Raw genomic sequence first — 142,602 nt, forward strand, 5'->3', positions numbered from 1 at the left:
TATGAACCAAAATACTTTGATGTGAGTTAATGATTTACCAATCATAATATACTCCATAATCCTTATTGTTATCATTGTGTTATGCTTACTAGGTCATGTGTGTGTCTAATATTTATGAGTGTTCTAGAAATCATGTCAAGATCTCGTACAAGTGACTCCACGATAATCATATAGGTTATTTCATCAAGTATATGTTACAAATCATACACCACCCTAAGGATATGAAAATCATTAAAACTTTGATTAAACTAAAATTATTATATCATAAAATTTCAATCATAGTTTAATCTCTCAGTTCTGCGCACTTTCATACACACTGTAGGAATGTACAAAATTGATTAGAAATCAATTTAGTGTTATCAATACAAGTGACTTGTTCTTACTCATATGAACCTTATTTAAGAAATTTTCAATTACAAAGGTTGAATTACCACTACTTGTTTGTTTTCAAGTGGCTTAAGTACCATTTTTCTCTATGTTTCTATAATCATATTTCTTCCAAGGGTTTTCAAAGGATATGCTAGGTTCCATTTTGATTTCACATCATCAATGAGAATAGTTTCACTATTTAGCTATAACAATAGTTATTGTTAATTGGCAATCACAATATATTGACACATATAAGGTTGGTTTCATTCCCAATGAAATGTTATCTAAAAAGTTTGTTAACTATTCAACTTCACTACCCGTATTTTCATGAGTAAGAATCTCATTTCATTGATGATTTGACAATAATTGTTTGTCAAACTAATCTCTATATAATAACACCATCTCCAAATGTAAATACATAAGAGATTTTGTTAACATCATTATACTTTCTAATACAATAAAAAATTCATTATATTTTGCGGTATAATCTATTAAACCTCTTATATATATCATAATTCTTACAAGAGGATCTTAATGCCTTTTAAGATACTTATTATACTTACTACACAAGCAATATCATATATAAAAGAACTCATCACGTATAATAAACTTCTCTGCTTTTCTTTAATTTAAAATTATTATCTTAGGATAATTATATGCTGTCTCGTTTTCTTATGATTGTAACTCTTAAAATCATATTGACTCGACTTCTGTCTATCACAGTTTAATCGAGACACAGTCCCTCAAGATCTCCATCCCAGTCACTGCCGCGCCTTCTGTCACGACTCCGGTCTCCACCGGAGACGTCGCCAGCGAAAGCCAAGGGACGCGAGACCTCCCACATTCGCTTCCATGATCTCTCCGAACATGCTTGTCGACGAGGAACCATCGACGGAGGTACTGTGTTGGTGTCTCAGCCGCACCTCTATGGCTCTCCAACACTTCTCGTTGTCGTTGTGTCTGCTAGTACCGACGCCGTTTCCATAAACGCTCTGATCCGATCCATTTCCACCATGGCCAGCATCGTTCGCGCCATCGTCAAGCTTCTCAACGTGAATGTAGGTGGAGAAGAGGTCGTCCTCGGATTCGATCTCCTTTAGGGTTTGCAGGTAAATCTTGCGTCTGTGTGACCATTCCATCCGAGTTCTGTTCTTTTCCGATCGATGCTCTGTTTCTCTTTGCAAAATATTATTTTCCTCTGTTTAGAATAGAGAAACAGTCCAACGAGAACCAATCCAATCACTGATTCGTAAATCCTTAAGATTGTTGTATAAATCTGATGAGATCATAAATTTCCTGATACGTGAATGATTAATAAGAATTTATCGGTTATATATGCGCAAATCCCCTACGTCTCAATTGTTCCGAGGTATTCAGTATCTAGCAAGAAAAAAAAAAGAATTAACATGCAGGTATGAAGTAAAGAAAAAGTATAAACTAAGATAAAAAAAACGAATAACAGTTTGGTTGAATCAAGTTGTAGATCGGCCGATTCGTGCGGTGACATGAATCGAATAGAGCTAGTAGCAATTTAAGACGAGTCAAACCTACTTATACACAAGTTGGACACATATTAGGTCAATAATTTCAACTAAGTCAGGATTAGCTACAGTTAAATCCATGTTAAGTAGAGTCAAATTAAATCGATGGAGTTAACAAGTTAAGTGGTTCCTAACTTTGGAATTAAGTTATAGATACTAACATTTAATTAAGAATTATTTTATAAATAATGTAAAATATTTAAGAATCAATTTAGAATTTAAAATATTTTAAGGACTCTTCTAATTTTGAAAAGTATTTGACTTATAAGGACTCAAAAGGCCTTTTTTTTTCATTATTAGTCCATTACAAAGGCCTTTTGAATCCAAAAAAATAGAAAGATCCTAAATGTCATCCTCTCATTGGAGAATTGTAGGAAGCCCTATTCGTACCTTTGAGCCCTCCGATTCTTCCTGGGCCCTCATCATTCATCATAAATTCTTCCTGCACCTCCATTGGTCAATTGAAAAGACCATTTTACCTCTATAATGAGAGGAACAGATATCGAAGGGTTTGACCTTGAGGCGTAAAGTTGGTAATATTTAATTTGTGTGTGCAGTAAGAAGAAAGGATTGTACAGGAAGTAAATTCCTATAAGAAATTTAAGAACCATCTTGATATCTATTTGTTCTTTTACCTGTATTTTACAACTCATTTAATAAAATATTATATTTAATTAATAAAATTTAAAACAAAATAATAATATTTGTAATTGTTATAAGAAAGTATAAAAGAATGATAGTGTAACTATCTTAATCTAATAAGAAATTAGTGCGAATGAAATTGATGTGACAAAAATAAATCAAAAGCATAAAAAAAGTCGTGAAAGTTGGGGTTTAAAAAAAACGTATAGTAAGGAACGCCTGATTATCATTCTAAATTCAATTATACGATAAGAAAATTTGTTGAACCATATAAATTAAGTTAATAAGTCATAAAAGGACTCCTACACTATAGATACCTTAAATTCTTTTAATTAAATCATGAACGTTAATATCATCTTAATCAATTTGAAATTGTGTATAAACTAAAAAGAAAGTTATAATATTTAAAAAAAAACAACTAACAAAATATTTCAAAACTAGAACACACATAAGAATGTTACATAATTAATTTAACTCTGATTAAAGATAAACCAGCGTGCTATATATCAATGCCTATTCTAATGAATTCACGAGTTTTAATCTCTTGTCAACTAATTTAAAAACTTAAGAATAAATGTATCATACTACTTAACGTTTATATTACATTAACTTCACGAGTTTTAATCTCTTGTCAACTAATTTAAAAGCTTAAGAATAAATGTATCATACTACGTTTATATTACATTAACTTCACGAGTTTTAATCTATTGTCAGCCAAGTTAAAAACTCTTAATTATATATAAAAAATATATTTTGACAAACATAAGTTTTTTACATCTATTTGATATTATCCTTTCTTACTTTTTATTTTCTTTTTTTTTATAAAATATAAAAGTTTACATTTTATGACTATTTTACCGTGATACAGTATAAAATGAATGTAAAAATGTGTTATGATACCATTACTCAATTATGTACATTGATATACATACAAACACTTACAAACAAATTCAATATAAAAAAAGTGAAAATTTTTACCTTACGGCCTATAAAACGAATTATCACATATATATAAAAGTTAAAGAATTTAGTTATATTAATTTGTTGATTTATGAACGAGGAATCATATGATTATACACATTTATATTCATTTTATACATATTATAAAGATAAAATATTATAAAAATGTAAATTTTGTACTTTTAGAAAGAAAAATAAAGAGACTAAAATATTACAATGAAAATGTCAAATAAGTATAAAAAATTTGTGTGTTTGTAAGATAGAGTATACAATATGTTACATTTGTGAGTTTTACAAAAAAGTAACAATAAGGTGACACATTTTACATTTATTTAACAGACGTTATGTTATAAAGATAACATGATTATTAAAAAAAGTAAATTTTTATATTTTTAAAAAAGAAAATTAAAAAAAAAGATATGAATGTAAAATTTGATGTTATCAAAATATTATTTTCTTTATAAAAGATGTGTTGAAAAGAAAGATGAGAGAGAGAGAGAGGGGGGGGTTTGGTTGGTATGGTAATTAGTAACTAGTAACTGGGAAAAGGAAAAGTGAGTGAGAAGCAATCTGATAAGAAAGTGGACCCTGTTGCTGCTTCAATCTCAATCTCATCTGTTAAAACATAAGAAGATTCCCAGCTGAAGATAACAAAATTTTGTGATTATTATTGGCTTGGACCACTCTTTTGTTTCCTCATCAACCCAGAGAATTCTGCATTAAATGCAGGCCTTCTTCCATTTCACTCACTATACGGAAACCCACTTCAATATCTAGGTCCACTTCACCATCATCATTTCACTCTCGATTCCTCTTTGACCTTTTCCTCTGCAAGCCCATTATCTTCTCTTCTCTTCTTCCTCATTTTTTCCTCTCCATTTCTCCATCTAAATATGCATATATTATACAACTTCGTTAGTTTGCAATTAAGGTTGTTGGTTTTCCACTTAATAGAATCGTTGTCTTTCTTTTTTTCTACTAAAACCTTCTTCTCTTACTCAGAGTTATGATTGGGATGTTTCTCTTTGCACTGTGTTACTTGAAAAGAAAGCATGGAGAAGATATATTAATTATTGTGTATTGATTGTGACCCACAACTAAATAGTTTCTACGATTTTAGATTCAATATATATAGTTTGTGAACCACGTGATATATGCTTCTTCAACTTCTACAACGTCTAATGCTTCTGCTAAGTGAAACAGTGATTCATTCTGAATGGTAGAATGATATACAAGTATATCTTTAGAAAAGTTTTGGGACAATATTTGAAGGGTAACTTACACATTAAAAGCCTAATGCTCAAACTTGAAGCAACTTTTCTAGATATATATAATGTGTTTACCTGCGTGATTTTATTCTCATTTACCGTAGTGAATTTTTCTAAAATATTTTTTAAAGAGAATGTGTTATTTTTGTTAGTTTTTATCGTCATGTGGGCTCCATTATGGGAGCGTTACGTACCCTTTTTATATCCCATTAACATCAAGCAAGTGTAAGTTTTTTTTATCTTATTCCTTCTTTTTTGTCTTTTCATCTATAGACCCTTTTCCTCATATCAAATGTTAGCTCTAGCCTTTCCTTCCAATTTTGATCATCAACAACATAATCTTGTTATTGTTATTGATGACACACTTGCATATATTCTTTTCATGTTCTTAATTTGACTGCACTTTTTTAGTATCCTGTGTACCTTTATCTATTATGGGAGATTAGTTTTTAAGCAATAATTAAGGCTCAATTGCTTTGGTGGTTGTTATTAAAATCAGTTGCTTTTGTGTCTGTGTGTGTTTTCACCACTAATAGCACTTGTGGGGTCTTTTGAGAGATCTATAGAGAGATTTAAGAATCGATGGAAGACCTAATTCGAATATGGTAATTGGTGTTTCGTTTTGATTTCCCACAATTGTCTCATACTCTTTCTTTCCATGTAATAACTTTAATTAGATTTCGTAAGTCCATGTGCCAATTCCTTTTCATCTCTTGCATGTTCGTGAAAGTCATGATTCTAGAAAAACTACCAGTAAATAAACAACTACAAATCTATATGCCTTTCTCATTTTTCTTTTTTCTGAATTTTTATCCCACTGATTGATCAGTGGATATTCTTCTTCATTGCATTGATGCTTGACATGTAAGGGCCAGTTTAACACTTCTTAAGCATGGTTCAGTTCAGATGCACTGTTAAACTGTAGCAGAACATGGTTTCTTTAGTTCACACAGTGAAATCTTTATACTTAAAATTACTACATATCCTCCTTATCTTATCCACTCAACTCCAAGCAATGAATGAGACTCCTCAAATCCAGCCATATCACTCACTCATAGCCTCTTATTTCATAAACATTTTTAACCAAAAAATATAAAAAATGCTTTAAATATTTTCATAAATTAAGCAAAAATATCTATAAATAATTAAACTGATAAAAAAAACGTAAATATATAGTGGATGAATAATTTCTCAAGTTCTACAACTGAGAGGTGCTAGGGTTGTGATTCTTGGTAAGGATATAAATCTTATATACTTAGGGTTAATTTGTTCTAAATTGAAAGATGAAAAAACAATTGACATTTAAAGAAGTGATCTTTTGATACTATGAATGAGAAGAAGCAGAAGCAGAAGTAGATGTGATAACATAACAGATAGTAGTTTTGGGAGAGAAAAACTGGTGGAGATGAAAAATGAAAGTGAAAATTTATAGTTATTAAGTTTAAGACACACATAAATACAGGCACAGTTTGTGATCCCATAATAACTGCTCTCATTATTTGTACCTAGAACATACTAGTAAATAATTATCTCCTCGTGATTTGTATTGATTTTCCCTGTCATTTAAACTTCATAACTTCACATTTAAGTCTTGTTTATCCATTTCACTTTCCCTCTTTCAACTCCAAATTTGATCGGATATCCTTCTTTTACGGCCCATGTCAATGTGATGCCAGGACAGTATCGGAGCACCAAAGCTTTATCTATGGAAAGGTCTTTTTCTTCTTCTTTTTTTCATCTATCTTCCTTCTTTTCCCTTTCATTATCTATGCTAAGGTCATGTTAATTGCCCATTATTGATCTTCTTCACTAAAGTTTTATCGTATAAGGTCAATAATACCAAAGACCTTTTCAAACAGAACAAATCCTTCTGCAAAATTCCACCTGACTACTTGTGCCAAAATTTCTCACAACTTTTCTTTTTATGATTTGGTAACTTTCTTTGAATGATCAATGAATAATTATTGATGTGTTGAAAAATAAAGCAGATATAATTGAAAAAAAAATACAAGGCTTTTTTGAACTTGGTTTGAACGTGTAGCACTCAATCATGCTTCAGTGGATTTCTTCTTTTGTATCTTTATGTTTTGGACAGTTTCTTTTGATAATAACTATCTAAAGGATTAGTAGGCTGTAATGAACCCTACTGTAACTACTCCCACTCCTATACATATATCTACTTGAATTGCACATATCTATTAATATTTTCTAAAACCTAATTTAAGCTGGCAGTAATATATACCAAGTAACACAAAAGAAACATGATGCAGTGGCGCCATTTATCTTTCTGAGTCTACAACTGCGGTGTGCATTGCAACAGTTTGCTGAACAAAGTTGTTAAATGAATAACCAGATAATATTTTGATCAAAAGGTAGCATGGGAATATTATACGCACGAGAAAAAGTTGTATTAGATTGGATTGTATTTAGAAGGACGACCTGTAGAATATTATCCATGTTACTAGTTTTGGCAATATATCATATATAGATGTCTCACTGCATTTCAGATATATCAAAACCTATAGTATACTATCTATGTTAACATAAACGAATGATAGACTATGATTATGCAAAAAGTTATTTTTAAAGAAAACACAACTGTCATATACAGGTACATAATTCAAATAACAATTGGGGTACATTTATAATTAAGTTTGGTGTTTTGGCTGACTGTACCTTCCTCTATTTATGGAAGTGTTTCATCATTGTATGCGTGTCTATATATATAAATATAGACCCCATTCAACCAAAAAAAAATCTAATACGACTCACAAATTTAAACGATAGTAGTTATTATCATTATGACTACTGCGTAAGTATGCAGAATTCCTCTAGTAATAGAAAATCACGGGGTGTTGGTACCTCAATTTGATGCTGACATCGAACACAAATCCTAAAAGATTTCATTTTCGACACAGTGAAAGAAAGGTTTGGTCCCAATAACAAGTCATATTTGATTGTGAAGATATGCAGGAAATTGGTGTGGCATAATGGAGACGCAAGATATAGTTAGCATGATGGTTTACCGTTTTTGTGAATTTATAGATGATGAAAAGGGTTGTGAAATGGGACTGAAGTGAAGCAGTGAGTTAATGTGAAGAAAGAAAGCAGCTGGTTATAGTTATAGAATGGGAAAAAGGCCGAGTCAATTGACAGTGCAAGCTCACCGGTTGGTAATAATTATATAGAGGAAATGCAATGTTTGTGCGTCAGGTAAAAAAGTGGAGAGGAAACTGAAACTGAGCCAAGCAATTACAACGATGCATAGACGAGAGAGAAGAAGCACATGGTCCAAGATAAAAAGCTATAGCAGCTGAGGAAACAAAAGAAATACGGCACTTTAAGCTGCTCGTATCTTTGGCCTTTCTACGGCTTTTTGTATTGGTTCTCGCGATGAAAGAGGACCACAGAAGAAAGAAGAACATAATGATAATAATAAAAATGGATTTTTACATCACAAGTAATTGGTTTGTAACCCCAAAAGCTTAGAATGGTCTCTGCATATTTGGAAAGATGCTGCTTCTCTCTGCGCCCCACTACTGTCATGGCCCTGATTCAGATGCAAGAGACGTTAAGGTGGTCATCATGAATAGAGTTTGTTTGTGTCTGAATGGTTTGAGAGAGTTGACAGGGACGACTGAGTCTGCGACTGTCATTAAGCCCTCACACAGTGGCACTGAAAAACATGCTGCTTTTTATTCACATTTATAAGTCGCCAGAATAGCAGTCCAAAGGAAGGACTACACTATCTGGATTCCCTTTTCTCTCTCTTCCTCTCTCACCAGTGTATTTCTGCAGTGTGTATTCATTTCCTTTTTGAATTTCCTTTTTCTAACTTTATTTTCCTCAGTACAATCCTTTAATGCTTGTTAAGGACTCCGCTTTCTGCCCTACACCACCAACAAAGATCTACACATAGTCCAAACACATAATCCAAAACAACCAAAACTAAAGGGTGGGGAATTCAGTGCTTCTCTGACTCTCATTCATTGCAATGCACGAGAGAAAAACCTAACGAGAATGAAATCACTACATATATATATATATATATATATATATATACACACACACATATGTACAAGTACATATACCGCCACATCATCACACCCTCCACGATATTATATATATATATATATATACCGCTTCAAGATCATATAACTAGTTGCTACTAATTAATTAAAGAACCCAACGGTTAACCATATTACTCATCATATAATATATCTGTATTTATACCACTTTTAATCACTGCACTGATAAAATGGCACAAAATGCGAATAATTTACATTACTAAGAACATACGTTTTTCCACCACCTCGCTGACTATTAATCCCACGTACATAACCGTAGCACTTGCCTCACAAAGGATATTAATTAAGGTAGGAAAAACAACATGATGATATGACAATAACGAAAGGCAAAGAAAAAATAAGATGGGTATGAAAAATGTAGAAGGAGAGAGAGAGAGAGGAGATGATGTCTATGAGTTAATGGGTTTGACACGATGCTTTCCAACTTGGGCAGTGTCTGTTGTTATGTAACTGAAGACGAAAGAAGTCTGGTCGGAAGGAGCAGTACACGTTACGGTTGGCGACTGGAAATGGTGCTTGCAAGCAAGGCAGGTGATCTGAAGCATAGTTGAATGGATCTGTTTGATTGCGTGGTCCTTCAAGGCGCAGGCTTTGTCCAGTTCCGCTAGCGCTTGTTGTCTTATCCTTTTGGCATTAGTGAACTCCAGTTCCGCCTGCTCCATCTGCCTCTTGGCTTGCTTCCTTGCCTCTTCCGCATACGCTTTTTCCGCCACCGCTATCCTCAGCTGCTCACGTGCCTCATCTTCAAACCTTCCTCCCAATGACTTCTCCCTCATGCACCCTTTTTCCAATGACCCTATCGATAACTGCAACTGTGCAGAGGGGTTTCCCTCTCTCTTATTGCCAGTGCCTGACGCAGCCCCGATCATTTCAATAGGAGGGGCTGTAGAGAGCTGAAGCTCAAGGTTGGGCTGGAGCTTGTTCACTTTGTTGTCGTTGTTGGTTTGTGTCGTGGTAGTGTTGCTGAATAAGGCCGGTTCTACTACTGTTTCCGGGAGCTTCCGAATTATTACACCGATTTGCAAAGGAGCACCTGTGCTGAAATTGTTTTCGCTAGAAGGGCTTGAAGCTGTTCGAGACAAGCATGCAGCAGCTTGCACTGCCTGCGTTTCTGACCGCAACCGCCCCACGTTGCACGCGTCTTGGTGTTCAATAAAGCTCTCCACCCTACAAACAATATTGAGAGGTCACAAAGAATCACTCCGTACCTTTTGAAAAGCTCATGAGATCCTTCCTTGCAAAAGTAATAAAAAGAATCGAAAAAAAGTTGTTCATATAAAGGTTCTTGGAAAAGAAGTCAAGAGGTGGGGGAGATGTTTCAGTTTCCACTAAAAAAAGACAACAAACTGATGTCATTTTGAGGCAGCTTGTTCTCAGCTGGTATTCAATATACAAGGTTCTTGAAGAAATACAGTACAATGTCGCAAAGGTTTAATGAGAGAAGGTGCGTAAAAAGGAATGGCGGAAGGTGTTGATGAAAATATATATCTGTGAGCTTTGGGAACCGTGTGTTCCCAGCTGTCAAGAAACAGCTAGGTTGAAGACTTGTTTAAGGTTCCATCAGTCAAATACTAGTAAACGTTAATTTATTTATATATTTATGATTCTCTTTTGCTTCCCCCATAGATGGCTTTATTTCGATTCCAAAAAATACATCTGGCCTTTTGATAAAGTCAAAAGGCGAATAAAATATAAGAGGAGGATAGAGATGTGTATTAAGTTAATGGAAGATTTGGATGAGGAGGGAAAGAAAAAGGTGGCGTTGTTGTGTAGATGGATATACCTTGAGAAAACGCGGCCACAATCGCAAGAGTGGCCTCGGGTGCCACACGTTTTAAGATGAGCTTTGTAATCAGACTGCACTGCGTAGCCTTTGGAGCATCTCTCGCAGACCCATTGCTTGTGACTGCTGTGTTTTCTTCTGAAGTGCTTCTTTATGCCGACAAGATCACCCAGAGCGTGGCAAGGGTCATGGTGCAAGCAAGTAGGCTCCGGGCAAACGAAGACTCGCTTCTTCACCAGTGGCGTCTCCCTCTTCAAGAGCTTCCAGGGCACCTTGTGGCGGCGCCGGTGCATCTGAAGGTTCTGGTCCCGCTGGAATCCCTGGTTGCAGATCTCACAGACGAAACGATCTGATTCAAGCAAGGTCTTGGGTGAGAGGGACACGACTTCTGCATCTGGATCTGTGTTGAGTTTAATTCACCCGAACCCATCATCAAACGAATGAATTAATGAATTTTCCCATCATTAAACATAACTTTAATTACTCTTGGAGAATAGGAATAGATTCATGTGATGGGAGTAAATAACAATCAGTAAAAGAATCTAATTAAGAAAAAAAAGGAGATTAGATTAGAAGTTATAGAAGTTAGAAGTAATCGTGCACCTGGTGTTCCTGCAGGCCTTCTCTTTCTTTTATTAGTGGGAGTGGTAGCATTCTGGGCAAAGGAAAAGGGCTGGGAAGTGGGAAGAGAGGAGGGAGATGAGGTTTTGAGCAACGTGTCAATCCTTACAAGGGAGGCCATTTGTATGATAATAGGAAAATAGAATTAAGAGAAGGAGAGGTTAAGGAATAAGAGAGAAGGTGATGAAGAAGCTAAGAGAAAAGAGGAAGGGAAAAGCTTTATTTATTTTTTCCTCTTTCGGTTACCAGACTCAGCTTTCTTTTAACTTGCTTTTAAACTTTGAGCTTTTTCCAACAGCTTTCTCTCTCTATCTCTGGGTTTCTCTCTTGCTCGTATATTGAACAGGGATAGCTAATAAAGTTTGAAAAAGAGACAGATAAAGAGAGAGAGAAATGGGTCCAGAAGAAAAACATCCCCACAAACACACAGTAAAATTTTGGTTGCTTTGGTTTGCATGCATAAATAGAGAGGCGAAGCCCCCAAATACACACGTAAGCTTCCTATTTTTGTCACACTCCCCTCAACATCCATCTCATTCTCACGCACTACTTAGCCTTCTTATTTCTTCTGTGTCTTAGAACTAGTTAGAAACTCATAAGAGAGAGGGCAGATACATGTTTATAGACCATTGTACCCACACACACCATTTCTAATTAATTTCACTTCAGCAGGCACCTTTTTCAAAAGCGATAATGAGGATGTGAAGTCACCCTCAAGGGCATTCAAGTCATCATCTTTTTTCTGTCCAACGTGTTTTTGCTTTTTGGTAAACCAGGGGCATCACCTTAGTTAACAGTTGCAAGTAAAAACTGCCAACATTGTCTTTTGTACGTGAGCTTCGTAATCTTCACAATATTGTTCATAGGCCCCCAACACCTATACTGTGCTGCATTAATCATCATTTTGCCTCGACTTCAACAAGAGACCCACTACTGTTTTTCTCACCAGAATCTATGGTAATTTATGCAGGTCGGGCAAATATCAGCTTTACCACCCAAATCTTTAAGCTTTCTGCCTGAAAAGAAGAAAAAGAAAGAGTATATCCACAAATACTGAACCAAGATTCATGCATAAACACTTCGATTTTATTTTATTTTATAGATATTAAAATTCCTTTTCAAATTTCTCATTGAGTTTGTTTGTGTGAATTTGTAAACCATGTTTTTCCACCTCTAAGATATCGTGATATATAATATATTTATTGTCATGATTTTAACTATTGATTTTGAATTAATAAATGAGGAAGATGACAATGTGAACTTCAAGGATTGAATCCATTTTAATGGCTTTCGTTTTACATGTTTAACGTGAAATTAACATGAAGGCTATGTGATTAGCTTTTTAATTTCAAAGAAGATCATGAACTAACTTTCTTTTACAAGTGCCTACATTCAAATTTTGGAAACATCGAGAATGATTAGTGGCGTTCACTAACGAACCCATTAAAAAGTTCTGAAAATCAATAATAAATTAATCAATTTATATCTGTTTTTCATAATTAAGCCTTGGATTCAAATTGTTTAACATTTTGGAACCAAGAAAATTAGAATTAAATTAATTATTTAAATACTATTATATTAGTTATTAATTTCAGTCACATATAAGAGGAATATATATATAAAACTATAATGTATATATCTAATTTGATTCATGTTAAAAATATGTTAGAGAGAGGAACACGATACATTTGTTTGACATAGGAATACGTTAAAGGAATAGCTATCCTATACTAATACGATTACGTCACATTATCAGACACAAATTATCTATTTACTTCCATTTAGATACTCACACTCGTATCTTTATCAGGAAATAAGTACATCTGTTGTATTCTCGTATCTTTCCATTTAAGATTTTAAATACTATAATTAAATAATTTTCTTAAAAAGAATAAAAGTTACAGTAAAAATATATGATATTAAGAAAAAGTAGATTGAGAAAATTATTTAATTATAGTATTTGAAATGATGAATAAGATGGGATTTGAATTGTTACGTAAATGGTGAATAATGGTAGCTGTATGTGTTTAATAATTTGATTGATGAAGGGTGTAAGTGGGGCCCATTCACTATTCGGCGATGCTTATTTGTCCTTTATGTATTTGTTTGTATTTGTAGGCCTGTATTGTACCATGCAGACATAACAAAATACACTCTCTCTCCCATTATGGAAATCTTGAATCTTACTTCTTATGATGCAATGCAAATATTCCATTCCTCTTACGCTCTTAATAATATTACAATATTTAATGTGTATATCATCAAATATAAGAGAAATATATATATGACAGTAACTTCTCACCCAAGGAAACACTCCTATACGCAAAATCATTTTCCTATTATTCCATCCATCAAACTATTTTCTATCCCTCAAATTTAATACTCTTTTAGATTAGGCTAAGATCTTCTAGAAAAAGGGTAAACTCAAGTTATTTTCATCTCGTCTTACGCTAACATCGTCTTTGTGTGTCTTTAAAACCATCACCATAATCACACAATTTTAGTTTAGATCATAATCACCCAACTGAAAACCGATTCACCAAGTCTTCCTATTATTGATTAACAGAAACAACTAATCATATAAGATTACTTTTGCAAGGATTAAACTAAATTTATCCTTCCAACTATACATTTGATAAGAGATAATACTCTTACTCTCAAAAAGATATATTAATTCGATTATTATTTAATAATATAAAATATCTACAAAGTAACAACTCAGTTCTCGAAGATTTTATATCTTATTTTAGAGACTAAATTCGATACATTTTTGTTTAAAATTAAGTTAAAGACATACATGATTGATATTAAGGTAGTTCACACAATTTAGTGAGGTTTCATTTAGAAATAGTTTAATTAGAATATTAGAAATAGTTCAAACAAAGAAAGTTTAACACGTAAATTTTATTTATTTATTTTCTCGTTTTTTTTTCTTTTGCTTCTCGTTATGCTCTTTTTATTACACTTTTATTATTTAATCCAAATATAGTATAAATGAAGATGGGTCAAGTTAAAATCATTTTAATTAAGCATATATGAAAAATACTAATTCAAATATAGGTAGGGTAAACTAATATTATTTTTGTGGCCAAAATAAAATTATATTAGTCAAAATCTAGCTGATATATTTAAATAATTGAAAAACTTACTTTTGAAACAGTGACAACATGTAACATAATCTCTTTTAAGCCTTTATCCAACCTCTTTGGTCAGCGTGTTGTAGCACTAAAACAATAGGGTTTCCATGCTCCTGCGGTTCTCCACCTCTGCTTTCACTTGTTTGTTCTTATTCGTCTGTCGTTGCGTTACAATCTTTTAACTCTTCTCTCTTCCTTTTTGAGAAAATATAGTCATATCAATAGTAGTTTTAAAAGAGTTATTTCTAATTCCCATCTTCCACTGTTTTTAATCTAATGATCAAAGATGAGTTTTCACTGTAATTGTTAGATAAAAAGAAAATAAAGATTGGATGGAGAGGCGTCTACTTATTTTAAACACATCTCATACTTCATTTTCTTTTAATTTGATGGTCAAAGATTAATAGCTGCTTAAAATAATGTGTTATATTAAAATAATGATTATAGTAAGAAATAACATTGTAAAATCATTTTGAAAGTAATTTGATATTTGCTCTTCTTTAAGGCAGGACAGATTACTCTTAAATATGAGTTTTGTTTGCACAGTTAAATTAAAAGAAAATAAAGGTCAGTACTAAAAAAAAGCCTTTAAATTACACTCTTAAAATTGCCGAGGAAAATTAGTTTTTAGGATCATGGTAGGAACTTAAATGTTCACAAACATCATTTAAAGGCTTTATATGATGAAAATGTGTTTATATGAAATACTAAATAATATTTAAACGAGTTCTCTCTTTATTGATATTAAATTAAGATTATAATGAACCTTTCATGCCTTCACAAAAGGTTTTTCTTTTTCATACAAGCTTTCTAATTCCATTTAGTTGAACCCTTTCGTTCTTATTCTCCTATCTAAAGAACAATGCTAACGATACACTCTTTAGTACATCAATATCTTTGTTACAAGCAGAAAGATATAGATGTGCAGGAAGAAACTGCTCTTGTATCAATCAATACCTTTATATATTGTCTACCTAATCCACATAAATATTTTTTGTATTTTACATAAATTGTTATTATTTACTAAAAGAAAACGCTCGTGTGCATACTTTTTCCAGTCACTTTGGAGTCAGCACCGGAACAAGATGCCAATTGCAGTGCAGAGTTACGGAAGCAAACAGTTTGGTTTTCAAATCTTCGGGCTCGTATCTTTATACTATATGATTTCATAAACTGAAGTTTTTATTCAAGCAGAAAAAGAAAGTAGCACCACGCAGAACAAAATCGATTAGTCCCTCTCAACTATTTATGCACAAATACTAATACCAGTTATTTACAACTTTTGAAAAGTGGAGGTTGTATTGCGCTAAACATGTAGTTCCTCCGACCGCTTCAACGTGATCTAAAAAAAGGAGTACTAAAATAAATCCGTGAAAGGAAAGTCCTTAGCTATTATTCATCGGTAACGTCAGAAGGCAACCGATATGTGCGGATGGCTCGTATCTGAAGCAAAAGCAGAGTGGAAATAAGAAAACCAGTTAGTATAGTAATAATAATTCTTTCACATAAACTCAGTATCGCCTATATATTTCTACAGAAAAATTTGAAATTCAAAAGGCGCACATTTTCTTCAATTAAAACTAAAACACAATAGAGCATCCATGGATGACAGACACTGGCTCTACAAATGGAATGGATAGTTATGCCAGATTGTCAATGCCGTCTTTTGAACCAAAAACCAGCAATAATCTAATTTTTAGCGGTAATTTAAAAAAATATGTATATAAATTAAAGATCACAAGTGCTCTTAAATAAAATAACCAAATAGGCATAGCATAAAGTTAATCGGGCCAAGCTTAAAACGGAAGAAGAATAGGACATATATCTTACCTGAGCCAAAGCATAAATTGTTCGTAAGATTCTAGCATAATCTGTTCCAAGCATCTGAATGACAACATCGGCCAAAAATGTTCCCCAAATCCTGTTCCACAAGCCAAATAAAATGTACAGAAATACTCGCTAATTGTGCCTCGTAGCGTACCCAAATCAGAAAGAAAACAGAATCATGGAACAAGGTAATGGAAATCCAAACATTGAGCAATGTTCTTATCGAATGGATCATGCCCATCATTGTCCCAATATTTGGGTTTACACAAGGCAGTGCAAATCTACCAACTAAGGTCTTTTAAACCAATAGGCCAAGCTGAAGTCATGGACAAACAAATTTTGCCATTTGAAAAATTATGAAGCAGATTGGTGCATTTGCTGTCTTCACCATGTTTGGAAGGGAATTAAGCACAGTCAGAACAAGTAGGCAGTTAATTAGATGGGAATTGTTATATTAAAAGAAATGCTAGGAAGAAAATAGGTAGCACACTCTTTGCTATTATGTGAAATTATTTTATGATCTTCTAAACGAAGTGGGCATCACTCTGTATATATTGGGTCCCTCGTGAAAATCATCCAACAACGAGTGTATTGTTAATTTCCTTAATTATAAGGGAAATAGGGACATTTAAAACAGACAGACAATTGGATAATTAGAGGGGAATTGTTAGATTAAGCGAAATGCCAGGAACACAATGTGTGACACTCTTTTCTATTATGTGAAATTTATGTAGGACCCACTAAACTATGTGGTCAGAATCCCTATCTATTGGGTCCCTCGTAAAAATCACCCGATAGTAAGTACTAAAGAGGGCATAGTTAGCGTTGTTCTTTAGATAGGGGGAATAAGATGCGAGGGGTTCAACTAAATAGAACTATAAAGCTTGTATGAAAAGGAAAACCCTTTGTGAAGACCTGAAAGGTTCATTATAATCTGAATTTTTTAATATCAATAAGGAGAGGACTCGTTTAAATATTATTTAGTATTTCCTATAAACATGAAACAGAAGCAAAGAAAAAGAAATGGTATTATTATGAAAATAAAAAGCAGATAAAAATTGTTGAAATCATAAAACAAGAACAGGTGCATGACATACACAGGTCCAAGTAATGTGAGCATGCTTCTAAAGCCCAAGTACCTAGATGCAGCACCGAGAAAACCCTGGAATAAATCTAACATCAGTTGAGAAACATGTTATAAAATCAACATAAACAGAAACATTAGTTTGTTTTAGCAAGAAAAAGAAAAAACAATAGACATATGAAACAAAGAAAATAACTAACTCTGCTGACGTAACTAACAAGAAATCACTATTGTATCTTGATATTAAATTTTCTTGCAATAGAACTAAATTATCAAAACTAATATTAGGCTTAGGTTGATTCATAAATGTCTAAGTAAAGTGGAAGAAATACATATGAAATTTAATTTTGGTCCAATTGCAAACGTTAATACAAGAGTGAATCAGTGCCCCACATATTAGAAAGCCAGTCAAACTGTTACAACAAAAAATGCTTTGGTTCCTCAAATGGTATGACATCATTTCATTAACTGACAGTGCATAAAGTTATACAGATGACGGGGAATCAAATTTATACTTATTTCATATTTAATTATTTAACTGATGCATGAGATGTTCACATTCCAAACTCTTGGTTATGACATGATACATTGAAGCTTCAAAACGTCACTCTATATACCTATATGGACATAAACTTGAAAATTTATACCATTAAAATAAAAATTGCATAACAATAGAAGCATATCAAACTCTCTTTTCAGGCACCTGTTTTGCTGCAAGCAAGGCTGCTCTGGATTCTAGATTAATCACAGCTAACTGCCCACCCTGTAAATCATAAAGTGCAAAATGGATGTTGGAGTTATTGTTTGGAAATACCAACGCACCAGAAATCTCACCAGTTATACCTTCTTCACCAACTCTTTCTTAACCTGGTAGTTGGCAGCTTCTACAAGAACTTTCCCAGATAATTTCCTCGCTAACTACAAGTCAGCATCTAGTCATGACTTGAGGAAGAGGCCCAAAATGCTTTCTTTTGGAAACACATTAAAGAGAGAATAAATAAAACACAGACATCATCCTCTTACCAATTGGTATATCTTGGACAGCGTGAAAACACCACCTCCCTTCAAAAGAAGAGGAATAAAAATGGAAAAGACCAATCACTCAAAGTTTAAGACGATATTAAAAGAAGCGGCATGTGAAGTGAATCAGTTGAGCAACAGATTATACAACCTTCAGAAGAATTGATCGAATATCTTGGGCACCAACTTTGGAGTGCAGTTTCCATGAACTGAGTCCATGCTGCAGAGTGCCCTGACCTTCAGATGCAGCACTTTCGTCGAAGAAGGCAGGGTAGTTTCCTGGTTCTTCACTACAAGACTATAAAAGCTTTAGAGGTGATGAGAGAGAGACTAGGAAGAAAGGAGGTCAGTTGACTTACGTAGAGTTGGAGTGCAAAAGGTGGAGAAAAATTTCTAGTTCAAGGTCGTGTGTTGACAATCGAGTTGAGCAAGGAATATCAAATTTCGTCCTTATGTGAAGCAAAACATTTCTATAAGATGGCCTCCAACCCCTGGAAGAGGAAAGAGCCAGTTAGATATGTGGCGAAAGGGTGAGAGAGTGGAAGATGAAAAAGAACCTTAATGTAGAGCGGGCATCGGCAGCAAGGAAGAAGAATCGGGACTCGAGAGCTTCTATAAATTGAAGACGCATGCTCAGATCGACTCCAATCATGGAACGCTGGAGCTGGGCTGTGTTTGAGAATGGGATTGATTTGAGCAAAGGACTGAAGTAACTGTGAGATAGGAAAGGGATTGTGAGAGAGCTTGAAAGAAGAACTGAATTGAACTGCACGAAAGAAAGTAGTGAGTTACAGTGTGACCTTGGACCGAAAAGGATATTTTCAATCTCTGACAATTCGGTATCGGTGGCAAGCTCAAGCACCGATCGCAGCTCTGGATCGAAGTCATGGGCACGGTGATAGGGGGAATTTGCATCTGCATTTGCATTCGCATTTACACTTGCAGCTTGAAGAACGGAAAAGGTTCTACGAGGAAAAGGGAAGGGATTGAGAATTGGCGCAGAAGAAAACAGTGGAAGTGGGTAAGAGAGTGTTCTCATTCCCATTCCCATTCCCATGGACACAGTTGCCATCATTCGATTCGATTAAACCAATCAATTTGTTTAGTCTGTGTTTCCCTCGCCCATTCACACAAAATAATTAGGGCACAATTCCTCCCTAAATTGCTATATTTTTCTTATTCCTATTCCTCCCGCTCATATTTTTCATTTCTAGTAATCATACCCTTCATCAATTATAATCATCGTTGAATCTTTCCAAAACATTATCACTACATAATTAGCATATATCGGAATAAGATACCCTACAATTCAAACTAAAGTGTTTGTTCTCATATTGAATCTCCAAATAAAACAATCTTTGTCACGTGTTATGGTGTACTACCAAAGAAGATTAAAAGAAAAGACTCCTCATTAGTTCAATAAGTATTGTGAAGTCCATTACTTTACCTACCAATCTATGAAAAAAATAAGATGATACAAATAATGTCTTTTTACATTTAAATAAGAGTTTGTATGTCAATTATAAGAGTATAAACATAACTCTATCTGTGAAATTGATGTTTACTTGGTTAAAACTTATTAGAAATGGATCAATAAATCATAATCAAGATCAAAATTGTCCCATTTTACTTAACATGGATGATTTTGATTTCAAATTCTATTTTCAATAGAAAAAATATGCATATTAAAATGACTATGTAATCTCAACTTGTTATTAGATGTGAACCAATACATTAAATTATGTATTTGACTCCAAATCTTTAATATTAAGATAAAAAACATAATTATTAGAAAAATGTTTTATAATTAAGTAAATAATACATCATTTTAGATTATTTATTAAAATCTCATGTAAAAAATTAAGAAAAATATCTTCTTTTTCACTTTATATTTGCTATCAGATGAGAGATGTATTAATATAATAAATAAAAAATATCTCTTATTGGTTTTAGATAAAAAGTCGTGTTACTTTGTAATTTCAAATTTTGTATTATAAAAAGTTGTATGAGTTATAACGACTATATATATGATTTTTTTTCTAATAAAATTATAATTTCAATTAGAATGAATGATTTTTTTGGTAGCTTAAGTTTTCCGAGATAGTACTAAAACAACAAATTATAATTGTTATTAGTTTTAAATTATTTGAATTGCATTATATTTACTATATTAACTTTTTAAAATAATTTTACTAAATTTATCTAACTCTTTTCATCTTACTTTGATAATATGTTCTGAATGATTCTACCTTTTATAATAAATAATTATAACTATTCATACAATTTATATATTACATTTGAAGAGTGCACCCTAAAGGACTAAAATTTATTATTTATGAAATACATTTATTCAAGAATGTCATTTTCAGAAATATAAAAACTAAAACTTTTTAAAAATATGGAGTGCAGAAACGCCAACAACAATAAGAAATAGAAATATGAGGATTCTCCTCCACCTTTTTCCGCTAGAAATGTCTCCAACATTTGTCTCTTGTTCATAATCATCACTTAATACAATGAAATCTGTAGTAGGAATGCTCCATTCCTTGTCTTCCACTCGAATATATAGCTGAGGTACTTGTATCCTGTTTTTGATGCTTTGCTTCTCCTTGTTGTTTGTTTTACAAGATAGCACACAAATTCATTTGAGAAGTGTATTTTATCTTGGGAAGGAAGTGTAACACCCCTATGCTATACACACCCTCCAAAGCTTGTTTAACGAGTAAGATGAATTATATCATCTAATAAGTAGGTATTACACTATCTTCTCAAAAGAAAATACACATTTATATAGGTAGAAGAAGGTTTACTATTATTTTAATATATTTTTTATGTAGCATACTCAGCATCATCAATCATTTTCCACAAGTAGTTTTTGGGCAGCAAAAGCACTTAAACTTAGACGCTTTATGGCGAAGAGAGCAAAAAATGTGAACATGCAAAAAGAATTGTTCAAAAGTCTTTCATTACCAAAAGGATCAAAAGGCATTCTAACATAATCTCTTAAACATGAAGAGAGAGTGGTTGTTTTACGAAAATAGATAAATCTGTGTCTTAATAAATAAATCTTAAAAAAATTATAATGGACAAGTTGAGTAAGTTTTACATTGTTTCATACCAAATAATATTTCTATACAATTTCATTTTTTTTTGTGATATTTGAAAAGTTAAAGTCATACACCCTTTAAACAACTTTAACTTACGAGAAATAATAATGAATTATATCGATGATTTTAAGAGTGAAATTATTTACTTTACTTGACTTCATTCTTGAAATCATCTATCCCACACACTTCATCCTTAAAGTCGTTTATCCCAAAACGATTTCAGCAATTTGATTACGATTTCTAGTAATTGATTACAATTTGTTAAAGTCGTTTAGGATCACAACTTCAACTTTTCAGATATAGAAAAATAGAAATCGTTTAAAGATACACGACTTATTCCTATAAAATTATATAGGATTTAAACAATTTTATCTTATTAATTTTTTTAAAATTTACATATTCTCACCATCTAAAAGGCAGATGTACATATTTTTATATATAAAAAAACCACATAGATCAATATATTTGAGCAATTAGATCTTATGTTAGAATCAATAAGAAGGTTTACTACAAGTTCACTCATTTTCCTTCTCTAAAAATGAATTATCTTTCTCCACGTAACATAGATGATGAGCTTTCCGGCAACCCCTTCCATCAACATGGGTTAATTAACCATCAGAGTGAAAGTCTCTCCCAGGAAATAAAATGGTCCAATATTCCAAATTGAGATTCATCATTAATTATACACACAATTGAAGAAGATTCCAACTTCCAAGTAAACAACAATTTTTTCAACAAAAGGTAAAAAATAAACAAAGCCTTATGAGCAAGTTATTTTGGGAGTTGCTCCCTCCACCCCCACACGTCTCTTCCTCCACCTCCCCAATTTTCTAAAATGCCAATTATATCCTTCTAAAATGACAATTATATCCTCAAAAGTTAAAATTTTTTATTTTTATTATTTTAATATTTTAATTTATTTAAAACTTCTGATTTACTTCCCTCTACACCTCTTCCTCTCTTCCATTTCCGTTTACCTTTCTCTCTTCTGTCAAGCTTCTTCTCCATTTCTCCATTTTCGTTTATCATTTTCTCTTCAAGCCTCATCAACCTTTCACTTCTATTTCTCCATTTCTTTCTTCTTACCATATATAACATTTAAAATTATAAATTTAAATATAAATTACTGTAAATAAAATAAACAAATAAAATAAAAACGAAACGTAAAAGGAACACTGCCTCTGGACGGATGACATCCTTCAACGGATGTCAACATCCGTTTAAGGCAAAACGGATGTCGACATCCGTTTCTCCTTAAACGAATGTTGACATCCGTTGAAGGATGTCATCCGTCCAGAGGCAGTGTTCCTTTTAGGTTTCGTTTTTATTTTACTACGTTTTGCGGCTCATGTAAGGATTATAGGCTTGGATATTCAAAGGATTATTGGAAGTATGGGAAGGGTTTAGGGTTTAGAATTATAGGAAGGATTATGACTACGTACCTGGAGAGGAACCACGACAAGGACACTACACCATAAACGCACTGCACCACGTATTGCACCGAGAACAAGAGGAAGATTGCTTGATAATTCTTTTCACGATCACCAAGCTTTGCAGAAAAATATTTTACTCATACAATGAACTACGTAGGTTATCAGTGAAATATGTTATAAATGAATAAAATTAAAAAACAATAATTTTAAAAATAAAATTTTACTGAGGGGCAAAATAGTAAAAGAAAGGTGGAGGAAGGGGCAAAAAAGTAAAGGGGAGGTGGAGGAAGAGATGTGTGGGGGTGGAGGGAGCAACTCCCAGTTATTTTTTAACATTTTCTATGTTAGCTGCAAAGCCCAATATTTGGTGTTTCGATCTCCATTTGTCCGATTGACATTTTTATAATTTTGTCATTAAAAGATATTTCGGATAAAGTTAACATTAGGTACTTGAGGGGTATTACGTATTGTAAATCAGTATTTTGTTTAACTTTATGTTACTATTGTAATTCCGTTTTCTGTTTTAAACAGATTAGGTAGTTATTTTGTTTTTAATATGTTGTTTCCTTCTTTTAACTTTATATAGCTAAAGCCCTGTATCATATCACAGTTGAGTTTATCAGTTCTAATGAAATTGCAGAGCACTGATCTGCATTCTTTTCTCCAAACGCTAATACTCTATGGAATCATATGTTTAATTCAGAAATTGTCTGTGTTTTGTGTGATTTAATAATGCTATTGACCAATAATTGGTGTTGTTCTATCAATTATTCTGAACAAGTTGTTTGTAAGGGTCAATTTGCTGAAGTAGGGAAGAGGAGGACGTGTTACTATTTTTGAATAAGAAAAATAATGGATTTGAGGTTCTCATTAAATTTAAATTTTAAACGTCCATTACAACCTGCTTTATTTAAGTTCTGATAATTTTTTTTAGCATAACCAAATTGTGAAAGTATTCTTATGATTGATATTCCTTACTGGTGCAATGAATATCAGAACTGCGAAATAAACAAATTAAATTTGGAACTTTATCCTGTTACTTCAAAATTAACTGCGGAAATCTAGTGACATAAATGCTCACCATCTGTTTGAAAAATGACATCGAACAAACTTTCAATTTGTTTCAAAATTTAATTTCCTCAATCAATACAAATAAATTGAGTACATTGTTAACATTGTTTTACAAGTTTAAAAAGTCAACTTGCCTAATCACTTTCATTAATCTGAATAATTATATTAGAGGTGTCTTAAGAACGTTAAAGTATATTTTTTAACATTTTTTTCGGTACACAAAAATCTCAAGTATTCTTTACACTTAGTTAGCCTTGTTAAGACACGCATCAAGAAAGAAGTTGATAAATTTGATGTGTTGTTGGGATGATTGCAACGTCAAGTAGTTAGATGCATAACCAACAAGTTCTCTCTGAAACAAACTTACCTTTTGGGATTTGTTTTTTTTCTCTTAAAAGCTTAATGATTAAGAATGTGTTAAGAGAGGAACTTTTCTACCAGTATTTTTTAAACAAAGAGATAAAAAAAAATATTTCTTTATGAATTAAATTGATTTTTAAACATAATTCAATTCAACAGATCTTTTATATATTAATTTCAACATAAACGAGTTAATTTTGTTCAACTAAAAGTACAAAATACAAACAGTGTATTTTTAGAGTTTTATTTTCCCTGTAGTAACCATAGACAGTCTACTTAGAAAACCGTATATCATCTTAAGATTAACGCTTAATTGGTAAGCATCATTAATCTTTGTGAATATATTTTTTAATTTAATGCTTAACTTATTTTTTATCGATTAAGGTAAAAAAGAAAATGTTGTTGACATGAGATTAGTGTGTATTTTGAAATATAAGATGAGTTTTGAGGTTAGGTTATTGGGTTGGGAGCATTTATCGAGAATGTGGGTATGAGTGTATCTTATATTAAAAAATTGAATTAAAGTATAATTTAAAATTAGTTAAGAGAATTATTAATTTTAATTAGTTAAAAATAAGAAGACAATTTGTTTTCTTGAAAGATAATGTGGTTAGTAGGAGAGAGTAAAAGGAAGGGGAAAGAAAGATTAAGGAGATGTGATGTAATATTAATTAAGAAAATGAAAAGAAAGAGAATAGGAATATATTGATTAGGGAGAAGAAAATGAACAGCACAGCACAGCGTAGCAGGAGCGGAGCCCGTGTGCGAGCAGCAGGAAGTACACAAAGTGGAAGGGAAGAGAACCCAAACGAACCCCACTGCTAAATCCAACTACCTTCTTTATCGTCCTCTCTTCTTACTAGTATTCTCTTTCACACAAGGTTATCTTCTTCTTCTTCTCTTCGTCTTCTTCTTCTTCTTCTTCTTCTTCTTCTCTGTCATTCTATTATTACCGTTCTAACTTCGTGCTTGGAAATCCAGAAGAACGGTAAAACCCTTCCTTCAGAATCAGATCCTGATTCATTGGGTGTCCCACCCGCATTCCAATTTTATCCACATTCATTGGGCTTAAGTGCTCTGCTTCTACTCCCGTCGATCGTGATTGGATTTTCGAACCTGGGTTGGGTTAGGTTTTCCAACCATTAATTTTTCCAGCTAGTTAGTGCTTTGCTTGCATCATTACCAGTGGCAATGGCGCCACTTCCTTCTGCCTGAGGCCGGGTAAGCTCCACCCTTCACCTAAAGTTCCTCATTTTCAGTATTCTTTATATGGAATGCCGCGTGTTCTTTTTGCCCTTTCCCATCTCAACTCTGTTATTATTTCTTTCTTTAGTGGCCGTAGGAGCTTTACTTCAGTATGGCGGACTCTAACACAAGCTCAGTTGATGTGATTTTGGAGTTTCTTCGGAGGAACCGATTCACGAGAGCCGAGGCAGCTCTCCGCAGTGAGATAAATAATCGCCCTGACTTGAATGGCTTCCTTCAGAAGCTCACATTGGAAGAAAAGGCCTCACGTGATGTGCCTCAAAGTAATAAGGGGAAGCCTATGATTGAGTTTCAAGAGGTGGACACTCTTGAAGTTTCTAAAGAACTGATCGTCACGGAAATCGAGTGTGGGAATGGTCGAAATGCCGCTGAAAGCAAATGGAAAACTGCTGCTCCCACTTTGGTGGAACGGAGTAAATCGGATGAAACGGTTCGAACTAGTGATAAGAACTTCATTTTCTCCAAGACTTCAGAGGATGGGATGCTTGATTTATACTCTTGGAAGTTCAACCCTGGGAAAGCTCCTGTGGAGCCTTACCAAAACGATGCTGGTAGTAGGGCTAATACTATTTTGAGCTTGAATGCCACAGTATCTGAACGATCAAAACGTCAAACTAATGAAGCTGTGGATCTAAGTGTTGCCAATACCAGTTCAATGTCTGGGGAGGAAAATGCTGCTCTTGCTGAAAAAAAATCTCTGTGGTCTGGAAGTAGTAGTAAAACCTCCGTGGATCTTAAGTACGACCTTGCGCAAAGCAAAGAACCTATGGAGCTTGATCGGCAACTTAAATTCAATAGTTCTTCTCTTAAAGGGAACTTTCCAGATAATCCCTGGTCAAAAATGGATGAGAACGTGAATTCGTCTTCAGATTCCTGCAAAAATTGTGTCAAGACGGTTTTCCCCCTCTCGAAAGGGGATGTGTCTTCAAACTTCGATGGTGCCACTTATTCTGACAAAAAAGAGGAGAAAAAAAGGGTAGAAATTAGTGAGGCCAGAACATCCATAAAAGAGCAGGTGGGTGAATCAGGGAGGTCTATTTACTTGGCCAAGACACCTGTCAGTTCTGAACAAAAGTTGATTGGCAGCTTAAGATTTCCTCTTCCACCTGAAAATGAGAAGGAAGAATTTCCCAGGCTTCCTCCAGTTAAACTCAAGTCAGATGATAAGCCCTTGGTTGTTAACTGGGAAGAGAAGTTTGAGCGAGATGGGCCAACTTCAAACCCCCCTGGTACTGACAGCACTTTTCTTATTGGTTCATATCTGGATGTACCTATTGGACAAGAAGTTAATCCTTCAGGTTAGCTTATATTTACAAGGATTAAATTTCATCTGATTGCAGATGATTTCTGCCTTTCAATTGATGGTTTCCCTTTTGAACTTAATAGGAGCTACACTTGTTGGTTGGTCATGATAATAGCTAATTTTGTAAATGGGAAACCTTTCCTGATTTTTATTTGTAAAATGTGAGTTCAAAGTTTCTGTTGTTGAATCTTAACTGCTTGTTGTTTAAGGGAAACATATATTTTCGGATTTTGCTAGTCGAGAATCTTCTTTTCTATAAATTAGTTAAGCTTAGAAAGGAATCGAATCCCATAACTAGGAGTCCAAGTAGTTGTATAGGTTGTTGAAAAGTCAGTCAAAATTCATCAACTAAAGCCACTTAAGGGGTCAGCTAGTGATTTTTTTGTTTCTACTGAATTCAGAATAGTATTCCATGAAGTACATATAATAAATATATTTTTTGTGTAATGTTCTTTAATTCCTAGTAAGTAGTTAGTATAGTCTTCCCCCTTGAATACTTATCCCATATGCATACCCACCCTATTTATATATTGGGTCTTGCTGATAATATCAAATTTCAATTTAAATTTTGAAATGCTAAAACTAATTTTTGAATCATGAAACATAAATCATATCGAATTATAAGATTAAGAAACCATTGAAATATAGCCTGAAATATATCATATAAATGGTGTGTAGTGCGGATATAATAATATAAAACTAGAAAATGACTGTCTAGTCTCATGAAACAAAATCATGAGTCATTATTATGTGGGAAGTCTCTATTTTAGAAGACTAAAAACGGAGAAAAGAAACAAAATATATAGTGGACAGAGAAGGAAAAACGACCATAATGAAAATAGAGCATTTGACTATCTGAAATGTGAATGATAGTAAAAATAATCTATCTATCACAATATTCAAAGTCATAACATAAACCATGTAAGCAAATAAAGAATTTTTTTTTTAACAATCACACAAATTACATTCACATCATTTCTATTTGTAATAATAAAATGCCTTTAAAATAAGTAAATAAAAAAAAATGCTAAAATGAATATGAAGATTCTACATGTACTTTTTCCTGATTACTATAAAGATATTGAGAATATTTTTATCCTAATAATCTACTATTTACAATACTTCCCTTCAAATTGGTAAATGAATATCAATCATTCCCAACTTGTTTTACAAGATCGTATAATCCAACATGAGAAAGCCCTTTAATGAAATGTCTGTCATCTGAAATCTTGTAGGGACATCTGTTGTAACCACTAGGCCATTGTCAAGAGTGTCTTTGATGAAATGCCTTCCAATTCCAATATGTTTGGTCCTATTATGTTAAACGGGATTATGGACAATACTCATGGATTCCTTATATCGAAGGTTTTCTTAGGAGTGTGTCCAGTTGTGTCCCATTCTGTTCCATACCACTACAATGGATTTTCATGTATTTTGCTTCTCTTTTTCTTGGTTGTATGTTTCTAGTTTTGAAAATTTGCATATTAGTTCGTTCTAAATTGCCACTTGAACCACTGTGAGGACTGTATCGGAGTATAATCTTTGTCGTGGATGTACTTTCCCGTTTTTGCATTGAATAAAAGTATCTATAGGAGTTGAAGTTAGTTGGTAAATTTCCTGTAAGAAGGTTTGCAAAAAGTGTGAAAGTTAACAATAAATGTTTGGATATTTACAGTGTGGTAATTAGAGGAAAAATAAGGTATGAATTGAAATAAAAACAAATCTTTCTGTTGTACTTGATGCAGGATTTCACTTTCTTTTTGGTTTCTATAGACATGTTTTTATTTTCTCATAGTTTTCCAATAGCAATGCATAAAGTAAGCGAAGTGATTCTCACTTTGTTCTTTTCCTCTTTTTACTTTCGGTTAAGGGAAGAAAAATTATAGAAGAAAAATCGAGCTTAATTAGAAAACAATGTTAATACCTCTGCTGTGAAAGGAAATGAATAAGGTAATGGTGCCATAATCATCGCATTATGGATTGAATACTCTATCTAGAATCAATAATTGATTGTAAATCTTCTCTATTTTCTGGGTACACCTAGCTACAACTAGTTTATATCTGATTGTATGTGCTTATTATTTGCTTGATATACTTGTTCAGATGTTCTAAAGGATGTCTTTGCCCTTTTGATATATGCTTCAGGTATGAGGAGGGCTACAGGGGGCAGTTGGTTATCTGTAAGTCAAGGGATAGCAGAGGATACATCAGATCTTGTATCAGGATTTGCTACAGTTGGCGACGGGTTAAGTGAATCTATTGACTATCCAAATGAATATTGGGACTCCGACGAATATGATGACGACGAGGATGTTGGGTACATGAGGCAACCTATTGACGATGAGACCTGGTTTTTGGCACATGAAATTGATTACCCTAGTGACAATGAAAAAGGGGCTGGCCATGAAAGTGTTCCGGACCATCAGGAAAGAGGTCTGGCCAAAGATGAGGATGATGATCAATCTTTTGCTGAGGAAGATTCTTACTTTTCTGGGGAGCGATATCTTCAGGAAAATAATGTTGAGCCAGTCACAGCTACTGATGATTCTATTGGTCTGACAGTTACTGAGTATGGAAGGACCAATGATAATGATTTAATGGCTCAATATGATGGACAATTGATGGATGAAGAAGAATTGAACCTTATGTGTGCAGAACCAGTCTGGCGGGGCTTTGTCCCTCAGACTAATGAACTCATCATGCTAGGTGATGGGAGGGTGTTGAATGATAATGTAAGATCACGGCAAGAGAACATCAAAATGGATGATGATCAGCATGGTTCCGTTAGGTCAATTGGGGTAGGGATTAATAGTGATGTTGCAGATATTGGCAGTGAAGTGCGTGAAAGTTTGGTTGGTGGTAGTAGTGAAGGAGATTTAGAATATTTCCATGGTCGTGATGCTGGGCTTGGTAGCAGGCACCCCCATCGTGATTTGGACAAGAAATCTACTAACAAATCAAATGTAAGTAAGAACAATGACCAGAGTGAGTCAAATAAATATGTCATAGGATGTGACAGAGATACACAGTTCCAGATAAAAACTCATGGTGATGGGAACTTCTCTTTTCCCCTATCTTTGAAGGATGGTGATATAATTCAGGCTTCCACCGATAAGTCCCTGTGGTCAAATAACGACAATGCAGATGAAATTGATGACTGTCTTAGTGCATTTGTGGAAACTGATGACATGCTTGCTTCGTGGAGGCGAAAGAGTAGTGATTCATCACCTGCTAGAAGTTCTAGGGGTGATAATAATGCTAACAATGTAAGATCTGCAAACTCTTCTCCAACAACAATTTCAAATTATGGATATTCTGAAAGAGAGCATGTGAAGGTGGAGGAGGATGAAAAAACTGGAATTGCTATGGAAGATGACCTAGGAGCAGAGGATGAAGAGGTAGCTGCTGTGCAAGAGCAAGTAAGACAGATAAAGGCACAGGAGGAGGAATTTGAAACTTTCAATCTAAAGATTGTGCACAGGAAAAACAGGCATGTTTTTAATACTTGGTATTTGTTTGTGCTCATGTCTTGATCTGAGATATTTTCACTAGTCGTGATAAACATGCTTACTATTTGCCTCAATTAACAAATAAATTGTGATATAAAACCAATACACTGATTTATTATGATGAAAAGGGTAAAAGGTACAAGATGAATTTGAGACTCTGTTAACATATGCCTATATAGAGCTTAGTTACTAGTTAGTTGTGAAGTCTAACAGAACAGTTACACTCTACCAGCAGTACAACTGCTGTAACAGAAAACAACAGTCTTACTGAAACAAGAACACTAACAGACCAAACACATGTTAAACAGAGTATAACACACTTGCAGACTCAAGGGGGCTGAGAAACCAATGATATTTCAGTTTCGTTGAGTTTGTCCCTAAGAAAGGAAAATCTAGGAGACAAAGGCCTGGTAACAAGATCTGCCCACTTATTGTGACCAGGAGTGTGTTGAACAACATACTGCTTGTTATTACCTTTTTCTGAACAAAGAACACATCAAGCTCCATGCGTTAGGTTCTAGGACAAGAACAGATTATGAGCCAGATTAACAGCACTGAGATTGTCACATAGAACTACCGGAGTATAATGAGGAATGAAAGTTCCATAAGGAGAGTCCGTGTCCATAATATGTTAGCTGTAGCAGCAGCTAAACTCTTACATTCAGCTTTTGTGCTAGATCTTGAAACCACAATTTGTTTTCTTGACCACCATGGAGATAAATTAGGTCCCAAGTAAATGACAGCCCCAGAAGTAGATCTTCTGTCATTAGGATATGTTGCCCAATCTGTATCACAGAAAGCTCTCGTAGCTAGAGATTGATAAGGAATGACGTAATGAAAGATGAGACCACAATGTAACACCCCTTTAAGATATCACAATATTCTTTTTACAGCAACCCATTGAGACTCAGGAGAAGCCATAGATTGGCATACCATGTTGACAGCAAAAACTCAATTCAGGATGAGTTTTAGTAACATACTGACGTACACCAACAATAGATCGTGACAGATCTGAACTATATACATTTTACAATTAGATATAATAGGAAATGAGATGGACTTAGATTCAAGAATATTATTCTTTGATTAAAACCTTTTGCAACCAATCTGGCCTTTTATTTGTCTATTAAGCCATCAACATTTTCTTTTACTATGAAAACCCATCTGCAGCCAATGCGAATCCTGTTGGGAGGTAAGGAAACACATGTTCAAGTATTATTTTTCTTTAAAGCTGTAAATTGATTAGTCATAGCAGCAAAACATTTGGAGTCCCGCAGGTCTTGTTTGAAAATTTAGGTCCCAGCATCAGGAAGAAGTGTTGGGTAAATTCTTGGCTGCATAATCCTAGGTCTTGTGATCATAGGATGAATATTGGCAGGTCTAAGGTTAGAGCTACAGGAATTATTTTGACAAGAAGACTCTGCTAAAGGTTCAATATGTGAAAAGGCTCCTGAATTCGAAACAAAAAGACTCACCTAAGGACGAGGAAGTGGACTGACCTGTTGAATTTGATTAAATGACTTGTGCAGCTGCAGGTATAGTAGAATAAGGATGATATATTTCAGGAATATAGGCAGAAATAAAAAGTGAATTAGAAGTAAGGGTGTTGAGGTGGTTGAAAATAAGATGACGATAAGGAAATCTTTGCTTACTAAAGATAAAATCTTTAGAAATAAACACTCTGCCAGCTGGAGATAGAAACATATATCCTGTATGACTGGTAAAATACCCCAAAAAGACATTTTTAGTTGGTCTAAACTAGAGCTTGAGAGCCTTATTTAGTCTAAGAAAAGGAAAGCGAACATACCCGACAACCTTGAGAAAATTGTAATTTGGGGAGGTTTGAAATATAGTATGGGGAGTGGCAAATTGAGAAGACCGTAGGGTGAATTCTTTGTGCATAGTCCCATTTTAGGTCTAAGGTTAGAGTTACAGGAATTATTTTGACAAAAGGACTCTGCTAAAGGTTCAATACTGTGAAAAGGCTCCTGAATATGAGACAAAAGACTCACCTAAAGAATAGGAAGTGGACTGACCTGTGGAATTTGATTGAATGTCTTGTGGAGCTGCAGCTATAGTAGAATTAGGATAATATATTTCAGGAATATAGGCAGAAAGAAAAGGTGAATTAGAAGGGTGTTGAGGTGGTTGAAAAAAGGATGAAGATATTAAAGATGAAACCTTTAAAAATAAAAGTTGGACATAAACAGATATATCCTGTATTACTGATGGATTACCCCAAAGAGATACACTTAGTTGATCTAAACTCAAACTTGATGGCATTATAAAGTTTAAGAAAAGGAAACAAGGCCTACCCAAAGACCTTGAGAAAATTGTAATTTGGGGAGTTTTTAAATAAATTAGTGGAAATTGAGAAGAATGTAGGGTAAATTCTTGGTTGCATAATCCCATTTTAGGTCTTGTGATTATGGGATGAGTGTTGGTGGATCTAAGGTTGGAACTGGAGGAATTATTTTTACTAGAGGACTCTCCTAACGATTTAATACCGTGAAAATGCTCCTCAATTTGAAACAAAAGACTTACCTAAAGAAGAGGAAGTGGACTGACCTGTGGAATTTTATTAAACGACTTGCAGAGCTGCAGGTAAGGTAGAATTAGGATGATATATTTCAGGAATATAGGCAGAACCAAAAGGTGAATTAGAAGTAAGGGTGTTGAGGTGGTTCGGAAAAAGATGAAGAGATGGAAATCTATACTCATTAAAGTTGAAATCTTTAGAAATAATAAACACTGCCAGTAAAAGATAAACATATATATATATATATATATATATATATATATATATATATATATATATATATATATATATATATCCTGTATTGCTGGTGGAATAACCCGAAGACGTACACTTATTTCATCTAAACTTAAACTTCAGGAAAATTATAAAGTCTAAGAAAAGTAAAGTGAGCATACCCAAAAGACCTTGAGAAAATTGTAATTTGGGGAGGTTACAAATAAAGTGGTGTAGGGGGTGGCAAAGTGAGAAGAGTGTAGGGTAAATTCTTGGTTGCATACATAATCCCATTTTAGGTCTTGTGATCATATGATCAACATTGGCTGGTCTATAAGGTTAGAGCTAGAGGAATTATTTTTAATAGAGTACTGCACTAAAAAAGATAAATACCGTGAAAATTTCAGAGTAATACTATGCTATAGATTAGTTGGTGATCGTTATGAATTCCTAAAGCTGCTTTAATGCTTTATTTTTATTCTTATATTTCAAGAACTAAGGTCTTGGGAAAATATATGATGAAACCTCTTTCAAAGATATTGTTGAAACAGCGTTTTCTTTTACCTTCATGGTAGCTATATGTGAGCTAATGACAGTGGAACTTTTAAGCATTTCATTTTTGCCTCATGTAAAAGGATCTTAATGAGCTTGATAGCTTGTGGTGATTTTTTTTATGTAGTATGATTTCTTGTTGTTTTTTGTTCTCCCTTTTAGCCTTGAGAGTCTTTCTTAAACTAAGTTTTGTTGCTCAGAACTGGTTTTGAGGAGGACAAGAATTTCCATGTTGTTTTAAATTCTGTAATAGCTGGAAGGTATCATGTTACGGAGTATCTGGGATCTGCTGCATTTAGCAAAGCTATACAAGCTCATGACCTACATACAGGCATGGATGTTTGTGTTAAAATTATAAAGAACAACAAGGACTTTTTTGACCAAAGTCTTGATGAGATCAAGCTTCTCAAGTATGTCAATAAGCATGATCCTGGAGACAAGTATCACATTCTTCGATTATATGATTATTTCTATTATCGAGTAAGTCGATTTGCCATTGATCTTCATTACTATTTGCTTTCAATATAATCAATTGTCATTTAGGCACATCTATTTTTCCTATATCTTACGTTATTTTTTCTTCCATTTTTATAATTTCCACATCATCCGTGTATATTTAATTTTGTTAATTTATGAATGGAATTATTTATTGATAGTTGTATTGTATGCCATGTTCGTCAACTGACTTTACTGCTCTTAACTCTTTTTCTATTGTATGACAGGAACATTTGTTAATAGTATGTGAACTACTTAAAGCAAACTTGTACGAGTTTCATAAATTTAATAGAGAATCAGGTGGTGAAGTGTACTTTACAATGCCAAGATTGCAGGTTTGTGGTGTACCATTTACTTCTTGAGGTTTGGTGCTCATTTTATCTAGTCTCAGTGCTAACACTTCTGAATTTATTTATGCAGTCAATTACCATTCAGTGTTTGGAAGCACTTCAGTTTCTGCATAGCCTTGGACTAATACACTGTGACTTGAAACCAGAGAATATTTTGGTTAAGAGCTATAGTAGATGTGAGGTGAAGGTCATTGATCTTGGAAGTAGTTGTTTTGAGACGGATCACCTTTGCTCTTATGTTCAGTCAAGGTCCTATCGTGCTCCTGAGGTTATTTTGGGACTTCCATATGATAAAAAGATTGATATCTGGTCTCTTGGCTGCATCTTGGCAGAACTTTGTACTGGCAATGTAAGGACCAAAGATGATTAATGTACTTCAAAATTTCACTGTTTTTGATAAACAATTGCGTTTTTAGTACAATTTTTTTTCTCAAGAGCCATAAAAGTTCTCACATCAGGTCAAAAAGTAGTTAACTTCACCACTTAAATTCATTTTAATAAAAAACTATTTGTTTTTTCTTGATGCTGGTATCTTTTTAGATACCAAAGTTTCATCATTAAACAAACTCGTATTGTCCTCATAATGAAGAGATGTTAAATTCCTTCCTTGCATAAAGGTAGCATTGCTTTGTGTCATGTTTGTTTTATTTGAGCAATGATCTTATGTTATTGAAGTTAGTTGTTCTGATTTGGTTTTCAGATTATTTACGTTAAAATGAGGATTCCTGTTTCTTCACCATTCATGGACCCGATGATAGTTATTAGAATATAATATCGAATACATTTGCTTACTTTGCGATTGTGGGATTGTTAATAGTTTTTGGTTGAAAGCAATTGCAGAATTTCTCTGTATTATGAGTAGTGCTTTGTTTCCTTTGTTACATGATTAATTTTCTATTATTCTTCAGTTGCAATAAACTAAGCTTTTTGTAGGTCCTCTTCCAAAATGATTCGCCTGCAACATTACTTGCACGGGTGATTGGGATCATTGGTCCAATTGATCAAGGTATGCTTGCAAAAGGACGGGACACCTATAAGTACTTCACCAAAAATCATATGCTTTATGAAAGGAATCAGGTAATAATCTTATTTCTATCCATACCAAATGGAGTAGCCATCAATCTGGAATATTGGTGTTGATTAACCAGTCCCTAGGAGCCAGGCTTATTATGTAAGTTAAATTAGATGTTTAGTGTCTGGCCTTGACTGGAAGTTTTATTTTATTATTAGCACCTGTTTTTTTCATAAGCGATTATCAGAGCCTGCTTGAAACCTCAAGACAATGGCAGTAAAATTTTCATTTATCTATAGCTTGGAAGAGATTAGCAAAAGTGGATTACTAATTTTTTCTCATAGATGTTAGCTGCTTGAGATTTTACTTCTTACCGGGCTATATTAAAGTTGCAGTTGCCTCTGCCTTTTTTAGTTGAATGCTTGTCAATAAATGTATTATTTATTAATCTACAGGAAACCAACAGGTTAGAATACTTGATTCCAAAAAAGACATCCTTGAGGCATAGATTGCCAATGGGAGACCAAGGCTTCATTGACTTTGTGGCTCACTTGCTTGAAGTCAACCCTAAGGAGCGACCCTCTGCATCTGAAGCCCTGAAGCATCCATGGTTATCGTACCCTTATGAACCCATTTCATCTTGAAATATTTGGAGGGTTCTGTATGATCCTAATCTCACATACCCAGAGTTGGGTTAGGTTCATGGTTTCAGAGTGTAGAGGACCCACTGATACATCCTTTCTGCTTTTCATTGTCTATTTTAAAGAGGAAATGGAAAGAGTTGTGCCCTTCCACATTCATGAATACTGCTTTGGAAGGGTTTTGGTTGTGGGAAATGTCTGTCTCTTCTTCTCCTAACCAAACTGTGTTCCAGTGACAAACCATACGATCAAACGATGTAATTTTGCACGTATGGTGTTATGTTAGTTAGGTTTATACTTTCTTTGTTCTGCCGGACAGGGAAATCTTAGAATCTTCTTGTACATGGTATGTAAGTGATAATTCTTTAGGCTACTAGTAATATTTTTGTGATATATTATATGTATCCTAAATCCAATTTTGTATGGCGTGCGACACCACACTTGGGAGGGAGCGATGTCAAAGATTAAAGAAAAGCTGCTGACAATGTGAATCATTTAATACCACATGCTTGCTTTGCATGGAACCCCAAAACTCAATTTGGGAGCAATCGATTTGTATCTTGATACTGTTAAGGAACATTTTGTTCAGTTTTACCAACAGTGTTGGATCGAGAATACTTGTTAAGGCATTTGGGTCGACAATATTTTTGCTTTCATTTTTTATAGGTTCATAAAGAAAACAATGATTTTTTAATTTTTAGACAAATATTCAGAATTAAGTACTGTAAGTATAAATAAAAGTTGTAAACAATTATAAAAAACAAGTAAAAATATTAAATTCTAAATAATTATCATTTTAAAAAGGTTCAACTTTATGAATAAAATAAATGAGTTAATTGTTATTGTTCAAACTTGGATCGTATTAGAATTATTTGCTTTCAGCAGTTGCACATTTACATTACGTCCTTTCTCCTTTTAATTACCTTATTCAATCACACTGGAGTCAATAGATGGTCAGCGTTAGTAGCTGCTTCATTTCAGATGAGTTCGTGTAGTAGCTGGTGACTTAGTTGCAAGAACTGTGTATATCCGATAGTTTTACGTAAAATATATAAACATCTTTATTAAAAAGTCAACTTTAAATAATGGAATGTTTTTCCCTATTTGCGTGTCATTATGATAGTATCGTACTATCAAAGGAGAAACTATGTCAATTTGCTTTTAAGAAAACAACTAAATTAAAAAAAAAATAATGACAATTAAAAGATAAATCATAGGAACAAAAAAACTATTAAACCTATTTCATCGTATTCCACTTATTAGAAAATACATGTATAGGAAAATTTCCAATTTCTTTGTATTTTCAAATTGAGAACATATATTCTAATTACGCTCTAATGTAAAACAAGAATTAATCACAACAAGCTTGATTTGTTGCCACTTCTGTTCGCAGAAGTTTATTATCATGTCGTAAGTTCAAGCAGGATAAATTATGTGCATGACTATTAAAAACAAGTATACAACTTACGAAGGCAAAGACACTACAAAATATATATGCTGTCAGGGTTTTCTAGAACATCTTTCCGATGCCGTCCTGCCTAGGAACAGATTCATTAACATCCATTCGCTGCCAATTCCCCACAATAGAAGCCAACTGATCAACCTTGTCATACAATCCTAGGAGGCCACCAGTATGTACGAAGAGGATCTTTCTCCCTTCCCACTTCTTTGGATTTTCCAACATATCTTTCACCATTGCATAAGCAGCCTTCCCGCTGAGAGGGTATTACCAACAGAATATGAAGTTAACTAAACTTAGCAATATTCAATAAATAACATTCACTTGTGTAATTTTCATAAAAAGATTTTTTTTTCCTTTCAAGTTTGGAATATGCAGAGGAATTCACTTGATACATGTAAAGGAATTAAAAATGAGTACTAAACGAAAGGCAAAAAACTTAATACCCTAAAAAAGGCAAGAGAACATTCAATACTTTCTCATATAGGTGATACAAGGATTAATGAATGGTACACTGCACGTTTGATAAGCAAGGCCCGTGAGTTTTAGTATTATAGATTCAAGTTTTTATAAATTCACAAACATTTTTATATAGGATTATTTTATCTCTTGAATATTAACGATTAGCCATTACCTGATTATAAATGTAAACTACATGTGTCTATGATGCCTGTCAAATAATAGCACCACCTTTTAGTAATAACTTTTTGGTCTAAGTACATATTTGGTCTAAGTACGTATTTGGTCCCCTATTTTGGTTAGTCTGCAATTTTGATCCTCTATTTTAATATAAAAACATTTGATTTTCCTATTTTAGAAAATCCTTAATTTTGGTCCAACTTTCTACTTTCATATGTTTCATTTCTATTATTTTGGTTCCTTAAACTCTAGAGCTAACATATTCAAAGAGGTATCATTAAAAAATGATTTAGTTAATTAAATTGAGATAAAATAAATAAATACAGACAAAATTGAGGATTAATCCAAAATTACATATTTTTTAAATAAGGAGACCAAATGCTATTTTCAAATTAGAGGACTAACAATGTGAACATGAGATTCACGTAAATGTACGAAGTAATTTCGTTATTGAGAGTCTTTTTGAACAAAATCTTTTCACGAGGACTTAAGAAGAGAAAAAATAAGAAAAACGAAATGAAATTTTTGTATAAATTGAAATTAGTTCATGCACAAGTTAAAAAGTAAAAACTAAGTTACATGACAAACTTCTTCAGAGGGACTTTAAGAAGAAATATAAAATTATTTTTTCAATAGAGTAAAAATAGAGAAGTTATATGACAAAACTTATATAAATTAACTTACATAAGCTAATTTTAAGAAAAAATCATTTAATTTTTGCTTCTTATTTTTCCATCCTAAAAGTCTGTACCAATAGACCCATATACAAAACAATTTGACAGTGTACAATCTGCGGAACAAATAAATACCTGTATACTGGGTCAAGAATAACACCAGTAGCCGCAGCAACATCTTTTACAAAATTAAGCTCCTCAGATGTATTCATTGCATAGCCAAGACCCTTGGCCTGTGAACAATTAAATTTTCATTATCAATTATAAAGCATTTAAACCAAGATAAAGAATCAAGTTTTCCAGATCATAATTGAATGTGATTGTACAGACAGACGTCACGCATGTTAGCTCTCCGGGAGTTTATCATCCATTAGTCTGTACTCTTTTCCCCTTTAGATAAGGTATTGTCCAATTTAAATAGAGCATAAAAACAAAAATAAAACAGCTAGACCATGAAAAGTACCATGTTTTACTTACTTTCTCCAACGAATTCTTATAAATCTTACCAACCAGAAAAAATACCAAGACACTCACGTTTTGAATGTGGACAATATCTCTCGAGTTAACACCAGCATCGAGTCCATCAAGCAAACCTTGAGCAAAGTTGTGGAAGTAATCAGGGTCATCACAAACAGAGAACGCATGTACCTGCAGCAAGCACATAAAAAATATAAAAGGCTGAGAAAAACATGGGTTATGCAAGTCTTCTTAATGGAAGATATACATTTGCTTTCAATGTACTCAACGATGATCCAAGCGACAGACCAGCAATTGTGCCCCCACTGAAAGTTAATAAATATATGATATTAAATAGATGAAATATAATTAAATATATTTTAATAGATAATGTTCTCCTGAGGTGGTGTATCAATTATAAAATCAATCATAACACTGATTAAGGTGACATTCAGTAAAAAGTTTGGTTGTAAATTATGAGTTGAAAGCACTTAATGACAGCACTCGTAATTGTCACCAGATCTTAATTTACTAATTACCACACTGGAAGATGGCAGAAAGTTGTTACAAAAAGTAGCTATCTAAAATATAAAGACAATCCAACTGAGGGGAAGATGACCACTAATGAGAAGATAAAGAAATCAAGAAGCCATAACCTGCCACAAGCAACAACGATATCATCAAACTTGGTATTGTCAGCCCCCCTCTGAATTTGTTGCTCGATTTCTCGAACAGCCTCTATATACCCCCTGAAAGGAATAATTTAATCACACTAAGAATGTAAAATAAATAAATAATAAATTTATCCATGATCACAAGTTGGGAACAAAGTAGTTCAAAAGTTCCATGTATATATGCCCTCACAAATTTCAATACAGTTACATTTTCAGCTAAGAAATTAAAACAACCATTTTTGGGTAAAAAGGGTACTTAGACCATGGTAAAAGATTATCTTGTTGTTTTGAGATAAAGACAGATATCTAGCATTAAATCATAAAGAAAAGAAAGTTTTGATAATGATGATTTATGAAGAAAAAGATCAAGTCTTGAAGAATACTTGGATGCAAAAGCCATCTTGAAGACTTATAAAAAATTGTGTTGAAGTCATAGGAATGATGTAATTTCCATGTTAAACTAGATTACGAAACAATTTAAATGGTAAGTGGAAGACAGCTATAGTGCAACTTCATCGTTATAACCTTGGAGACTCTTGAAATTCTCATAAAAATGTCTTGCTGTGATAATCAATTATCAATTACAAATCATTTTCCGATTATCTCTTAAATAATCAATTATTCCATTAGAAATTTGTTTCCAAATTTACTCTAGAGTAATTGATTATCATAATGATTGATTATTCTGACCTATTTTTGAAATGGGTTTTTTCTAATATGGGGCCGGTCAAAGTGCAATTTTCTCTCTAACTTATGCAGAGCTCTTTGTTTTCAATATACCAAAGTAAGAGTGTGAATTAGCTCTGAAATAAGCTTTGGTTTAACCTAGTTTAAAAAGAGTGGCTTTTAAGTTTCTCCAAGATTGTTCTCGTGTGATAAGGTGCCCCGCTGCTATGGTTTGGAGCTTAGTTCATCTCTTAAGATTTGTTATGGGAAGTGTTCTTCATCTCTTGTGTTTTCAAGAGAAGTGTTTATCATTCCTTGTAGTTTATCAAGGAAAGTGTTTTTCATCTCTTTGTGATTTCAAGAGAGATGTTTTCACATTCTTTGTAGGTTTTGCAAAGGTGTCTTTTCATTATCTTAACTGTGGTCTTGTATGTTTCACTTTGTATTAGTGGTTGTAATATCAGTTTAAAATAGTAATTTGTAATTACTCTCTTTGAGGTAATTAACCACTAAATATAGGATCTTTGTTAATTTGAACCGGTATAAAAATTTTGCATGTGACTTTCTCTATTCCTTATTATCTTTATTTCGCTCTTGCTTTGCAAGATTAAAGTGAGTGTTCAGAAACAAGCTTGAAGAAGATGGAAATATTATAAAAAACAAAGCAAGACTTGTTGTTAAAGGATACATTCAAGAAGAAAGTACAAACTATGAAGAAACTTATGCTTCAATTGCAAGGTTAGAGGCTATACATTTACTTCTTGCTTATACTTCTATTATGGGTTTTAAACTTTTCCAAATGGATGTAAAAAGTGAATTTTTAAATGGATACATCAAAGAGGAAGTTTATGTAAAACAACCTCCTGGATTTGAAGATTTTGAATATCCTAATCATGTTTATAAATTAAAGAAAGTTCTATATGGTCTCAAACAAGCCCCAAGATCATGGTATGAACGATTAAGTGATTTCTTGATTGACAAACTTCCTTACTTTGCATCTAGGCCAGACCAACCTTGTTACACACTCAAGATAATGAGAAAAGAAAAAGAGAGAGAGAGAGAAGAATTTTGTATTGCATTCCCTATGAGTATTTCACTTCCACCGTGCTAAATTGCTCAAGGTTACACAATTACGTTCACACACCCTTCTACATATGCAACAAAAGTTTATATACAAGTATAGATATTCTAATCAATTTTTGCTCCTGCAGATTAGACTCTTAAAATGAGCTTGGCCATAAGATTGACAAAACAGTTAATCATGTCATAAACGAAATATCCAAAAGCTCAAGCAAAAGACATCATAATTTTGTATTAGTTTGAAACTATGTGCAACTTAATTTATACCTTAGTCATAAAAAGCATGAAAGTAATCGCATAGTCTCACTCACCATGTTCCTAAAGAGTTTGATCCCCCAACGGGTATAACATATGGCCTCCTTCCTTCCTTTATCAACTTTTCTTTTAGGACATTGGTGAGTGTCTAAGAAAAAGTTCAATGGATAAAATATCATTTTGCAATACGTACAATAAAAACATATCAACTTAGCCAACTAAAAACAGAGGCTAGTATACAAGATGTTGCCTTCAAAATGAGGTCATATGAATCTAACTCCAATTTCTAGAAACTCAATGAAGAAACAATCAAATGCCAGAACATGTATATTTTAACGAGAAAGAATCCAACAAAAATTGAAGCAGAATTTGAAGAATGTGTAAGATAAGAACACAACAACCGGCACCAATTACGAACATATAGGGTCTCTAAAATCAGAGGAAAATAGAGAGAAATGTTTTTGGATAAAAGTATTTCTAAAAGTTATACAATAAGAAAGACCAAGAGTTTTTTCACAACACAAACACGAAATTTATTATGCAGTATTCCCAGCGACAAGAAACATGTTTCCATGATTGTGACTCCAAGGAAGAGTTAGTCTGTCGAATAGGTACAATAATATTTGTTGTCATTTATTGTTAAGAATGGCATGTGCGAGTTTGGAAGCAATAATGTGTAGTAGGTAAAGTTGATGAAAGTGAAGTTGCAATGAACAATTAATGGATATAACTTAATGAATGCGATAATGGTTAAAAGAAAAGGCAGAATGTAATCAATGAAAGAACGTGAGATCAGTTGAGTAGACTGACCACGCTTCCAATTTTTGAATACTCTTCTTTGGATATAAGGTGAATGTGAGCTCCAGCAAGACGCTCAACGAGAAGATTGCCGGTGAGTCCCGGATCTCGGTCAACAAGGAGGTTGGAGGTGCGGAGGATGAGAAAACAATCAAGTTTTAAATACTTAGCGGCGACAGCAGTGGCGCGACAATGGTTGCTCTGGATGCCTCCGATTGTGATGATAGAGTCGGCACCTTGAGCAACGGCATCCGCCATTAGGAACTCCAATTTCCTCACTTTGTTTCCACTGAGCTGCATTCCGGAAAGGTCGTCTCGCTGCGCAACAATACCTTGAAGTGAGTGAATGATGAAGAAAAAAAGGAATAGAATATCGCAAGAGGATGCATGCGCAGATACATACCTTGATCCAGAGCTCCGTATTGGTGGGCAGATTGGGAAGCTCCCATCTGTGAATTGGAGTGGGAAGCTGAGAGAGAGGATGGACAGAGTTGAATAGAAGAATTGGATAATGAAGGAATAAATAAAAGAATGGGTCTTAGAAATAAATACAAACATGGCCAAGAGAGAAGACGTGGGAAGGTAAAGGGTGGAGATGCGACGCCCACGATGGCGGAGTGTACGCCTTCTTCGTGAGGAATTCAAACCCCATGCCCGACCTTGAAAACGATGACGACATGCCCCTTCGCCTTCCGATTCGATTTTCTGTACCTGTAGTTAATGTAAGACAGAATATAATACAATAGAATATCCTTTCCTTTTACATCACCATATCATGCCATTCATTCCACTCACACTAACACTCACTTACAACACAGTTTACTATTCCAATCAAACACGCCAATTTGTTGTAACAATTTTATTCATCCATATCATTTTTATACTTACAAAAGTTTCCTATCCTTCCTATTCTAAACAATTTCTCTTTTTAATCTCTTTTAAGAAATTAGATGAATATATAAACATTATTAAAAGAATATTTATCCATTTTAATGAAATAGTTTTCATATACATAAATTGACAAATGATTCCTCTTAAATTTTGTGATATATGAAGAATAGTTGTAAATATTCTCCATGCTGCATAATCAATAAAAAAAAAATACATGAACTGGTAGCAAAAACAAAATAAGACAAGCTTTTTGATTTCGTGAACCACGCTAAATTGATACGAAGAAACAGAATGAGTTTCTAATGCTAGAAATCATTGCCGTAACCCAATCCTTATTCTTATAAATTACAAAACACAAAAATTGCATCGAAAAAATTACAAAACACAAACTTAGCTCCATGTCCCCCTTACTTGGAGCAGCTCTCTTTCTACTGTATCGGTGTATGATTGAACGTGCAAAAATCTAGGGTGATCTCATCCAGTAGAACACTAAGAATATTCTTTTCCGTATCCCTTATAACATCGTATTTCTCGATAAATGCAACTGTCTCATCATTCCAACCTAAATCCCACATGCAGTTCACGTCTGGATCTTTGTCATAAACATCATGTTCAAGCATTTTAGGTAGGTAGTCCTCAACATCGACTTGGCACCTTGTTTTCCTACCGTAGAACTTGATCTTCTCCATGTCTTTATTCAGCTGCCTAACTAACTCATCAAAGGATATTATGTTGGTGGTACCCATTGATATCCTCGAATAACTATGAACTCTTTTGAGTTCTTGCCTTATCCCCTTTCTTTTCATCACTTCATATCCACAATCTAATATAAGTTTGCTACCTTCGTCTTGAATCTCCCGACCACCACCTTGAAGAACGTTAAACGGGATGTTCAGTTTGAAAAGTCCTTCTGCAGTGTTGACGAATAGTTGACTCATGACCAGAATCCACTTGAGGCAGTTTTCACTTTCTGTTAGTGGCTGTTGGAAGCTTTTTTCACAAATATTCTGATCTTCTAGGTTTGAGTGCTTAACACGCAATCTGTCTTCCAGAATTCCTGTGATATAAGCAAATCTCAGTAACATCCAATACTTAAATTGATTCATTCCATCTATATTTTTTATCGAATTATTTTACAAACTTTTGCCAAAGATGAAAAGGGAGATATGTTAGTGGCAGTTATTCAATTTGTGTCATGCTTCTCGTATGCAAAAGAAAGATTTTGTGGGAAAGATTATGAATATATCAAGGGTGAAGGATGATAACCGACGGGAACTAGTAAAGGGGTCTTTCTTAATGCATGAAAGCAAAAGATGAGATGCTGCTTTCTTCTTAAATCAAACTTGAGTCTAAAATTATAGTTATATAGACTCACCATTTGTTTTCTGTAATGCAACCTCACCAGTCACGAATCTTTCATCTGCTGCAACAGGATCTTGCAATGATAACACATCTTGGCAATGCTGAAAATTTATTCAACAAAGAATATTTAGCTATGAACTTTGTTTTGTTTTTTTTGGTTGATCAGCAGCAATGAACTTTGTTGTTTTTTTTTGTCTTCCTTGGAAGCAATTTTGTCACCATTTAATTTATATTTTGTTCTCAATATGTAATGGTTTTAGACGCAAGTAAAAAAGAGCTTACCAAATCACTGGGAACTGTTACTACCAAATCTTGTTGGCTTTGAAGTTCACCACCAACAGAACTGGAGAATGTAGGCGGTAGTTCAGATTCTTTATGGGGTTGGCGCTTCACATCCAATGGTTCAGTCGCATCCACATATACTTGTTCACTGGGGCTAATGATGTGTGCATCTGTTTCTCTGAACAAGCTAATCCTTTCTTGTTCTGCTTCATTCAAAACTTCGAATTTGTCAGAAGTGGGAATCTGCTGTTTTCTTGGTTTAGTGATAAGCTTGGCTCCCTTTCTTCCAGTCAACACTTGATCAATCTTCCCAATCACGTCTACATTTTGCTTTTTGGTATTCTTAATTTTCTTGCTGGCCAGCTTATAGACGTGTTTTTCATCCATCAAAGTTCTAAGGCCACTTCTTCGCTTAGCTCGTTCGTATTCTTGATCTCTTGGAGAGGAAATTTGGCCTGACTTCCTATGGACAATTTCTTTTACTTTCTCATTTGTATAATTGGATGCTTCATCTCTGACTAGATTATAATGATTTGTTAAAAGGCCTTCCGATTTCATAGCAGCTACATTTTTTTCTCCGGAGTTTTTCTTGAACCCCTGGTTCATGGATAGCTGCTTCTTCTGAGAAGGAGGGGATTTTGGTGAGTTTTTTGAGCTGATTTCACTCCCTCCTTGTGGTCTCATCATCAGCATTTGTTCTTCCTTAACCTGGAGTTGTTCTCTGCGATGCTTTTCTTCATGAAGCCCATTTTTGGAGACTACGTGTGTCTTTTGAATTCCATTATTGTTCCGAGACTTCTTTTCATTGTTCGTGATGTTCTTGTTTGTGTGCCTTTTTTCAGGCTGAACATTGTTTGCATTGACGACCTTTTCTGGCTGAATCGAGGGCTTAACTTCTGATCTTTCTTTCACTTGTTCCAGCTGGGATAGCATATTGTTAAGAACTGGATAGTCGGTTCTGCCCCTTATAGTGCCTTTATGTTCCCTGTTATTGTTATTTGGATGATCCTTTTTTTTTATTATCCCCTGAACATAATTTTGACCATCTCTAGTAAGATTCTTTTCAGCTGAACTTTTAGTCTGCTTGTCAAATTCTTTCAGTGTTTTTATTCCATCCTGGTCTCTCAACAGTGGTTTTCCATTCTGAAGAGACAACCCAGAGCTGGTTTTTTCTACAAGAAAATTTGTATTTGCCCCCGACATCATCTCTTCACCCTTAGTTGCAGGAGTTTTGAAAGCTTCTATATCCTTTTGCTCTTTTATAGGCACCAAATTATCTGTTTCTTTGCGCTGCAGTTCAGTCTTCTTAGTTCTTCCTTTTGCAGTATGCTTGGGTGATATTCCTTCCCTTTTCTGTAGCATCACGTGTTTTGAATCCATTTCCCCTCTGTCAGGAAGGATGTCCAGCCCCATTAGTTTGGCTATTACATTTGGAATCCTGCCCTTCTCTGGGTTGGAGGCCGTCTGATTTTTCCCTTCTGAATTAGCATTGACATTCTTAATGCCAGAGGTAGAGATAGAGCTAGTTTTAGTTGATCGCTTCTGAGAAACTTGTCTCGTCACAGTTTTGTTCTCATTATTTGAGTTGCTGTCTTCCTTAGAGCTTGTAAGACTAATTGGTCTCTGCATGAAAGTAGCCTTTCCAATTTGTTGGGTGTTCTGAGTAGTATGTTTGTCAAAAGAGAAAGTTGATCTTGTCAGTTGCATTTCCATCCCCGTGTCATCGTTGTCATCATTATCCTCCTCTAATAGTGTGATTCGATTTTTCTTCTGCGAGGTAATCATAAACTGTGAATTATTTTGCAGGTCTACTAGCATCCTGAGGGACTCTTCCAAATCAATAGCTCCTTGCAGTAGTTCCTTTGCAAATTGTATTGAATATGTGTCCATGTTAAGGCCATTGGTGCAGGCTCTCAAAATCTGGTTTAGTTTGTGTGCACCTTTGGATATCTCGTTTATTTGGATAGGATAGTTGCTAGTTGAAGCTACTTGTCTTTCTGGCACGCTGAATTCCAATGTTCCTCTGTTAATTTGGTGAAGGAAACCCATAATTGAATCACTTCTTTTTAGTTTCCCTCCATTCTCTAAGGCAAAAGCCAGGGCAAGGGACATGTCACCAGTTAGCCTTGAGCTCTGACCTTTCCCATACGGGACCATCTGGTTTGAAACTTGCCCATTGTTTACTGATCTGTGGCTTCTACTTGAGCTATTCAGCGTCACCCCAGTTCTGGAAGTCACCTGCACAGCATAAAAACAATTTAACCAACAAAGTGTTTGCTATCTGCTTTAATTTATGTGCATAATATGAAATGATAACTTACAATTTCGTTAGCTTTTGTATTTCTGGATCCTCTATATGCTTGTTTTGTGTAAGCATATGCATCTGCTCGAACATGTTTGACAAAATGAAATAATGTACACTTATCTCAAAGAATAAACTCTGTTTAATAGCTAGTAGCTAATATGAACAGCTATTGTCGTGCCACAATTTTTAAAAATCTAAATAAAATATCACTGTTGTTTTAGGTAGTTGAACAGAGGGTAGTCTCTTCTTTACTACTAGTATTGCAGTTCCTTTTCTCTTACATAAGATTATCAGAATATCTTATATTAACTGGATAGTCAACTTACTACCGTCGTATCCAGAAACATAAGTAAATGGTTGTAAACAGGCAAGGTCCCGGTCCCCCACTCACACACCCTGTTTTCTTTTAAAATAAAGTACCATATTTTGAAATAATTTTTTTCTACGCATAAGGCAACCACCCAATTAATTCTGTAGTGCTTCCAAGATCCCAAAATATAATTATTCCCATTTGTTGAATTTCTGTTTGTTTAAGCAAATGGAATGGTTACTAGAAAACGGGAGCTAACGCACATTTAGGCTCTATTTAATACTTCAACCGTAGCCAAAGTGACACATAAAGACTTTACAAAAAGAAAAAAGGCAGCAATACGTATATTATTTAAACTCTTTTCAAAAGATTATTGCTCAGCAAAACCTTATATGTATGTCACTAAATAACTCGTGTTCACTTCCTACTAGTAGGACCAAAATGAAATTTCCCATAATAATAATGAGCCCATAAAAGAAGAATACCAAACTGTGTAATACTTGAGTAAATTTCTGCCTCATCCATGAAATTAGATTGACCAAAGAACAACACTTTCTCCGAAAGTTTATTTTACAATTTAAACCAATAGATACATGTGCTCGAAATAAACATTCATTTCATACAAACTGGGCAATGGTCTATTTGAAGTATTATTGGGTAAGTAGGGAGGTGGTTGGATGTTCGATTTGAAAGATAGCTTTCAACAAGGATTTCGAATTTTTTTGATCAGGAAAGAAAAAGCAATCTTTTGGCGAGTCCCATTAAATATATCATATATACCATATTGGGGGTAACAAAAGTAATGCAGTATTTTAGTAAATCTTAAAGATGCAGTTAAAGATAAGATTGACCCACAGATCTGATGTGACACACTCAATAGTCTTGAATATATCAAGACAATTCCCTACTTCTTCAGACGACTGTAAAATTTGCTCAGTAAAGACAGTGAAGAAATTGCATGTATGACGCTGGCAGTGAAAGTGGGAGGGAAAAGAAACCCAGAAAAAAGAAGAAAATAAATTGTGAAATGAGACATCCTTAGTGTGACATTAATGAACAAATAAAGAGGAAGGAAAGCAACCCGAAATGAAATGGGCGCTGTTGCGTTGTTCGAAGGATATTAATTCTGAGTTGATGATAAAGAGAGTGAAAGATTGAGAAGGCAAGAAGAATGAAGAATACCTATGGGAAAATGGTGGGATTGGTGTGAAGTTTGAGACGAAGCCATTCGTTGTTTCCTGAGGCGGAGGTCATCAAGCAGCTTCTGTGCAAAATCTGATCTCTTGGCCATATTTTTCCTCTGTGGGTGTGAGAGGAGAAGATTGAGGTTGGATTGGAATGAATGTTTTGTTGGGTTGAAGGTATTTCTTTGACGTACAGGAGAGGAGAAATGGTTGAGAGGGTACTATCAGAGTTGGGTGAGGTCTGTCCATTGTAGTTGTAATTGTTATGTGAGTCAGTAGTTGATGACTATGAGAAAGAAAGAAAGAAAGATTGACGTGAAAGTTATAGGTCTCTAATATCTATCTTTCAATGGATGGATGGATCTGTGCGTGTATGTTGGTGTAAGCATCTCACTTTTATTCTATTCTAAGCAATTTCTAAAGGACAAACCTTCTTCTACATTGAACAATAAACTTCCCAAAAATTAGCCTTAAAATGAATTTACATACATTTCTAAATTTTAGTTTTACCTTATCTCTCCTGTGCCAACAAAACAAAGAATTAACTTATCATCACAATTCCTACTTCCTACTTGAGAGTGAGTGACTGAGGGAGTGTCACAACCACACGCAAAGCAATCTATCTCATACTTTTTTTGACACCAGAGCCAATAAAGTCGCATGTTATTCTCTTGTTCTCCTCTGTTAGCAAACACTGCTACAATTTTCACAGCAATAAATCAAACATTCATACCTCACTTCAAACTTATGAGCACCATCGATCTGATCTGAGCAGCCTTAACAAACACTCCAAGTATTATTGTATTGTATAGTATACTATGTGCATTCCACGTACACCTTTCTATGTTTCTGCAATTAATTTCTATGAGAAAATCATTGCTCGGGCATTTGCTTAGAGACTGACTTTAATTTGAACTCACATCACAGCCACCTTCATCATAATAGCGACACTTACACTCTATCTTCACCTTCAACTATAGTGCGCACACACTACACCGGCATTTTCTTTCAATTTACTATTCCTTCTCTTATAAATCCCACCCTTCTCTAGATTTGATTTGATTATTAATTTAATTATTCAGTGGCTCGTAAATTATTTAAATAACTAAATATATTTTATAATTTAATAAAAATCAATAAGTAATTATCAATCATCAACCATCATGATAATAATAATTTTATTAATATTGTTATTATTATAAAAAAAAAGGTAAGTCTTAATGACTTATTTTGTACTATTATTTATTTGTTTTCAAATTCATCTTATTATTAACAAAATCTTTAATTTGATTAACTCTTTCAAAGAATGATTTATTTAACTCAATTAGATTTCAATGGAAAAGTGTAGAGTAAAATTCACATGACATTTCATATTGCTATTATGCTATAATTTAGTATCTCATTTTACGTCGATTCAATCTCATTTACTGTAGCTCGTTAAAATGTTTTGTAATCTTATGGGACTCATCAGGGACTAATGGCGGGTTAGGTGAATTGATCTAATTAAATATATATATATATATATATATATATATATATATATATATATATATATATATATATATATATTCTTTTTTTTTCTTCAATTATTTTCATTTCCACAATTACTAATTGCATTCCGATAATAACTAATTGCACCCCCACATTATTAGAAAAAAACTCAAATACCCTCTATTGCAACACATCACCACTGCTGCACAGGAAGAAGAAAAGAAAGACGGAGTACACCGCAAAAGAAGAGAGAAAGTGTAAAAAAAACTTATTTCAAAGAATCATGTAAGGATGTTTAAAAAAAAAACTCATTCAAGAAGGTATTATATATTTTAAAAAAATTGTTTTAGAAATTTGATTCCAAAATATTTACTTCGGAATGTATTTCACGTGTTTTGGAAAATTTATTCAAAAAAATGTCGTTCTGAAATTTTGTTCCGAAATTTCAGAAATCTTTTTTTGCAAATCTTCTAAAATATATAATTTGAAAGTTAGAGATAGAAAAATAATCATTTTAAAAAATTTAAAGAGATAGGCAACGAAATTGTGAAGAGAAAAAATAAAAATATTGAATTACAATAAAAATGGATTGGTTCAATCCACCTATTTATAACAAGTCTTTGTTTATTTTATTAAACATTAATCAAAATTAAGAATAAAAAATATTAAATGAAAATCAAATTATCAATCTAAATAACTATGCAAACAAATAAATTATATATTCAAACACTAAGATGAAGAACGTTATGCTTTTAAAACTATGAAGAACATTATGTTTCTAAAAGAGATTAAAGTGTTAATTTATATAATTAAAATTAATAAACAATTATAATGAAAAAAAATTGGTGGATTATGAATCAATCTACTTTAAATTTAATTCAACCATTTAGAGTAGAATTTAATTTCACATATATTTATAAAAAAAAACTTATATTTTTGTTAATCCAACCTTGAACGTGTGATGAATTGACTTAGTTGATGGGTTTGAACCCTTTGGACATCTTTACTCATGGCGAAGGTCAAAGTAGAGAAGGTGTTGATTATGAAGGTCGTGACGTGCTAAGAAGATAAATCCTTTCATACTTGGACTACATCTCAGAAATGCTATATACATTGAAATTACCATGTTTGTTCGTGCATGTTTGAGTTTTTAAAGCAAGCACAATTGGAGTGATAGGCCCACCCTTTGTCACTTCCCTAACGCTACCTCAACCATTCCCTCCAACAACTCCATCAACAAAATTCATAAACCCCGCTTTTCATAATAATTATTTTTTTATATTTATACAATAATTAACTGTATAAATTTTAATAAATTATTATAAAACCAAAAATTTCAATGGAAATAAATTTAAAATGCATCACCCTGGATCATTTTAGGTGTTAATTATTTGGCTTTGCTAGTTAGTCCATTTGCAATTTCAACGGAGAGCTTTTGTCTAATGTAGCTCATGATTTTGTTTGCAGTAATTTTTCTATTTGTTTTAACTATTCGACATCTGTCTTACCACCCACTTGGATTTTACATTTTTGTTCGGAAAAACTTTATTGCACTTATACTTCTCTATACTAAAAAAATGTAAAACTCTAGTAAACTTGTATACTAAATCCATAACATTGATTACATACCACATTCACCATCTCTAATTTATTTCTCTCAAACCTTGTTTTACTATTTGAAACATAATGTTCCATAACCACATATTTGAACTTGCCAATAAACTTACCATATTATGCATCTCTTCTTCACGTGTTTCAACATCATATTCTCTATCTCCATGCATTAGGTTTATAGATAAAAAGGTTCATTATAGAAAAATATAATATTAATAAGAATTGAGTATAAAAACTAATATTTTTTTTAACTCAAAATCTTAAAACAATTGATTTATCGATCTTCATCTTTATATCATTCTTTTCGTATGCATCATTTTTTCTCAAATCACCTTTCCCACATGTTTCAACACCATTATCACCTTCTGCATGTTCTCTTCTTCATTGTGAACATCTTCATCGTCGAACATCACCTCCTTCTTCAATTTTCAAAATAATAGTTGTTTCTATACGATATGATACTCTACTAAAAGTTCTTCTTATGATAGCTTATGACAGTGAAGGCATCCTACAATAAAGATATACATTTAAACCATCAAATTAATATTTAATTATTAACAATTATTAACAACTCGTGAATTAAAAACCCTTATTCACAAATCCTAACTAAGCCACGCCAATTGACTAATTCCTAATTAACTAACCATAATTCAAAGAAAAAAATAACATAAAATCATTATATGAAAGTAACTCCACATCAACCCCAACCTTAAGTTAAAGTAAGATACACAAAAATGACAACTCACAAAATTAATCAATAACAAAACAAAATTACATATTTATCTCTAACCACGAAAATATTCCTATCTTAACATGTAGCATTAGTATCAATGAAAAATTCTTTACATAACTCTTATAATAGCCATTGTTCTATTGTCTTTTATTTTCTTTTTAACCCTTAAAAGACAAAATTGCTTCCTTCCATACAAGATACGTAATAATATTTAAAACTTACAAAATAAATATATAATAATTAATAATATTAATTTTCATGCAACTTTTACATTTAATAAAATCCTTAATAGAGTTGAAAAAAAATAATGAAATTAAATTTATTGTATTAATTTTTTTGTTATACTAAACATTTAGTAAAGAATGTAAAGTAATGATTTACTTGCGAATTTTTAAAATACCTTCTATCAAACAAAATTAAAATTGTGTATAAATTGTCTAAGAATAACACGATACAATGAAATTTACATTTTTAGGGGAATATGGACTGTCGTATGATACGAATTTGTATGTTTTATTTTTGTTTTTGTTACTTAAAATATACTATACCTGATTTTACCCAAAATAACGTTTGATACTATCAATGTTTACATAGCAAAAGTATGACTAGAGAATGAGTTCATACTGAATATTAATATTTTGAGAAAGAAAAAATCTGAACTGAATTATTGATAAAATGATTGGTAGATTTGTTCATACCATGTATTGGTATATCTGATAATGTATTTTTGGTAAGTTGAGATTTAGCAGTGAATGTGCAGACAGAGAAATTTGTAGAATCTTGAATGCAAATATCTGATACCCAATCTTGTTTTTATACCAAAACCCTGTCTTGTACTTTTCCTGTATTGGCATGTAAAAAATGTCATGGCGGAGTAAAACATATGGTTAACCAAGAAGAGAAAAAGAAACAGGTAAGGCCAAAAATTAGTCAAGATTTCAAATTTATTTCCACTGTTTTTATTTTGTGTTATTCATAATGAAGGGCAAATAAAAACGGAAGCAAAATGAGGGATTTGTTATCTATATTTGGATGTTTTGGTAATATTCATGAAGGGATAAAATAAATATTCTGTAACTACCTCTCAATTTGGACAATATTTTGTGATACACAACAAATAATCCTGCCCTATAATTTCCAATTTCTTCTCTGTCAATATTATTCCATTTCAAATATCAAAATATAATAATGTATATAATTTTAATTCACCAAATTTAGTCCCTGAATTTTATCATATATTATGATTTAATTCCTCTATTTCTCTCACATCTAAATAACGTCACAATTTTTGTTTGCATGAATCGTTTTTTACTTAATTAATCCGGTCTGATGAGTAAGCATGTGATAATTGTGAAAAGAACTATTTACATATCAAGATATTTTTAAAAATGTGAACGAAATTAAAATTATTTTATCCTGATACTGGAATATTTAAATTATATATATATATATATGAAGTAAAAGGATAAATACTGTATTTAAGTCAAAATCTAAAGGTATATTTTAAAAATGCATGAGTACTAAAGAAAATAAAAATTGAAAGAAGTGTATCAAATATATAATATCACTTTTTATTTTGAAAGCTTACAATATTTTTATTGACCTAATCAATGATTAGAAAACAAAACATATTGAGGGGAAACAACGATGGTGGAAGTGAAATAAACATACATTAATTCTGAAATTTTAACAATATACATTGTATAACGGAGATGTAATAATTTTCCAAAGATAAGAGAAATAAAAAATAAAAAAAAAATTTGATAATTGAGAGGAAGTGGGAAGATAAAAAGAAGAGTGAGAAGGAGAAAGAAGAGCGCAGCGGCGAGGTAATTTAAAGGTGGTAAAGGGCATGCCATTCTCATCTCATTCATTTCACCACTTTTGGTTTTGGCTTAAGAGAATTGAACGCTACCTTCTCCCTCCTTTCTTTGAAACCTGCTTCCAACACTAAGCGAACAAGAGTAAGAGGAAGAGCAGTGAGTTAGAGTTAGTTGGTTGGAAGTGACAACACACGTAGTGTACTATACAGACAGACATTCATTGATTCCTACATCAGAGGGGTGTCCCTGTAGGCCTTTCTAAGAGCTGAATTGAGAATGGAGTATGGGAGTGGAGGCGGTGGCTCTCAGTCTGCAGGGGAACACGATGCTTCCGATTCCCAGGAGAAGCGAAAGCGCTATCATCGTCATACTTCCACCCAGATTCAGAGGCTTGAGTCGTAAGCCACCATCACCCTCCTTCGTTTTACACTTCTTTTTCTTTTCTTTTTTCTTTCTTTTTTTCTACCATTTCGCTTCTCTTGCCTTTTGTTCAGAATGTTCAGAGAGTGTCCCCATCCAGATGAGAAGCAAAGGTTGCAGTTAAGCAGAGAGTTAGGCTTGGCCCCTCGACAGATCAAGTTCTGGTTTCAGAACAGGAGGACCCAGATGAAGGTACCTATGTTTTCATGTGTTTTCATGTCTCCAATGTCTCCCTTTGCTTCTTTTGTTCCAATTCTAAATTATTGACTTGTCTGGATCAGGCCCAGCACGAGAGAGCTGACAACTGTACTCTTCGGGCTGACAATGACAAGATACGCTGCGAGAACATAGCTATCAGAGAGGCTTTGAAAAATGTTATCTGCCCCTCTTGTGGTGGCCCTCCCCTCAATGATGATTCCTATTTTGACGACCAAAAGTTGCGATTAGAGAATGCTCACCTCAAAGAAGAGGTTTCTTGAATTTCGTATCATCAAAATCATAACTCCTCCAATTTTTATCTCCATTTCAATCGCTGGTTATTATTAATACAATTTAATTTTCAGCTTGATAGAGTATCCAGCATTGCTGCCAAGTACATTGGAAGACCAATTTCCCAGCTCCCTCCTGTTCAGCCTATTCATTTATCGTCTCTCGACTTGTCGATGTCGTGTTTTGGAAACCAAGCGATGGTTGATCATGTTCTTGCACCTTCTCCTTCCCTTAATCTCGATCTTCTCTCTGCGGGGACTTCCTCTTCTGTGCCAAATTTTCCTTATCAGCCTCCTTACCTTTCGGACATGGACAAGTCCCTCATGTCCGAGATTGCTTCCAATGCCATGGAAGAATTACTTCGGCTGGTGCAGACAAATGAACCCTTGTGGCTCAAGTCCAACGTCGATGGGAGAGATGTCCTTAATTCTGATTCCTACGATAGAATTTTCCCCAAGCCCAATAGTCGCCCCAAGACTCCTAATCTTCGCCTTGAGGCATCACGAGATTCTGCAGTCGTATTAATGAATAGTTTGGCTTTGGTTGACATGTTTATGGACCCAGTATGTTTCCCTCACTCTTTCTGTACCGAAGGCCTCTTATTTAGCTTTCTGAGTTGCTCATTTGTCACAAATGATTTTGCAGAACAAGTGGATGGAACTTTTTCCCACTATTGTCTCAGTTGCAACGACTATTCAAGTCATATCTTCTGGGATGATGGGTGGTTCTTTGCAATTGGTAACTTGGACTGGGTGCATATACTTTTATTTTATAAATGTTTGACACCGGTTTCCCTTCAAAGCATTCAGCTTTGTTTTTTCTCTATCTTGCTTTTCAGATGTATGCGGAGTTGCAAGTGCTTTCTCCCCTTGTTTCTTCTCGGGAGTTCTACTTCCTTCGCTATTGCCAGCAAATTGAGAAAGGTACATGGGCAGTGGTGGACGTTTCTTACGATTTTCCTCAAGACAGCCATTTTGGTCCGCACTTTAGGTCTCGTCGTCGTCCTTCTGGTTGCTTGATCCAAGACATGCCGGACGGGCATTCCAAGGTAAAACATATTAAACAAGTCAAGTCATTGTCGGCTAGAAACCCTTTACATAAATTTGCAGTTAATATTTTAAGCTGTCTGTCCTGTAGATTACTTGGGTTGAACATGTAGAGATCGAAGACAAAACTCTGCCTCATCGGCTTTACAGAAATCTTATTTATAGTGGGATGGCATTTGGCGCTGAAAGATGGCTTGCAACTCTCCAGAGAATGTGTGAAAGACTTACATATCTGATGATTACATCCGATTCAACCGTGGATAATCCTGGAGGAGGTATACAAATAAATACATCTCTGTAATGTAATAAATGTTTAACTTTCTAGGATTAACATGGGATTTAAATTTCAGTAATTTCATCCGCCGAGGGCAAGAGGAGCATGATGAAACTAGCTCAAAGGATGGTCACGAATTTTTGTGGCAGCATTGGCACTGCAAGTGGCCGGCGATGGACCACAATCTCCGGGTTGAATGAAATATTAATCAGAGTCACAGTCCACAAAAGCTCAAATCCTGGACAACCTAATGGTGTGGTGCTAAGTGCAGCCACTACCATTTGGCTCCCCACCCCTCCACACACTGTCTTCAATTTCTTCAAGGATGAAACAAAAAGACCTCAGGTTGAAAATAGTCAAAGTTATTAATTGTTCGACATATTTGAATATATGACCTCTTGGAGAGGATTTTTAAAGTTTTTTTGTTGTCCGTTTAGTGGGATGTTCTTTCCAACGGTAATGCAGTGCAAGAGGTTGCCCAGATAACCAATGGTCAAAATGCTGGTAACAGCATATCAGTTCTTCGAGTAAGACCATCTCTTCCTATCCTTCCTGCCGACCCATTTGATCAAACTATGTTTTCTCGTTTAACTTTTATCCCATCATTGGCATATATATATATATATATATATATATATATATATATATATATATATATTTATGTAGGCTTTCAACACGAGTCAAAACATGTTAATACTCCAAGAGAGCTGCATAGATTCGTCTGGTTCACTTGTGGTTTATTGCCCGGTTGATCTGCCATCGATCAACATAGCAATGAGTGGTGAAGACACTTCGTGCATTCCATTGCTACCAAATGGGTTTATCATTTTGCCAGATGGGGAGACGGAGCAGGAAGGAGATGGAGCATCAACCAGTTCAAACGCAAACAGGAACAAGGCAAGGTCTGGGGGTTCGCTAGTCACAGTTGCATTTCAGATTCTAGTGAGCTCCTCGCCATCTGCCAAGTTGAATATGGAAGTGACAACTGTTTGTAATCTCATTGGCTCCACTGTCCAGCAAATAAAGGCTTCATTGAGTTGTCCTACCTAGTTCTTCATTGTTGGATCTTGGATTCCTAACATTCATCAATCTGCTCATCCCTCTTTTTTATTCCTCTACCATACATCCTTAAATACGCTGGTGGTTCAGACATCATTGTCTACTTCTACTACTTCTTGGGTTTGTTGGAACTTTGAATTCCCTCTCATCTCATCTCATCTTATCTGGGGCACAAGACTCCTCATTTACTATTGCTAGCTGTTGGAGGTGGTAGAGCTAGCTGTTTTTTAATTTGCTTTCAAACTTTTAGCTTCCTTACATTTCTCATCAACTACCATTGTTTTGGCTTTATGGTGAGGTCTTTATTTGTTTCCTATTTTGGTGATTAGGTTTCAAAGTAGTAGAATTTTTGGAGAGAGTCAAGAACGCACCATATGCGTATGGTTCGGGTATTGACATCCCTTTGGTTGTAATAACTAATTACCCTTTCTTTTTTTCTCCCAATATAAACTGATGAAAAAAAGTTTGCATGAAATGGATGTTTTCACGAATAATAAGAATAATAATGTAAAATTTTTTATATACGTTCTCAGAAATAACTTAATTTTATTTGGTTGATAAAAAGTATTATTACGAGTAGTTTATGAAAGTTTTCCAGAAATAATTAAGTAATATTTTATTTGATTCACATGTTAGGAGATGGTTTATTTGGGGAGAAATGTACCAAAATCGAAGAGAATCGCCACAAGCAGAATTAGTACCTAACTTAATGGACTAAAAAATATTGATATTAAGTAATAAATGCATTAAGAACAAATGTTCATGGGTGTGGTTATAAATTAATGATATAAAGGAAAAATAATAATTATAGAATCTAAAAATGGGTGCATGTTACTTATAATGAAGAAAAAAAAATACATCTATTTATTTCTTGTATTAAACATTAGAGAAAAATGTATATTTGTTAGTGTTTATTGTTTATAAAAGTTTGTTCTTATTAATGAAATTGTATTTTATTGAAGTTTAACCATAAGTATGACATTATATTATATCAATTTTGACTTTTAACGTTAAATAATATATATATATATATATATATATATATATATATATATATATGAAATGATGGTTTATTTAAACTTTTAGTATTATAGTAAAAAATATAAAGGCATTTCTTGAATGGAAAAAAAGGGTTAATCCATTAAATTAAATTTATAAAAGATCTCTTTAATCAAATTAGTGGAGATAATAACATTTAAGCTTCATTTAGTAAGTAAAGTTGATGGAATAAAATAATTATCATATTTTTAATAATAAACTATTTTATTAATAATTTTTAAAGAATTAAAAAAATGATATTTTACAATTGATAGTGATATAAAAACAGTAAAACTCGATTATTTTAATATTAAAATAGTTTAATATAATTTTTTTTTTTATAAACGAGTTTCATTATTTTAAAATATACAATCTTTTTATAAATTATTTTTCTATAGTTATGTGACTTCTTTCTTCTCTTTCTCATTCATTGTTCATATCTAATTGAATATTTGAGACTATAAACATGATTTTTGTGGCGAACTTTTCAATCTATATTGATTAGTTTCTCCGTTTGCGTAAGTTAGTTTTATGTCATTTTCTCTTGGTCCAGTCCATTTTGTTCTTGCATGCAGTTTTCTTTAGGTTGCATGTGTCGTTTAAGTTATCAATATGAGTTTTTGTTGATCAGTGATTATAATGATATGTCTTGATTGTTCTTGTGATCTAGAGTTGTTTGAGGTGTTTTATAGGTGAGGAAAGTTCAATTTGTGTTGTTATACATGTTTTATTGTTGTATTTTGTTGATTGGAAATTTATTGTGTGTGGAAGCTTAAGTTGTAAATAAATGTTGTGTTTGTTGATAATGTAAGTTTGTTGATTCGTGTAACTTATGTATTTGATTTGTGCATAATTGTGTTGTCTTGGATTTGATGGTTTATATGATGTTAATGATTGAGAGAATTTTGGAATGCCCAATTGGATAGATTGGTACTAGTTAGAAAATGTTTTGAAACAACTAAAAGTCAAGAAAGAGTGAAAAATACTAATTTATGTAGTTGAGTAATCTAAAATATTGCAATTTAGAAATTTGTTGCCATGGCGTTGAGCAGTATCATAGTGGTGCTGAGTGTCAAGTTTAAAATCTCAAGTCAATGACATTTTCGATGATAGGATGTTAAGTTGTGGTTCCTATTGTTGAGTGCTCAAGTCAATGAGCTTTAGTGATCCTAATGTTGAGTGCTAGTTTTCACTGTTGAGCGTTCTCAAATCACATAGATCCAAGGGTTGTCAACATTGAGTACTAGTTTGTGCCACTGAACGCTCCCTTGATAATGAGCCCCTATGAGATTTAGCGCTGAGGGCGCCTTGTTACTGTTGATCACCAGTTTTATTGTGTATTTTCATACACTAATTGTTGTTGTTTTTATCTGATTTTAGTGGTTCTAATGTTTAATATTATTGTTGTTAATGGTTTTCATGGTGTATATAATTGACGTTGAAAATGTAGTAGTAGATATATGAGTCGATGAAATTAAAAAGAAATTTCATAGGGGTAAATCTTATTATTGTATGACTTCTTTAGTGTATGTATTGATGTATGAATTCAATAAAATATCATGATACTCTATTAACCATTCACATTCATATAGAGTAAAATGAGTTATGTTGTGAGAGTAGGAGGAGATCCTAACGCGAACAAGATTAACCTTGTGAGTGATAGAGTGAAACTCATTGGCAATAATTTTGTAGAGCAATAAAGGCCATCAAATGTCTCTAATGATTTTGACATTAAATGTATTTATCCATATAATTGAGTTTATAAAATATCTTAGATTATATGGTTTATTTTTAGATTATATGGTTTATTTTTATATGGTTGTTGGACACACATTTTATTGTGATAGAACATCTTTTGTTAATATATGATATTTCTTTTCAAATTAATTTACCGTTTTATTTTTTTTATCTTTATAAAGATATAAGTGCAGAAGTACTTCAAGAGATAGCCAAGGTAGAGTTATGAATATGAGTAATTTTGATACATAACTTTGTTAATTTAGTATGATTGTATAAATATCATATTTTTAAAATATTATTTAAATAATTATATTAATATATTTTATACACGGAATAGAATATTATTATAAAGTTTTTATTTTATTATATGCTTAAATAAAATAAAATGTTACATTATTAGTATATATTTGTGTGCATTGTTTATTTGATAGTGCATCGCATTTTTATTTTTTGTAAACTTATGAAAAGAAAAGTTGGTATCTTAATTAAAATATTTTTTCTTTAAATATTTGTCTTGACACCACCTTTGTTAATATTATATTATAATAATTAATATCTTCATTCTCGTAATATTAGTTACACTAGTAAAAAAATTGGATTTTGACGCCCATTATACGTCTCGGTTATACGAAAACCGAAGCGTAACACGTTATATACATCGGTCATTAATCAACCCGTTTTGGAACACAGATACTGCCTCGGTTCCGACACAACCGTGGCCTATACAACCCTGCTGTTCAGCTGAAAATCAGACAACAGGCTACTGCCTCGGTTCACTGCCAAACCGAGGCCTATACGCCTGCTAATGCTCAGTCTGGTAAGACTGAAAAGTCTGACCACGAGCTACTGCCTCGGTTCTGCTCAGAACCCGAAGCCTAAAAGACATGCTACTGCCTCGGTTGTCCCAGGAACCGATGCCTAAACACCACCCAATTGCTTCGGTCAGCTAGAAACCGATGCCTAAACCACCTGCAACTACCTATCCAATGCTGATACGCGCCTGTTGAGTTGCCTCTAGGGCTTCGGTTGAGAAACAACCGGTGCCTAAATAGTAGCTTATTGCTTCGGCTGGCCTACAAACCGAGGCCAAAACTGCATGCACCAACTGCTACTACGCGCCTGTTCAACTGCTGGAACTCGTAGGGCCTCGGTTAATCTGTGAACCGAGGTCGATTCTTCACATGTTCTACACCGTTGATGCTTTTAACCGAGGCAATATGGTGATATGACTTCGGTTGTATCGGTAACCGAGGTCGTATCTCAATTTCATATTTTCGAATCGCGACAGCTTCTTCTTCTTCCTCGTACCTGTTTTTTCTTCACTTTCCTCCTCGCCGCAGAACCTCCATTGCTCCCCTTGACTCGCCTCTCTTCGCCTTGGTGCCTCGCCGGTGTACCTCCGCCACTACTGCTGCCAGTGCTCGCGCATTCAGGCCTCGTTGTTGGCCGCGCCTCCGCCCTTCACCTACGCGTCACCGTTGGCCTGCCGGTGTTTCCTCCGCCACTGCTGCTGTCATTGGTACGTCGCCGGTCTCCGCCACTGCTTCTGCCAGTGCTCTCGCTTGCCGGTGCTTCCTCCGCCACTGCTGCCTCCGCGGGTACTGCCTCCAACGCTGTTTCATTCTTCCTATCTACATTGAGGTTAGTTGATTGTATTTTTGCTGATAATAATTGTTGTTTCTTGCTGATAATAATTGTTGTTTCTGGAAGAGAATCAAATTGTATGTATTGGTTGAGTTGATTTTTTTAATTTTGTTGGAAGTGACAGACTAACCATGCAATAGTTAATTCCCCCCTCCACAAGAAAAAAGCAGTTCAAAGTTTAACATACTTGAAACATAAGCTATATTGCAGTTCACAGCTTTAAGAAAAGACAACCTTCCTTCTAAAATCATCTAATTATTTTGGAACAGACGGATATACAAATTCTAGATCTAGATTGCTGTCAATTCATTTCTCAAGCTCAAGCCAAAGAAGCACAAAACAATTGTGAAATTAGTAAACAAACTGACTTTCCTTTCTAAATGTAAAGACATGAAACTTCACTCACACGGGGAAAAGCTAGAAATGTAAATAATAACAATGTCAAGGCTGATAGCACAACTCATTCCAACTGTATAGGCACACAAAATCGACATTGGAACTTTCCCATTCACACACAGAACAATATCTTCATTGTCCCATTCACACATAGAACTTCAATTCTGAGTTACCAATTTTCCAATTCAAGTTTTGCCTTCTGCAGAACTTCCTGAGCTGCAATTTGGTAAGCTGAACTAGGAACTGCAGAGTTTAGACCATACTTAACAGGGTAGGAAGCCTCCATTGCAATTCCACACTTCCCTGTGGAGCTGCTTCTAACGTTGCATGCATTGTGCAACCAAGTTTGGTATCTTTGCAAACTTTCAAACTTATATTTTATGAAGGTAAACTATTCCTGACTTTTCTGCTAATTGGTCCCCTTACTCTTACACATTAAAATAACATAAAGAAGAAACATTCCGTTGACATTAACTGTATAGACAGACCATTTCTCTGTCCCTCTATTCCTGCCTTCTAGCAGGATCATGCCATTGTTAAACCATTTTCCTTTTAATTTCAGAATAAAATAAAAATAACAAAACCATGTTTTTTCCTTCCATAAAATCAATTTTAACTATCTTCATGTTGGATCATGATAAAAGCTTAATCCCAAATTTTGATACAGATTTATTTTAAAAATGCAGTAGGCATGGACTGTCGGTGTAGAATTTTCACACTTTGAACAAATGAAAAACATTATTAGTTTAATGAGAATTTGAAGACTCCGGTGGTCAACTCTGTTAGATAAGTATCGTAGACACCATGTCTAATCTCTATCTCTTTTGATTTATTCGGAAAAAAAGGTTCCAAGCTTTGGAAACGTAAATCATATTATATTTAACAGAACACGATTTGAAGACATGGGTTGTCAACTAGATCAGATCTAATACAAAGAGACATAAATTCTTGACTCTTTCATTGGTATGACAATATCTCTCGGTTGATCCTTCCCTAACTTGAAGCTCACCAATTCTATAGGTATATCATGGTAACAACAAAGATAATATATGGTGAAAGGCATACTTCCAAGAAAGTTGGTGCTTCAGATATGTTGCATTTCTTTGAAACTTTCTCGTACGTAACTCCAAGGCTCTCCGGCAAGCCTGCAACAATATACAAAAGTTAACTCCCTAAAAAGCATTATACAAGAACGTCACCTCATAAATTGTCTGCATCAAATGAAGAATGAACAAGTAAAAGAATTCTGATCACACTTGTAAAAGGAGATTAAAAAACTAAAAGCTATTTTCTGATAATAAGAAGGTGGACTAAAAGTATACAACTATATAGGGACACTAATTTATATTATTTAGAGGCTATAATCTTGCTGTCATAAGTGCAGTTAGAAAAAAAAGAACGAAATTAATATATCATGATTGCAGTTAAAAAACAAAGGAATGACAACTTAAGTCCCAATTGACGTTCACTCTCCCTCAAACATAGAATAACGAAATAAATAAGCTCTAAACAGTTTACTAGAATAGCATTAATGTAGATGAAAATAATTAGCAGTAAATAAGCAGCAAACATAGAATAACGAAATCTCTTTTTAAGGGACTATTGAAAATAAATTTCATATTTAGCTTATAGAATAACGAAATAAATAAGAAATATAAAATTATTAATAAATAGAATCTAACAGCCCTGTACTAACGCAATGGCCAGAAACTTGCATTACGTAACATAACATTATTCTGAAGGAAATAGCTTTAAACGTCAGAGTACAAATAAAAAAAAGATACCCCACTTGTAATTTTCTATATTTTCAGTTTAGATTTTAAAATTAAATAATACACCTCCCTTCAAAATAAAATTAAATACAATCCATTCAAAATCAATTTAGAAATATATTTCTTAAAAAAGTTTGTAAAAATTCAATATTTTTAATTATATATAAAAATTACAAATCAATTTGCTTCTAATTTAGTTTCAACTTGTTTAATAGACAAGTTGTCTAACCTATACCTATATATTAGAAAATCAATCCATTCCATTCTAATATAAAACTTTTCTACATATCTTTCATCAAATAAAACTAAACAATACAACATAATATGTAACAACACCATTCGCTTAAAATATCGTAAGTTTAGTTTAGAATAAATAACAAGAAAGAAATTTAAAAAAAAAAAGACTTGTTGGGTTTTAGATGGAAGGAAGGGAGATACGTTAATTTAAACAATATTCAAATAAGGTTTGAGAAACATGTTGTAAACAAGTGAAATAAACTCAAGTATCTAAACCCTAAAGTTAATTGAAATGACATTATTTACTCTTGGTTGAATATATTGTTTGGTTGAATATATTACATGTTGCGTATGTAATTATTTGTTTGCTTGAATATATATTGTTGTTGTGAATTAGCCTTAGTTTCCCGTTTGAGATTCAATACAAAAATTATTTACTATCTCCAGATTTTTTGAACAAACATACTTTTTACAAATGAAAATAGAGGAGATGGTAATAATAATTTACAGTATTGAATCTTGAATTGTCCGGTTGGACAGTTTAAGAAGAGTAATAACTTTTTCATAGTTTATTATAACATATCAATTTTAATATACATTTCTTAAATTTCACGAAAATTTGTCGGTGTGTTTTGTATTGATCTTCGGGTGCATATTTGATTGTGATTTATAATCACTTTCATTTCGTGTAACCTGAAGACCAATGCGAAATGCTGGCAAAATTTCGTGAAATATGAGATATGTTGTTTAAAATTGATATGTTTAATAAACTAAAAAAAGTGAATCTTCTTGAATGGGATAGGGTCACACCTTGAATACAAACACGATCAAAGTGATCATTCAAGATGATTGAAATTGTGTAAACAATTTCAGTAAAGATGCGTACGGATAGAGGGTGGATTAATTTACCACGCATCAGCACTGAGTACGAGAGAGGGGTAGAAGAATTTATAGAGTTTGCGCAACGTAATGCGAGTACAAGTGATGATAATGAAGTGAAGTTCAGATGTCCATGTGTGAACTGTTTGAATGGGAGGAAGTTGAACGCAAGTGATATTAGGGAACATCTTATCTGTGATGGTTTCATACGAAGTTATACAACATGGATATGGCATGGCGAATTAACAGACTTTCCAACTGTCTCTCAAACTGAAAATGTTTATGATTCCACAATGGATATGGAAGATCAAGCAGAAGAAGACAACTTAGAGGACATGATCTGCGATGTTGGTGCAGAAGCTTTTGCCCAAGCACATGTGTATGAAACGATGTCCACTGATGCGGAGACTCCTTTGTATGCGGGTTCAACTAAGTTCACACGGTTGTCAGCGGTGTTAAGGCTCATGAATTTAAAGGCGAGCAATGGATGGAGTGATAAGAGTTTTACAGAATTGTTGTCGTTGTTGAATGAAATGCTGCCAGATGGAAATACGTTACCCAATCGTAATTATGATGCAAAAAAAATTCTTTGTCCGATGGGTATGGAATATAAACGGATACATGCATGTCCGAATGATTGCATATTATATAGGAATGAGAATGAAGTTTTGATAAAGTGTCCAAAGTGTGGGTTATCACGATACAAGTCAAAAAACAACGGTGAAGATGGTGGTCACACAGAAAAGAATGGTTCTGCTTTGAAAGTAGTTTGGTACCTTCCACTAGTTGCCAGACTTAAGCGTTTGTTCGCGAATCCCAAAGACGCTAAAAACCTAAGATGGCATGCAGATGAGAGAACAACTGATGGGCTGCTTCGTCATCCAGCTGATTCAAAGCAATGGAAAATTATTGATCAAGAATTCCCCCAATTTGGTGAAGAATGTAGAAATCTTAGGTTTGGCTTAGCTACTGATGGAATGAATCCATTTGGTAATTTAAGTACCAATCACAGTTGTTGGCCCGTTATACTGATAATTTACAACTTATCTACTGGATTGTGCATGAAAAGAAAGTACATGATGTTGTCAATGTTGATATCTGGTCCAAAGCAGCCTGGAAATGACATTGATGTTTATCTAAGGCCACTAGTTGAAGACTTGAAGTTGTTGTGGGTTGATGGGGTTGAAATATTTGATGCCTTTGCTTCAGAAACTTTCATGATGCATGCCATGTTATTTTGCACCATTAATGACTTCCCAGCTTACGGTAATTTGTCGGGGTACAGTGTGAAGGGTCATAAAGCATGTCCTATATGTGAAGAAAACACTGCAGCTCAACAATTAAAACACGGAAGGAAGACAGTGTATATGCGTCATCGGCGATTTTTACAATCTAATCATCCATATCGAAGGTTAAAGAAAGCATTCAATGGAGAACAAGAGAAAGACAATGCACCCATTCCACTTACTGGACTTGAAGTTGCTGAGAAAGTTAATAAAGTACATCATATATTTGGGAAAACGTCGAAGAAGTCTTCTGTAACGACCCCTTGGAAGAAGAAATCAATATTCTTTGATCTTCCATATTGGTCAAAGTTAGATGTTAGACATTGCATAGATGTCATGCATGTTGAGAAAAATGTCTGTGATAGCTTGATTGGTACACTACTAAACATCCAGGGAAAAACAAAAGATGGAGTGAATGCGCGTTTGGATTTGGTTGACATGAAGATCCGAGAAGAGTTGGCACCAAGAGAGATTGGTAAACGTACTTATTTGCCCCCTGCATGTTACACAATGTCCAAACAAGAGAAGATAAGTTTTTGTCTTTGTTTAAAGAGTATCAAGGTACCACAAGGATACTCTTCAAATTTCAAGAGCTTAGTGTCAATGCAGGACTTAAAGCTTGTTGGACTGAAGTCTCACGATTGCCACGTCTTAATGCAACAGTTGTTACCAGTGGCAATTCGTGGAATTTTGCCCAAAAAAGTTAGGCTTACCATAACTCGATTGTGCTCATTTTTCTCGTCAATTTGTAGTAAAGTCATCGATCCTACAAAGTTAGATGAACTTCAAAGCGAAATTATCATCATCTTGTGTCAACTAGAAATGTTTTTCCCTCCATCCTTTTTTGACATCATGGTGCATTTACTTGTTCATTTGGTCAGAGAAATAAAGTTGTGTGGACCAGTATACTTAAGATGGATGTATCCTATTGAGCGTTATATGAAGATTTTGAAAGGGTACGTCAAAAATCAATATCGTCCAGAAGGTTCGATGATTGAAAGATATATTGCTGAAGAAAGTATTGAGTTTTGCTCTGAGTATATGACTAAAGCAAATCCGATAGGAGTCCCTCGGACATCATGGTTGAGTAGATATTCTACAAGTAAAAGCATCCGAGGTGTGAATGTGGTGACGAAAAGTCGTGAAGAATTGATGCAAGCACATTTGTACATATTAAACAACACAGATGAAGTGATCCCATTTTTGGAAGCACACAAAGCCGTTGTAAGGGACAACTATCCACGACAATCAGAGAAATGGCAGTTGATGGAGCATAACAGAACATTCTTGTCCTGGTTCAAATCTGAAGTTTCGAAAGAATCACGGTCCTCTGAGACTTTGTTGTGGTTAGCAAATGGCTTGAAGTTTGATGTTGTATGTTGTACAGGCTACGAAATTAATAATTGCACATTCTATACAAAGACTTTGGATGATAAAAGCACAGTACAAAATAGTGGCGTCAGTCTAGAAGCTGAGTCACTACAGTTTTCAACATCCAAAGATCAAAATCCTATAGTTGGATCCATGAGATACTATGGTAGAATTGAAGAGATATTTGAAGTTGATTACACTAAGTTTTCCGTTGCACTCTTCAAATGTAAGTGGGTAGACAATAAGAGTGGTGTCAAAATAGATGAATCTGGTATGACACTTGTTGATTTTCGAAAGGTTGGTTATAGAGACGAACCGTTCATCATGGCATATCAAGCAAGTCAGGTTTTTTATGTCAAAGATCCTGCGTCTGACCATTGGTATGTTGCTCTCCAAGGAAAAAGGCAAATTGAAGATAAAGAAGAGAATATAAGTAATCTTCATATCGCTGACAGCCATCCATTTAAAACGACAATAAATTTGGATGACGACCCTCTAATTGATGACATACAAGCAATACGAGAAGATCACAATGAGGGAATATATATATGACCAATCCATATGATTATGTATGAATTTCATGTTTGTGTAAATATTTATGGCAATTGTTAAATAATATGTTATTTTATAAGTGCTTTATTTATATATCATCTTATTTATTGTGACAGATATATGGCTGAGTCACCTCATTCGTCAGGCGATGAAGTCCCCACCACTTCTAGACGGACGAGAGGAGCAACGAGGTTACGACAGCTTATACTTAGAAGAAATACAGGTGAGAGGACACCTATCATTATTGACGTGGTCACTGGAGTTGCATCTGGCCCAAATGCAGATGTATTTAGGTCTTACCTTGGAGTATTGGCACGTGATCGTATTTCTATACTTACTCCATCCTTTGACCATGTTTCTGAGGCTGATCGGAATCTCATCTGGCAAGATCTATTGGTAAGTTAAGCAATATTGCTCCATCTTCTATATTCATTATATTGATAAATCTGTATTGATATAAGGTTATTACTTTCTTTGTTGCAGATAACATTTGATATGCCAAACATCGAGAGCTTAAGGAATAAGTGTTTATCTGCAATTGCAGAAAGATTTCGAGGGTTTAAGACAAAATTGACGTCTAGATATATATTTGGACCAAAAAGTAATGAAAATCCATGTTCCAAATATTCAGCAATTGACGAAACAACATGGCGTCAGTTTGTAGAGCTTCGTTCATCCGAGGCGTGGCAGGTAAGTACAGTAAAATCATTCAATTCATCATTCATAGTTCTATATTATGACAATTGTTTCATATTGTCACAGGAAAAAAGGTCAAAAGCACAGGGAATAAGCGCTCAGAATAAAAATCCACACATACTGTCTCGTGGTGGATATAGGAAGCTTGAAGAAAAAATAATGAAGCAGAAGTCAGATAGCAGACTTCCACTTTCTGAGGGTTGTGACCCTCCTCCTCCTCCTTCACCACCATCTCGGCACGAGAAGTGGAAGTTAGCCCGTATAAGACCATCGGGCTCCTACACTTCCGAGTCTGCCAGAGAAATATCTGAAAGAATTGTAAGATGTCATTCCTTATATTTTTACATTAATTTTGTTATATATATTACATAGATTTTTCTAATGATTTTGAACTTTTGTTATGTGACAGGACTCCTTGGTTGAGCAGAGCTCCCAAGGTCAATTCACACAAGAAGGTCGTCAAGATATTCTTGCCACAGCTATTGGACGACCTGAGCACCCAGGACGAGTGCGTGGTGCTGGGACTGGCATAGGCATACGACAGTTTTTTGGGTCTTCCTCGCGTCCATATTCATACGAAAAGATGAAGGAGGAAATAAGAAAAGAGATGACGCAGGAGATCACAAAGAAGGTTCGAGCAGAGTTGTATGATGAAGTTGCTGAAATGGTTGCGCGCCAGTTCCAGCAGCATTATGAGGATTATGGCAATCGTCCTCCGCCATCTCCTGTAGCGGAACATGTTGTGCCCCCTACAGGTAAACTTATTTATTTTTGGTAACTAATTTACTTTTTGCATAACCTAACATTTAATTTGACAGGTAGAAGCGGTAAAGGAAGTTGTTCAGCTTCCGGTGCCCCAGGGGACGACATGGATGAAACTCGTCCATGTCAGTTATTTATTCTTTCTGATACTGGGACCGTGCTAGTGGCTCGTGGTACAGTTTATGAGACAGCCACTTTAGTGCATGGTGTACAACTTTCAGAAGATGAGGTCAAGGTCACGGTGGATGAAGTTGTCATAGTGGATGTCGTTCTTCCTGTGCCTACAGATGAGTTCTTCACTGTGGAAGAAGCATTTAAGTCCTTTGTCGCCTGGCCTAGACATTTGGTTGGTGATGTATCTAATCCCCCGGTAAACACTTGTACTATATACTTCTCAATTTTAATATTTACTTCTAATTGACGTTATAACATAACCATTTTTGCATTTAACAGCAGATAGGTAAAGAGGGAAGTCCTCCACCGAAGAAGACTCATTTATCTGAGGATGACCCTCTTGGTGCGTTAGACGAGCTCGCTAAAATCATTTCAAATGTGCCGATGAATGTACACTGGGATTCTACTACATTTGGAAGAGAAACTCAGATCCCATTGTACTTGCATCATCAAGATGTTAGGGAGCTTGCGTCGGGTAGAGAAGAAATTAATATTACACTCATTCAGCTATGGATGATGTAAGTTTATGAAAACTTTTTTTATATATAAATGTATGCTAAAGGAATTGCTTTTAATAGTTCCCTTGCAACACATATGATGTTATCTGGGAGATCTACTGCTACAGCTAAAAAGCTTGCATGGGTTGCCCTTAAGGTTTGGTATTTTAGTCCATACTCATTTACATTTGGTTCCATTCAATTGATGTTACTTAACATTTTATATTTATGATGATATATTGTAGTGTAATAGACAAACGGGGTCATATGAATGTGGTTACTACGTCATGTTTTGGATGATGACCATTATTCGTGCACATTACACCAGTGGATGGGAAACGGTATTATTTAGGTTTCAATTTTATTTTCCCTATAGTTTAGATTTCAAATACACTAAGTTAAATCATTGTATTTTATGCAGAAATTCAATAGGACTGCTCCAATTCCGGAGAAGTCACTTCAACTTGTGAGGAAAGCACTGGCTAAATATGTAATTCATTTATATAATAGTATATACTAGATATTAAGATATACTAAGTTCTAAGTTTATGTTTCTAAGTTGTTTGATGTTTTTCTACATTATTATTAGTTTTAACATTGTACATTCAGTTTTATTTATGCTTCAAACTTGATTTAGGATTATAATTTGATTGATTTATGCTTATAAGAAGTTGATTTATGATTCAATTGAATGTATTTATGTTTTATTATAATTTTCATTCAAAATATACGTTTCTGGATTATTCTCGACTGTTCTGGCTGTAAATATATATGCAGGTCTGTTTCTGTTGTTGGGAATGTCGCAGAAACAGACCTCATTTTAAAAAAAAAACAGCAATATATGCCTCGGTTGGTGTCACAACCGAGGTAGAAAAGCAATATATGCCTCGGTTATAACCACAACCGAGGCCGAAAGTATTTCGTAAAAAAAAAAAAGAACTCTACTGCCTCGGTTCAGAGTACAACCGAGGCAGTATAGTGGAATGATCTCGGTTATGACCACAACAGAGGCCGAAAGTACTGCGTAAAAAGAAAAAGGACCTCTACTGCCTCGGTTCAGATTACAACCGAGGCAGTAGGGTGAAAACCTCTACTGCCTCGGTTCGTAGTACAACCGAAGCCGTAGGTGGAACATACGGCCTCGGTTGTAAATGAACCGATGTCAAATCGCCTCTCTTTATGCCTCGGTTCAAACCGAGGCCAAAAGTAGTACACTTTTTGCCTCGTCTGCATATGCCTCTGTTCGAGAACCGGTGTCTATAATGAAAAACAACCGCTGTCTTTTCTCCTGCTTGTACTAGTGTTAGCATGTATAAATCACTATCATCATTATTGTTATTTTCTTTATAATCATTATTGTATATTATCATTAAGTTATTTCGATTTTATGAATTAAAACTACATTTTTTTATTAATATTTTTATATCATGGATACTATCTACCACTTTTATTATTATCTCTCATTATTATTGACATCAATATTATCTTACTATTATTTTACCATTACCTTTATTATTATTATCTTCATCATCTTATGTTATACCATTCACCCTCATCACTACCATAACCTATTATTATTTAAGTTTTGTTTTATATTATCTTTATATTATATATATTCTTAATATGTCTAACAGTTAGTTGAGATATTAAGGCATAAAAACATTTCAAAAAATAGTAAAAGTAGAAAGAAAATCATTTTCTTACATATTTTATTTGAATTAAAATAAAGGAATATTTACATGTAACCTAAAAAAGAGAGGATCTTATTACAATATGTTTTATTACTATATGTTAAATTACATTGATTACTATTCCCACCTTAGCTGTGGTTTCTATCATTTTTGACATTTAAGTAAAAATTATTTTACATATTTTTATTTGGTTGATGTAAGAAAAAAAATGGAAAATTCACTAACATACTTTATTTATCTAAAGTGAGCATACTTTAAAAAATAAAATATTGTTGCTGACTAAAAACTGTATAAATGGAATTATATTAATAAAATTTAAAATTATTTATAATCTCATCATCATCATACTTCTATTCTATAAGAGAAAAGAAATTTCTTTGTTGGTGTACACATTTATTTTCTATTCTTACTCTTTAAATAATTGTTTTTTAAAAATTAAAGTAATTATTTTATTAATATATTTGAACGATTTCAATTAAAATTGGACGACTAATTTAAATTTAATAAAAACATGTTTAAAATTATAATTTAATTAAATAAAACCTAATAAGATAGTTAAAGTTGATTTAAAAATATTTTACAAAAATATAATTTTAATAAAAATATTAATATAATATTTATGTAAAAAAATGTTTTAACTAAAAAAGATTATATTTTACATTTTTTTTAAGAAAATATGATTAAATAAAATAAAATAAGTAAATATAGAAACTAAATTAAATATAAAATAACGGCACCTGACAGATAGATGTAACAAAAATATCTGAAACTAAACTTACCTCAGAGGTTTAGTTGTAAATGCTCAGTCCAATTTTGTATTTCTTTTGATTAATATATTTCAATTTTTATATTTTTTGTGTGTTTAGAATCATTTTATAATTATGACTCCACGAATCTTATGAGTGTGTTTTAGATTGAAAATACAATTGCGTGACAAGGTTTAACTATTATGCTCCCTTCTTAAGCTTTGGTTATCTCTGTGGCTGAACACGGATTAGCTAGAAACGGTGAGTAGTTGATTCATCTCTTATTCTGATAACTGTTGATTAAAAATATGCTATTTAAAAAATAGATTATTTTATTATTCATCATGACCCGCAGATATAATTACGACTCTCGAAACGATACAGCTTAATATATATATATATATATATATATATATATATATATATATATATATATATATATATATATATATATATATATAAAAGTGCAATTCGCGTCATTTCATGTTACAAAAATTTTAGTACACATAAAAAGAAAAGTCCAATGATAAGGACAAATAAAAATCAAATAGCACCAATAGCCACGTAACAATCAGAATATATTCTCTCTACAATACCAAAAGCCAATTCTGATCACCTTTTCTAGGTAAATTAAGCCGTCAATATATGTCTAACAAGAAACTTGTGCAATGTATATACTTAAATAAGCACATTGTATAATGGTAAAACTCTCTCCGATAGTGGTTTTATCTCCTTAACTATGTTAATTAGTTCCATTTCCCTTTTAAAGGAAACTTATTAAAATTAAATAAATTTTTTCAATAAATAACAAGTAACACTAAAATTTAAAAATAATAATAAGCAAAAGGTAAAAGTTTTATAACGATAAGAGTTATTTAAATTGAAAAACATGTTGTGACAGCAGTATATATAGAGTCCACCGATTGTTATAATTATTGTCATCTGGAAAGTAGAAAGAAAATGGCGAGTTCTAGTTGTGGAGAAAAGCGAGTGATGGTGTTAGCGATGGACGCACATGAGCATAGCAACTATGCCTTGGAGTGGACACTAGACCACTTCTTCACCCCTTTCGGTGCAGATGCTCCTTACAATCTTGTTATTATCAATGCTAAACCCTCTCCTCCCCCGGCTGTCACCATGGCAGGACCTGGTAGCAAGCGTTTCTTTCTTCTCTTTGTTTTTAGTTACAAAAGGTGCAGTACTGATTAATTTTGGTAATGGATGGAACTCACAACAGGTGTCTTAGGTTCTGAAATATTTCCTGCCGTAGAAGTGCAGCTCAAACTCAATGCTAATCAAATTGTAGAAAAGGCAAAGCAAATATGTGCCAGTAAATCGGTAGTTATATTATGAATGAACGAACGATCTATATAATTAATGAATTATTAACGATTTGGATTGGATTGAAGGTTGATGAGGTGATGGTGGAAGTGGCGGAAGGCGATGCGAGGAACGTGCTTTGTGATGCTGTGGAGAGACACCGCGCATCCATATTGGTTATGGGGAGCCATGGCTACGGAGCTATCAAAAGGTACGTATTCGGGGTCATTCGTTAACTCTACAAAACAAACACTCTTTAATCATTTGATTGCATTGCAGAGCGGTTTTAGGAAGCGTGAGTGACCACTGTGCTCGTCATGCTCAATGTTCAGTCATGATTGTCAAGAGGCCAAAGTTCAGACATTAATCAACCTCCTCTCTCATTTTTAATTATTTATGTACTTTCGCTCTATTTGTTTATCCTATTTTCTATACTTTTTCATTCCTTTCATCTTATAAACAAAGTATATATTGTCTTATTTCTCTTGATTTTTTTTACTTTAAGAAACCACCCTTTCTTTGAAAAATAATGTTACAGTGTATTCTTGAATAATCTATAAATATACTTATATAAATTATTCCACCCTTTACCATATACTAAAATTATTTGATCTTTTACTTCCAAAATTGCTCAAATATAAAAGTACAATGCATTATACTAGAGCTATTCTTAAATTAGATATTTTGTACCCCTTTAATTTAATCTGTAGTGTAAATAAACTTATTTTATATTGATCATGTTTTACAAAATAAAAATAATTTTATTTTTAAAAATATATATGCGTTATAATTTATATTTATGTATATATTGTATTGGTATATCTATAATTGAAATTAATTTATACATATAACATAAATTCAATATATTTGATTTTATTTTTATTTTTACAGCGATTTAAAATAACTCATTCTTCGGAACTACAGTAGGACCAACCATGATGATAATTGGAGAATGGTTAATTATCTTGTTGAATTGAAGAAAATAGATGCAAAAAGAAATTGTTAATACTATACTTTAATTTTGGATTTGAATGAGTTAATGATTTTCTTTTCTTTGCGAAAACCAAAAGGACTCAACCTGTTCACCAGATCAAATCTATTGGATTGAAATCGTTTAAAATTTTCCAAAATGTTGTAAATAATTATTAATCGAGTTAAGGGTAAACTAGTTTCATCAACTCCTTTTAATGAAGAAAAACTAAAATTAATTTCTTGATAAGCCAAAATTACTTATGTATAATTAATTTGTTAAATATTTTTATATTTTTCTAAATTCGTATATTTTTAATTTATGTAGAAATTAATTTTAATGTAAATGCAAAAATCATCTTATTTTTTCTCCTCAAAGTGTATATGGAGACGTTTGTCCATATATATATTAGCATTCTTTTTAATTTTTAAATTTTATAAGATTTCCATTTAGTCCTTAAACTAAATTTGATTGGTTAAATCCTAAATTTTTTATTGCTTATCTTTCGGCTTAATTCTGTCATTAATAGGTTAATTTTTTATTATTACTATTTTGTTATTTTTTGAGAGATAATTCTAATCTTTTGAAATTGAGACAAATATGCTTAGTTAGAAATAAAATGATTTTATAATATATAAATAAATATAAATTTTATTTTATAAATTATAAGATTAAATTAAACAATAACGAACAAAATCTAACAACGGACCAAACAATGATAAATAGAATCAATATCAGTGATTAAAGTGCACCAACACAAACCAGCTCGAAGACACGCTGTCAATCAAAGTCAACAACCTTAATTTAGTTTCTAACCCTAATTCGGTAATTTGAAAGTATTTGCAAGTATTTGATTTGACTCTCACCCACTATGTATCATAGTAGGGAAGAGTTTTTTTTAATTTTTTTCTTCATAGGTATATACGTATTTATCTTGTTACTATTTAAAATTTTAATTAATTCATATTTAAAACAATAATATTAAACAAAATATAATGTTACTAAGGATTTAATTTCAAAATAATACATATTTTATGTTTCTTTCAAATTAAATTAAGACAATAATAACTTGATAAATATTAAGATGATATATAATAATAACTTGATAAAGATCAAATAATTAAAAAAGTAAACAATTATAAAACATATTAAATTTCATATATCAACCATTACATTTATTAATTTTACAAATTTACAAATGTTAAGTAAATTCATTTACATTCAATTCACCAATATATAAAAAGTGAGAAAAATTGGATATGAAAATAAAATTTAAAAACTTAGTTACTAAAATATAATATATCTTCATCGTCATATTCCTTTTTAATATTTTCTTTTCCAAAAACTTATAATATTAAGTGAGAATTCATAAAAAAATATTAATTAACAGTAAATATTAATATATTTGAATAATCTAGCTAAAAAGTCTAAGTTATATAACAAAATTTCAATACACAACCGTTTTTATAGTATTATGACGTTGTCAATTATCGTGTCATAAGATAATACAAAATAAATATATAATTTTAATGTTTTATTAGAGTTGCGAGATGAAACTGTTAAAGTTAAATTAATAAATAATATCTAGTAAAATAAAATCTACATAATATATTGTCTCGTCATTCAAATAAGTACAACTTAAAGAGAAATTATCATTAATACTACTTAAACATGATTTCACTTTTTTCACCTAAATATATTAACCATCAATTCCACTTAAATATGATCCTATTTTTCTCACCTAAATACATCAACTTCGAACAAGTGAAATGTGTTAACAAAAGAAAGCAAAGTTCTCAATTCCTTTATAGGATATTATGAATAAATAACTATTAAGGAGAAGTTCTACATGATACATTTTAATAGAAACACTAAGTTCAAGATAATTAAAATATATATTTCTAAAAATTCACACAAATTAAGTTATTCAAAATATTGAAAATATTGAAGTAGTGAGTAAATTTAATAACTAATTTTTCTTTTTTGTTAACATCAGGTTAGGTGTAACAAAAACTAAATTTATCGAAACATTTTTGTTTTTTAATCTAGCGTTGATTTATTTCAATTATATCATTCTTGATATTAGTTGGACATTTTGTAACTCACTCTTTTCTTGTTGAAACTGACACTTTATGATTTTTATTTATTGTCCACGTATATTACATTATATTAATGACTTTTATTTATGGAAGAAAAAGTAAATAAATGTAAAAAAAAACACACACACAAGCTTTTGGTAAGTGTGTTTGATGCATTCACAAGTTGTACAAACTTTTTCTTGGGTGTTGAAAAATTCACTCGCAAACACTTGACTTATTTTTAACATTACCTCACTTAAATTAAGTTTCTCCCATTCCAAACTTTTTCTTCAACTTATAAAATCACTCAACTTTTAATGACTTTGCAAAATTATCAACAACTTTTTCTTCAGTGGGATAATAATTGATCACTACTTCTTTCTCAGTTATCAATTCTCGAATTTTGTAAAATCAAATATCTATATGCTTGAATCGTCCATGAAAGACTAGATTTTGGAGAGTTGTTATCACAAAGTATCACTGTGGAAGTATTTTGCTTTTGACACATAGCTTCAAGCATTATTGCTTGTGTAATACAACTTGTTACAATTATATATTCTACCTCTACTGTTGAGAGTGAAATTGTTGATTGTTTATTCGAGAACCATGATACCGTTCAAGTGCCCAAATGAAATGTATATACTGATGTGAATTTTTTTTGTTTCAATATCTCCTGCCTAGTCACTATATGTGCATCCCACTAACTTTACAACATGATTGTTAGCATAAAAAAAAATTCCTTTAGTCAAAGTATCCTTGATATACTTGAGAATTCTTTTTGCTCTGGTAAATGATATGCATGTGGATATTCCATTAATATGTTAAGCAATCCTACTCCAAAGACAATAACTGGTCTAGTGGCATACAAATATTTGAGACTTCCAATCAAGCTCTTGTAGTAAGTTAAATTAATTCTTCTTTCATTGTTATCTTTTTTCAACTTCATCTTTTCAAGCAGGTGTTGAGATTGACTTTGAATTCTCAATTTTAAGTTTCTTCAAAATTTCTACATCATATTTCTTTTTGAGAAATGGAAATTCCATAATCCTTTTGAATAACTTCAATGCCAATAAAATATGACATTAGACTTAAGTTTGTCATCTCAAAAGTTTTGACCATGACCTCCCTGAATTCTGTAATTATCTTTGGATTGTTGCCAATAAAGAGTAAATCATTGACAAAAAGGCATACAATAAGAATATGATTAGGTTCAACGTATTTGATATACAGAGTATGCTTAGACATGCATATTTGAAAACCATTGTGCACAAAGTAAGAATCAATCTTTCTATACCAAGCCCTGAATGCATGTTTTCTCAAGCCATATAACGCCTTCTTCAACTTGTAGACTTTTTCTTCTTGGCCTTCAATCTCATATCTTAAAAGTTGTTCAACGTATACCTTTTCTTACAAAGTATATCATGTAGGAAAGCAAACTTAATATCTATTTGGTGAATTTTCCAATTATTTTGAGCTGGTGGAGAGATAATCATATGAATTGTATGTAATCTCACTACAAGAGCAAATACTTCAAAATAATCAATACGTGTTTTTTGTTTGTACCCTTTTGTTGCCAACCTTGCTTTAAAGCGACCAATTTCTCCATTGAGTTTGCACTTAGTTTTATAGACTCACTTTACTCCAATTGGCCTTTGTCTGCTAGTAACTCTGTCAATCCCATGTTTGATTCTTCTCACTAACATGAATTTCTTCATTCATTGCTTTCTTCCAATATTGATTATTCGAAGCTTTTTCAAATGTTATAAGTTCATAATATGCAAATAAAGTAAAATTGATAATTTTTTGAGATAGATCATTGTAATTTCTCATAACATAGTTCTACAATATGGCTAATAGTCTTCTTTGCCTCTGTGGTCTGCTTGATGTTTCTGGCTTATCAAGTGTTGGATCTACATGATTGTTCTTATTTTCATAACTTTCTGGAATTATTATAGTCTCCTTTTAAGCTTTGAAAGACAAATCTCACACCATTAAATGAATTTTCTCTCCCAATGACTATTTTCTTTGTCACTATATTATAAAATTAAAATAATTTATTTAACTTTGTGTGATAGATTAATACATTAGGTAAAGTGTTATCGTATAAATTATTAGAGGTTATTCCTTGTTGCACTCAAACAATTATTAACTGTACCTTCACAATTATATTAAAAGACTTAAAACCCCTTTTATGATTACATTACATCAGAGTTTAAACTGTTATTGTCACTTGTATAAAACTTAAACACCACTATCGTTGTCATTGCACTGTTTTTGAAAAATTTATTTTGAAATTTTCATTTAAAAAATTCTGAAAATCTTATCTTGAAAATTTTATTATCCTGAAATTTTTCAGAATATATTCAGGAAGTCAATTTCATAAAAGATAAAATGATCATTTAGAAAATTTGAAAGTGTGCTCACAAAATTTTTGGAAAAGAAGGATGATGAATGGGCCTGTCTAACAGAAAAAAGCCATTAGTAAAACAAATATAAGAAATTGTGACTGTATGTTTTGTATCGTGCTTTTAGGAAGAGACTAGGAGAGCCGCGTCGCGTGGTTTGTGTTTGCTGAGATGTCGGATCCGTACGAGCGTGTGAAAGGAGGAAGATTGGCATTCAAAGGAGGGATTCTCGCCTCTCGCTCCAAATCCATCGAGAAGAAGGGCAAGAACAAGAAGAAGAAGCGGACGACGGCGGCGGCCGCCGAGGACGAGGACTCCGGCCCTAACCCTAACCCAAATCCTGACGAAGCTGTCGACACCGACAAACAGGCGGAGGGTTCTGAATACACCATCGACGCGGCGAAGCGTATGAAGTACGACCAACTCTTCCCCGTGGAAGCCAAGAAGTTCGGGTACCAACCCAAAATTAACTTCAACTCAGTTGAGGATGCCCTCGATGATCGTGTCAAGAAGAAGGCTGATCGTTACTGTAAATGAAACTATCAATCAATTGTAAGTCACCCTTCTTCTAAACCTACTCTATTTTTCCCTAATTTTAACCCTTCTATCTTCTTCTTCCCAATTAACTTCAACTTTCAAATCCTTCCCCTCTCTCTCTCTCTCTGATTTCCATTTCAGCCTTTATTCGCGCCCTTCTGTTGTACTTTGAATATTTATTTCAAATTCAGATACTATCTTCAACTCGGTTTTCGCAATATCATCGACGCAACACTCTTGTCATCCACGTTTTCAGATATTCATTCTTATTTCTTGCTCTCTCTCTCTACTCTAGGTGGTAGCGGTGCCATGTACTGTGCATTCATTTTCCGGTGCTGTAAATGTAGCGCATACTGTTGCAGATATTTCAATATTATGAATGGATCAATATTACGCTTCAGTGAAATCATGTGTAGTTCATCTGTTTCGGTAACACTGATGAATCCTTATTTGTTGTTTGATATTCTTCTATTATTATCAACCAGGGTCTAATATTAAAACATAGTTTTTACTTGAAGGACAAAGCAAAAAAATAGGAACAAAAACATATACAGCCCAGGTTTATAAAATTGTTGCCGCATACAGTTCAGGCGAAATGAAATTATGTTACAAGTTCATTTTTCATTTCTAGAATCACAGACAAACTTGCTAATTAGGGATAGCAGTGTGTGTAGAGTTTGTGAATTTTGATATGGTATAATAATATCTGTTTTAATTTTTTTAATTCGCATTCTTAAATATATTTCTAATTGAATGTGTATTCTCTGTGAATACTAGCAGATTAAACATGCTTTTGTTCTTATGTAATATTAGTGTGTTCTTTATTCGGTTCCTGATTTTTTTTTTGGGTTTTTGGTTTTGGAATTTTGAAAATACTGTTTTTAATTCCTGCAGTTAATATTAGTTAAAAGTGACATATATGTGAAGCCTCGGTTCTGACCCAAGATTCATAGGACTATTCCACATAAGCCTTATATTTAAGACATGAATTATAATTGATCTAACTAGGAGGCTGAGTTCCATGACATGCGAGGTTCATCATCCATAAAGGGGACGGAGATAACTACGGTAGGTCTTATGAATAGACCCTTGAGGTCACCATATCGGGATTTGATATTCAATGCTTTAAGTTAAGATATTCAATTCTCTAAATGATTTTTGTTAGATTAGATTGTATATTAAGATTTCTAAGTTTATTCTGAGTAACTTACCTTTCTTTTACATTTTCTCCCACTATATATATCTGTTTAATAACTTCTTTCACTTCCCCTCTCTGTATTTGTTTAATAATATTTAGATAGTCTGATTCTGTATTCTTATATGTTATTATATTATATAATTATAAAATATGCATTTAACTATTTTTGTGTCATATATAATTAGTTATTAAAAGACCTGCCCAGCAAAAACATAATATTTACGTATGACTGCTTATCTATGTTTGGGTTGGATATAAAATTTAATGTGTAGTAGGTTCAAGACTTCTATAATGTTCGATAAAAAAGTAACACCAGCTTTGAATTTGCACCGATATGGTCTTGGAATGAAGCCTAATCGTTAAAGTAAGATTAATTGCAGCTTTTTCGCATCAATGGGGTTAAGGTTTGGGGTTGTGTATCGTAGATGTAGTTAGGATCTTGTATTATTCATTACTACGTATCGATAAGGTCAAATAAGGGTTAAGTACCTATACTTTGTGATCTAGCATCTCATGTGAACTTATCTTTGGTTATACACCTTCATGATCGTCCATATGCCTATATTCTCGGGTATAAAAACAACTTATATGGAAGTCTCAGAAATATCTGGTTGCCTTGAAAGAAGAGCTTGTAAATCCACGACTCAGTTCTTTGGTTTTAGTATTGTCCTGTTAGCAAGATACTCTATATTCGAAAGTCTCTCATCATCCAGAATGTTTGAACAGCAGTGAATAAATAATTTTGATTGTCTAATCCCAAAGATAACATCACCTTTTTAACATTCGGATTTTGTTGTCTGAAAGTTTTCCGGATTACTTAAAATCTGGAGTTTGCTAACACAGAAAAAGAGCCATTTTGCCCGTGTTTAATCGACGTGACACTAAAAGCTAGTTCACATGTAAGTTGACCTACAGTTAGAATATTTTCAACCTTAATTTTTAATACATATTTTTATACATTTGAAACTGTATATTTAAGCGTGCTTTTAAGCTTAGCTTGAACAAAGTTTAATCTTGGTTACTTAAATTTAAATTTGATTCATATAATTGTGGAATTTAAAAAAACTGAAATGTTTGTTTAGCATTTCATACAGACACGATTTTTTTTTATGTATCTCATACAATTGTTTATTATGAAGTGGAAAGAGATAATTTTTTTCTGAGAATGTTTTAATTCTAATTTTCTTCCACTTAAACATTGTTTGAAGTGCATTTTTTGAAATATAAATGTGCGTAGATATTTGATATTGAAAATGAAATATTAAATTAGATTGTTATATTTAAAAAATTGTAGTTATTAATGGTGGAGCTTAAATCTTCAATGGAAAAGAGAAAATAAATATTATACATAAAATAAAATAAATTAGGGATCAGATAGTTGTTTAACTTCATACCTCATGAATTGTGGGACATATTCGATATAATCAAGAATCACTCATCTTAAATCTATAGTTGGAAAGAATCACTTATCTTAAATCTAAAGTTAGAAAGTGTCCAAATTATTCGTTTGCAAGATATCTTGTTCAAGAAATTCAATACAGTGTAATATACGTTGTTAAAAGATATGTAATCATGTCATAGTAAAACATTCATAAACACTGACGTGGAACAAACTAACCTGGAACAAACGCTGTTAAAAGAAATGTAATCATATGTTAGCAAAACATTCATAAACACTAACATGTATCAAATTCTGTACCCTATGCATATGTTTCAAATTATTAAATATCAATTTTTATTAATTTTTAATTAGTAATTATTTAAAATTAGTTAGAGTTTATTCTCATAAGTTTAATGTTTGAAATTTAATTTTTATATATATATATATATATATATATATATATATATATACACATAACTTTATTGGACATAGTAAAATTAATTATCATGCTAAAATTAAGAATTTTAAAAATAAAAAAGTTTGAATTAATTTTTATAAACAGAACATAAAAAAAAATTAAATCTAAACATTTCCAATTTCCTAAAATTTGAAATTTTCTCTTTCAAACACAACCATATGGTAATCAAGTAAAATGCTCTATTCTCCAGACAATATTACTAAGTAAATTAAAAATTTAAGATAACTACAAGTGATCTCATAATCAATGTTGCACTGAGTGTAACTTTAGAGGAATGACATCCTCGTGCTAAGCACCTAGATTAGAATAAAATGTGTAAATAAGTAACATAATGTTATGTTTTTTGTAGTTTAATTAAATAATATGTCCTGATATGATAGAATACAGACATTAAATCGACTGACAGTTTAAAAAGGTTTATATACAAATGGTACATACGATGATAACTAATAGTGTATAATCTTTGTAGGGTGTATATACGGCGGAACCTAAGATGATAGCAGATTCTAATAAAACCAATTTCAAGTTTACACGGGACATTGGAAAAACAAGGTCTACACAACATACTCTACATGAATTTTATCATTTCAAATCGTAAACCAAATGTCCAGGATGTTACTATCACAACCTTTACCTTCACTGCATCGAGTTGCAAACTTCATCAATTCAATATCACTTCAATTCCTGTATACATGAAAATTTATTGACAGTTATAGTGTTCCAATAGATACCAATGCCAGCTGGAAAACAACAAAAATATAGAGAAACTAGCTTTATCCATTGGATAACAAGAGCATTTAAGTTGAAATAGTCATTGCTCTGGCAAATCCATATCCCGATAGTTGTGCCATTTTTTGTATCTCTGCATTCCATTTAAAACAGGTCTAAGCCGATGAGCAGTAGTGCACGTCAAACAACAACAACCTCTTAGATCCTTTACACATTTTGTGCAGCATCTGCATGACAAAGGTTAACATGCTTCACAAGATGAAAATCACCAAATGCAAAAAAATAAGTCTTTCAAATAAATGGCAAATGAAACAGAGAAGGGAGTCTTACAGAAAAAGCAAATTACAATCAAGATTTGCGCAGTTCCTATGTCTCAATTCACTCACTTCCAAATTACATACATGGCATTTTGCAAACTTATCATCTCCAGAAACTGGAGTTAATTCTGCTTCGGCTGTGGCCCCAGTATAGTAGACAGAAGGAGGGAGAGACAAACGGGAGTCAAATACAAATAAATTTCCCACCCATTCAGCAGCCCCTTCGTTCTTTAAATAGTGAGAAACACCTCCCTTCAGGGTATATAGATTCTGAAACCCCTGCCTCCTGTCACATGGCATCAAAGCAATGCACCAAATTAACAATATGAGAAGGAGTAGAAAGAGTACGTGACTTCAGTTCTATGAATAAGGAATCAGATTACAAGTAGAGAAAAAAATTGAGAAAAGGTTGATTTTATGGTTTATTTGGACCAAACACTAGGCTAGCTCACAGGTTTTTTTTGGTCAAATAGGTTATCCCAATCCTGTTTCTAGAACCATAAGTAACGAATGTTTTTCCTCTTGTTAATCACTTTCTACTTTTGTTTCTTAATCAAAGCATCAAGGCGTTAGCATTCTCTAATAATAATAATTTACCTTAGTATTGTAGAATATACATCACATCGAATCCCTCCAGTGCAATACATCAATATGTTTGCCTTTTCTTTATCCACGTTTGATAAAGGATCTGAAGCAGTGATCTAAAGAGGGCATATCAGAGAGGAGTACATTAATACCCATGATGGAGAGATAAGACTTCGAATTAGTGACTCACAGATCCCAACCTATCATCTAGTCAAAGCTCATAGCGAATGAGAAAAAGTCTATATGAAATCAGATTTGACAATTACAGTGCCACATTAATCAAAGCAATTTAATAAATGGAAAATGTTATTTTTCCAAGTGAATAACAATGTTAAATTCAATGCAAAAAAACCAAGATCTTAAGCATTACTTTGATTAAAAGAAAAAGCCATACAACTTGATGGCAAGTTTCAGCTTATCAAGAGACCATATCAATCCTGAATCAGTCCACATTAGGCACTGAGACATCAGATAATGACCCAACCTCTTCCTGAGAAAGACCAAAAGAAGTGTTCCTAAAGCAGTCCACACTAGGTCGTTGAGTCCCACGAAAATGTCCAATATCCCACTCATAACCTGAACAACAGCATCGATACTGTATTAAAGTTGGAACCTATAATTAGGACAAGTATAAATATAAATATTTATAACAAAAAAGGGAAAATATATTGAGATATTTAAAAATATGAATTGAAGATATCAACCAAGGGCAGAAGAAACAAAATGATAGGTCAGAAGCCTATTCCTACATTTTTAACACGTATATTTGCATAGTGGATACTCCATGTATGTTAGTCATTGACTGAACCAGGTTCGTGTGTTATTACTAATATAAGTATGTACAGATTAGGACTAAGGCTATAATTACACCCTCACCCCTTTTAGGTGACATGGGGAAACAAGACACTTTTACAGTTAAGGAGCAAAATCAGGTTCCCTTTAAAAATTGCAATCAATAAACATATCAATTGTAACACTTTGCCCACGAATGTGTGACCAATGTACTTATGTTTGTCTTAACCAAATGTAACTTTCTAACTCACGTTCAGTGCAGTTAGAGAGTGATGCAAGCACACCCTTAATCATGGGAGAGAAAATACTCACTCCTTGTGTTACCCAGCCAGAACATTGTGCTTATGACCTGCAACAACTCAGGGACAAGGTACCCAATCTTCACTCTAGGTGATCCTTATGGTTGCCAAATAATTCGAAGAGGAAAGTATAGACTATAGAAGATAATATGAGATTGAAATGTTTGTTTTTCAGTTGGAACAACCAAAATCGTAGTTGAACTCAACTTTTGTCTTGGTCAATTGAATTCAACTAGGGTTTGAGTTACTACAACTGAAAAGCAAACATGTCCATTAACTATCCTGGGGCTTAAAGACAAAATTAGTCCATTTGTATCATGTCATTTTCAATGCCACCAAGTTTGCAGGAGACACCTTGAATCACCTTATAATCTGAAAACAAATTTATTTAATTCATTCAGTTTGTTACCTCTATTTATCAGTAAGGCAGTTAACTGAATTAGTTATGGGATTTTAGTTATCCAGTTATCATGTGACAACTGGCTACAACTGTTTAGAGTCTTGTAGGATAAGCTTCTTGTAAATAGAAATAGTCCTTCCCTCCTGTAATAGACTCAGTCAACAATAACAATATGTTTTTCCCTCTCTCTCATGAAATCTAAAATCAAGTAATTCATAAATTTCCCTCTAGATCCTCTAATCTTTCTCAAGTAATATTTTACTAAAAAGGCAGTTTAGGCTGTCTGTAAATATATCCATGCATGCTAAAGGTCTGCTCAAACCATGGCCTTCAGTTTCACTTTTCTCATGAAATCCTGCAAATTACATGGCCAGATCACTCGTCTGTACATGTCATTGCTGCGTTTTTCAAATTTTGCACTGTTTTAAAGTATTGCATATAAGGCAGAAGATTGTCACTAAAAACCATTCACATCCCGCCTCTCTCGCAAGTCACAACTGATGCAGATTATCTCATAATGATAACTCAGCAAAATTGGTGTTCATCAGGACCTCTTCTTTAAATGACAAGTAATTACAAATGACATTTGATTCAGGCACCAAATAGTCCAAAATAAGATATGATTTAATATAGGAAATAGAACAGGGAGGAAAGTTTAAATTAAGGAAATAATGGTAGATTCACTTTGGAACTTTAGAATTTATACCATTTCTGACATCCAATAGAATGAAATCTCTGTCATGATAATCTTTTGCTCTAAGATCAGTTTTATTGACTGCTTCCAATCTTTCTTTCCATTCTGCTGGTGATAAAGCTATTGCACGCATCGAAGGATCAAGCAACGGAAGATGTGACATACCACCTTCAAACTGAAAAAAAAAAATGAGAATCATAAACATGCCATGAAGATAAAGAAATGCACAAATTTGTTCATTTGTTATACAGCCACAGCATACTGAAGTCCGAGCCAGAAGATGAGATTTGATTGCCCTCAAAAGAAGAAACAGATCATAGCTTCAAAACCAGAAGAAATACAGCTATGGTAATCCTAACAAACTTAATTTGTAAGAGAATATTTTACATCTTACCTGTACCAATGAAGGCTTATAACGCAACTTCAATGCTGGAAAGGTATGTCCATTTTCTGATGGAGATATCTGAACCAATATGTCAGAAAACCTGTTATCCTGTCTTAACCAGTTGACATACGCCAGAGCATCTTTTGATGGTCCACTATACTGCAGTAATATATCACATTGACAGAACATACTTGAGACATTTATTTGTGACCTATTAGTACAAAATTGACATATACTTGGGCTTAATATTGAGATATTAAGTGAGTCCAGAATCAGTGGGCCTTAATGGACTTAATTGTTAATCTTCACTAGTGTTCATATTGATAGTCATTTAACATATTTGTCTTGTGTAGGTCATAACTGGTACTACAAATATTGAATTTGGACACTTCTTAGGTCTTTGCGAAGACAAGAAAAGTTCTTTAATTTTGTTTGTCACAGCCTCATCCAAATTTGAAGTATTTTCATGACACAATGGCAACTGAAATTGCAGGAGCTACACTTTGGATTGTTCATCTTATAAATGGACATAACCCACTCAAATCAGATTCAAATTAGGCAGATAGTACCCCTTTTAGAAAGGTAACTGGATGGATGGGCCTTAGTTAGGAATAGTCAAGGCCCAAAGATTTTCTCAAATATCTTTCCTAAAAAGGGAGGTAAAATTAGTTACGAATTTCATTAGTCGTTTTTCTAGATATAGGTCTAAAACTATAATCGCATCTAAAAAATTCCCTAATAGTAGTGTTTTAGTGAGATTGGAATCAACTGATTTGTGCCCTTGTGAGATGACTTAAGGTTAACCCCTACATTGCAAATATGAAGGGGCATTTAGTTTGTTTTTTTGTGCCATTTGACTATCATTTATCACACATCAGATCAGAAAGACATATATGTAGACCCTGGAATATTGTAAGGATATCTTGTAGCCACATCTATAAACATCGTAGTGCCGTAAGAAAATGCAGAGTTATTATAATCATACATTCTATTTCTCGTCCATCTTATTGTTAGCCTAATTTTCTTATATCTCTGATTTTATCCACCCATACGCTAGAAAAATGGGGTGTAAGATCGCCATTTTTCATATCTATAATGCAAAAAAACTCTTGCGTGTAATTCCCATTACCCTTGGCATTTCCAATCAGGTTAAAAAAGAAAATATATCTCTATGGACATATTATTCATAACAAAATTGCTAAATAGTACTGGAGCAAAACTTACCTGGGCATTAATCCCTTGTTCATTCACATAGACTCTTCCATTGATGTCGAGGTCCTGCTAAATGATAGAAGTTACAGACTGGGAAAGGTAGGATTCGAAATGAACTTGGGTTCGGGTCAAACAATGCACTTGTGATTCTGACGTATTGTTTATCAAAGCATGGGTGAACAATACATTCACGAAGAGGAAAATATTTAGTAATAGCAATACTTCCTATATCCAACTTTGTTGAGAAAACCAGAATTAATTCAGTGGTAACAGGCAAAGCGTAACAGCAAAAAAAAAATGAAAGCGAACCTGCAATTCCAAGAAAGAACGGTGTTTGGAGACTTCGGCTTGTGGGTCTTGGATGAACACAAAATGGTAGAAATTGACGACCACAAAATCAAAATCGTCCTCCCTTGCAGTAGAGGGCTGTGTTAGTGACAGTGCAGCGGGTAAGAGCTGCTTACGATGGGTGAGAGCAAGAGAAGATGAGTCAGTGAGTTTGAATTCGAAAGGAAAATTTTGGAATGGCAACACAAGACTTTTGCTGCAAAAGGAAGCAGTAACTATAGGTGCGAGTGACAGCGCAATGGCATGAGCACCCGACCCAGACCCACGCACAGAGAACACCTCTCTGCACCACCTCATCCTTTTTCTTGCCGCTCCAATACCACCTTCACCCACCGTCTCTCTGTCTACCAGCTGTTAACAGAAATCTTGGATCATAGTCAAGGCCCAGGCCCAACTAATGTTTTCGGCTTTTGCTTCCTGTACCCATCGATATTATATATGTTCTGAAAATCTTCTTCCATAAATTCTATTTTTAAAAACTTGTTCTCAAATTCATTGTATGCATCCTATTCTGAAAACTTGTTCTCATGTTTTAGAAATTCAAAAAACTGTTCCAAAATTTCCAAAAGACTTATCTCAAAAAATTTAGACATTAGCCAAGAAATTATGGTGGTGAAGGAAGAAAAATCTTCCAATTCAAGCTCAGTAGCATTTAATTTCCAAATGTTTGAAAAAAAAAACTTATCAATCTATTTTCCTACATTTTTTAAAACTACCTTTTGAAATTAAATATATTTTCAACACTGAAAATTCATTTTAAGTATTAAACTTTTAAAAATCACACACTAAAAATAAGGTCAATTTACAATAAATATATATATATATATATATATATATATATATATATATATATATATATAAATAAATGGAGATTGCAAACTTTACTATACAAACTGATTTTGTAAGGTTGAGTTAAATTTAAATTCATTTTTTAATACTATCAGAGCCATGATTAATCCTCACCTTACAAGACACTCTTTATACTTAGCCAAAGTTAATCGATGAATTACCGATAAAAAAAAATCAAATTTAATTTAAGTATTTAAGTACAAACACAAACAGACACGTATGTCTATATATATATATATATATATATATATATGTATATATATATATATATATATACATATATATATATATATATATACGGGGTTTGCTAACGCGCGTACGCCTGTTTTTCAGTTGGTACATTTTAGCAATGTGTACTGGGTTTTAGTAGACAAAAATATCCTTATATATCATGGATTCTAAGTTTTAAGGTTAAGGGTATTTTAATAATTTTCATTCTCAAAACTAAAAAGAAAAAAAAGAAACCCCCCAAATCCTTACTCACCTCTCTCATTCCTCTCAACCCTTTCTCTTTCATCTTTCTCACTCCAATCTTTTCTCTTCTCTGTCATCCCTACTGTAGCCTCAATTGAAAAAATCAAAAATTTCTCTCAACCCTTTCTCTTTCATCTTTCTCACTCCAATCTTTTCTCTGTCATCCCTACTGTAGCTCCAATTGAAAAAATCAAAAACACTTGTCGTTAAACAATCTTACAAAAAAATGATTTTATAATGAGTTTTCATCTTATAATTTTTTTCTTATATAATTTTATCCAATTTTCACAAGCATAAAGGAATTGGTAATTGACCTGGAAAAAATCAGAAATACAAACAATTTCTTACAAAAAATGATTTTATAATGAGTTTTTATTTTATAATTTTTGTCTTATCTAATTTTATCTAATTTTCACAAGCATAATGACATCAAAGGAATTGGTAATTGGCTTGGAAAAAGTCATAAACATTCATTGTTAAACAATTTCTAACAAAAAATGACTTTATAATGAGTTTTCATTTTATAATTTTTGTCGTATATAATTTTATCTAATTTTCACAAGCATAATGACATCCAAAAGAATTGGTAATTGGCCTGGAGGGTTTTTTTAGAGATGATGATTCAACATATGTTTTTTTAGAGAAGTTAGTGAAGATGGTGAAATTGAAGAGATCTTGAATGAACCTTTGCCTGAAGGTGAATATGTCAATGACTCAACTCTTTACAAAGGCAAATTGTTTAAAGGCAAATGTTTCTGATTTTTTCAATTGGAAGGGGTTTTTTTTTTTTTTTTTTTTTTAAGTTTTGAGAATGAAAATTATTAAAATACCCTTAACCTTAAAACTTAGAATCCATGATATATAAGGGTATTTTTGTCTACTAAAATTCGGTACACATTACTAAACCAACTGAAAAACAGGCACGCACGTTAACAAACCCCTATATATATATATATATATATATATATATATATATATATATATATATATATATATATATATATATATATATATATATATATATATATATATATATATATATATATATATATATATATATATATATATATATATATATATATATATATATATATATATATATATATATATATATACACACACACACACGCAATCCTTAGCACCTGAAATATCTACTCTTTTTTCTGAAAAAAACAAATCCCTTCGAGACAGTTATCATGAACAACAACAAAATGTTAACTTGGAAAACATGGAAAGAAACAAGATCACACCACGTTAACTACTATAGATAAGTGAAAGTGTTAATTGATCAATAAAGGAATTTTGTTTAGATAAAAACATTATAAAAATTCAAAACAAATTAAATTATGAAGAACATGAATTTCATAAAACAATTGAATATTTTAAAAGTATGATTAAGAATGTTGAAGAAGCATTGTCAAGTGTAGAAAGAAGTTAAGAAACAACCTAAGCAGGATAAAGAGTGGTTGGGTATGGTAAGGAGTTGAGACTCCTTCAATCAAAGCAATAAATGACACGATTGCTGATGAGCAAAAATATTAGAGAGATTTGTTATGCGGTTGTGTTTTTCTTAAGAAGGTTCAGGAATTCCGAAGGAGTGGTTTACGTCTATACACGGGATTGCCGGATTGTGCCTGCCCGCAATGAAAATAAATAAGTGATATTATAGTATTATTTTAATGAAAAGGAGAAAGAAAGAAAAAAAGGAAAATATTGAAAAGTGTCACTTGATTTAATCTGTATTGTTGATGCAATTGTATTGCCAGCAATGTTGACATGTGAAAGTCACAAAGAAAGAGGGAGTGATGATGGTGGCAGGGTTGGAGGTCACGCCAGCCACACTAATGCTTTTGTATTTTGGATTATAAAACCATTCCTCGTCCCTGCTTAACATTTTCATTCCTCTCTTCACTCTTGTTTTGCTCTTCCCTCGCTCTGCACTGCACACGTAACATGAAAGGGAAAGCCTCCATCTCTAAGGAGCTCAATGCCAAACACGCCAAGGTTTCATTTGTTTATATTATCTGTAAAATTTTCTAAAATCTCTAATAGTTTACTGAAATCAGGTTTTGGGGATTTTTTTTTTACTTGATAAACATAGATTCATCTTGTTACGTTTTGGCCTTATGCAGATCTTGGAAGGACTTCTTAAGCTGCCCGAGAACAGGGAATGTGCAGACTGTCGGAACAGGTATATCCATTTCAGAACGACAATTTGACGCACATCATATTGATTTAAACTCGCTCTTTGATTGTATCCGATTCTTCACTTTATATCGCGCCATTTATTGAATTTTTTTCTTCCTGCAATGTTAGATGTTTTTAAATTTACCTTTCCCATTTTCAAATATTGTCAGGGCACCACGATGGGCTAGTGTTAACCTAGGGATTTTCATTTGCATGCAATGTTCAGGAATTCACCGAAGCCTTGGAGTTCATATATCGAAGGTTTACATTTTTGTAGCCAGTTCTTTTATGTCATATTTTTAGATAGAAATGAGAAAAGATAATAAAATAAAATAAAAATTAGTGAAAATAGGTGACACTTTAAAATATGTAGTTCAAGAAAGCTCCAGAAAGTAAATATTAAAACATAATATAATTGATTTTCATAATAATTCTAAACTCTGTCAGTCTACACCACATTTACATAAACTAATACAGCGAAGTCTGATTGATTCAAATTGTCCTAAATTCTGTTATCATTTTTACGATGATTTTTTATTAAAAAAATATAAGAAATAATTAATTTTAGAAAGAATTTAGATGGTAGAAGAAATATTAAATAGATAATTTTCTAATTTATATTAAACATACCTTAAAATTTTAATTTTATTTATTTATTTTTAAAATCGCTGATATTTTTTTTTAAATCACCCAATATACATGAGATTGAAAAAATAGTCAATAAGTTTAAGTTAGTTGAACTAATTTTAATTTAGTTAACTACATTATATATTTGTAGATAAATTATTTTTTTAATTACTTAACTAAATTATATATTTTATAATTGAATTATTTTTTTAGAAATTAAAAAAATATAATTATTTGAATTACATTCTTATTGGCAGAGGAGATAAAAAGTTTTTTTACCATTCTATTTCTTTTAACTCGAAATATTACTTCCATTTCATTTAACAGAGAGGTGGGACCACCAACTTTTATATGCATTCTTAATATTATTAAAAAAAATGACCTATTTTTTTTTTACCAATCAGATTTAATTTTACTGATAAAAAATCACAACTGAAAACTCACTTAAAAGAACACTTTTATTGTGTAAATATTTCTTTCAACACTTTTGAAGTACTACATTCAATTATTCGTTTAGTGGCTAAGTTTCTAAAAAGTGAACTAACAAAAAGTTTAATTCAATTTTAATAAAAATAATTATTTTTGTAGTTTATTTTAGTTCAATTAACTATTTTTGGATGAGTTTAACTTTTTTAATCCGAGTTAGTCTGCCAATCACTTGGTATGGATAACATAGCTGTTTTCAATTATGGAAATAAATTTTTTTAAATGATTTTCTAGTAATGTAGTTTTTGCAATATTGTTAATAATATGTACATTGTTTATAAATCTAAATCACTGCATACAAACTGTTGCCAATTGGTGATGTAAATGGATTTTCTTGAACAATATCCGATATTTCTATTCTATATGGAGGGTTACAATAAAGCACTATATGGTAATCTATTATTTATTACATAGTAAATTTATAGTGATGGCGTGTTCTCATTTTGCAACTAGGTGCGGTCCACAACTTTAGATACGTGGTTACCAGACCAAGTTTCTTTCATGCAATGTAAGAAACTATGTAATATTGTAATTATTACTCCTTGTGTTGCTTGCACATAACATAACTAGTCTCTATAACATGTACGCAGTTATGGGTAATGTAAAGTCAAATAAGCACTGGGAAGCAGAAACGCCACCAAATTTTGATAGAAGTAAATTGGCAATGGAGAAGTTTATCCGTATGAAGTAAGTTGTGATCGACATTATTTTTTGGAAGTAAAAGATAGTTTTGATCGACTATTGGATTTTCCATTTGCATAACTTGCTTAGAGTATTTTAGGTATGTAGAGAAAAGATGGGCTTCAAAAGATGAAGAACAATCAACATCAAATGGAGGCATTCTGAAGAACAACAGGAGACTCTCTCTGGAAGAAAGCATTCTTGCAAACCACGTCGCACAAATTCTACCCCCAATAACAAGACCTCTAGGGGTAACCATGTTATTATCCATTAATTTACCCTCTTAGTGAATTGTTGTTAATTCTACTAGATCTTTTTAATAGAAGGTCACAACTGTTATTACTTCATTTTCTAAGCTTTTTTACTGCGTTTGTTTTTTACTTCCTTCCAAGATTTACCATCTTGAAAACATGAGGATATGTTTGTTTAACTGTATTTATGCAATTCAGGGTTTTATAGACACGCAAAAGAAGAATTCTCCTCCATTTAAAAGGCCATCCTCTTCTGTTGATTTTGACAAGTCCACAAAGAGCATCGCTACTGGGAACATTTTCAACTTGCTTTGCATCTATGACGATAACAAAAAATTTTCAACAGTGCCACCTTCAACTTGGGCAACATTTGATTGTATTATAAATTATTATGTCTATATGATCTTTTCATATTATTACTTTTATTGAATTCATCGAATAAAAGAATTAACGCTTACATATATGTATGTTCAGGAGAAGCTTCAGGATTTTAAATTCATAGCCTTTTCAATTAATCCTTGGTGTAGATTTCACAACATTATAGTTTCTCTTGAAGCTGTGTGCTTGAGCGTTTTGCTGCACAAGGTTAGTTATATGCATTTTTCCCATTTTTAATTTATTTAACAATGTGATTTGCACTTTCATATTTTGGGGAATCTCTAGATTTTTATTTTTGTTGATTTTTTTTCATTTCCGTACTTTCTATGCTTTGAAAGTTCTTAAATTTACCTGAATTCAGTCAAGTTAATTCCAATATACTTTTTTATACGAGTAATATTGCCTCGTATAACAAGGTATATTTAATGCTAGTAAGTTGTTTCAAAAATACCATAATATAATTGTGTTTTTCTAGTCTTTGAGTAAATAATTATAGTTGTTAATTAATATTGTTGTATTTTCCTGAAGAATCTTTATTTTTTATTTTTGTTTTCACAGGTTTGTTTGAGTACTATGTTTTGAACCGGACATGAGCAGCACTTTGTTGTTGAAATTGCGCAAAGAATGGCTTGAATTACATTGTAGTTCATTGTTCTTACAACATTACCTAATCTGAGATGTATAAAGGAGGGAGGACATAGTAGTTATATTTCTTCTGTAACGAAGTTTTCCTCACTGCAGAACAAAAATAAACTGTAAGTCTAATATAAATTAACCTACGTTTGTCCAACTCTTTTTTCTTTTTCTGTCAAAATAAATGGACATTGTTAGCATTACAGTGAATTTTACTTGCTTCACAATGGTTGATTTCGCAGCCTTAAGGTTACTAGTTATGCAGTACCACTTCTGCTATCTCACTGTCCCAATCCCAATAGTTTTTACTCCCTTGTTAGATAAAATTGCCTTTCTATAATATTCATGTATGCTAATATCCAATAATCATACAATATTAATATCCATAATGGATAAATAAATATAATTAACACGCACAGTTAATTTTAAAGTGTAAATATAATATTGTTTGAATACAAGTATAACTAAAAGTAGTTTCTTACGTAATTAAGTAACTTCGTAACATATGATTGATTAAAAAAAATCGATTTGACTTTAACATGTGATTAAAGTATTTCAAAATCATTTGCATATATGCTCTAGGGATATAAAAAAAATTGACAATCAATTTATTAGTTTCGAAGCTGTAAAAGTTAATTAAGAGATAATAAAAAAAATCAAATTTAATAACTGGATTAGCAAACTTCAAATTTCATCCAAAATTATCCATGGGATATTTACATTGACATGAGTAGATATAATAAAGGTAAATTATAACGCTCCAAGTTTCATACTTCCTATAGTACGAAACATATTTTTTAAAAACTCTGAAATGTATGGAAATAAATCAAATCATAATAATTTTAAAAGTAATATCCAATTACATCGTTCAAAATTATTTAAAATAATCCAGAAAATACGAACTTTAAATAATTCCAAAATTTTCTTATCATCTCATGCATTTATCATGTTTTTGGAACATTTACAAAATTATCTGCTCACGTATTATTTCATTATATGATTATTGCTAAAATGACATACAAAAAACAAAAATATGTATGAGTAAACTACTGTTAAAATAAATCATAACAATACAATATGTGAATAGCAATAAACATTACATAATAACAAACATGCAAACCCCATCCTTAACATTATTAACATAGATCACTAATCCTCCAAACGTCATTATCATCAATTTCTTGATTCTCGATGTCATCACGAACATCACTTACATAGACCATCTGTCTATCCCTTCATCAACACTTTTGCTAATTACCCTATCATGGTAACTACCACGAGTATAACCATCATCAGGAGCCTCATCATCACCATGATCATCATCATGAATACCACCATGAGTATCAACATGATCATGAACTTCAAAATAAAAGACTCAGTCACACTCTTGTACCCTACCTCACACACTTGTTATACGTTCGTTTGAGTAGTCTCGCCCTCGCAGCTAAAGAACTTGTTTCTCTACTTCGCAAGGACTTATGAGTAAAACCATCAATGCATCGCACACCGGGTACTATACTCAACAATGAGCTGAAGTTCAAGCAAAACATCATTTCCCTCTTCCCATATCGCTTGGCCGAAGAAGGTGAAACACTCGAACACCACTATCTTCCTGTATCCACGACTAAAGAGAGTCTATATCCCGCATCGCACGATCGATATCACCAATCTCGGGATTTACTAGGTACAACAAGCAGACATGTCATTCATCTCACATGCTCATTGGTCAACCACATATCTTGGTACAATTCATTCACTTATCCATGCTCCCTCCTCAATCAAGAGTCAAACATCACCTAAACATAGCCCCTATTCCTCGGAAAACATCGCGTCTTGAAGTCCATCCAACTTGATCCTCATCATTTTTCCATTAAAATGTAGCATTTACAGAAAATATACTGGGATAATCGATTATCATTAATGATAATCAACTATTCTAGTAAGTTTTACAATATAAAACTTTCATATTACAAGTTACATGAAGATAATCGATTATCTCGATAATTTCAATGGGAAGGCTCTAAAACGAATCGCGGATATAATCAATTATCATTGTCCATAATCGATTATTCCCGAGACCAAAACCCTACTGGAAAGATTTAAAGGTCTATTAAACTCATACAACCTCCCCATTTCGTGGGAACAAGATTGACACCTCATACACACATTCAAGTAGCCTAGATTAGATACTTACATCATGCCATAAAAATCATCCAAAATCCATTATAATGCATATTAGAAACCAATTCCTCAACACAACAAGAAATACTGCATATATCCACTGGATTTAAACAATACAACCCCCAAACTGCATTATGAATCTCTCCCTAGTATCCTACATACACCCACGCAGTACATATTCATTCCATATAACTATCATAACCCTTGACAAAATCAAATCAATCATAAAAGAAATAATGACAACATCCACATATATGATGTCTCAACACTACTAAAAGGTTTAAAGAATAATTTTGATGTATTAGTTCAAAGAGTAGAGTACCTTATATATATACACAAGGATCCTATAATCCTTCATCTATTAAAGGAATGACAAGTGCACAAATATGCACAAATTATATATAATAATATCTAAACTATAACTAACACAATATTTGATTGCCTAATATCCGTTAATAGAATATTTGACATATCTTAACAAACACAAAATCATACCTACATTCACATTATACAATTCATGCTAGTGCATATATCATCCACAACCAATGTCATAATCACACAAATACCCTTTTGGTTAACATGGTTACATCAAACTTAAGAGAAACATAACATCCATACATAACTTCATCCATTTGCACAACCATACAAATCTTTATCCCCTTTTCTCAACCATACATATAATTATGTACAACAAAACAGATAATAAAGCAGTTTAATATGCAATCATACAACAATAACAAATACATAACAAATATTAGATAAGTTTTACCATATCTTAGCTAATTCTAAGGCTTTCTCTACACCTAATATCATAGCTAACCCAAGCCCATCTAGAATCACGTTTCTATTGTCTAGCTAAGAGTTCCTTCTCCTCTTTAACAGTTTCAGCCACTTTTCACACAACTCTATCTTTTTTCCCCCAATATTTCACGTAAGTATCTCTCTCTCCACTGCTCTCTCTTTGTATTTTACATAAAACACTCCTAAAAAACCCTCTCACATAGGGTTTTCAGTTTTAGAAACGTGGCCTTCTCTTTCTCTCGCTGCACTATTTTTATTTCTCTCTCCCAAACCCTTTCACGTGTAGTTCCTCTCCCTCTAATCTCTCCCTTCTATTTTTAATCCTCTAAAACCACTTAGATCATGCTCCTATCTTTCCTCAACGATTTTTAAAACAAAAACTCTTAGATACTCTAAGATTCATGTTCTATCTCTTTTATCTTCATATTCCATCAATTTAAATTCATGTCCTTACTTCTTACACTTTTATTTCTAATTTCAAGACTTAAACATATGATTACTTTATCCATCAAAAAATTCTCACCAACTAAACTACATAACGTACTGTGAAAAATATACAATTTCCATAACAACATATCCAAGTCTCATTATAATATTATTTCTAACTTTTATATTTTTTCGAATCTTACGTAAATCTCAAAAAGACAAAAGTCAAATTCATAAAATAAAATGGGCTTAATACCTCTTTTGGTCCCCAGAAAGAGGGGGATTGTTCAAAGTGGTCCTACCTTTTTTAAAAAGTCTGAAGTGGTTCCAATTTGTAAAAATCGGGTCAAGTTAATCCTTTTTTGTTACGGCGTCAAAATTTTAATGGTGCAAGTGCCCTTTTGGACAAAACATAGTGAGGTGTCCATTTTTTGTGATTGCGTGGCATTGTGAAGTTAGATGACGTGTTCAGTGAGAGGGAGAGGGAGTTGTGCAAGAGGACGGGGACTGTGAGGCTAACGAGCTCTTCGGCAAAGTGAAGAACGCGTTTGGCAGCTGTTGCGGAGAGACGATGGAACTCGTCCTGAGTGGTGATGCGCCGTGTGTAATCTTCGACGATGGTAGTGGAATGGATAGCGACCAAAATCTTGCAATTTGATATTAGGGTTTTTGAATTTGGGTTTTTATTTGATCTGCATTTGGGTTCCTTTGAGAGCTGGAATCACGGTCGTAGAGCTGCGATCATCGAGGCAGGTGGCTACAGTGTCGTAGGCCCTGACGGCTTCCTCTGCGGTGAAGCAACCCCTAAGACGCTAGCGAACGCCTCTGAAATTGGCCTCTTTGGGTGGCGGCGGAGCATGGTGAGCAATCGACGGCCATAGGCCACTTGCTTCTGGTAGCATAGGGGGCAATCTCGGCGACAAAGAGAATGATGGAGCCCTCGAAGTGAAAGGGGAAATCCCCATATAGAAATCGCCCATAACCTCCCTGTAAAGTCACACATGTGGCAGAGCACAAAGACGACGCATAGGAGGCTGCTACGCCACTTGGACCAGGCATTGCGGTGGTAGAGTGGCAGGATACGGTGGTGAAGGAGAGGTCGCAGGAACCGCAGCGGGGGACCTCGTCGAGATCGCAGTGGAGAGCCGCATGGCCATAGAGAGGCTTGATCCGGAAGCCGCTATGGAGAGCGAGAAGGTGGTTCCCAATTCTGTAATTAATTTCGACGACGGTGGCATCAATAGCCGCCATAGCTGTGCGAGATTGAAGATGGAGGTTGGGTTTCCTGATTACACCTGTAATGCTCTTGAGGAGATTCTCCATGGCAGAGTTATCATAAAGCTTGGATCCATGGCCGGGAGCCCCAACGACCTTGATTACCAACCACCAGGGGCTTCTCTCAACGTAGAAGGCCCTATAATGGGCGTCAGGGGAAGCCAACCCTTCGTCAAGCACCACACCCACATTCATCCGATTTGGTTTTTATAGGTTCTCAGTGGCTATGGATGAGGCTTGATTTGGGTTTCTTTAGGTCTCTATGGTTTCTTGCAAGTTTCGAAGGAGGAGATTGGTGGAGGAGCTCGTCTTTCTGTTTTTGAGTTTTTATTTAAAGTCTAGCAAAAAAGATGATGGTGGTTTTTTGGTTTCGTTGCTGATGTGGCAAGTAATTTGTTTTTTTAAAATTCAAAATTGACATGTTATATTCCAAGTACGAGAAAAATATGACAGCTAATTAAGTTTTGGCCAACGAAGCAGTTGTACCGTTAAAATTTTGACACCATAAAAAAAAATTAACTTGATATCAAATTCGGTATGTTAAAATTGGAATTCATTTATTTATCCAAATAAATATACTTGAAAAAACAAATGAAACCGTTTATTTGATACCTGATATCCCAGGTTGTAGGGGAAGAAGCAGGAAGGTTGAAGTTGAAACAATAGATGAACAGCAGTAGACACAATCTATTGCTTAGTTGTGGGCACGCGCCATCCCCACCGGTGAAACGATGCCGTTTAGATTGCCGTGTCAAAGCACAGCTGACAGAGGGAATGGAAATTCGGGTGTGCAGCAACCGCAGCTGCCGCAGACAGGGCTCATTTCAAACCCTAGAAACCCTCTATGGGGTCGCTCCTCCAAACGTAACCGTAAAGTCGTGCGGGTGCTTGGGGCGGTGCGGTGGGGGCCCCAACCTAGTGGTCCTGCCTGATGGCCTCATCTTTGGCCATTGTGGGACGGCTGCTCGGGCGGCGGAGCTCGTAGTAACTCTGTTTGCCGAAGCCGGCCATGACCCAAAGACTTGTTTGGACGCGCTTGCTCTGAGGAAGAGAGCGGACATTGAGTTTGCCAACCGAAATTTCACTCAGGCTGAGCTTCTGCTCTCACAGGCACACGAAGCAAACCATTATTCATTCTCCATTTTACTTGAGACTTTTGAATTTAAAACGAGACACTACTCATTCTTCCTTTCCATGTTTTCAAATTAATTGATACAGGCTATAGATTTAAAACCATTTGGTGGCATGCATATCATATTTAAATGCAGGTTTGCTGAACTCATTCTTTACATCAGGTTTCATTAATGTGCTTGCTTCCTTTGTTACGTTATTATGTATTTTGACATTTGACATTCAGGTCATTTGTAAGGCTGGAATTGGGCAACTACTCTGGTGCCCTCGAAGATGCTGAAGAGGCTTTGGCATTAGCTCCCCGTTATTCTGAGGTGAGTCGAATTCTTCTATTATAAAAAGAAACAAAAAAACTTGCTTTCCAATTAGGTGTCATAGTTAAATTTACAGCTTCTTGTATGAAGTCTGGACTGAATTATTAATGATGTGGTGTCATTGCTAATCACATCATTCAATCATTAACTTTTACTTAGGAAAGACTTCGTCATGCCTTACTTGAGTGTTGAAGAGTAGCACCTGAAGTTAATGAAAAGTTCTGTTTTGCCTCACAGTTTTGATTAAAATTTATTGAAAATAACAAAACTGAATGAGATTGATTGATTAAATGAGAAGTGAGACTCAGAAAATTTTATTTTTACAAAGGGTCAGGCTAGGCTGACAATTTTGATAGGAGGTTTTGGTTGGTGGTCCGTAATTTTGATCCATTGGATTAATTTTATTATTGGTGGCTACACTACACTAGATTCACCATCCTTTCCAGCAATCCCCTATAAAGTGTTCACCGTTGCTGGAAATCACCTCAGTTCTTCTTTCTCTCCATCTCCATTCTCCTCTGTGATCTTTCCAGCTTCATGAACTAGAAACTGTTCTCTTCATCTTCACCAGGATCAATCAAGACACCATATCAGCCACTGCCAACAATGGTGAGATTCTACAACCTCTCCACACCGACAACCAGCCTACCGTAAAGAAGCCATCTCTCAAGCACAAAATGCATGCTGTTTGGACCAACTCTCTGCCTTCAACTGCTCCACATCCAAACACAACACCAACCTTGCACCATAGTAATCAACAAAGTCTCAAATTTTCACCTTCCTTATTAAACCTAGATTTTTGGTATGCCTCTTTGCGTGAATAACAGGTCTTTAGAGAAAAAGCAATACATAGTCATGTTTCTATTTCTTCACCCCTGTTTGATTCTGCATCTACCTGTGCTCCCTTCAAATGTTTTATTTTTGATGTTTTTGACATTTGCACCCATGCAAAAGGATGACTCTCGTATCGAACTTCCCTACACCTCCTTGGAAGAAGGATTATTTGTGATTCTCTTTGTAGAATTGCTGGGTGGAATGTTGTCAACGTGTTAACCATAGCAGATTCTGGATTGGGGTGAGAATTGAACCTATGAAGAAAAATATAAAAATTGGTGGTTAAAACAAAATTATGAGTCTGGTTGTTTTGGAAGAACTGAATATGGTGGTTGGGACCCCCTGCGGTGATGTTGCAGATAATGGAATTTCATGGGTGACAATGGTGGTGGTCATGGGGCCAAGAAGGCAGTTTGTGGCAGTGAGGATGAGAGATGTCACGTGTGGATTGAGCAACTGGTGGAAGCTGGAGAGAGAAAGGGTTGAGAGGATTAAATTCAGTATGGAAGAAGCAGGATACAACTGTGAGTATTAGATTAATCCAACGCTTAATAAAATTTGTTTACCATACACCACCTAAAAAGCTGGTCCTTTGTAGCCTTCCCCAAGTTCTAATAAATTTTTGTAAATAGTAGAGAATTTGTTCAGAAGAGTACTTTAGAGTTTGTTACGGCGTGCAGTTATTTTTTTTTAATGTGCAACTCTCAAGAGATTTAGCTTTCCCAGCATAAGCATTTTGAAAATCCAATCTTGAGTTTTAAATCAGCCAAGTTTCTTGACCATTTTATCTATGCAGGCTTGTATCTGCCAAGGTGACGCCTTCTTGGCATTGAACAAATTTGATTTGGCAGAGCAGTCATATTTAACATCTTTAGATATTGAACCTTCGATTCGCCATTCTAAATCATTCAAGGTAGTGTTCAATGTTTTGCTATACGTATAACGTATGTATTTCTTTTTGCATAAACAAACATTTGTGGTTTTCGGGAAGGAAGATGCAACACAACACAACTGATAACTGAGAACGATGATTGTATTTCCTGTGGATTTCTTGAGCTATTTCAAACATTAATGTAAATAATAGAAATAATCCTAAAAAGAAATGAAAGAATATTAAATTCTGGATCGATAGCCTCTCACAAAAATTTCATATATGAGGAAAAATTCGTATTTTTAATGACATAATTATTAAAAGGTTGCCATATCTTGTACTGTTTTTTGGAACAATATTAATGGCCTGTGCTGTTCGTGCTCTTCTTTATACTGTCTTTTCTGTTATCGTTGTATCGTTTGTTTCTACTGTGTTATCTATTATCATTGTATCTTATTTGGGTTTGCCTGTTTATAATTTGCATTTTTGTTTAACCAGGCTCGGGTAACAAATCTTCAGGAAAAACTAGCTGCTGTCAACAATCACAGTGTGAGATCTAGCTTGTAAGTAAAATTCCAGTTAGTTCAATTACAGTGATGTCAGAAGGAATAAATTTTATCCTATTTGGGTTTGCCTGTTTATAATTTGCGTTGTATTTTTAATTTCAAGTCTCAATTGTGATATTTATGATTGTTATAATATATTGTAGCATTTTAGAATATCCTAGCAAAGTTCACGAGAAATGAGAAGCGAGGTAGGAGGTAAGTCTTGGAAGAGAAAAAACAAAAAACAAAGAAGGTTTAATAGGCTTTTTTTTTTGTCTAAATATTTGTGAGTTTATTCAATATAATTTTTCATTTTTTTTTCTCAAATTTGACCGTATTTTATTTAGAAAAAGTGAATGTAGTCATTTTCCTAAATTGGTATCGATACCATTTAGAGTTTAGAGAATGAAGATGTAACACTACTATAAATGATAATGTGACGTTGTAAATATTGAATGTGACTTTATTTTTTAGCTTAGTCAACATGGCCTGTGAATTGGTTTATTGGAACTCTTAATTTTGCAAAATTTGTTATTGGAACAAGGCTAGGAAGAGAGTAAGCGTTCGGAGATTAAGGTTCCAGCAAAGATCCTATTGCAAAGTAATAAATTATACACCAATCCAAAGGAGTAAAAGAACAAAATTAATTAGGGACTATTTATGCACATGGTAGACGTCGAAGATGTGGAGGAGAAGCTCCTGGACTCAGAATATAATAATGTTGCCATAACACCACCAGCAAAGAACAGAACAAAAGAACGGAACAATGCAGTAAAGCTGGATTTGATTTGCCAAAAGCTTGGTATGGAATCCAGCCCAGAACAAAAATAGTATCATAGAAATTAAATGAATGTACAATCAGTGAATCCACTCGTTAAGCGGTAAAGGAAAACTCGTCATATGCATCCATCAAGGGATTCTTTAACAAAATGGTCTCAAATCTCGATCCCAACCACATAAATCCAGATATTATAATTTTTTTTACACTTTCTTATTTTTAATATTTTTTGGAATAGATGTTTTGGAATATAGTTTAGATCCGAAAAATATTTTTCAAAAAACTAAATCTAGAATTTAAAAGAAAAAATTTGACAATGAGTTTTTTGAAAAGTAATTTTGGATCTGAAATTCTTTTCTAAAATACCTGTTGTGAAATATATTTTATATTTCCAAATATACTATATGAAATAAAAATATTTGGGACAAATGTTTTGAACCATATTTTAAATCTGAAAATATCTTTTAAAAAGTTTTATTTGGGAAATATTTTAATATTATAAAATTATTGTTTCAAAAGATATTTATAGGTCTAGAACTATCTTTTGAAAATAATCATTCTAAAAAAAAAATATTCAAAATAGATATTTCAGAATATATTTTCAAATCTGAAAATAACTTGTAAAACCTTTTTTCATATTTTAAAATATATTTTTGAATATGAAAGATTCATTATCTTATTGAATATTCATTGTCTTAAATATCTTTCAAACAATTATTTTCTTAAAATATATTATCTTAAATATCTTTCGAACAATTATTTTCTTAAAATATCTTATAAAAAACATTTGTCAGAACCATTTAAAACGCACACAAAATCCCTCTAAACGGATGCCAGGTGTCAAGCAAAGAGGATCCGAAAATCAGATAGTGGAAGGCAAGTGTCGGCAGATGAGCGGACGCTTGTTTTGACGTGGGAAGGAAAACTTGATTTTTCAGAAATTCACGTCACACTCTCTGCATGCACCCCTCTTACCCAAATTCTAAAAATCTCATTTCGTCCTCTTCTCTCTACGAAATCTCACCCTTTTTCTTCTCTGATCTCCGTTCAAACACCGTAGAAGCACTTCCGACGTCAAGAGCTTCAGTTTGAACCGATCGATTTTGGGCTCTGAACTGGTAAGTTCTTCTTCTCTTTAGTCGTTCGTTATCTGGTACATGTAAACCAATATTCTGTTTGCCTGAGTTCATCTCGTTCTGAGCCATTGTTGGTCTTTTGTGTGGTTTAGTTTTGGAGAATTGTTGAGCGTTGAGGGTAAAAGGACTTATAGTAGGGTGAACCATATTTCTGCCTCAGTAAACGTTCAATCACGCTAGAGGTAAGGGAAGCTTATTAATTTAATTTATATGTTACTTGTATTGCATGAATGTTCGTTGAATTGATTGAATTAATATGATATATGATGGTTGCTATGTTTGGATTGTATGAAGTATGACACTTGACTATGATATGAATATATGAAAGTATGAAGATATATGTTGAGAAATGAGTTGAATATAAATAATTTTAGTATGAAATTTCCCCTATGAAAGTGTACGTTCGTCACTGAACGGTCCTTTACCGTTTGGTTTTTCTAGTGAACTTGGTTAGGATTGGATTCTTTCATTTGGGAAGAATCCTAGTTGAAGACGAGCATCTTCGTTTCGAAATACCATGCATAAGCGTTCGACCAAGCATAGTTGGTTCTTGGTATTCGGTTATAAACTTAAGTATATATATATATATATATATATATATATATATGTATGTATGTATATTTTCGTTTATTCTTAAACACTACTCCAATAGTATCTTATTATATTTATCAAGCCTTCTAATATAAGTTTAGTATTGTTCGGTCTTACACCAAACGCTCTTACTGAGTAGTGCTCAGTCTTACACCAAGCGCTCATTCTCTTTCCTATAATCTATCTTGATGAAATTAGTGTTCGTCCAAATTCAATAGAGTTCTCTCTCTACCGTGCTCGGTCATTGACTGACATTCGGTTTTTTTGATCCTAAATTCAAATAAGCTAAGTATTTATAAGCGTTCGGTTTCTTCATGTGAATTCTTCTAAGTATTATTCTTTGAATGTCTTGAAGTGTCTGCATCCACTGGTTCCGGCCTAGAGTCTTAGTACTTGGCATAGTCTTTTCGATGTTCAGTTGGAACTCTCAAGAGTCAGTTCATCTAATTGGCTCACTTTGTAAGTAACTTCGTTCTAGTCGTTCCTGTGATATATGATTGTACTCGGTTTCTTTCTCAACCTGATAGTAACCCTCCCGGCCTTAGTCTGTTCTGGAACGGGAAACCTCTCAGTCACACTCCAAGTGTTCGGTCTAGTTAAAGGTTAAAGTTTAACGTTCGGTATTTGGTACCCTTAGTGATCTTTGAACGAATGGTTTAATTGAGATGATTAATAATGAAAGATGAAGAGAATATGATATGGATGAAATGTTTTGGATTATGGACGAGCGTTCCAGGGAGGAATGACTCATGATTGTATATTGGAATTTGTAAAGTATGAATGTGGGCATGTTAAGCTTGCGGTTCATCCTGATGTTCTATAATTACTCGTCCTCACGTAGAGGAGGGTAAGTCATGTGTGGGAACGATAGGAAGTCCTAGTCCTTATGGTTAATTTGGACAGATAGGACTAACCTCGAGTGGCAACTGTTGAAGGTATCCAGTTATTACATCACCCGGGTGCACGAACGTCATAGCTACACAGATTTCATACAGTCCAGACAGTCAGTCTAGTATTAGGCTTTGTATGAACGAATGATGAATTATCTTGTTTGGTTGATTGTGTGGGATGTATGTTTATACATGAATTAAATTTTATAAGCTTACCCTATGTTTCCTGTCTTGTCTGTTTTGTACGTTCGGTTGTCCTTCTGTTGCAATGATCATCTGTGTAGATGTGAGCAGAAGGAGACGAGCTGCTGGAGGAAGATAACTTAGTAGAGGTAGAAGTTAAGACCGAATAGTAGAACCGTTCGGTCAATAGTAGTTTGATAGTAAGGTGATCGCTCGATCACCTTTTCCCTTTGCTTTTGTTTGACCGTTCGGTATAGGCTTTTGTAAACCGTTCGGTCAGAATTACACCCTGTACAGCTTTAAATTTCTTGTCCTTCTTTGTAAGGTCGTTCGGCCATAACCGTACGTTCTCTTTAATGTAAGACTGATATGTAATATTATTAAATGTAATTATTCTATCATATAGTTTTAGACTGTATTTTTGAGATGTTACAATATTCTTATCATAATGCATTTTAAAAAATAATTTTCGGATTAATGAATCCGAAACTTTGACAGTGATTAAGAAAATCAACGAGTTGATTCTAATGTATCCAAAATTATGTAAAGAAGTAAGTTTTGCATAAAAGCTTATTTTCAGGACAAAAAAAAATTAAATGTGGGTGTGGAGGGTGGTTCCAATGTATCCAAGTTTCCATTGACCCACGTCTGCACGCTAAGGACTTCTACCACCAAAGGCTCGACACTGCTGGTTCATTGTCTTTCTCACCTTCGCACCAAACCCTCTTCACCATGCTTTAGATGCGGGAAAGAGATGGGTGCAGGAACTCGATGCAGAGGAGAAGGATTGAAGGTGCAGACATGCATGGATGAGAAGGAGGAGGTGCGGCCCAAATGAAAATGACAGAAATGGAAAGCAGAGTCAAGATTTTGACTTTAATTGAGTAAAACTAAAATTTCTTAATTAAATGGGTGCAGGAAGAAAAAATGTAAGTGCACAAAGATATCCTAGACAACCCAAGACAGCTACATTTGTGGTTAAAAATTCTTTTCCTTCTAATGTGTCATAAATGCTTTAAAAAAGTTATGAGAACTTAGTATCTTTTCATGGTGAAAAGTTACATCATAGATTATTAGAATTAATTTTGGCTCCATGTTTGCTGGGTAGCTTGGAAGTACTTGAAACCATGAAATTTAAATGTGTCTTTTGCCAGCATTCCATTTACTTTTGTCAGGGCAGTTGAAATTGCTTACTGTATCTTCTTATGATAGGTTGGTGATGTGAAGCAGCAAGTTAATTTTGTCCACAAGGCACCTAAGAAGGTAAGGACTATGATGTAGACTGCTTGTATGATGCTCATATTCTGTCCCATGTACTTTTTGTTGTTATTCATTATTGCTTTCCCTATTTGATTTTTTCTTGTAAACAAAGAACAAAATTCCATCCTCATTGTTTTGCAAATTTGAATAACTAAAGTAGTTATTAAATTCTTTAAGGCAAAGGGCACCATATTTAATTAGGGATTGGAAATAGGTCACATGATGGTGCTCTATAAATCTACATATTCTTGAGGGTTGCAAGTGTTGATCAAAATTGTGGACATACCAAGCTGAAGATTACAATTCCCTGAGAGCCTGACTTAGAAACAGCTCACATAGCACAAATGATTAGGTTTGTTATTCTAGTGTACTAAAATCTTGTGAAGATCATACATAAAGATTCATTTTTCCTAATTATTATACACACACTAGATACAATAATACAGTAGGTGGAAAAGAATTGAATTGCCAGAGATAACATTGTTTATCTTGCTCATGTTCTTTTTATCTCTTGCTTCTCAGGAATTTCATCTGTGTCTTCATCATCTTCACTTCATTGCAATGATTCAAATAATGTTACAACGACGACAAAAATCTCAAAATCTCCAACTTCAGTCTGTCTCTGACATCACGCGCATCCCCTGGTTCCGCAAAGGCCTTCCATTGTCCTCCGTCGCCGACAAGTGTCAGGTCGACAAGCAGGAGACGGTTACGGAAGAGGCTAATAACAATTCCAAGGTTCCCAAGTTCTTCAACGCCTTCGAGTTCATCTCCTACATGTCATTGGGCTTTGATCTCTCTGACCTATTCGAGACCAAGCAGAAGACGACCGCAGTGTTTACTTCCAAGTGTTCCGTGGTGTCGATTATGGCCAAGATTGTCGCGACAACCAAAGCCTGAGTTTCACGGTGGCGGATGTAAAGGACATCAAGATCCAACTTTAAGGGACGACCATGGGAAGGAAGGGGCAACTCGCGATCACGACGGAGGTGTTCGAGGTGGCACCAGAGGTGTCTGTGGTAGAGTCAAAGAGAGAGGGGGGGAAAGGAGCTAGGAAAGATTAACTAGTGTTAGAAAAAAAAAATGAGGTGACACACCACTGTTACCCACCACAACTTATTTTTAACGTCGTTAGTTTTGAAAGACGAAAAAATATGGTTATGTTAAGTGGGGTTGGGTTAGGTTGAGTTGAGGTTAGGATTGGGGTGGGGTTGGGATGGGTTGGCTATGGTTAGGTGGGGTGGGGCTGAATGAGGTTTGTTGGGTGAGGTTTGAATCGAACCGAACCGAACTGAACCAAACCTTAGCCAACTTAACCGAAGCAAACCCAACCAAACTCAAGCAAACCAACCAAACCAAACTGAACCAAACCCGACCGAATCCAACCCAACCCAACCGAACCCAACCCAACACAATTTAACTGAACCCAACCCACCAAACCCAATTGACTGAACAGACCCGAAACGAACCCAACCCAACCAAACCGAACTTAACCTAACCCAACCCTACCTCACCCTCCCCTACCCCACCACACCACACCCAACCCAAAAACCGAACCCAACTGAACCAAACCGAATCCAACCCAACACAACCGAACCTAACACAATCGAACCGAACCCAACCGTACCCTACCCTATCCTACCCTCTCTCATAAAAGTACTATTACAAAGACTACCTCCAGTTTTTTGCAACATTCTCAGGGGACACAAATTCCAATTCCACACGAACACAACACTACATATCAATAATAACAAACTTGTCATACACTAAAAAAAACATAAGATAAAAAGTGAAACAAAAGTAAGTGCCTAGATAATAAACAAAAGTCAAAATAGCCACATAATCTAATAAGAAAAGAGTTTCCCATATCACTGGAACCCACTGTGAGGCCCTCTCTTTTATGAGAGAGGGGAGCAATGGTTAGCATGTATCAACAACAAATAGTTAGCATAATTAATCACAACCTTATATTTTGGTCAATATGATGATCCTTCGGCTATCAAAATTTCAATACTTCAATCACATTGATCATCCAGAAAAGAGAAAGAAATCAAATACAAAAACTAATTAAATCATGAATTGTATGCCACAAAATTTTCAACAAGAACGTATTGTTTATAAAAAAAAAAGGGGATTCCTAAAATTACCTGATACAATAATGGCTATAAATATAAAATTACCTGAGAAGCTGCAAGCCACTGAATTATGGTCTTTACTTTAGTATTAACAACAAACAAACTTTATCCCACCAGGTGATGCTTGTATTTAAAAAAAAAACAAGTTTCTCAGGTATTGAAATTGTCTACTCTCGATCTGCATACAAAATTAAGTTAATGTTAAGTTGAGACCATTTATCACCGAGGTAATTATAAATAAAAGAAAATAATAATAAAGATGAACATCTAGTATATTTTAACTTAATTTCAATTATTGGAAATTTCAATGACTAGATACACTATGACATCGAAGCACGGTGGCCACATCACCAGCGCATATAAAACCATTTTCTTTGTGTCAACATGATTAAACATAGAATGGTGTAAACCTTTCAACTAACTTAGGTTTTCACACTTAAAAATAAAAGTCATCTCACTTAGGCCCATTAGTCATAATTACGGAGAATGGTCTCTAATCTAAATATTGGTTAATATAATCATCTTTCACAGACCAACTGAAATATTTAATATATAACATTGTGCTGAATTTAAATGCAATGAAATGTTGATCAGTGGACCATTAATGGAAGACTAAAAGGCTTTATCACCTAATATCACGTTTTATCACCTAATATTTAATATCATGTATATAAAGCCTAATACTAGTAAACCAGAGAGTAATCACTATCAAAACCAAGAAATGATGAGCAATAAGCTCTAAAACCAATTTGAAAAAAAATGGTACCAGAATATAACAAAATTAAAAAAAAAAAAAAGAGTAAAAGAACAGAGAAGACAATAGACTTTTTATGTTACTCACTAAATAATGAAACAATTATAGAAAACAGCATACCCAGAAATTTGGATTTGAGCTTAACTCAACTCCAAAAAACTAGCTCATGGGGTAAGGGTTAACCCCCACCATACTTTAATACACTAGTTTGATGATATCACCAATCAATGTTAAATTTCCAACTTATAAGGACTACATATCTCAAGTGTGAAATTAGTAACCGATAAGGGCTGGGGAATCAACTAAACTTTTTATACCATATTAAACCATTTTTTTTTTTGCAAATGTGGGCATACGGATCTTGACTTTGCCTTGACTACTTGATACAGATCTAACGCTGGAACAAACAAGAAAGGAGAATAGATTAATGAAATATGCGAAAGCTCTAAGATTATTCGCAAAAGAGGAAAACACAGCAAGATAACCAATCCTACTGCCCAGAGCTAGGCTCCTCTAGAGTAACCAAGAAGGTTCTCTGTTCAGCCAAACAACAAAAGACCCTTCCGCTTCTCTCCACACCTGATACTAATAGCAGAAAACTATTCCTTCTTTCTCTCTCCTCTAACTAACCACTATTCTAACCAGACCACTTCATTACCCCCTGCTCTTCTTTCTCACATATACTCTTCCCCATCTTGAACCGTGCTTCACTTCATGGGCTAGAGGCTCGTTGGGCCCAATTACTCTTTGGGCAGGAACCTATCAATACCCTCCTCTTGAAAAACTGTCTTGTCCTCATGACTTAAGCCTGGAAATTGACTTCTAAAGTAATTCATACTCCCAAGTTGTATCCTCTGCTGTTTTTCCCTTCCAATGAACCAACCACTGGTTAACTCGCTCCCTCCTCTTCATAATACTTTTGTAAGCTAATATTGATTCAGGCTCCATGACTTCCACATTTTCATCTTCTATCTCTGTTGGTAGTTAATCTACTGTTTTATGGTCAGCCACTGCCTTCTTAAGAAAGGAAACATGGAACACAGGATGTATCCTTGAAGAGGGTGGTAATTTCAAACGATCCTGCATCATCATCCATACCCATCATAGACCTGATGGATCCCAATGCCAAGAAACTCATAGCCCTTGCATGTGAGAACTGGGATGCCTTCCATTTGAAGAATCATGGCATACCCTTAGATGTTTCTCAAGGGGCTGAAGAACAACTCCAACGCCTCTTCTCTCTCCCAACTCAACAAAAGATGAAGGCTCTCAGATCCCCCATTAGTGCCAATGACTGATTAATTGACCCACCCCAATGACTGATATTAATTAAATTATAACAGGCCAACTGGGTCGAATTGAATCCATTTTTCCATTTCTAACTCCAGGACCATATGTTTGTGTCTATCACATATCATAATAATCAACCTTTTTGGCAGGCTGAAGTCCCAAGGAACTTGTCAGTTTCTTTGTTATTTAGCATGTATGCAAGATAAAAACTCAGTTATATTTAATGTATGAATTAGCCTAATAATCTACTTATAATTTGTATAGCAGGTACATGCAAAGATTTGATCCTGGTTTTGGGTTCAATGGAGGATCATATGCTACACAGCCAATGTATACGGCAGTATTGAATTACAACATTGAGTTTCCACAACTTGGATCCACTCACAGACCCAGCTTTCTCTCTTTATCAATCAATCTAAAACTCTATAGGTTAGAGAATCTACCCTTATCCAAAAAAAGCAAATAAATCAATCCTTCCTAAACAATTAAAACTCCCACAAAATCCAACAGAAAATCAACTGAAAATAAAATAAGTTCAGTATATTTAAACTGACCTATTAAACAGTATAATTAGTTTTTTAAGTATAAAATAGTGTAGATAAACTATAGTTTAAAGTTTTTAAATTAATTGTGCCCAACCCTACAAATTATTCTACCTGCGAATTACAGCAGCACACTTTGGGAAAAGCCAACCGTATGGTACAGAACTATTCACGTTATATAAAAAAACATGTCACTCTTCTAGAATTTTTCTTTCATTTAAAAAAATTTGGAAAGGGAACATTAACTTTTCTTAATATCAGAGGAGATAAGAAGGTAAGAAAACATAATCTCAACTTTAAGTGACACTAAACTATATCAGAAATCCAAATTTAATTAAATCTAAAATATTGAATGCCAAATCCAAGTTATTCCATTAAAAAGGGAGCCCCCTCCAAATGTTTTCTGTAGTAAAATAACCAAGGAAAACTCACCCAAAAAAACACAAGAGTCGCCCATTACAAAGAGGAACACAATCGTCGCTGCAATTTTTCAGCTCAAATGATGCTTCGGTGGTAGAAATGCTACGAACAATTGACTCTAAGGGTTCATATCCTGCTGTAAATAGAATAAATCTGTAATTTGTGGAACTCAGGACAGTCTGAAAAATGCATATGAATGCATATGGGTCTTTTAAGAAACCCATGCTGCAAGTAAATACAAAAAATTAGTAAAAAATATACAAATAAAGACTAAAGCTGAATTTGAATCACCATTCCTTCACGTTGAACACCAATCCAATGTGAGAGGAGGCATGGGTTTAACATGAATTGGAATGTGGGAAATGGTACCTTCCAATAGAACTGAGTCCAATAAAAATTGATGCAGTCTTTATAAAGTTTTGCAATTCTAAATGACTGCCACACAAGTCATCTTTAGCATATTGATGAGCTGATGAATAATGTACGGAAATATCTCTGCATTTCTTACACGTAAACTGCCATTCAATAGGGAGGAACCAGAACCCACAAACCAGAACTTTTGAAGGCCAATATGCTGTCAATGCACTAAATTTAATCAGGTGATTAAACCAACAATCTAAAGACAAGCTTAGTAGAGAAATCATACTCCTAGGAAAATTACATTTCGCCAAAAGCATCATTCATACTTCAAGAATAGTGAAAGAGACTTAGATATACCCCATTAACCATGATTTCATAAAGCTTTATTACAAAAGAACCAAAAGCAAACAAAATTATCATAACCAATTAATCACATTCTTTTTTAATCACATTCTTTTCCAACTAAAAAGTCACAGTTCTCGCACGGGCTTTGATTTCTGAACAAATTTCTACTTGATGTTTTACCAAGTGCTTTGTTGGAACAAAAATTTACAAAAAAGTTCAATGTCTTGATAACTTCCCTATTTTCATTCCAACATAAGAGATTCCAGAAAGCACATTCGAATGCGACAACATAGTTTGAGAAGCTTTTAATTGGAGCCCTACCCTTCATCCCTTAGTGCGTTACCGCAACTGTCGTATGACATTATCCCAATTTTATGGTTTAATATCAGGAGTATATAACCTCCAAATGGAGAGAAAAAAACAAATGGATTAAAACAAAAGCAAGCAATTCAAACTCTAAACAAGCAACATCACGGAGATAGATATGAGAAAATTATATTAAAGAGAAGAACAAACATACCAGGACATTCAACCACTTCTTTACTAAATCCATACCTGTTGAACAATACACAGAATCAGAGAGATCAAAGTCAGAAGTAACATTGAATAAGAATTAAAAAGATTGTGTAAATTTACAATCACTGACCCTTTTGTGGGATTTACCTGAGAGATGAAGGATCAAAAGGAAGATTGGAAGGTTGGGTGTTAGGGTTAGAGATAGGATTGAGAGACTGCAAAGTAAATTGTAAGATGAAAAACAATTTGGGAGAAAGAAACTAAGAGGGCGAAACCTACGGTGCTGGTGAGGTTAGAGATGTGATGGTTGGCCTTCTCGGTCGGTTGGTTACAGAGTTGTGAAAGAGAAGAAGATGAAATAGCTCTGTTTTGGAGAAGACGGAGAAGGTCGGATGGAAAATATAAGCGGCAAGAACGAGGGAGGGAAAATATAAGCGGCAAAAAGGAGGGAGGGAAAATATAAGCGGCAAAAATTAGGGAAATAAAAGGTTTTTTCACCTCACTATGCGGTTTCCATAGGAAAAGTTCTTTAACAAAAAAAAAATAGTTTTAATTTATTTGGAGATTTTAATAAAACAACCAAAGTTTTCCAGGATTTTTAAAATCACTCGAAATAAACCTCTTTTACATTGTATTATTTTTATAGTATCTTGTTGTTGATTGTTTTATTGATAGTTTATCTCATAAATGTTTGTATTTACGTGTTTGGGAATAAAATTATCGGCAATGATCGTATAATGTTTTATACGTGAACAAATTATCCAAAGGCATGATAGATTTATGAAATGACGGGGACGAAAATTTTAAAGGTGGGGGATGTAAGACCCTAAAACATCAAGAAATTATCAAGTTGTAAAAAGTTCACGTTATAAAGTAAAATAGAATGTCATCAGTTTTGACATGAATTACTATTTTAATTAGGTTTAATCATTTCAGAGGTCTCTATTTGTGCAGATTCATGTAATTAGGACCTCATATTTTCAAAGAACTCAATGAGTTTCCTTATGTAAAATCGAGTCAATTATGACATTGTCGTTAATTGCTGTGAACGCCCTTAATTTTGTTGCCTGGTGGCATGCTGAGCTAGGATTTAAGAAGCACATGGCAAAGTAACAGGTTATTATGTGGATTTATTTGATTAAACCTTATTTGTGTCAAACCAAACCTCATTTGTGGCGTCTCTTCTCCGTTGCAATGACCTCTCCATCTCCCCCTTACCTTTACAACCCATGTGCCACCCCAAATCCATTGTCCCCCCAAAACCGTCGCGCCATGTTACGATGCATGTTGAGGTGAAGGAGATCGTCGCAACCGCCATTTCCTCCGACGAGAAGATCCTTGAAATCCTCCGCAACCGCGATATCTACTACTACTCGACTCCTAAGAAGAAACGCCCTTTATAATCCCTCCAAGACGCCGATCCTGAACTCCTCTGCTACTTCAACAAGCTCAGCGTTCCTCTCAACGAGCAGAAGCATCTCGCCAACATCGTCGTCGACACCGTCCTCGACAGAGTCTCAATGGCCACCACCCATCGCAAAACCCTCGAGAAGGCCGAGGTCATATTCTGCTCCATCTCTGACGCTATTAAGGAGTACCCCGAGATAGTCTACAAGTACTTAGGGAGGGTCATGCCCTCTGATGAAAACTACTACGCTGCGTTGAACTCCGCCGTCTTCAACGACGAGGTCGTTCTGCTATATTCCCAAAGACACCAAGTGTCTGATGCATATCTCCACCTACTTCAGAATCAACGCGCTGGAAACAGGGCAGTTTGAACGGACTTTGATCGTTGCCGACTGATGAGTCAATATTTTATCGATTTCACTTAGTTGATTGTACTGAATTTAATGAGGGAATTGTGCTTAATTGTCCAGTATTTTTTCCATTTTTTGCTAATTGTGCTTAATTTGACCAGAAATTCTTATTTTAATTAATTTGAATTATTTGAGGCTAATTATTTACCTTATTAATTGTAGGGAAATTGTTAGATAATATTTTGGGACTTAAAAAAAATGTCACAACAATTAATTTTAAGCTAAAAAGGAAGAGAGGTGTGGATTTCATTTTAAGAGGTGCATGAAGAAGCGGATGGAAGCAACTAAGTGGTGTTCATTTTGGTGTGCTTGGAGAGGAAGGGTGCTACGCACAAGCAAAGCACACGGCCCAGAAATTGCCTTCAATTGGAGGGCTGAACACGGAGATAAGAGGCCCATCACGCTCTCCATGCTGCACTCCACATCACGGTCCAGCTGCCAGCAAATTGAAAAGGTGCACTTGGGGAAATGAAGAGCTACGTCCAGAAGAAGTCCAGCAAGGCTTGAAAAAGCAACAAGCAGCGTAGGTGTTGTGAAGTCCAACAATAGCAAGACAAATTTGCACGTGAGAGGTAATTGAGGGGTGCGTTGTCCGCCCAGCACGAGAATGAAAAACTCATCACGGCCCAGACCTTGTGCACTGCAGCGTCCAGCAAGTTTGGAGAGATTAGGAGGTGCATCCAGCAGCAGCGGGTGGTGTCCAAAGTGAAGCAAAGCGTGGAGCCTCCAGCAACTGACGCGTCCAGCAAAAATTGGAGATGACAGTGACGTGTCCAAAGTGAATAGGGCATACTATATTAAATGAAAAACAGGAGACACACGAAAAGGAGACACACGAAAAGGAGGTTCCAGTAGCCGCCACCTAGAAGGGTACAGCACGTTATATTCTTATTGGAAGAGCAGCAGTGTTTGTAGCCCAAGGATGGAGGGCTACGGTTGAAGGCTCACATCCAGCATAACAGTAAAGAACGTTGATGGAATTTGGAATGTGCACATGATGACGGCTGGAATGTAGAGCTCCCAAGGCTCTTCGTTTGTTTCTTCTTCACGCTTGAACTCGATACATATAATTTATATGTTATATAATTGAATGCATTTAGGAAGCAGCTTGTTTATTTAGTTCACTTTACTGCTTACGTTTTTTTTTTTTATTAGTTGATTTCGTGATGAATTTCATTTAATGTTCAGCTCAACGTTGCATCTTCAAGTGATTCACACACTCTTAAATTGAATTTTCATTCCAGCTGCAATGTGCTTCTGCTGAAACGTTGCCATTTGTTCACCCAATTTCCTTTAAAATGTATTCTTGCTGAATTGTATTTATGCTGGCGCGTTGCACCAAAAAGCATGACATGCGTTTATTTGAACTTTAATTATCGTTGTTGTGCTTAAGGCTAATTGTAATTTGCGCATTGCCTTTAATTCACTTAGATGCGTTTCAATTTTCTTTATTGTGTTTTAATTGATTCACGCGAGTGTGGATTGAAGCCTCGTTTTCCTGTTGCTGTGTGCTTCCAGCATTGACGCAACATGCTGTTTGTGAATTTGCTTAATATGCATTCCATTGGTACACGAAATCTTGGATTGAATTTTCATTCTTGCTGCACGAAATTTAATGTTGATTGCAATTTGTGGTTTATGGATATGCTTTTCTTCACCTATTTATTTCGCTGCTCCACTTGCTTTAGCTGGAAGATTTAAATGCCGATAGGTTCTTTGGTTTAGTCATTTCCTTTTGTTTAGTTTACTGTTTTCATTCATTTCAATGTTTTCAATTATGTTTGGTTGTATTTAATTTCCAGTTTTAATTTAGTTCATTTCTAATCAAGACAACACTTTTAACCCCCCTCCCCACTTCATGTTTTGACCTATTGACTGAACCACATTTGATCCTTGAGAGACGACCTAGGAGTCACTTCCTAGCACTATACTGCATTATTTAATGTACATCAAATTTGATGGGCCGCGACAGCCGCATCAAGGGCCTAGTGCTGTGGCCGACGTTGGCTCTGGCGGAAGGTTTTGTCCCTGGCGACGCTGTGGATCGCGGTTCGCAGTGGCTGGGCGAGTGGAGGCTTTGTCATGGCTATGGGTGGTATAGGTAAGTGTCTCTAGGTTCTTTTGATTCAGAGGAGAAGATATGGAGTCTTGACGCTGCTTGTGCAAATGAGATGAAGTTGTTGAAACCCCTAATGGGTTTCTGATTGGGTTAAGGGGCTTTGGGCCTAGGTCGTGGGCTGCCCTTTTCCTTTCTGTTTGAAGCCCTGCTCCCACTCTACACCCCTGGTTTTTATCTCTACACCCTTATGCTTATTGGGCTATTTTGTTTTATGCTCTTTACTGTTTTTTTTAGCTTTTACTTGAGTGTTTTCTTTTTATATTATTGTATGTGGCCATGTATGATAACTCCACTCTTGTATATTGTATTTTATGTTTTTGTCGGGTTTGTTTCATTTGCCACAAAAAAAAATGTAAAATATAAAAACCAAACAAATGTTTTAAAGGTTAAGCACATGCATGTGTGATCGCTCGCATTGTCATTGTGCTGAAAATCTTTTCTATTTCTTTTATAAAAAAATACCAAAAAGAAATATTTTAAAGGTTAAGCACATGTGTGATCGCTCGTATCGTCCTTGTGCTGAAAACCTTTTCTCTTCCTTTTATAAAAAATACCAAAAAATGTTTTAAAGGTTAAGCACATGTGTGATCGCTTGCATCGTCCTTGTGCTGAAAACCTTTTATCTTTCTTTTATAAAAAATACCAAAAAATATATTTTAAAAGTTAAGCACATGTGTGATCGCTCGCATCGTCCTTGTGCTGAAAACGTTTTCTCTTTCTTTATAAAAAATACCAAAAAAATATTTTAAAGGTTAAGCACATGTGTGATCGCTCACATCGTCCTTGTGCTAAAAACCTTTTATCTTTCTTTTATAAAAAAATACCAAAAAATATTTTAAAGGTTAAACACATGTGTGATCGCTCGCATCGTCCTTGTGCTAAAAACCTTTTCTCTTTCTTTCATAAAAATACCAAAAAAAAATATTTTAAAGGTTAAGCACATGTGTGATCGCTCGCATCGTCCTTGTGCTAAAAACCTTTACTCTTTCTTTCAAAAAAAAATACCAAAAAATGTTTTAAAGGCTAAGCACATGTGGGATCGCTCACATCGTCCTTGTGCTAAACACCTTTTCCCTCTCTTATATAAAAAATACCAAAATATAAATACTTTCAATGAATAAACAACCTTTCATAAAGAACTACGTAACCCTGATTTCTCATTCTGAATGAGAAAACGTAGGAGCAAGGTCAATCCTTGTCGGGCCCAAAAAACTAAAAAATATATTTTGTTTATTTAGAGTTTTATTTTTGGGGATAGTTAAACATTTTGAAAACCACATCACATTCGCGTATTTAATTAAGGATACTGCCTTCGGGCAGACGTTGTAGGGTGCTAATACCTTCCCTACACGTAACCGACTCCCGAACCCAAAATCTGGTTTTCGCAGACCATGCCTTATCATTTTATGGTTTTTTCGTAGTTTTCCAGAATAAACTATGGTGACGACTCCAATCTCTTTTTCAAACCCGTTTCTTTTTTGGATCGTCGTCCCGTCGCGATTCTGGTTGCGACAGATGGCGACTCCACTGGGGAAAATCTAGAGAGTCAAGCCATTTAATTAGATATGCGAATTCGATGTGGTTTTGCTTTATGTTTTCCTTCCCTTTTTCTTTATTTATGTTTGATATTTATAATAATTGCATGTGAGTTGTTTTGCTTGTTCTTTGAAAATATTGTTGTATATTGAACCCTAGGGTAGAAAACATGTTTATATCTGCGTGGGATTTTTTCTGGTTGTTTTGCAGGTAAGGGTTTAGGTATGCATTCCATTCTCCCTTCACACACGCACACTATGCATATCATGAGTGGGGCCCTATACCCGGGTTCAAGTGTAACTTAGAATTAGAGGGGTTGTGTAGCGGTGCCACTTGGGACATACTTCCTGTTTGGCTATCGTGAGAACTCCAACTAGAGTCTGTTCTCTTCATTTGTGTCTTCACACCTAGTTGATTACTCGACTGTTGTGGAGATGCTGTGAAGGGGGCCATAGCTCTAGTGAACGTTGATCTTTAGGTTCAGGGAACCATCCTTGTGAGATTGCATATACTTAACCTTGAATCTCAAGTGTCAAACTTTCTCTAGGGCACTAAGAGAGATGTGTGCAGTCTTATAACCTTCATTTTCGCTTAACAAAACCACACACCTTGTACATATCATCATATCTCTTTATACATCTTTTTATTTTCTTTCTTTCATTGTTGCTCATTTGTTTTTTATGGTCTTGTCACATTTTGTGTATTCTAGTTGAGAAATTATAAATTTGTGATTAAGTCCTTACGGTAAAGATGGAAATTAACATGGGATTTTGAGTCGAGGGGTATTCGAGTTCAAACATTTTGATATACATCAAAGCAAATGAGGGTATTACTGGTGGATCAAGGGATCTGGTGAGAAAAAGATAATCTTGAAAGATGCATTTAAGAAGGAGTATGGGAATTTTTTTTGAGCCTATTAAAGTGGAAGAATTTGGGCAAATCTTAGATACACCTCCCGAGGGCAAAGCTCTATGCAACTACCTCGGGTAGTATACCCATATCTTGCAGCAAGTGAGAATCATAAGAGTGCGCGCTGTGAAGTTGGAGAGGGAATTCATACTTAAGGGTAAACCAAGGGGCCTTACTCAAGGTTACCTAGATTGGTTTTTGCATCGATTGACTGAGGAGTAAAAGTGGAAAACATTTACGAACGTACTTGCTCTTATCCTCTATAGTATCCTGTTCTATCCTAATACCAGGGATTTTGTTGACTACGCCGCCATGAATGCATTTGTGGGGTACAAAGAGCGCTATGAGAATCCAGTCACTTCTGACTTAGCTGAAGTTTATGGGACCCTTAATAATTGTTATGAGCTAAAGGGAGGAGAAATTTTATGTTGTCTACCAGTGTTGTATGTGTGGTTCATCTCTCGGGTGAATGAGGACGCCTTGAATGCCACGTGTCCCGTGGATGAGCTACGACTGTGAAGGTCATTTTAGAGTTTAAGGTTTAGGGTTAGGGTTTGGGATTTGGGGTTTGGAGTTTGAAGTTTGGGGTTTGAGGTTTGAGGTTCTTGGAGTTTAGGGTTTAGGACGTAGTGCTTAGGGTTTATGTTGTAGGGCGTGGTCTGTAAGCTTTAAGTTTTCGGGTTTAGGGTTTAGAGGGTTTATGGCTTTTAGGGTTTGGGTTTTTAGGGTTTGGGGTTGCGGGTTTAGGGTTTAGGGTTAATGGTTTAGGATTAGGGGTTTAGGGTTAGGGTTTATGGTGTAGGGTATAGGGTTTAAGATTTTAGGTTTAGGTTTTTGGGTTAAGGGTCTATAGTTTAAGGTTCAGTGTTCAGGGTTTAGGGTTAATGGTTTAAGGTTGAGGGTTTGATGTTGATTGTTAAGTGTTTAGGGTGTAGGGTTTAGGTTTTAGGATTTATGGTATAGGATTTAGGGTTTAGGGAATATGGTTTAGGTTGTAGGGTGTAGGGTTTGGAGTTTAGTGTTCAAGGTTAAAGGTTTAAGGTTGAGGGTTTAAGGTTTATAGTTAAATGTTTAAGGTGTAGGGTTTAACGTTTAAGGTATAGGGTTTAGGGTTTAGGATATAGTGGTTACGGTTTAAGCTGTGTGGTGTAGGGTGTAGGGTTTAGTGTTTTGGGTTTATGGTTAAGGGTTTTCAGTTTAGGTTTAATGGTGTTTGGTTTAAGGGCATGCTTTAGGATTTAAAGTTTATGGTTTTGGGTTAAGGGTTTAAGGGTTTAAGGTTGAGGGTTTAGGGTTTGGGTGTAGGGTGTAGAATTTAGGATGTAGGGTTTAGGGTGTAGGCTTTATGGTGTATGATTTAGGGTTTTGGGTTTAGAGTTTAGACTTTAGGGCTTAGGGTTTATGGGCTAGGGTTTATGGTTTAGGGTTTTAGGTGTAGGTTTTAGGGTTCAGGGTCTACAGTTTAAGGTTCAGGGTTAAGGGTTTAAGGTTGAGGGTTTGAGGTTGATAGTTAAGTGTTTAGGGTGTAGGGTGTAAAGTTTAGGGCTTAGGTTTTAGGGTTTAGGATTTATGGTTTAGGTTGTAGGGTGTAGGGTGTAGGTTTAGGGTGTAGGGTTGCAGTTGTAGGGTTTAGTGTCTAGATATTAATATTTAGGGTGTAGGGTTTTGTGTGAATGGGTTAGAGTATATGGTATAATGTGTAGGGTGTGGGGTTTAGGGGTTAGGGTTTAATGTTAAGGGTGAAGGGTTTAATCTTTAGGGTTTACGAGTAAGAGTTGACGGTTTAAGGTTTAGGGTTAAGGGTTTGAGTGTAGGGTGTAAGGTGTAGGATTTAAGATGTATGGTTTAGGGTGTATGATTTAGGGTTTAGGGGTTAGGGTTTAGGGTTTAAGGTTTTGGGTTTAGGATGTAGGTTTTAGGTTTTTTTAGGGGTCTTTACGGCTCTTTAAAGCTCTTTAGAGTACATTAGGGCTTTTTAGCATTCTCTAGGGCTTTTTAGTGTTATGTAAGGGTCTCTAGTGCTCTTTAAGGCTCTTTAAGGCATTTTGGGCATTTTAAGGATCTTTAAGGCTCTTGATGGATCTTTGGGTCTATTTAGGGCTCTCTTGGCCTTTTAGGGCCCTTTAGGTTTCCTTCAAGGTCTTTAGAGCCCATGAAGGCTCTTTGGGTATTTAGGGATCTTTAGGGCTTTTCATGGTTATTTTAGTCTCTTTACGTTTCTTTGGGCCTTTTAGTGCTCTTTAGGCTTGAAGGTTATTTTAAAGTTTAAGGTTTAGGGTTTAAGGTTTAGGGTTAGGGTTTGAGATTTGGGGTTTGGAGTTTGGGGTTTGAGGTTCTTGGGGTTTAGGGTTTAGGATGTAGTGCTTAGGGTTTATGTTGTAGGGCGTGGTCTGTAAGCTTTAGGTTTTCGGGTTTGGGATTGGGGTTTGGGGTTTGAGGTTTGAGGTTTGGGGTTTAGGGTTAGGGGTTTAGGATTAGGGGTTTAGGGTTAGGGGTTAGGGGTTATGGGTTAGGGTATAGGGCTTAGGGTTTCTAGGTTAGGGTTTATGGTGTATGGTATAAGATTTAGTGTTTTAGGTTTAGGTTTTTGGGTTAAGGGTCTATAGTTTAAGGTTCAGGGTTCAGGGTTTAGGGTTAAGGGTTTGATTTTGATGGTTAAGTGTTTAGGGTGTAGGGTGTAAAGTTTAGGGTTTAGGATTTATGGTGTAGGGTTTAGGTTGTAGGGTGTAGGGTGTAGGTTTTAGGGTTTATGGGTTAGGGTTTATAGTGTAGGGTATAGGGTTTAGGGTTTTAGGTTTGGGTTTTAGGGTTCAGGGTCTATAGTTTAAGGTTGAGGGTTTGAGGTTGATGGTTAGGTGTTTAGGGTGTAGGGTGTAAAGTTTAGGGTTTAGGATTTATGGTGTAGGGTTTTGGGTTTAGGGTGTAGGTTTTAGGGTGTAGGGTTTAAGTTATAGGGTTTAGTGTCTAGATATTAATATTTAGGGTGTAGTGTTTTGGGTTTAGTGTGAATGAGTTAGAGTATATGGTATAATGTTTAGGGTGTGGGGTTTAGGGTTTAGTGTGCAGGGTTTAATGTTAAGGGTGAAGGGTTTAATATTTAGGGTTTATGAGTAAGAGTTTACGGTTTAAGGTTTAGGGTTAAGGGTTTGAGTGTAGGGTCTAAGGTGTATGATTTAGGATGTATGATTTAGGGTGTAGGCTTTAGGATGTATGGTTTAGGGTGTAGGCTTTAGGGTGTATGATTTAGGGTTTAAGCTTTATGGTTTAGGCTTTAGGGGTTAGGGTTTAAGGTTTTGGGTGTAGGTTTTAGGGTTGAGGTCTATGGTTTAAGGTTCAGGGTTAAGAGTTTAAGGTGTAGGGTTTATGGTGTAGGGTTTAGGGTTTTAGGTTTGAGGTCTATGGTTTACGGTTTAAGGTTTAGTGTTAAGAGTTTAAGGTTTAGGGTTTAGGGCTTAGGGAGTAAGGTTTAAGATGTAGTCTTAGGGTTTAAGTTGTAGGGCGTGGTGTGTGGGCTTTAGGGTTTAGGGTTTAAGATTTAGAGTTTAGGGTTTATTGTTTAGAGTCTAGGGTTTAATGGTGTATGGTTTAAGGTCATGGTGTAGGGTTTGGGCTTTAGGCACGCGTGCACGCATTCAACAAGTACGCACATACGTACGCTGGCAAGCAACACGTACACATGAACGTACGCTCGCACACAAAACGTACGCGCGCATGTATGCTGGCACACAAAACGTACGCACGCATGTACGCTCGCACGCAACACGTACGCACGCATGTACGCTCGCACGCAACACGTACGCACGCACGTATGCTCGCACACATCACGTACGCACGCACGTGTGCTCGCACACATCACGTACGCATGCACGTTCGCTCAGAACCGCACACAAACGCTCGCACACACGCATGGTCGCACTTACGCACGTACAATCGCATGCACGCTCACACTCACGCACGCCCACCTGTATGCACGTACATATGGTCGCACGCACGCACGTAACCTTGCACGCTTGGACGTCCTCTCACACCCTAGCATGCATGTATGGTTGCACGCTCGCACGCGCACACTTATGCTCGCTAATACGCACTCACATACGCTCGCACGCACGCACATATGCTCAAACGAACGAATGTACGACCATAAGCACGCGCGTATGCACGCCGGCTCGAACGCTAGCCCGCACATACGCACTTACATACGCTCGCACGAACGGACGCACTCACGTACTCTCGCACGCACTCACGCACGCTCGAACGAACATACGCTCGCACGCACGCATGCACAAATGCTCGCAGATACGCACGCTGGCACGAATGCACGCACTGACGGACACACGTATGCTCGCACTCACACATGTACGCTCGCACGGTACATGCTCGTACGCACACACGCTCGTACTCTCGCATGTACTCACGCACGCTCGCACGAACGCACATTTGCTCGCACACACGCACGCATGCATATACGCTCGCACGCACGCTGGCACAGACGCACGCACTTACGCTCGCACGTACTGACGTACACACGTACGCTCGCACTCACGCGGGTACGCTCGTACGGTACACGCAGGCACGTACTCTCACACCCACGCACGTACGTTTGCATGCACGCACGTACGCTGGATCACGCGTACGCTGGCACGCATGTACGTATACTCACATGCGCGCACGCACGTACGCTGGCACGCACACGCGAACATTCACATTCACGCTCACATTAACACTCGCACGCATGGTCGCCCGAAGGCACGATCTTTTGTAGGCACAATCGCAAATACTCTAACGCACACACGTATGCCCTTGCACTCACGCACGCACGCATGTGCACATTTCTGCATCCACTTCCTCCCCTACACACACCCATAAACACAATTTCATATGCAAGGTGCACATGTACGCACGCACGTGCTCACATGGTCTTGCACGTTCACATGCCTGCACTTACGCATGTGCGCACACGTGCATATTCACTCCCTTGTATGAAGTCACAAACCTTCACACGCATGCGCATTCACATGCACGTAGCCATGTACGTACACACTCCCTCCTACGAACCCACGCCTGTAAAAGAACCCACCCATGCATGTCCTCCCGCTCATGCATGCACAGACGCACGAACTCACGCAAATGCTCACACACCCACAAATACACCCACATACACACGTGCGTATGTAATCATGCATGCATGCACGGACGTGCACACAAATGCACGTAAGCATGCATGCACCGTTGCACATAAGAACGTCTACACGCACGTATGTTCACACACACCCACTCATGCACGAATGCAAACAGGCTCCCCCTATGAATTCACGTGGATACACGCGCTCGCACACATACTCGCACATGTACTTCCGCATGCCTACACGCAATTATGCATGAACGCACGTGTACAAGCATGAACGAATGCATGCCCACATACGCCCTATTGTACACACACACGCATCCACAAACACAACCTATAAACACACCCATCTACACACACACATTCAAACTGACACACACCCATCCACACACCTATTCACACACAAACACACATACACATAAATAAACACACACCCACACACATACACATATGAATTAAGGTGTGTGTGTTCATGCATGTGTGTGTGGGTGTGTGTATGTTTGTGTGATGCGTGTGTGTGATTATGTGGGTCTGTGTGTTTGTGAGTAGGTGGGTGGGTTTGGGTGTGTGTGTGTGTGTAATATATGCGTATGTGTATGTGTGTCTGTGTGAATATACATGTGTATGTGCGTATGTGTCTGTGTTATCTTTGTGTGTGTTTTTGTGTGTGTGTTTGTGTTGTAACATATATGAGTGTGTCTGTGTGTGATGCATGTGTGTGTGTGTGAGAGAGAGAGAGTGTGTGTGTGTGTTTGTGTTATGTGCGTGTGTATGTATGTGTGTTTGTGTTTGTATTATGTGTATATGCGCTTGTGTATGTGTGTGTGTTTATGTATGTGAGTATGTATGTGGGTGGGTAGGGGGTGTATATGTTCTTCTGTGTATGTGTGTAATATATGCGTGTGTAACTTATATGTGTGTGTGTATGTGTATGTTTGATTGTGTGTGTGTCTCTTTATATGTGTGTGACTGTGTTTGTGTGTGTGTATGTGTTTGTCTATGTGTGTTTGTAAGTATAATATATTGTGTGTGAGTGGTGGGGTGTGTGTGATATATTTGCGTGTGTGAGTGCGTGTGTGTGTATGTGTTTCTGTGTGTTTGTGTGTGTATAATATATTTATATGTGTGTTTGTGTGCGTCATATGTGTGTGTGTAATATATTTATGTGTGTGTTTATGCGTATATGTTTTTGTGTGTGAGTATAATATGTGTGTGTAATATATTTATGTGCATATATGTGTGCGTGCGTATGTGTGTGCTTGTGTGGGTATGTGAGTACATGTGTGAGTATGTGTTTGTGTGTGCGTGTGTGTGTCTATGTGTAATATGTGTGTGTGTGTGTATTTTTGTGTGTGTATAAGGTAAGGCGTACTAAGCTTGTAGAAAGGGTGTAGGGTATAAAGTTTAGGAAGTATGCATAAATGGTGTACGAAAGATGTAAAAATACTGTAGAAAGGATATAAAAATGTTGTAGGAAGGGTGTAAGAAGAGTGTAGGAAGGTTGTTGGAATGTTGTAAAAAAGATGTGGGAAGAGTGTTCAAGGATGTATTAGGTTGTAGAAAGGGTGTACAAACGGTGTACACAAATGCACGTAAGCATGCCTTCACCCTTGCACACAAGCACGTCTGCACGCACGTAAGTTCGTACGCACGCATGTTCGCACACACCCACACATGCATGAATGCATACACACTCTCCCTTACACATGCACGTTGATACATGGTTAGTTTGGGTGGGTGGTTGTGTAATATATATATATATATATATGTGTGTGTGTGTGTGTGTGTGTGTGTGTGTAATGTATGTGTGTGTTTGTGTGTGCGTGTGTGTGCGGGGGGAGGGAGGGAGGGTGTCTGTGTGTGCATGAGTGTGTGTGATTGTGTGTGTCTGTGAGCAGGTGGGTGGGTTTGGGTGGGTGGGTGTGTGTGTAATATGTGTGTGTATGTACATGTGTGTTTGTGTGAATATACATGTGTGTGTATGTGTGTGTGTTTGTGTTGTAACATATATGAGTGTGTGTGTGTGTGTGATATAACCGTGTGTAACTTATATGTGTATACATGTATGTTTGATTGTGTGTGTGTCTCTTTATGTGCGTGTGACTGTGTGTCTCTTTATGTTCGTGTGTGTGTATGTGTGAGAGTGTGTGTTTGTGAGTGTAATATATTGTGTGTAAGTGTGGTGTGTGTGTAATATATTTACGTGTGTGTGTGAGTGCGTGTGTGTGTATGCGTGTGTTTATGTGTGTTTGTATGTGTATAATATATTTATAAATGTGTTTGTGTGCATCATATGTGTGTGTAATATATTTATGTGTGTGTGAATGCACGTGTGTGTGAGAATAATATGTGTGTGTAATATATTTATGTGCATATATGTGTGCGTGCGTGTGTGCTTGTGTGGGTATGTGAGTACATGTGTGAGTATGTGTTTGTGTGTGTAATATGTGTGTGTGTATAAGGTAAGGTGTACGAAGCTTGTAGAAAGGGTGTAGGGTATAAAGTGAAGGAAGTGTGTAAAAATTGTGTACGAAAGATGTAAAATATTGTAGGAAGGATATAAAAATGTTATAGGAAGCGTGTAAGAAGTGTGTAGGAAGGTTGTTGGAATGTTGTAAAAAAGATGTGGGAAGACTATAACAAGAATGTATTAGGTTGTAAAAAGGGTGAACAAAAGGTGTACAAAGGATGTACAAATGGTGTATAAAGGGTGTACAAAGGGTACACACCCTTTCGACATCTTTCTACAAAATATGTAGAAAGTGTTAGAAAGGTGTACAAAGAGTATATAAAGGGTGTACAAATGATGTAGAAAATGTGTAAAAAAATGTGTAAAAAAGGTGTAGAAAGGGTGTAGAAAGGTTGTAGAAAGGGTGTAGAAAGAGTCTAGATAGATGTAGAAAGAGTGTAGAAAAGGTGTTCAACTTTCCTACATCTTTCTACACCCTTTCTACACCGTTTCTACATTTTTCTACACCATTTCTACATTATTTCTATACCTTTTGTACCCCCTTTCCACAACCTTTCTCCACACTTTCTACACCCTTCCTACACTCTTTCTACACCCTTGCTAATATATCTTAACACACCTTTCACTCATTCCTACATCATTTTAGATCCTTTTTACAATCTTCTTACACTCTTCTTACACATTTTCTACTCACTTCGTACATTTTTCCTACATCTTTTTATATCCCTAGTACACCCTTTTTACATTCTTCATACACCTTTTTTACACCCTTTATACAACCTTTTTACCCCCTTTTTATACTCTTTCTACACCCTTTCTACAACCTAATACACTTTGATACACCCTTTCTACACCATTAGTACAACTTTTGTAGACCCTTTCTACACCCTTTATACACCAATTTTATATCTTTCTACACATTTTCTATACAAAGAGTATATACAAAGGGTGTAAAAAGGATGCAGAAAAGGTCTAAAAATTTTGTAAAAAAAATGTAGAAAGGGTGTATAAATGTTATAAGAATGGTGTAGAGAGAGGGCTAAAAGATGTTAAAGGGTGTAGAAAAAGTGTACAAATGGTATACAAAGGATATAGAAAGGGAGTACAAATGTGTAGAAAGGGTGTACAAAAGTTGTGGAAAGGATGTACAAAAGTTGTGGAAAGGTGGTAGAAAGAGTGTAGAAAAGGTAAATAAAAAATGTAAAAAGGGTGTAGAAAAAGTTTAAAGATGTAGAAAGATTGTAGAAAGGTTATAAGAAAGTTTGTAGAAAGGGTGTAAAAAGAGTGTAGAACTTTCCTACACCCTTTCTACACGCTTTCTTCATGCTTTCTACACCCTTTCTAAATCTTCTCTACATCCTTTCTACTCCCTTTCTACATGCTTTCCACATCCTTCCTACATCTTTTCAACAAACTTTCTACACGTTTTAAACATCTTTCTACACTCTTTTTACACCCTTTTCATAACATTTCTAAACCCTTTATGCACGTTTTCTACACCTTTTATATATCTTTTTACACCCCTTTTACAACCTTTGTATAATCTAAGTACATTGTTTCTACATATTTTGTAGAAAGATGTAGAAAGGGTGTACACCTTTTATACACAATTTGTACACCCTTTGGACACCTTTTGTACATTCTTTTGTGCACCCTATGTACAACGTTTGTACACCCCTTGTGCACAATTTGTATACTCTTTCTATACCCTTACAATACCTTTTGTAGAAATATGTAGAAAGGGAGTACACACCCTTTGTACACCTTTCTACATCTTTCTACACCCTTTATATACCCTTTGTACACTCTTCTACACCATTTCGACATATTATGTGTTGAAAGATGTAGAAAGGGTGTACACCCTTTGTACACTCTTTATACACCTTTTGTAAAACCTTTGTACAAATTTTCTACATCTTTCTAAATCTTTAGACACCCTTTGTATACTCTTTGTACAACTTTTGTACACCCTTTCTATATCTTTTGTTTAACGATGTAGAAAGGGAGTACACCCTTTTGTACATCTTTTGTACATCCTTTCTACATCATTTGGTGAAAGATGTAGAAAGGATGTACACCCTTTGTATAAATAGTGTACAAATGGTATACATTTATCTACATCTTTTGTAAAAAGATGTAAAAAGGTGTATAAAAGGTTTACAAAAGGTGTATGTAAAAAGACTGTATACAAGGGTGTATAAAAAGCGTAAAAAGGGTGTATAAATGGTGTGAAATAGGTGTACAAAGAGTGAAGAAAGTGTGTAGAAAGAGTGTAGAAAGTGGGTAAAAGAGTTGTATAAAAGGTGTAGGAAGATTGTAAAAAGGGTGTAGAAGTGGTGTAGAAAGGATGTATAAATGGTGTACAAAAGAGTCTACAAAGGCTTTACAAGGGGTGTTGAAAGGGTGTGCAAAAGGTGAAGAAATGGAGTAGAAAGACTATAGAAAGGATGTACAAAAGGTGTACAAAGGGTGTACAAAAGGATGTACAAAGAGTGTGCAAAGGGTGTAGAAATTGTGTAAAAAGTGTGGAGAAAATATGTAGAGAGGGTGTAGAATGATTGTAGAAAGGGTGTAGAAAGAGTGTAGAAATGATGTATTAAAGGTGTATAAGGGGTGCACAAATGGTAAACAAAGGGTTGACAAAGGGTGTAAAAAGTGTATTGAAAGAGTTTTTTAGAAAAGGTGTAGAAAACGTTTAGAAAGACTATATAAAAGGTGTAGAAAGGGTGTAGAAAAGATGTACAAAGGGTGTAGAAAAATGTTGGAAAGTTGAACACCATTTCTACACCGCTTTTACACCTTTTTTACATATTTTCTACACCCTTTCTACATCGTTCTACATCATTTCTATAACATTTATACAATCATTTTACATTCTGTCAAAACATTTTCTACACGCTTTGTACCCCATTTTTACCCCTTTATTATTTCATTTTTACATCATTTCTTCACGCTTTGTACACCTCTTGTATACCCTTTCTACACCCTTTGCTCGAAGGTTGTAAAAATGATTTGGGAAGAGTGTAGTCAAAGTGTATTAGGTTGTAGAATGGGTGTAGAAAGTGTGTAGAAACAATGTAGAAAAGGGGTAAAAATGTTGTATAAAATGTGTAGGAAAAGTGTAAAAAGGGTGTAAATAATGTGTAGAAAGGATGTAGGAAGGGTATAAAAAGAGTACATAAATGGTGTAATAAGGGAGTAAAAACGTTGTGAAAAAGGGATAGAAAAGGTGTAGAAAGGGTGTACAAAGTGTAGAAGAGGTGTGCAAAGGTTGTACAAAAGGTTTACAAATGGTGTTCAATGGGTGTACAAATGGTGTATAACGTGTGTACACCCATTCTACATCTTTCTACAAAATATGTAGAAAGGGTTTGATAGAGTGTACAAAGGGTGTCAAAAGGGTATAGACAGATTATAGAAAAAGTAGAGAAACAGCGTAGAAAGATGTAGAAAGGGTATACAAAGATTGTAGAAATGTTGTAGAAAAGGTGTGCGGCTTTCCTAAATCTTTCTACACCCTTTCTATACGCTTTCTACACTCTTTCTACATTCTTACTACACACTTTCTACCCTTTTCTACACCCTTTCAACACTCTTTTTACACACTTACTACACCTGTTATACAACCCTTTTACACACTTTCTACATCTTTTCTACACCTTTTTACACCTTTTTTACAACATTCCTACACCCTTTATACAACTCTTTTACCTCCTTTTTACACTCTTTCTACAACCTTCCAACAACCTTCCTACACACTTCTTATATTCTTTCTAAACTATTTTTACATCATTTCTACACCCCTTTCACTTCTTCCTACATCATTTTATATCCTTCTCACAACTTTCTCACACTTTTCTTACATCATTCGTACTCACTTCCTACAACTTTCCCACACCTTTCTACACCCTTTCTACACCCTTTACATCATTCGTACACCCTTCATACACACTTTATACAACCCTTTTACCCCTTTTTAAACTCTTTCTACAACCTAATACATTCTGGCAACACCCTTTCTACACATTTTATACATCCTTTCTACACCATTTCTACATCTTTTCTACACTGTTTTTATATTCTTTCTACACTCTTTCTACCCCATTCTACAACGTCTCTACACCATTTCTACACCCTTTTTACACTCTTTCTACTTCCTTTCTACACCCTTCCTACACTTTTTCTAGACCCTTTTTAAATTCTTTTTACACACTTTATACAACCTTTCTACCTTTATCTACACTCTTTCTATAAACTTTGTACACCCTTTCTTCAATCTAATACACCCTAGCTACACTCTTCCTACATCATTCTTACAACCTTCGAACAACCTTCCTACACACTTCTCACATCATTCAAACATTTTTTCTACACCCTTCCTATAACCTTTCTACACCATTTCCACACAATTCCTACACCCTTTAAACACAATTCCTACACCCTTTATACAATTATTTTACCCTTTTCTACACTCTTTCTACACCCTTTGTACCCCTTTTTATACCCTTTTCCTACAACCTTTTTACACATTTTCTACACCCTTTTTACATATTTCCTACACCCTTTATATAACCCTTTTACCCTCTTTCTACACTCTTTCTACACCCTTTTTACAACCTAATACTCCCTGACAACACCCTTTCTACTCCTTTTGACATATTTTGTAGGCCCTTTCCACATCTATCTACGCTCTTTCTACACCCTTTATACACCATTTCTAAATGATTTTACACATTTTGTATGCTCTTTCCACACCCTTTATACATTCTTTCTACATCTTTCTACACCCTTTCTCAAAAGGGTGTACAAATTATGTACAAGGCGTGTGCAACGTTTGTTAAAAGGATGTACAAGGGTGTACAAAAGGTGTAAAAAGGGTGTACAAAGAGTGTACAAATGGTGTATAAAGGGTGTACAAAGGGTGTACACCCTTTCTACATCTTTCTACAAAATATATAGAAAAAGTGTAGAAGGATGTACAAAGAGTATACAAAAGGTATACAAAGGGTCTTAAAAGGATGTAAAAAAGGTGTACAAATGATGTAGAAATGTTGTAGAAATGTGTCGAAAAGGTGTAGAAATAGTGTAGCAAAGGTGTAGAAAGGTTGTAGAAAGGGTGTAGAAAGGGTGTACACCCCCCCCACAAACATACACACGCATAGACAAACACACATAAACACACAAACAAAAAAGTATCCACAAACGCACACACAACCATACACACACACACACACAAAGACACACACAAATAAACACACACTTTCACACATAGACACACACAAACACACTCATTGACACAAATGAACACACACAAAAAAATAGACACAATCACACAAAAACACACACACACATATTACACCCACATACATAATTAAATTGACACACACAAATACAGAGACACACAAAAACACACACACACATATTACACCCACATACATAATTAAATTGACACACACACACAGTGACACACAAAAACACACACATACATACTCATACATACACAAACACTTATATTACACACACAAACAAACAAATACACACACACAGTCACACACAAAAACAAATACACAAACACACAACCGTATAAACACAAACATAGACATACCCACACAGACACATATTATGCACGTAAACACACACACAGTCTCTCATAGAAACACGCACACACATATACACAAACACACATTCACACACACACACACAAATCCTTACACAGACATACACACATATATGCACACACACTCACAAACAAGCACACACACACACAAACACCCACCCCCACAAACATAAACGCACACATATATTACACACACAAACACACACACACACACACACCCATACAAACACATATATTACATACACACACACATATTGACACACACAAACACACACCCACACACATACAAACTTATACCTGCACACCCATTCACCCACTCACACATATCACCCACATAAACACATAAACACACGCATACACATATACACACACACATGCACAAACTTAAACATAATCACATACACACACACACACATAAAACCTTATACACACACGCACACACACACACATATACCACACAAACACCACTACACAATCACATACACACACACACATACAAACACACGTACACACATACAAGCACATACACTCATACACACATATATTGCACACAAATATACACACACTAGCACACACATACACACAAAGACACATTCACACACACACACACACACACTCACACACAAACCCCTACACAGACATACATGCATACATGCACACACACTCACAGACAAGGACACACACACACATAAACACCCACCCTCACAAACACAGACACACAGATATATTACACACACACACACACACACAAACACACACACACACACACACACACACAAACACACAACACACCCATACAAACACATTTATTACACACACACACATATTGACACACACAAACACACACCCACACACATACAAACTTATACCTACACACCCATTCACCCACTCACACATATCACCCATATAATCACATACACACACATAAACACACACACACACAGACAAACGAAAACATAATCACATACACACACACAAACACACACACATATATACCACACAAACACCACTACACATACACAAACACAGACACAGACACACACATTACACATGTAACATCCCAATTTTTAGGATGTCTCGATTACGAGGAAAAATTTAAAATTTTTATATTCATAATACCATCGCGGAAATCAACTTATATAATACCGAAATTAATAAAATCAAGACAAAATAAAGCAAACCCAATTATATTATTTCTAAAATTTATAGCACAAAAGCTTTAATTAACCCAAGTCGTCTTCCCACTCTCGCGTCTCTATCATGCATCTGGAGCATCTGTAACATCCTCTGCTCTCGTATAACCAAATGTCATACGATCATCGCAAAACACACACACAACCACAACACAAACAAATATGGGTAAGCTACTATAGCACAACCAATGATAATAAAATTTGTATATAGGAAACAAGCACAACTTTATAATAAATCAATCATCTATAGCGCTATCATACTAACATAATCATTTTTACACTCTCACCATTATCAATATCCTCATTAACCCTATCACGATTATACCATCAACGTTATCTTATCAACATGGTCTCCAAACACAACGTCATTATTAATCATCATCACATGTACCTCCATCAGATTTAACCTCATCATGAATCCTTCATCATTAATAACACCATGAGCCTCCACAATGCCATAACTCCATAGTGAAAAGAATTAGTCACACCCCTGTACCCTACCTCAAACCTGTGGCCTCCCCACGGGTCCCCTGTAGCCCCTCCTATAGGTCTGCTCGAGTAGTCCCGCCTACCTGGCTAAGGAACATGTTTCCCTGTCACAACAAGGCAAACACCATCAGCCCCATACATAGAAGGTTCAATACTCGAGCATTCCCTTTTCGCACACAAGGCCAAAGGGAGTCGCTATCTCGACCGGTCGATAGTCTCAGGCTTTACTAAGTACAGCAAGCGGACCTATCCCCCACTCTTATGCTCATCGACCAACCACACGCTCAGGTACAATTCCAACATTCACTCATTTCAACTTTAACACTCACTCTTTCCAATTATCAGTTAAAGTTTATCGCACACGTAAATACAACCACTATTCTCGTTCTCTACCTAACACTATTTATTCATCATTACCTAAATTCTCATTAAAAAATATAATATGCCTAATAAGTTTCACTCAAACAATAGATAACAAACAATAAATGAATATAATCCAATATAAATTCAAAATAATAGATCATTTATTACTTTAATTAATCATTAAAATCAAATTTCCAATTCAATCAACATAAACACCTCATGAGTTCTTCTCCAACAATAGATCAAAATAAATAAATAAATAACATTTAATGATAAACCAAAAATAATAAAACATTTATTGATTTAAGTAAAGATTATAATCACATTATTTTTCTCTTTTATCAAACTAAAATTAGTAAGTCATTTAATATTTCATTTAACAATTATAATCTCATTATTTTCATCTTTAAACCAATTACTATTTAGTTCTTATTTCCAATTTGTTGTTAATTAATTTATTTTATTCCCCATTGCTTTAATTTTAGAGACATAATCTTTTATTTAAAATTCTCTTATTCTTATTTTTAATTCTGGGTCTCTACAATATGTAAAATCAAGTCCAACAACCCAAGTTCAAGTCTTGGCCTAGAGGCCCAATAGTTTCAAGTTCAACCCAGATTCATCCGCGACCCAAAAGTGAATTGCGCTTCACGGAAGTAACCGTAACCCCTTGACCGCCACAACAGCACTTCCCCCGCCGCAACCTAGACAACCATCACGGATCACATAACCACGACTCAAGGTAACCCCAACGAGCCAACAAAATTACACAGAAAATATAATTAAAAACCCAACCCTAATTTCATTCTGCAACTCCACAAATCAGAACCCAGAACAGGAGAATCAAAACCCCAAAATTTTCCAATTTAGAACAAGTTCAGGAACCCTAAAATGCCAAATCAGAACGCGATTCACTCCGTTGCCACGCCAGCTCCCCTCGGAACGCGATACACACATACACATACCCATAGACATACATATACTACACACACACACATACACACACATACACACACACATTACACGCACAAACACACCCACCCCACACACCCACCCACCCACCCCACACACACAAATCACACACACAAACACATAGACACACACACAAACACACTCTTTAGGGCTATTTAGGTCTCTTTAGGGCTCCTTGGGGTTCTTAATGGCTCTTTAGGGCATTTTACGACCCTTTAGTGATTTTTGGCAATCTTTAGGGAATTTCAGGGGGTTTTAGGGTTCTTTAGGACTTTTTGGGGCTCCATAGAGTATATTAGGGCTCTTTGTACACCCTTTCTATATCTTTTGTAAAAAGATGTAGAAATGGAGTACACGCTTTTGTACATACTTTCTACATCATTTGGTGAAAGATGTAGAAAGGATGTACACCCTTTGTATAAAGAGTGTACAAATGGTATACATCTATCTACATCTTTTGTAAAAAGATGTAAAAAGGTGTATAAAAGGTTTACAAAAGGTGTATGTAAAAAGAGTGTACACAAGGGTGTATAAAAGGCGTAGAAAGGGTGTGAAATGGGTGTACAAAGAGTGAAGAAAGTGTGTAGAAAGAGTGTAGAAAGTGGGTAAAAGAGCTGTATAAAAGGTGTAGGAAGATTGTAAAAAGGGTGTAGAAAGGGTCTAGAAGTGGTGTAGAAAGGATGTACAAATGGTGTACAAAAGAGTCTACAAAGGCTTTACAAGGGGTGTTCAAAGGGTGTACAAAAGGTGAAGAAATGGAGTAGAAAGACTATAGAAAGGATGTACAAAAGGTGTACAAAGGGTGTACAAAACGATGTACAAAGAGTGTGCAAAGGGTGTAGAAATTGTATAAAAAGTGTGGAGAAAATGTGTAGAGAGGGTGTAGAAATGATGTAAAAAAGGTGGAAAAAGTGTGTAGAAAGATTGTAGAAAGGGTTTAGAAAAAGTGTAGAAAGGGTGTAGAATGGTTGTAGAAAGTGTGTAGAAAGAGTATAGAAAGGGTGTATTAATGGTGTATAAAGGGTGTACAAATGGTAAACAAAGGGTGTACAAAGGGTGTAAAAAGTGTATTGAAAGAGTTTAGAAAAGGTGTAGAAAACGTTTAGAAAGACTGTATAAAAGGTGTAGAAAGAGTGTAGAAATGATGTAGAAAGATTGTAGAAAAGATGCACAAAGGATGTAGAAAAATGTTGGAAAGTTGTACACCATTTCTACACCGTTTTTACACCTTTTTTACATATTTTCTACACCCTTTCTACATCTTTCTACATCATTTCTATAACATTTATATAATCATTTTACATTCTTTCTAAACATTTTCTAAAAAGGTGTATAAAAGGTTTACAAAAGGTGTATGTAAAAAGAGTGTACACAAGGGTGTATAAAAGGCATAGAAAGGGTGAGAAATGGGTGTACAAAGAGTGAAGAAAGTGTGTAGAAAGAGTGTAGAAAGTGGGTAAAAGAGCTGTATAAAAGGTGTAGGAAGATTGTAAAAAGGGTGTAGAAAGGGTTTAGAAGTGGTGTAGAAAGGATGTACAAATGGTGTACAAAAGAGTCTACAAAGGCTTTACAAGGGGTGTTCAAAGGGTGTACAAAAGGTTAAGAAATGGAGTAGAAAGACTATAGAAAGGATGTACAAAAGGTGTACAAAGGGTGTACAAAACGATGTACAAAGAGTGTGCAAAGGGTGTAGAAATTGTATAAAAAGTGTGGAGAAAATGTGTAGAGAGGGTGTAGAAATGATGTAAAAAAGGTGGAAAAAGTGTGTAGAAAGATTGTAGAAAGGGTTTAGAAAAAGTGTAGAAAGGGTGTAGAATGGTTGTAGAAAGTGTGTAGAAAGAGTATAGAAAGGGTGTATTAATGGTGTATAAAGGGTGTACAAATGGTAAACAAAGGGTGTACAAAGGGTGTAAAAAGTGTATTGAAAGAGTTTAGAAAAGGTGTAGAAAATGTTTAGAAAGACTGTATAAAATGTGTAGAAAGGGTGTAGAAATGATGTAGAAAGATTGTAGAAAAGATGCACAAAGGATGTAGAAAAATGTTGGAAAGTTGTACACCATTTCTACACCGTTTTTACACCTTTTTTACATATTTTCTACACCCTTTCTACATCTTTCTACATCATTTCTATAACATTTATATAATCATTTTACATTCTTTCTAAACATTTTCTACATGCTTTGTACACCCTTTTTACCCCTTTACTATTCCATTTTTACACAATTTCTTCACTCTTTATACACCCTTTGTACACCCCTTGTATACCCGTTCTACACCCTTTATTCGAAGGTTGTAAAAATGATTTGGGAAGAGTGTAGCCAAAGTGTATTAGGTTGTAGAATGGATGTAAAGAAGTGTGTAGAAACAATGAAGAAAAGGGGTAAAAAGGTTGTATAAAATGTGCAGGAAAGTGTAAAAAGGGTGTAAACAATGTGTAGAAAGGGTGTAAAAAGAGTGTAAAAAGGGTGTACGAAAGGTGTACAAAGGGTGAACAACGGTTTTACAAAGGGTGTTCAATGGGTGTACAACTGGTGTATAACGTGTGTAGCCAAAGTGTATTAGGTTGTAGAATGGATGTAAAGAAGTGTGTAGAAACAATGAAGAAAAGGGGTAAAAAGGTTGTATAAAATGTGCAAGAAAGTGTAAAAAGGGTGTAAACAATGTAAAGAAAGGGTGTAAAAAGAGTGTAGAAAGGGTGTACGAAAGGTGTACAAAGGGTGAACAACGGTTTTACAAAGGGTGTTCAATGGGTGTACAACTGGTGTATAACGTGTGTACACCCATTCTACATCTTTCTACAAAATATGTAGAAAGGGTTTGAAAGGGTGTACAAAAGGTGTCAAAAGGGTACAAAAAGGGTGTAGAAAAGGTGTAGACATGTTATAGAAAAAGTAGAGATACAACGTAGAAAAATGTAGAAGGGTATAGAAAGATTGTAGAAAGGTTATAGAAAAGGTGTAGAAAGAGTGTAGAAAAGGTGTACAACTTTCCTAAATCTTTCTACACCCTTTCTATACGCTTTCTACACTCTTTCAACACTCTTTCTACACCCTTTCTATACACTTACTACACCTGTTATACAACCCTTTTACCTCTTTCTGCAACCTTCCAAAAACCTTATACAATTCTTACACTCTTTGTAAACCATTTTTACATCCTTCCTACACTCTTTCTACATCTTGCTACAACCTTTCTACCCCTAATCTACATTCTTTCTACAAACTTTTTACACCCTTTCTTCAATCTAATACACCTTGGCTACACTCTTCCCACATCATTCTTACAACCTTCGAACAACCTTCCTACACACTTCTCACATCATTCATACATTTTTTCTACATCCTTTCTATAACCTTTCTACACCCTTTCTACACAATTTCTACACCCTTTTTACATAATTCCTACACCCTTTATACAATTATTTTACCCTTTTCTACACTCTTCCTACACCCTTTGTACCCCTTTTTATACCATTTTCCTACACCCTTTTTACAAATTTTCTAAACCCTTTTTGCATATTTCCTACATCCTTTATATAACCCTTTTACCCTCTTTCTACACCCTTTTTTACAAGCTAATACTCCCTGGCAACACCCTTTCTACTCCTTTTGACATATTTTGTAGGTCCTTTCTACATCTATCTACGCTCTTTCTACACCCTTTATACACACTTTCTACATGATTCTACACGTTTTGTATGCTCTTTCTACACCCTTTATACACTCTTTCTACACCCTTTCTAAAAAGGGTGTACAAATTGTGTACGAATTGTGTACAAAGCGTGTGCAACATTTGTTAAAAGGATGTACAAAGGGTGTACAAAAGGTGTACAAAGGGTGTACAAAGAGTGTACAAATGGTGTATAAAGGGTGTACATCCTTTTACATCTTTCTACAAAATATGTAGAAAAAGTGTAAAAGGATGTACAAAGAGTATACAAAGGGTCTAAAAAGGATGTAAAAATGGTGTACAAACGAGGTAGAAAGGTTGTAGGAAATGTATAGTAAAGGTGTAGAAAGGGTGTAGAAAATGTTGTAGAAAGGGTGTAGAAAGATGTCGAAAGA

General features: G+C 34.4%; 13 protein-coding genes and 1 long non-coding RNA gene across 22 annotated transcripts; 8 read left to right on the forward strand and 6 right to left on the reverse strand.

Annotated features, from left to right (window-relative positions):
• Positions 1-9,039: 9,039 nt before the first annotated feature.
• LOC108333398 (zinc finger protein SHOOT GRAVITROPISM 5) lies at positions 9,040-11,728 on the reverse strand. The gene is made up of 3 exons (XM_017568831.2): positions 11,255-11,728; positions 10,652-11,051; positions 9,040-10,035 (listed from the first exon to the last, which is right to left on the reverse strand). The coding sequence occupies exons 1-3, from the start codon at positions 11,391-11,393 to the stop codon at positions 9,258-9,260; spliced, it is 1,317 nt and encodes a 438-aa protein (XP_017424320.1). The 5' UTR covers positions 11,394-11,728; the 3' UTR covers positions 9,040-9,257.
• LOC128195933 (uncharacterized) lies at positions 10,883-12,402 on the forward strand. Its single transcript, XR_008247864.1, has 2 exons — positions 10,883-11,021; positions 12,243-12,402. It is a non-coding gene; the product is annotated as an uncharacterized LOC128195933 (long non-coding RNA).
• A 3,168-nt stretch (positions 12,403-15,570) lies between these two features.
• LOC108332478 (uncharacterized) lies at positions 15,571-19,577 on the reverse strand. Of its 2 annotated transcripts, none has more exons than XM_017567764.2 (10): positions 19,141-19,577; positions 18,898-19,053; positions 18,700-18,831; positions 18,492-18,630; positions 18,344-18,382; positions 18,164-18,238; positions 18,024-18,083; positions 17,376-17,398; positions 16,240-16,330; positions 15,571-15,852 (listed from the first exon to the last, which is right to left on the reverse strand). In XM_017567764.2, exons 1-10 carry the CDS (start codon positions 19,413-19,415, stop codon positions 15,802-15,804), a joined length of 1,041 nt encoding a protein of 346 aa, XP_017423253.1. In that variant the 5' UTR covers positions 19,416-19,577; the 3' UTR covers positions 15,571-15,801. The 2 variants fall into 2 exon arrangements, with proteins under 2 accessions (XP_017423253.1, XP_017423252.1); XM_017567763.2 differs by having other exon boundaries at positions 17,334-17,398; positions 19,141-19,567.
• Positions 19,578-24,999: 5,422 nt separating this feature from the next.
• On the forward strand, positions 25,000-36,820 carry LOC108333885 (uncharacterized). 2 transcript variants are annotated; one of them, XM_017569370.2, is made up of 9 exons: positions 25,001-25,192; positions 25,293-25,532; positions 25,645-26,875; positions 29,026-30,370; positions 33,894-34,173; positions 34,416-34,523; positions 34,609-34,887; positions 35,472-35,615; positions 36,006-36,820. In XM_017569370.2, exons 3-9 carry the CDS (start codon positions 25,669-25,671, stop codon positions 36,192-36,194), a joined length of 3,552 nt encoding a protein of 1,183 aa, XP_017424859.1. In that variant the 5' UTR covers positions 25,001-25,192; positions 25,293-25,532; positions 25,645-25,668; the 3' UTR covers positions 36,195-36,820. The 2 variants fall into 2 exon arrangements, with proteins under 2 accessions (XP_052730975.1, XP_017424859.1); XM_052875015.1 differs by having other exon boundaries at positions 25,000-25,192; positions 25,293-26,875.
• Positions 36,821-37,531: 711 nt separating this feature from the next.
• On the reverse strand, positions 37,532-43,725 carry LOC108332442 (putative D-cysteine desulfhydrase 1, mitochondrial). Its single transcript, XM_017567708.2, has 9 exons — positions 43,449-43,725; positions 43,296-43,361; positions 42,905-43,210; positions 42,151-42,242; positions 40,076-40,168; positions 39,688-39,745; positions 39,498-39,611; positions 39,099-39,196; positions 37,532-37,906 (listed from the first exon to the last, which is right to left on the reverse strand). Exons 1-9 carry the CDS (start codon positions 43,569-43,571, stop codon positions 37,702-37,704), a joined length of 1,155 nt encoding a protein of 384 aa, XP_017423197.1. The 5' UTR covers positions 43,572-43,725; the 3' UTR covers positions 37,532-37,701.
• A 278-nt stretch (positions 43,726-44,003) lies between these two features.
• Positions 44,004-49,576, reverse strand: LOC108334419 (uncharacterized). Its single transcript, XM_017570256.2, has 5 exons — positions 49,225-49,576; positions 47,749-47,810; positions 45,428-47,665; positions 45,159-45,246; positions 44,004-44,840 (listed from the first exon to the last, which is right to left on the reverse strand). Exons 1-5 carry the CDS (start codon positions 49,331-49,333, stop codon positions 44,212-44,214), a joined length of 3,126 nt encoding a protein of 1,041 aa, XP_017425745.2. The 5' UTR covers positions 49,334-49,576; the 3' UTR covers positions 44,004-44,211.
• A 5,587-nt stretch (positions 49,577-55,163) lies between these two features.
• LOC108333693 (homeobox-leucine zipper protein HDG11-like) lies at positions 55,164-58,526 on the forward strand. Its single transcript, XM_017569171.2, has 10 exons — positions 55,164-55,285; positions 55,382-55,499; positions 55,589-55,777; positions 55,871-56,359; positions 56,442-56,534; positions 56,635-56,844; positions 56,934-57,117; positions 57,193-57,461; positions 57,554-57,643; positions 57,783-58,526. Exons 1-10 carry the CDS (start codon positions 55,164-55,166, stop codon positions 58,164-58,166), a joined length of 2,148 nt encoding a protein of 715 aa, XP_017424660.1. The 3' UTR covers positions 58,167-58,526.
• An 11,211-nt stretch (positions 58,527-69,737) lies between these two features.
• Positions 69,738-71,012, forward strand: LOC128195455 (uncharacterized). The gene is made up of 5 exons (XM_052873111.1): positions 69,738-69,746; positions 69,853-70,104; positions 70,196-70,541; positions 70,605-70,721; positions 71,002-71,012. Exons 1-5 carry the CDS (start codon positions 69,738-69,740, stop codon positions 71,010-71,012), a joined length of 735 nt encoding a protein of 244 aa, XP_052729071.1.
• A 3,566-nt stretch (positions 71,013-74,578) lies between these two features.
• Positions 74,579-75,455, forward strand: LOC108333773 (uncharacterized). 2 transcript variants are annotated; one of them, XM_052875022.1, is made up of 4 exons: positions 74,579-74,806; positions 74,894-74,967; positions 75,066-75,187; positions 75,256-75,455. In XM_052875022.1, exons 1-4 carry the CDS (start codon positions 74,617-74,619, stop codon positions 75,341-75,343), a joined length of 474 nt encoding a protein of 157 aa, XP_052730982.1. In that variant the 5' UTR covers positions 74,579-74,616; the 3' UTR covers positions 75,344-75,455. The 2 variants fall into 2 exon arrangements, with proteins under 2 accessions (XP_052730982.1, XP_052730980.1); XM_052875020.1 differs by having other exon boundaries at positions 74,583-74,806; positions 74,894-74,994.
• Positions 75,456-80,482: 5,027 nt separating this feature from the next.
• Positions 80,483-81,878, forward strand: LOC108333156 (uncharacterized). 3 transcript variants are annotated; one of them, XM_052875033.1, is made up of 2 exons: positions 80,483-80,981; positions 81,861-81,878. In XM_052875033.1, exon 1 carries the CDS (start codon positions 80,601-80,603, stop codon positions 80,964-80,966), a length of 366 nt encoding a protein of 121 aa, XP_052730993.1. In that variant the 5' UTR covers positions 80,483-80,600; the 3' UTR covers positions 80,967-80,981; positions 81,861-81,878. The 3 variants fall into 3 exon arrangements, with proteins under 3 accessions (XP_052730993.1, XP_017423997.1, XP_017423996.1); XM_017568508.2 differs by lacking the exon at positions 81,861-81,878 and adding an exon at positions 81,108-81,466; XM_017568507.2 differs by lacking the exon at positions 81,861-81,878 and adding an exon at positions 81,262-81,466 and having other exon boundaries at positions 80,489-80,981.
• A 2,704-nt stretch (positions 81,879-84,582) lies between these two features.
• Positions 84,583-90,134, reverse strand: LOC108334410 (rhodanese-like domain-containing protein 8, chloroplastic). The gene is made up of 8 exons (XM_017570246.2): positions 89,746-90,134; positions 89,449-89,502; positions 88,234-88,383; positions 87,852-88,014; positions 86,139-86,230; positions 85,667-85,770; positions 85,083-85,355; positions 84,583-84,979 (listed from the first exon to the last, which is right to left on the reverse strand). Exons 1-8 carry the CDS (start codon positions 90,079-90,081, stop codon positions 84,835-84,837), a joined length of 1,317 nt encoding a protein of 438 aa, XP_017425735.1. The 5' UTR covers positions 90,082-90,134; the 3' UTR covers positions 84,583-84,834.
• Positions 90,135-92,554: 2,420 nt separating this feature from the next.
• LOC108333612 (probable ADP-ribosylation factor GTPase-activating protein AGD15) lies at positions 92,555-96,492 on the forward strand. The gene is made up of 9 exons (XM_017569083.2): positions 92,555-93,111; positions 93,240-93,298; positions 93,465-93,555; positions 94,861-94,915; positions 94,998-95,094; positions 95,189-95,339; positions 95,538-95,715; positions 95,814-95,924; positions 96,276-96,492. Coding segments are annotated over exons 1-8 (684 nt in total). The 5' UTR covers positions 92,555-93,060; the 3' UTR covers positions 95,816-95,924; positions 96,276-96,492.
• Positions 96,493-101,566: 5,074 nt separating this feature from the next.
• Positions 101,567-104,904, forward strand: LOC108332519 (uncharacterized). Of its 4 annotated transcripts, XR_008246347.1 has the most exons (7): positions 101,567-102,143; positions 102,252-102,301; positions 102,391-102,478; positions 103,433-103,553; positions 103,672-103,836; positions 104,109-104,225; positions 104,682-104,705. XR_008246347.1 is itself a non-coding variant. In XM_052871336.1 (5 exons), exons 1-5 carry the CDS (start codon positions 101,700-101,702, stop codon positions 104,748-104,750), a joined length of 768 nt encoding a protein of 255 aa, XP_052727296.1. In that variant the 5' UTR covers positions 101,567-101,699; the 3' UTR covers positions 104,751-104,904. The 4 variants fall into 4 exon arrangements, 3 of the variants coding, with proteins under 3 accessions (XP_052727296.1, XP_052727297.1, XP_052727298.1); XM_052871336.1 differs by lacking the exons at positions 103,433-103,553; positions 103,672-103,836 and having other exon boundaries at positions 104,682-104,904; XM_052871337.1 differs by lacking the exons at positions 103,672-103,836; positions 104,109-104,225; positions 104,682-104,705 and having other exon boundaries at positions 103,433-103,665.
• Positions 104,905-109,828: 4,924 nt separating this feature from the next.
• LOC108333240 (uncharacterized) lies at positions 109,829-117,177 on the reverse strand. Its single transcript, XM_052873122.1, has 7 exons — positions 117,089-117,177; positions 116,208-116,430; positions 116,076-116,143; positions 115,933-115,967; positions 115,077-115,281; positions 114,720-114,932; positions 109,829-111,879 (listed from the first exon to the last, which is right to left on the reverse strand). The coding sequence occupies exons 1-7, from the start codon at positions 117,175-117,177 to the stop codon at positions 111,852-111,854; spliced, it is 861 nt and encodes a 286-aa protein (XP_052729082.1). The 3' UTR covers positions 109,829-111,851.
• Between the last annotated feature and the right edge of the window lie 25,425 nt (positions 117,178-142,602).

This window comes from Vigna angularis, chromosome 1, assembly GCF_016808095.1.
Source record: "Vigna angularis cultivar LongXiaoDou No.4 chromosome 1, ASM1680809v1, whole genome shotgun sequence".
Taxonomy (NCBI): domain Eukaryota; kingdom Viridiplantae; phylum Streptophyta; class Magnoliopsida; order Fabales; family Fabaceae; genus Vigna; species Vigna angularis.

Excerpts from the sequence above, each read along its gene's own strand:
- LOC108334419 (XM_017570256.2), bottom strand. The coding sequence starts at position 49,333 with ATGGCCAAGAGATCAGATTTTGCACAGAAGCTGCTTGATGACCTCCGC. Across the intron at positions 47,811-49,224 it reads ATCCCACCATTTTCCCATAG|ATGCATATGCTTACACAAAA; the intron begins GTATTCTTCATT and ends ATGTTCGAGCAG. Across the intron at positions 44,841-45,158 it reads TGCATTACAGAAAACAAATG|GAATTCTGGAAGACAGATTG; the intron begins GTGAGTCTATAT and ends CTTATATCACAG.
- LOC108333612 (XM_017569083.2), top strand. The coding sequence starts at position 93,061 with ATGAAAGGGAAAGCCTCCATCTCTAAGGAGCTCAATGCCAAACACGCC. Across the intron at positions 94,916-94,997 it reads CCAAGTTTCTTTCATGCAAT|TTATGGGTAATGTAAAGTCA; the intron begins GTAAGAAACTAT and ends ACATGTACGCAG. Across the intron at positions 95,095-95,188 it reads GAGAAGTTTATCCGTATGAA|GTATGTAGAGAAAAGATGGG; the intron begins GTAAGTTGTGAT and ends AGAGTATTTTAG.
- LOC108333156 (XM_052875033.1), top strand. The coding sequence starts at position 80,601 with ATGTCGGATCCGTACGAGCGTGTGAAAGGAGGAAGATTGGCATTCAAA.
- LOC108333885 (XM_052875015.1), top strand. The coding sequence starts at position 25,669 with ATGGCGGACTCTAACACAAGCTCAGTTGATGTGATTTTGGAGTTTCTT. Across the intron at positions 34,174-34,415 it reads ATGATTATTTCTATTATCGA|GAACATTTGTTAATAGTATG; the intron begins GTAAGTCGATTT and ends ATTGTATGACAG. Across the intron at positions 34,524-34,608 it reads TTACAATGCCAAGATTGCAG|TCAATTACCATTCAGTGTTT; the intron begins GTTTGTGGTGTA and ends TTATTTATGCAG.
- LOC108332519 (XM_052871336.1), top strand. The coding sequence starts at position 101,700 with ATGAACAGCAGTAGACACAATCTATTGCTTAGTTGTGGGCACGCGCCA. Across the intron at positions 102,302-102,390 it reads CATATCATATTTAAATGCAG|GTCATTTGTAAGGCTGGAAT; the intron begins GTTTGCTGAACT and ends TTTGACATTCAG. Across the intron at positions 102,479-104,108 it reads TAGCTCCCCGTTATTCTGAG|GCTTGTATCTGCCAAGGTGA; the intron begins GTGAGTCGAATT and ends TTATCTATGCAG.
- LOC108333398 (XM_017568831.2), bottom strand. The coding sequence starts at position 11,393 with ATGGCCTCCCTTGTAAGGATTGACACGTTGCTCAAAACCTCATCTCCC. Across the intron at positions 11,052-11,254 it reads AAGGCCTGCAGGAACACCAG|ATCCAGATGCAGAAGTCGTG; the intron begins GTGCACGATTAC and ends AACTCAACACAG. Across the intron at positions 10,036-10,651 it reads TGTGGCCGCGTTTTCTCAAG|GGTGGAGAGCTTTATTGAAC; the intron begins GTATATCCATCT and ends TATTGTTTGTAG.
- LOC108332478 (XM_017567763.2), bottom strand. The coding sequence starts at position 19,415 with ATGATGGCAACTGTGTCCATGGGAATGGGAATGGGAATGAGAACACTC. Across the intron at positions 19,054-19,140 it reads AATATCCTTTTCGGTCCAAG|TTACTTCAGTCCTTTGCTCA; the intron begins GTCACACTGTAA and ends CCTATCTCACAG. Across the intron at positions 17,399-18,023 it reads CCTTGCTTGCAGCAAAACAG|GGTTTTCTCGGTGCTGCATC; the intron begins GTGCCTGAAAAG and ends GATTTATTCCAG.
- LOC108332442 (XM_017567708.2), bottom strand. The coding sequence starts at position 43,571 with ATGTCGTCATCGTTTTCAAGGTCGGGCATGGGGTTTGAATTCCTCACG. Across the intron at positions 42,243-42,904 it reads ATTCAAAAATTGGAAGCGTG|ACACTCACCAATGTCCTAAA; the intron begins GTCAGTCTACTC and ends ACTTTTTCTTAG. Across the intron at positions 39,612-39,687 it reads TGAGTACATTGAAAGCAAAT|GTACATGCGTTCTCTGTTTG; the intron begins GTATATCTTCCA and ends TGCTTGCTGCAG.
- LOC108333773 (XM_052875020.1), top strand. The coding sequence starts at position 74,617 with ATGGCGAGTTCTAGTTGTGGAGAAAAGCGAGTGATGGTGTTAGCGATG. Across the intron at positions 74,995-75,065 it reads AAATATGTGCCAGTAAATCG|GTTGATGAGGTGATGGTGGA; the intron begins GTAGTTATATTA and ends ATTGGATTGAAG. Across the intron at positions 75,188-75,255 it reads GGCTACGGAGCTATCAAAAG|AGCGGTTTTAGGAAGCGTGA; the intron begins GTACGTATTCGG and ends ATTGCATTGCAG.
- LOC108333693 (XM_017569171.2), top strand. The coding sequence starts at position 55,164 with ATGGAGTATGGGAGTGGAGGCGGTGGCTCTCAGTCTGCAGGGGAACAC. Across the intron at positions 55,500-55,588 it reads ACAGGAGGACCCAGATGAAG|GCCCAGCACGAGAGAGCTGA; the intron begins GTACCTATGTTT and ends TGTCTGGATCAG. Across the intron at positions 57,118-57,192 it reads CGTGGATAATCCTGGAGGAG|TAATTTCATCCGCCGAGGGC; the intron begins GTATACAAATAA and ends TTTAAATTTCAG.
- LOC108334410 (XM_017570246.2), bottom strand. The coding sequence starts at position 90,081 with ATGAGGTGGTGCAGAGAGGTGTTCTCTGTGCGTGGGTCTGGGTCGGGT. Across the intron at positions 89,503-89,745 it reads GTTCTTTCTTGGAATTGCAG|GACCTCGACATCAATGGAAG; the intron begins GTTCGCTTTCAT and ends ATCATTTAGCAG. Across the intron at positions 84,980-85,082 it reads GATTGTAATTTGCTTTTTCT|ATGCTGCACAAAATGTGTAA; the intron begins GTAAGACTCCCT and ends TTTGTCATGCAG.
- LOC128195455 (XM_052873111.1), top strand. Across the intron at positions 70,105-70,195 it reads GAGAAATATCTGAAAGAATT|GACTCCTTGGTTGAGCAGAG; the intron begins GTAAGATGTCAT and ends GTTATGTGACAG. Across the intron at positions 70,542-70,604 it reads ACATGTTGTGCCCCCTACAG|GTAGAAGCGGTAAAGGAAGT; the intron begins GTAAACTTATTT and ends TTAATTTGACAG.
- LOC108333240 (XM_052873122.1), bottom strand. The coding sequence starts at position 117,177 with ATGGATTTGGGGTGGCACATGGGTTGTAAAGGTAAGGGGGAGATGGAG. Across the intron at positions 116,431-117,088 it reads GACGCCACAAATGAGGTTTG|TGAGGTGAAAAAACCTTTTA; the intron begins GTTTGACACAAA and ends GAAACCGCATAG. Across the intron at positions 116,144-116,207 it reads TCTCTAACCTCACCAGCACC|TCTCTCAATCCTATCTCTAA; the intron begins GTAGGTTTCGCC and ends TTTACTTTGCAG.